General features: G+C 48.4%; 1 long non-coding RNA gene across 2 annotated transcripts; it reads left to right on the top strand.

The window, feature by feature from the left end:
• Positions 1 to 19,771: 19,771 nt before the first annotated feature.
• Positions 19,772 to 110,831, top strand: LOC146174976 (uncharacterized). Of its 2 annotated transcripts, XR_014701732.1 has the most exons (4): positions 19,772 to 19,874; positions 20,618 to 20,659; positions 100,024 to 100,083; positions 110,670 to 110,831. It is a non-coding gene; the product is annotated as an uncharacterized LOC146174976 (long non-coding RNA). The 2 variants fall into 2 exon arrangements; XR_014701733.1 differs by lacking the exons at positions 19,772 to 19,874; positions 20,618 to 20,659 and adding an exon at positions 68,893 to 68,999.
• The last annotated feature ends 20,899 nt before the right edge of the window (positions 110,832 to 131,730 follow it).

The raw sequence follows: 131,730 nt of genomic DNA on the forward strand, positions 1-131,730 counted from the left end.
TTAGGCTCCATATTGAAAGTTTCTGGTGTTTTTTGTAGTTACCATTCGCACTGTTCAAGCGGATAAAACAAGCAGTCACAGCTTCTTCGGGCACGAATGTCTACTAGCCGATTGTATCAGGAGCTGCTTCTCCCTAATCAGAACAGCCTAGCAAACGAGGCTCACTGCAGCAGCAGAAATTGTGGGCATGGCCTCGCCCTCGTTAGCTGTGTCATCTGAGTCATCTTCCGGCAGTGGACGATCGCGCGGTAGAGGTAAAGAAATGACATGGTGTACATAGGGATGTACACCCTTCCAATGTTAAACCTGAACGCAGGAGCGTCGACCGCCGAGCCGATAAGCGCTGTACGACGGAACACAGCGGCGAATCTGAATACGCGCATGCGCGTTGTTAGCACTCTGGTGCAGTTGTCCTCTGCCAGGCTGCTACGGGAACCGAATCCAACCCCACCTGCTTTTTTGTATGTTATCGCATTTCCTTCTGTTTTCTGCATGCGGCTGGGAAAAGATTAGAAAATGCTACATGGTACAGCCTGCATTCCTGCATGAGAGGAAGGTGTGAATTGATAAGCGAAGTAAGCGAAGCGAATTGATAAGCGAAGAATCTTTAATTTGCCGCAGGAACGTGCTACGTGACCCATAGCAAAAAAAAATGCTTACACCAATGTAGTACAATCAGCGGTCGTATATTGCATTACATCCAGCGCTAGCGCTGCCACTTGAACACTTATTTATAACTTATAAGCTTTCAGAAAAGAAAAAAAGATGATGGCAATGATGGTGTTCAAAAGAAGCACGGTTGAGATCCCGTTCCCAGAAAAGCCTGGCAGAGGACAGCTGCACCGGAGTGCTGATTGCGCGCACGCGCGCATTCTCGCTCATTTCGCCGCTGTGCTCCGTCATACGGCGCTTATCGACTCGACAGTCGACGTTCTCGCGTTCAGGTTAAAAACGTGGGAGGGTGTACTAGATAGGTTAAACGATGGAGCGGCGGAGATGAATACTCATGAAGATGACAATGGTCACCCACAGTGCCACGCGTTTGGCAGTTGTTACTTGATGAAGGCGATGATGATTCCTGATCAAGGTCAAACATCAAGGTCGATGAATTCTAAAATTTTGGCGTTGAGCATTGTACATTAGAGTGGGATAATCATTGCTCTAAAAGAGTACAGAATCATCGCGGCATTCTTTGAATCACTAGGAGCGGGACAAGTAATAAGACCTCATTATTCCCGCTACTGACAGTGGCAGATAATGAACAATATGGTTCGCGTTCAATATACGTCTTTCAGTTTGCGTCCCTTTGAGCAGTGCAATGCTGACATCCACCATACAAACATTAGAAAGATCAAGAAGACAACACAAATATTTGGCTTTCTCTATCAGAACGAAAGCCATACTGCATGAACATAACAAATTCGTATCGCTATAGAAAGCTGAGTACAAGATCTTTCATCGTTTTTAATCATGTCACATATGACTAAGAAAAGGCATTTTCGACACGCAACCGCACTGGTAGAAGTGTCCTGTTCTACGAAATTCGGTTGCTGCCTTTCGTGTTTTGTCGCTTTCTCTATCGTAAGTGGTATATGTTTCAGGACCTATTGAGTTCCGAGAACTGTACTTATTTATTTATTTTATTTATTGATACTCTCAGCCGTAAAGCCATTACGGGGTGAATATAAATATATGTAATTAAAGAACAGACAGCCACAAGTACAACCTTATACATTCCTAGAAAAATCAATTCCAAAGTAAGAAAACCGTCCCGCTCTGTAGATATCTGACTTTAGCGCAACACTAGCGGACAAATTATTTACTAAATAATTCGTCCTGCAAGCCACCAAAATCAGAACAAGGGAACAATGTGAAAACTAAACGTGACAGGGATATCTAGTCGGGTATGTGACTGTGTAAGCAATTTTCAAATTGAAGCATATTGTCTGTTTACAGAAAGGCCTGAGGCAGGGAATTCCATTCTGTTATTGTTTTGGGGAAAAAAGAATATTTAAAACAGTTAACACGGGCATTCGTAGGTCTAACCTGAAAGCTGTGAGAGCTTCGTACAGAACGAGAGAAACGCTGTTGCAAATAGGGGCTTGTGTTTATGTTGAAGTGATTAATACACAACAGGTAAATAAATTTTAGCATGGCGATCTTTCGTTCTTTAGATAGTGGAGGAAGTTGTAATTCATGTAGCATGTCAGTCACAGAATCTGCGCATCTAAATTTTGATAGAATGAATCTGGCTGTCCTTCTTTGAATTGTTTCAATCTTATCAATTTGTTTTGATTGATAGGGATCCCATATTACGCTCGCGTATTCCAGTGTCGGACGTACCAGCATTGATAGGCAATCAGTTTTGCTTTTTTGGAAGCAAGCTTCAGTTTCCTTCTAATGAACCACAATTATTTTTAGGTTTTTGAACATATATAAATGTGTGAATTCCAACATAGGTTAGAGGACACAGTAACACCTAAACATTTGAAAGGGCTTACGCGTATTATAAGTCGACCCTCCATTTCATAATGAAATGAAACAATATTTTTAATTCCGTTAGTCACTGTAATATATGAAGTTTTTGTGTAATTAATTTTTATTTGGGAAGTTGTGCATCATTGAATAATAGAGGTCAAAGTCGAATTTAATGCCAGCTGGTTTTCTGGCTTTGAAATGACTGAGTAGGTTAAACAATCATCCGCAAACAGCCATACTGTAATATGTGGAGGAAGTAAGACTGCAATGTTATTGACATATAATAAAAATAATATGGGCCTCAGTACAGACCCCTGAGGAACACCTGATGCACACCCAGGATGTCCGATTTCCCGCTGTCTACCTCCACAAATTGGGTTCTGTGTGTGAGATAAGGTTTTATCCAGTGTACATTATGTCGGTTTACGCCAAGGGCAACCAATCTGTTATTTCATCATGGGGCGCAAGGTCAAATGCTTTGGACATGTATAAAAAATTGCAACCAATTGATTCTTGTCATTTATTGCTTTTGAAAAATCATGCAGGGTGTCCATAAGTTGAGTAACAGTAGACAGGCTCCGTCTTAAACCATATTGATTGGGATTTAGCTTGTTTGTGTCCTCAAGCTATTTGGATAAGCATTTGGACACAACGTGCTCAAGTATCTTGCAACAAGTGAAAGTGATAGAAATTGGTCTGTAACAGTCAGGAGAGTGCTTGCTTCCAGATTTGTGTTCTGGTACTACCCTGGTACTACCCAGGAACTCATTAGGAATAGCATCAGGACGGGAAGACTTTTTGTATCTAAATTAGGGAAGAGGAAAAAATACCTTGTTCGGACAAGGTAATATCTGGCATGTCAGAGAGCGGGGAACACAGTTTACTTCTATAATTCTGGGGCAATGAGGTTGAAGCGCTAAATACAGATTAAAAATAAGCATTACACCCGTTAGCGATTTCTGATTTATCAGTAATAACAGAACCATCCACTGTAATGAACCCTATTTTATTGCGATAGCAATGCTGCGCCAGGTTTCGAGCCGTCACGTATCCCTGGCGTACGCCACGCTTGACCTCAATAGCCGAGCCGAGCAACCGCTTCAGCCGAGCTCCACCAGATGGCTGCACAGTCGGCGCGCCACGCTGAAGCCCCGCGCGCTGCAGCGGCGCCGGTGCCGCGCCAAGCAGATTGTTCACCGTTGCTCCGGCCTCGCAGTGACTGCTTTGCTGTGCAGGCTGCTAAAGAGAAGTGTCGACAACAAGCTGCGGCAAGGAAGCGACAACGTGCGCAAGAGACAGTGAAAGAACGTGAAGAACGTCGTGCTAAGGGTCGTGCACAAGATGAAGCTCGGCGGCTACGTTCTAGCTGTCTGACTGCTTCTCGTCAGCTACTGATGAACACATATGACTGCGCAAGAACCCCGCAATGCCACCAAGCGAACACAGCGCACTGAAGAATCGCCGGAAGAACCGTCGTAACCATTGTGCGTCATGTGTTACTTTATAGCCAAACCATCGAACCACACAAGCTACGCCACAAGGGAACACACGACGTAGCCATGCGGCCATTGCTAACGCAATTTACCAGTATTAACCAGAGCTATGCCACTGCCAATTTTTTTTTTCATTTGAGGTTGAAAGCTAATGCACCAAAAACGCTGTCGGGAAGTTTTCATAAATTGCGTAAGCATTTGTGAAAAGCACTGATCTTTCGCTTTCAGCAATTTCTCTTTAGGCACTGAAGATAGGTGTAAAATTGTATTTGAATTCCTTTCTCTCATGCGCTTTATCTTCTTTATTTTTCGCTTTTTCTGGATTATTGCACGATTTATCCAAGGACTACGTTTTGCGATGGTGTTATTACGTTGTGGCACAAATCTCTGTAGGCAGTACGTGACTACGTTTTTAAACTGCTCCCAAAAAGTATTGACGTCATCCTCCCCATCAAATGAATCCAATGTCATTTTCATGTAATCTATGATGCTGACATTGTCGGCTTTCGAAAACTAATTAATAGAAATGGTTCGCCTTGCTTCCCTTTCATCTGGTCTCAGCCCTTTAAAGGAAACAGAGACAATGTTATGATCAGAAAACCGTTCCTAATGGACCCATAATATTCAGTTGATTCCAACGTCGCGCTTGAGGCAAAAACTGAAGAATCGTGATTCCTCCCCATTTTGCACACGCCATGGAAAACGATATATTACTCTGGTACGCGATAGTGACTAGCGTTGGCGAGCACGGCGTTGTTCCCTCATACAGCAATGAGCGCATCGAAGGCCCGATTGATAACGAAGTATGAAGATATAAAACCACAGAACTGTAGCGGAACGCTGTTAATTTCTAGTCGAGACAGAATGCCGAAAAGGGTGCCCATTTATGTGCGTCGCACGATAATTAAGCTCTCCATGCAAGGTATACCTCAGCGTGAGATATGCCGCCTCACTGAGAGGTCTATAAGTGGCGTGAATAGAATTATTCAGGCATATAGGGATGAAGATGGCCGACTTGGAGATGCGGGTCAAAGTGGACGACGCCGATGCACGTCAGAGGAGTCTGACCTTCTCATCGTTGCTGCAGCTGTCGCTGACCCTTTCCAAAGCGCCCGTGAAATTAAGGAGGCTCTTAACTTGAATGTGAATGATGAGAAAATCAGAAATCGCATTAGAGATGCCGGTCTTCACGGATTTGTGGCAGCTCAAAAACTACACCTCACGGAGTGGCAAAAACATCAGCGCCTTCATTTTGCCAAGGCGATGAGCACATGACGGTAGCAAACTGGAAAGAGGTAATCTTCTCCGATGTGTCCACCTTCTCTTCTAGGTGGGACCAACGACGCCGCGTTTGGAGGCCATAAACTGCAGGTATTTGCATTCTTCGGCACTTGCTTAGCAAAATCTGTTCACGGCCAAAACACGTTATTAATCTCCAAATCTCAATTTCTCGCTCTCTGTCTCAATGTAGGTACGAGCCTGGCTATGTTTGTGCAATCCACAGTAGCGGTCGATGCACGGTGAATGCTTCGGGATCCATCAACAAAGAGGGACTCGGCCCCCTAATTCAGCTGCCACCATCGTTCACAGCTAAAGCCTACTGTGAAGTTCTGGATGCTCACACGCTACTATATGTGTTGGATGGACCATTCAAAGACGGCTGCTTTTACTTTCAGCATGACCTCAGCCCTGTGCATACCGCCAGAGTGGTGCAAAACCTCATCGAAGAACGTGCTGTGCGCCTACTTGAGTGGCCTCCGAAAGGCGCCGACTTAAATGTAATAGAAAATGTGTGGGGCGCGATGAAGGACAGCATGGCCCACATGAACCTTGGAGGGGTCAATACCGACGAGCAGTGGCATGCCATAGCCGGAGAGTGGAAGCGTCTTGGTGACAAAAATGGTTTTATAAACGCGCTCTATGAGTCCCATCCGCGCCGGTTTAAAGCGACCATCCGCGCAGAAGGGGCATTCACGGGCTACTGAAGGCCATCATAGCTAATGCAAAACACGGTTTCTTAGTGTTTGTTAGTTTTTTTCCTTTTTCTTTTTTTTTTTGTTTTTATTCAAAGGAAAAAACAAACCCAGCGTGATTTCTGTAAAGTATCTGCACAGTGCTCTCTGCAGTATTTTTTCCGCATTTAACTCGCAGGTCCTACTCTTGATTAACATTGTCTCATCGTGAGCAAAGGTAATAGCGCACAGGAATACACACAGTCGAGAAAAAGACGAAACAGGACATGCGCTGTCCTGTGCCGTTCTTTCTCGATTGTGTGTGCATTTCCTGCCCGCCATACCTTCCTTCAAGTGTGAATGCACCATCTAGCCCATTTTCAAGTTTTTGGTGTCTCCTCATACAAACAAGACGCGCGATGAAATCTAAGAAAACTCGGACAAGGAGAACAGCGAAGCGACTAGATAATGCAAATAATCAATGCATAATTATCTGCGAACCTCAGTGCTACCCTTGAGCTTTGAGTAGAAGCTTATATAGCGCATGAAATTACGTCCTGTGTGTGAAGGAGGAACTAGGAAATACCATACCTAAATTGATGATTAAATGAATTTTATTGCGGCTAGCCATTTTACTCCCGCTAACGGATCCGTTATGCCTAGCTCGAAATGTTCGTTTTAGTCGCGATATAAAGTGAAGCTCGCGAAGTTTCTCAGATAGCTAGAAATAAGATTTCGCACGCCCAGCTAACAAATGATGTGGCCAGCAGTCCGATTTTAACCCATCTGCAGAGCTCCCACAGAATGACGGAAAGCTTGGCTGTGTCACTGATTGAATTCCCAGTCGGAAAAAACTACAGAAAATTTTCTGATGGTACGACAGAGTTTCTGTGCGGTTTTTGACGGGAAACCTGTTGTGACAACAGAACATTCTGTAGTAACATCAGAAATTGCTGTAGTTACAACAGAAAAGTGCTACAGAACTACAGACAACAGATATATACTACAGAAAAACTACAGAACTACAGAAAAGTACTACAGAACTACAGAAAAATCAGATGGTTACGACAGAACTACAGGATATTTTGTCGTATTTTTGACACAGTTCTGTAGTTTTTTTCGACTGGGGGGGTCACAACACGCCACAATCAAGCTGCGATTAGATATCACCGTGGCGAACGCGCTACAGCAGCATATCACTACACCTTCTAGCCCTCCTATCATTCCGCTAAAAGACCCCTAGCGCTAGCATTTAGGAGCAGGGAGCGCTAATCTAGGTTCACTGGGGAACTACGCTTCATCCATAGGGAAGCAGCGCATGCGCAAGATGCGGCTCTAACATTCAGCAGGCTCGCTTCGCCGGCGCCCGGCCGCCTTCGCGGCGCTCCGAATTATTCTGTGAGCACCTGTACATGGACATCATGGTTGTCAAGGGGCGGATTGGTGCGCTTGGTGAGATCGTTGGTCTGCGGATGGTACGGTGTCGAGTGTCGGTAGTGTGAACCACAAAGTCGGAGCATTTCTTCCACGACATCAGCAGTGAATTGCCGACCACGGTCACTTATAATAACACGGGGTGCGCCATAGCGAAGAATAACGGAATGCAAAAGAAACGACGAAACATCACCAGCTTTTGCGGTAGCGAGAGCAGCGGTCTCCGCCTATCTGGTAAGATAGTCAACGCAGACGATAACCCAGCAGCAGCCCTCCATAGTCTTTGGAAATGGACCGAGCAGGTAAATACCAATCTTTTCAAAAGGTGGGGTAGGTGGCTTGACGGGTTAGTAAGGTCCGGCCAGTGTGGTGGTGTGTGCCTTAAGTCGTTGGCATTTTTCACAAGTCGCAACGCATTGCTCGGTGGTCTTATATATTTGTGGCCAATAAAAACGCTTGCGAATTCGGTGCAGGATACGACAGAAGCCTAGATGCCCAGAGGTAATATTGCCACGTGCCTGCCACGTGCAAAGACGCCGAGGACTGGCTAGCTCACTATGAAAGGGTCGCGACGTTTAACGGCTGGGACGACGCTGCGAAAATGCGGAACGTCTACTTCAGCCTTGAAGACGCTGCTCGGACATGGTTCGAGAACCACGAGGCCACATTCTCTACGTGGCCGGCCTTCCGAAGTCAGCTCCTCGGTACGTATGCCAACAGTGACCGCCGAGAGAATGCCGAGCGTGCCCTGACCTCTCGAGTTCAGCGTCAGAACGAGGGGGTCGCAATGTAGGTTGAAGACGTCATGCGCCTTTGCCATCGCGCCGACCCGTCCATGAGTGAGGAGAAGAAGGTTCGGCACCTGATGCACGGCGTCAAAGAACAGCTTTTTTCCGGCCTCATGCGGAACCCGCCCACCACCGTCGCGGCGTTTCTGGCTGAAGCTGTGACCATGGAGAAACTGCTACAGCAGCGATGCAGCCAGTATGGTCGGCCGCTGAATTCCATCTCCACACTACCGCCGTCTGACCAAACCGACTACAATCCCGGGGCAGATATGAGCTCCCTTCGCGACCTCATTCGCACCGTGGTTCGCGAGGTGCTTACTCCTGGCGCAGCTTCCCTGGCCAGCATCATCCGTGAGGAGGTCCAGAACGCACTAACGCCACCAACAAGTACAGTCGTTCCACCACCACCCCCGGGCCCCACCGAGCGGATGACTTATGCTGATGTCACACGCCGCCCAGCACTGCTACCTACCCCTTCGCCTTACACGCAACCTCAGGTCGCTGTGCCCGCTGCGGCACCGCTGCCCCTTTGGGCAGATCGGCGCCAGGCGCCCCGGAAGACTGATCTCTGGCGCGCTCCAGATAACTGCCCTCTCTGCTATCACTGTGGCGAGTCAGGTCACCTCTACCGGCAGTGCCCTTATCGTCAGATGGGCCTTAGGGGATTTTCCCCCGACAGCCCTCGTCCACGGCCTGGTCAGCGGCCTCAGGACATCGCTGAGTACGTCACCCGCCAGCGTACGTCACCCGCCAGTCTGCCACATTCTCCTCGTCGCGAGTCGCGCTAGCCTTCACCTCGTCGCTCTTCACCCTCTGGGTCACGGTATACCGCTGGACGCCATGGTTCCTCGAGCCCACATCGGGAAAACTAGCTCCGGCGACCTTTGGGGGCGAGGCCGCCGCACACCGATTCACCGTAAAGCTTCCACCGCCGCTCCGCTCGATTCGCCCCGACGACGAACGCCGAATTTCTGTCCAGTTTTCGCCGCACAGACCAGATTGCCCCGACGTCGTCCGCATCGCCGACCAGTTATCACCACCGTGTCGCTTAAGTCGCCCCGACGCAGACCACACAACTGCCGCCCAGCTTCCGTCGCCGCACCGCTTGCTTCACTCCGACCTGCCGTCGACATTGAATTGTCCCGACGCCGACCACCCAACCGCCGTCCAGCTTCCGCCACCACACCGCTCACGTCACTCCGAACCGACGTCGACAGGCCCTGGTATTGGCCGGGTCTCCCTGGACATCCCTATTATCGTCGACACGAAGGAAGTCAGCGCTTTAGTTGATACGGGAGCCGATTATTCTATCCTTAGCGGGCGGCTTACAAGGACACTGAAAAAGGTGAAGACGCCATGGAACGGACCAGACATACGTACGGCAGGCGGACATGTGGTTGCACCACTGGATATGTGTATAGGCCGGGTTACAGTGCAAGGCTGCACATTTGTTGCGAGTTCTCGTTCTACGCGAATGCTCTCGTGATGTTATTCTTGGCATCGACTTCCTTCGTGAGCATGGTGCCACTACAGATCTACCGAACCGCTTGGTGACATTTTCCGCCAAACTGGCCACTGAAAAGCATGAGTACCGCAGGTCCCACTCCACGCTGCGAGTCGCCGATGATAGCCCCACAGTGCCACCACGCGCCAGCATCCTCGCCAGAGTTACTTGTGACGAGCCACATTACGGCCTCCAGGTTGTTGAGCCTAATGTCTCCCTCTCACTCACCTTGGGAGTTTCTGTGGCAAGAGGTCTTTGTTTCCTTCGTGTAAGAGAGACGGAGGTACTTGTCACCAATTTCTCCAATGAACATCGACATCTGTTCCGTGGAACTGTCATTGCTTACGTCGACCATCTGCACGAAGTCGCCGAATGTTTTGCTTCAGAGGAAGCTACGCCTAGCACTGAACCGGATGATGCCGTACACGCGGTCGACATCAATTCTAGCCTTTCCTCCGTTGAAATGCGGCAACTCCAAGATCTATTGCTGGAGTTTCGTGTGTGCTTCACGTCTTCATCTAAAGTGCAGCAAACGTCGGTCATTAAACACCGGATTATCACGCATGAAGGCACTCGACCCATCCATCAGCAGCCCTATCGTGTGTCTCCTCGGGAGAGAGACGCTATATAACAGCAAGTCAAGGAGATGCTCGCCGATGGCGTCATTCCACCTTCAAGCAGCCCATGGTCCTTGCCTGTAGTCCTCGTTAAAAAGAAAGACGGAACACTTCGTTTCTGCGTTGACTATCGGAAACTTAACAGTATGACAAAGAAGGACGTCTGTCCGCTGTCACGGATTGATGACTCTCTCGACCGACTTCGCCGAGCCAAGTACTTCTCCTCCATTGACCTCAGGAGTGGTTATTGGCAAATTGAAGTTGATGAGAGGGACCGTGAAAAAACTGCCTTCGTAACACCAGATGGGCTCTATGAATTCCACGTCCTCCCATTCGGGCTCTGCTGTGCTCCTGCCACCTTCCAGCGGATGATGGACACTGTGCTCACAGGTCTTAAGTGGAAGACATGCCTTGTCTATCTAGACGACGTAATAATTTTTTCACCGACGTTCACGGAACACCTGCGCCGCCTGAGAACTGTTCTCGAAGCTGTCCGGTCTGCCAACCTTTCTCTCAAGCCTCAAAAGTTCCACTTCGGGATCACCGAATTGAAGATTCTTGGGCACATCGTGAGTGCTGATGGCATCCGAGCTGACCCTGAGAAACTTGCTGCCGTTGCTACCTTTCCCGTCCCCGCAAACAAAAAAGCAGTCCGACGGTTTTTGGGGCTGTGCTCCTATTATCGTCGCTTTATCAAAAACTTTGCACAGATGGCCAGCCTTCTGACTCTCCTGACTCGAGATGACGCATCATGTTCCTGGGGCGCCGAGCAGCAGATGGCTTTCGACGAAATACGACTACGGCTCCAGTCACCCCCGATCCTGGCACATTTCGATGATGATGCCGACAAAGAATTACACGCGGATGCGAGCAACGTCGGCCTTGGTGCCGTTCTAGTTCAGCACCAAGACGGGGTCGAGAAAGTAATTGCCTACGCCAGCCGTGCACTTTCCCGTGCTGAGTGTAACTATTCCACCACTGAAAAAGAATGTTTGGCGGTAGTATGGGCCGCTGCCAAGTTCCGCCCGTACCTTTATGGCCGACCGTTTCGCGTCATCACTGACCATCACTCGTTGTGTTGGCTGAAAAACTTAAAGGGTCCTTGTGGCCGCTTAGCACGTTGGGCATTGCGCCTACAGGAGTTCGATTTCGATGTTATTTATAAGTCTGGCCGGAAGCACACCGATGCTGATAGCCTGTCCCGCGCGCCCGTCGGCCCTCCTTCGTCAGATGCCACCGACGACGATAGCTTCCTCGGAGCAGTCACTACGTCCGATCTCGTCTCCAAACAGCGTGCCGACGGCGAGCTGCGACTGATTATTGACCATCTTGAAGGTGGGCATCCTACAATACCGCGGTACCTTGCTCGGAGGTTGTCGTCGTATTGCCTCCGCAATGGGGTGCTTTATAAGAAGAATTCTACGTCGAGTGCGAAAACATACCTGCTAGTCATACCGGCTGATCTAAGGCACGAAATCCTCCTGGCCTGCCACGGCGAACCAATTTCAGGGCATCTTGGCTTTACACGCACCCTAAACCGAGTCCAGCAGAACTACTACTGGCCACATCTTTCTCCGAGCGTTAGACGTTACGTACAGACTTGTCGACAATGCCAGCGGCGAAAAAAACCCACGCTCAAGCCATCCGGTATGTTACAATCTATTGAACCACCCCTCACACCCTTCGAGCAAGTGGGCATGGACCTTTTAGGCCCATTTCCTTTATCCTCGAACGGACACAAGTGGATCGTAGTCGCCACAGACTACTCAACACGCTACGCTGAAACGAAGGCCCTTGCCCGAGGTACTACCGGCGAAGTTACTCTATTCTTTATGAACGACATTGTGCTCAGACACGGTGCACCGTCGACCATCATTACTGACCGAGGAAAGGCGTTTACAGCTCGGCTACTGCGGGACACCTTAACTCTCAGCCATACCGAGCATCGCACAACAACAGCGTATCACCCTCAGATAAATTGATTAACGGAACGACTAAACAAATCTTTGGCGGACATGATCTCAATGTACATCGATGTTGAGCATAAAATGTGGGACGAGATCCTGCCGTATGTCACCTTCGCCTATAATACGGCGCCGCAGGAAACCACGAAGTTTACGCCGTTCCGTCTCGTATATGGTAGATAGGTCCGCACGATGTTGGACACGATGCTCCCGTGCGGGGAAGAAGCGGTTGGACCCGACGCCGCCCATTTCGCAGAACAGGCCGAGCAAGCCCGTCTGCTGGCCCGCATGCACATCAAGGAGCAGCATGCCACCGACGCTCGACACTATAACCTTCGGCACAGGGAGGCCCACTACGAACCAGGGGACCAAGTGTGGGTGTGGACCCCAGTGCGTCACAAAGGCTTGAGCGAGAAACTCCTCCACCGCTATTTCGGACCCTATAAAGTCCTGCGCCGCTTAAACAACTTTAATTACGAAGTCATTCCAGATGGAACTGTGACCGACAGTGTTCGACGCCAGCGGCCTGAAATTGTGCATGTGGTGCGCTTAAAGCCGTACTTTTCGCGTGACTGAGCGTTCCCTGTAAGTGAAACCTTGCGTTATTGTACCGTTCACCTCACGCCTAATTTTTTTTTCTCCTCTCACCTTGTCATCGGGACGATGTTTTCTTTCACGGGGGGGGGGGGGGGGGATAATGCTTTGTGCCTAGCGCCGCGCGACAGCTGTGTTTGGTGCTGACGAGGACGAAGCGGTGGTTGGCACGAGCGGCGCGCTGGTGCTGGACTCTGTGACTCTGTGTTCGGAACTACAAGCCAACCTTATTCTCGGGTCCTCGGCTAGTGTACGTTCACGGCTCCCTCTGACTTCAGTCGTGACAATATCATAGTGCATGGCATGCAAAACTTGTGCACGGAGAAATTTTAGGACGACCAAAAGGAGGGCGGCATCGTCAACTGAGTAGTTCTTGAACAAAACACCATCTTCTATAGTAAACTGCATTGACTCTGCTCTTCCTTCTGCCTCTTGTATAAATGAGGCTGTAGTGACCGGTCGTTGCGTTGTTCTCGTCTAAAAGTCGCCATACTAGGAAACGTCGAAGTTATTGAGACTAAACACCCATCGAAGCCGCCTTCATCGTTAGCGGAAGGCGGCAATGGGTGCCGTGACAAGCGGTCTGCATCACTGTGATGTCGTCCACTCTTGTACGTGACACCAAATTTGTATTCTTGCAGGAGTAATGCCCAGCGCGCCAGACGACCAGATAGATCGCGAAGTCCGTTGAGCCAGCATAGCGAATGGTGATCAGAAACTATGGTGAAGTAGCGTTCATATGGGTATGGTCGGAACTTGTGCACAGCGAACACAACTGCGAGGCACTCCAATTCGGTAACTGTGTAGTTCCGTTCAGATTTTGTCAACGTTCGGCTGGCATATGCAACAACGTGTTCAGCCCTACTATGCAGCTGCACAAGCACTGCCCCAAGAACGACGCCACTGTCATCAGTGCGGACATCAGTCACAGCAGAAGGGTCGAAGTGGCGCAGCAGTGGTGCTGAAGTTAGGGAAGACTTGAGCTGATTGAAAGAGGATTGGCACTCTGGGGTCCACACAGATTGCGAATCCTTGTGCAGTAGAGAAGTAATGGGGTGGGCAAGTTGCGCAAAACCAGCAATGAAGCGACGAAAATGAGAAGAGAGGCCAAGAAAGCTCCGAAGACTTTTCAGGGTGCGTGGAGTTTCGAAGTCGCGTACTGCAGCAATCTTCTGCGGATTAAGCCAGATACCATCCTCGTTGACGAGGAACCCAAGAACTAAAGTTTGTCGCTCTCCAAAGTGGCACTTCTTCGAATTCAAAATGAGGCCCGCTTTGCCAATGCATTCATGAACTTTATGGAGCCTCTCATTGTACTCTTGGAAGGTTTTTCGAAAAATGATGACAACATCAAGGTAACATGCATATTTCCCATTGAGGCCACGAAGGATAATGTCCTATAAATCGCTCGAACGTCGCGGGAGCGTTGCATAATCCGAAGGGCATTGCATTAAATTCGTATAAACCACCTGGTGTAACAAAAGCAGCCTTCTCACGGTCGGATGGATGTAGAGGAATTTGTCAATAACCAGATTGCAAATCAACAGAGGAGAAATATGACGCCGAATACAGACAGTCGACAGCGTCATCAATGCGAGGTAACGTGTATACGTTTTCCTTTGTTACCGCATTCAAACGACTGTAGTCTACACAAAATCGCCAAGAATTGTCTTTTTTTTTTCGCACCAGGATCACAGGTGCGGCCCACGGACTGGACGATTCTGGGATGATTCCTTTGTGCAGCATTTCGTCCACCTGTTCTTGAATTATCTTGCGCTCTTTCGGGGAGACTCTGTAAGGTTTTTGGCGAATAGGGGGTGCGCTTCCTGTGATAATTTTGTGCTGCAGCCGAGAAGCTGGGAAATGGCTACCCGATTCATTTGAGGCAAAGTCGAACACTTGGGCATGAGTTGTCAAAATGTCTTACAGAATACGACGTTCACTTCATGGAAGCGATTTGTTGACCATGCCCTCAAACTCAGCACAATATTCAGACTTTTATTTCGCGGCTCCTCTGCAATCGGAAATAATTCCAACGGTATGAGTCAGATAATTCTCAAATCTCGCGAGTGTCAAACCAGAAGAAACACGAACAGGCCCTTCTGACACGTTCACAGCCCAGAGGTATGCGCGACCATCCTCCGCCTCCACGACCCCCCCTCCCCCCCCCCGGAGCGTGGCTCCAAAATATTTTTTTCGCTCCATTCGAGACATCTGGCTCAACGACTATTGAATGTTTACCCATGAAGGATTCAGATGACTTCACGAGGAGAAACGTCGCCGTCATCGCAGGCAGCAGCACATCTTCCTTCAAGGCGAGAACTCCTTGATGACTCTGAGACATGTTATCTTCTAATGCGGGGAGAATGTTCGGCTGCAAACAAATTTCACCACACTCGAGCAAAAAGTCAGCACCCAAGATAACGTCATGCGTGGCACGTCTCAATAGAACGAATTCTGTCTTATAGCACTCCTCACCAATTACAATTGAAACTGAGCACAGGCCAACCGGAACTAATGTTTCACCCCCCCTCCACAAAACGTAGTGTTTTTGTCCCACACAAACATAACTTTCTGTCGAAGGCGGTTCTTAAATGAAAGGCTCATAACTGACACAGCGGAACCAGTGTTAAGCAAAGCATCCGTTTTAACATTGTCTACACACACTGACACTTTGTATAATTCACTGCAGAGCCCTTATCAAAGTGTAAAAGTGTGCTGTCTATTTTTAAGCTACAAGGAAAAGAACTTACGTTTACTCATGAGCTACCGGTGGACAACAAATTGCAGTTTCTTGATTTAAATATGAAAATTTGTAATGGGGAAGTGTGTTGGAAGTATTTTCCCAGGACTAAAAAAGAGCTACTTCCATATGGATCAGCCCATTCTAATACTGTTAAAAGAGGGATAGCTTCCTTTTGTTTGGAGTCGGCCTTGTTAAAATCATGTGTACATATGGCAGAGGAAAGCTTCAATAATCAATTACAAAGACTTGAGGTGGCTGGTTTCCCGGTTATGATTATGTGTGGGGTGGCAGAGTCTCTGCTTCAGAACATGAAAGGGAAAAAAAGAACGGCAGATATGTTGAGAAATAAACGACCACAAGTGATCCCCTATTTACATAGAGTTGCACACTGCCTGAAAAAGGTGGCACGTAGGTTTGAGCTGCCAGTTGTGTTTTCTGCCCCAAAAAAACTGGGTAAGTTATGTGCATTATAAGGAGGAAAAAGTTAGAACAATGCGATAAGAATCATGTAAAGAGTTTTATTGGATGTCGGGTGGGATTGATTTATGAGGTTCCTCTGACGTGCGGTAAAGTATATATAGGGCAAACTGGAAGATGCATCAATTATAGAATGAGGGAACACGAGAAGTCTATGGAAAATATCAAGAGGTCAAATTTATCCCTACACTGTCAGAAGTGCAAGTGTGAGCCGTTGTTTAGCAGGCTTAACATATTAGGAAAGAGTCGGGATAAGATGGCGCGCGAAATTTTAGAGGCGTACTGGATACAGAAAAAAGAAGACAGATGTATTAGTGAAGCTTCGTTGAGTTTACGTAGAAAAGAATTTACATTTATTGAGCAATCCTCCTGAGTAATGCAAAGAACGAGATTATTATCGGGCCTCAAGCTATTATTCTTGGCCTAAAGCTGTTATTCTTGGACTCCTCTTACGTTTTGGGGCCAAGGTAGTTTAAAGAATCTTTTTCTCTCAAGTACATGGGCTTCGTGGCTTCGTAGACGTTGGCAGGTTAAAGTTTTCAATACATAGGGACTACACAAATTATGTGGTGTGGATGGACATGTCGTACTGTATTGGCGGTGGTTTTTAGTGTATGACTATGTGACTATGTGGTGATATTTGCTTGTCCAGCGTGGTATGAGTTACTGGGCAAAGCAGAGGTGTGGATTAACAAGACAGTGTAGAATTTGTGACTGCCATGTTTGGACGATGTTTATGGTCTGCAAGGAAGAAATTGCCACTATCCCCTTGGCAAAGAACAGGAAGAAGAGAAGAAGAGGAAGGTGTGATTGGTGACTGCCATGTTTGGACGATGTTTATGGTCTGCGAAGAAGTAAGTGCCACTATCCCCTTGGCAAAGAAGAGGAAGATGAGATGTGCCTGAGTGTAGAAGAGGATGAGTGGTGAAGAGGAAGTGTTTTCAGATTCTTATTACAGTTGCTAGTGTGCGCGTGTGTTGTGCTTCTCTTGTGTTTGTGTTTGTTGCGCCACATTTCTGAATACGATGCAGCACCAACTAGCCCCTCAAGCCGTTATTTTGTAATACGCTTCCTAAAATATCAAAATATGAAATAGGTTTGCCGCAGCTTATGCAATCAGAGCTTGCGCGGCTGTGCATTGGCCCTCTTTGTAAAGCGTCTGGTATATAATGATATATATTTTGATAGCCAGTAATGAATGAGTGCTACAGACCCGGCGTATCTAATGTATACCGGTCGGAAAAACGTATGATGTTCTATACAAGCCGTCCAAACCTAAGCTGTTAAATCAGTTTGAACGCTGGGTAAGAGGGAAGAGGGTATGAGGGTAAGAATAAACAGAATGGGCAAAGCAGTGCTAGGGTGCAACCCCAAAAACGACCAAGTGATTTCACTTCAGATCCAAGGTAACCCTTTCAACATAACAGTTATCCAAGTCTATGCAACAGCCACTACTGCTGATGGGACAAGAAGTGTAAGCTTTGACAGATTTTCCCTTCTTGGGCTCCAAGATTACCCCGCAAGGAGACTGCAGCCATGAAATTTGGAGACGCCTGCTTCTCGGAAAGAGAGCCATGGCTAGCCTTGACCGCCTAGTAAAGAGCAGAGACATTACACTGCCAACCAAGATCCGTATAACTCGTGCTATGGTCTTTCCAGTTGCCATGTATATGGATGCGAGAGTTGGACTGTGAAGAAGGCTTACCGCCGAAGAATTGATACGTTTGAATTGTGGTGCTGGCGGAGGTCTGAGAGTTCCTTGGACTGCCAGAAGATCAAATCAGTTGATATTGTCGACCATAAACCCTGACTGCTCATTGGAGGATAAATTCTAAAGTTAAAGCTCAGCTACTTTGCTCATCTGATGAGAAGAGAGAAGTCGCTGGAGAAAGGTTTGATGTTGGGAAATGTTGAGGGTCACCGGAGAAGGGGTAGGCAGCGAACGCGGTGGTTAGATGGCATCCTCGAGGCGCTGCAGATGAAGTTATGTGATGTTAGGAGGACAGTGAGAGACCGGAAAGCGTTGCGTGATATGGCCCACAGGGTCACGAAGAGTCTAACACTACTGAACGACTGAACTGAGCTGAAGAGGGATTTTACTTCAAAGGAGACCATCATGTCATAGTATTTGATGGAGGCGTTCAGAAGTTCTTGCATAAAATATGCTGACGATGTATATTATCCTTCGTTCTTGCGACAAACGTTCATAGCATGCGGTGCTTAAACCCGAAAATCTAGCTGGGGGATGAAACGGTGAAATTTATGATATACCGCATTCGCACATCAGGTTTGTGTCTAATAATAGGCCAATACAAAGCGCGTGCTACGCCGTAGTTAGAATGGGAGCTGATTTGTTGTAGGAAAGAGGCCTTTGCGAATTCTTTCCGTGATCATGAAAGAACTCTCATGGAGATCTCAGAAAGTGGCACATCTTTGCCGTTTGTACAGCTGTTGGAGCATCACTGTCAAGCGCGACTCATAATACCCGTCGTGCTGCCGTTAAATAGCGCGAGCGAATGTCCTATATTCACGGATTCGACGAATCGCTGGCTTGAATTTGGTGGTATGACTTTTAGGTTACACGGGCTAGCTAAGAGGTTACTAAATGCCTGGTCAGCGTGAAAGACAGCCTTCCGAAAGAAAACTTCCCTGGCGTAATCTACTATACCATCCCGAAAATGCGACTCACACGTCAATGGGCGGAAGCGGCACCATTGTGCAGAGGCGGAAACTGCACCGAAATGAAGTTAAAAGCATGAAGCCTTTGTTTAATTAAAAGACCGAAATTTCTGAAACCAGAAAGCATAATGTGGACTGAAGCTGCGCAAAAATTTTAAACACTGAACAGAATCTTAGCTGCCATCTATTTCTAGGTACTCTAATCATTAAAGCAACCAATAACACCCTCATTTACATATGCGTGCACACACCAAGACAAAAACTCAAAGGAGCTCGTTCCCTTATGATATGACTGAAAAAAATCAAACGTTTAAGGAGCTTTATAGCATGTCAAATTCCGGAATGCTGAATGATGTGAATTGTACCCTTCCTCTTCATTAGTGTTTTTGTGAGTAGGTGTAGCACAATATGCTCTGAGGAGGAACATTTTTCTTTGTTCTCATAACTTCCGACTGTGATATTTCTTTTTTTCAAGCTATTCAATTGCTTTATTATTAACCTTGCTTTCCTTTTTAGCCTAGGACTGGCTGCTTGCCACTCATATTATTTCAACTTGGTTATTTTTTACTTTGCGTATGTGTTTAAGCTTCATGTGTTTTTGTACAGTAAAATCAAAATATTTTCCTCACTGAATTAGAGCAATGAATTGTGAGCAACAGCTGTAAAGCATTTGATAGCAGTGAAAGAAAAGAAGTTATATATATCCATTGTTTGGCTTTCGTAAACATATCAGTCGCCCTGTCAGGTACTGTCGAAAAAGAAGTGGCAGTTACAGAAGGACAGCTGATGTGATTGGAAGTCTGCCTTGGTAGTCAGTGGTGGCATTACTATTTAGCAAGGATAAGCTTTATTGCCAATGAACAGAGAGCATATTTGTCATGTTTAAAGGAAAAAAAGAAACACCGCACTAACTACATGACACATATTCTGCCCTTTAATTCGTGTTTGATCTGCCATTTACAAAGTTAATCAACCGATCATGTCTTCTCTGTCACGACGGTCTGGTATATATATGCACACGTTGGGCAAAGTGCATCTGGAAACTCCTGCTGAAGTTGCAAACAAGATGAGTAGCGTTTCCTGTTTGGTAGCCTTTGCTTTAGTGGGGGCGACATTCATCCTAGCCAAGGGCGAGGATCTACCTCCTGGTACGTGAATTTATATCGCTTATTCATTTGTAAAAAAACATGAAAACGATGGTGGCCTCATTGGATCTGCCTTGATACAATACATAGCAATAATATTGAGAGCATTTCATCATCTGCATTCTTAGCTGTATGAAAACGATGGTGGCCTCATTGAATCTGCCTTGATACAATACATGGCAATAATATTGAGAGCATTTCATCATCTGCATTCTTAGCCGTGGTGCGTAGAAGTTTTCTCCGACTAAATGTTTTTTTGTACGTAACAAAACACTTGTTTAAAAAGGCCCATTTTAGAGGGACATAAACCCCCCTGCAGCGCGGCCAATAAATAGTCCAGTCCTGACGCAATAGAGTAGTTGTGGTCCTTACCGTACACATAAATTTAAGTTGAGTGTATTTTTGACGCCATAAATTTAAAATTCAAGTGTCGGCTCGGCTTTAATGTACACGGAAATAGATGGGTGGATTTATAAAGGAAAGGCAAAGAGGTAGGGCAAAAAGATTAAAATCTGGCTTGCTACCTTTCACTGGGGAAGGGGAAGGAGAGAAGAAAGAGGAACATGATGGGTGACGAAATGTTTTCTGTAGGTAAATAGAAACGATTAAATAGCTGTAATTGCTTCCAGGGACACTTATTTCTGCTAATTTTTGGAAAAGCGAGGTGACGCTTTCATAAACGAAATGCCAAAGACAGCGAAATGAGGTTTGGTGCAAGAAATGTGAAAGGCTTGTCTCTTTTTCAGAATGTCTGAACGAACTGGGCAGACAGTGCCAAGAGGGACTGAGTAAGTATTTCAGAATAAGGGATTAGCTTCGTGCGTACTAAGTACCAGCATCTTTATATTTCAAGGAAAGTTCTTTTATTGGTAATTTAAGGTATGTGAAAGTATTTTCATAGAATGTCAACGCTGCATATATATATATATATGGAAATAAACCTTTTTTCGTTTGTGCGCCCCTACCTCATCTTATACATATTTCTGGGTCCTGGAAGACTTTTAAGAAATATATATATATATATATATATATATATATATATATATATATATATATATATATATATATATATATATATATATATATATATATATATATATATATATATATTGTCACCTAGTGGTGACGAGGTCGACAACACAATTGAAGGGTCGATAATTGCACTAAAGAAACTGTTTATTTGGGCTGACTTGCGCCCACAAAAGAACTAAGCAACTCGGCGGCGGCGATAGAAACAAACGTGCTCGTCGATCGCCGAACAAAAACTGCCCGTCAGACTCGGCAACGCTCAAATTAAAGGCTGCACAGAACAATCTAGATAACGTCGCAAACAGCTACCAGCACGGGCTGGAACGTTGTGGAAAGACACCCCAGTGGCCGGAACCTTCGAGACAGATCTCGGTGCATCTTGCGCTACAACAAAACTGATAAAGGTGTGACTCGCGACATCGACCATTAACAAACAAAGATTACGGAACTGATACGCGGTCCAGAATCAGAGTGATAAGCCTGTATGCCGGCGGCTGTTAAAAAACAGCAAATACTGTTTTCAAGGTTTCGCGGCATTACTCCCCCCTTAAAAAAACATCGCCTCGATGTTCCAGAACAGAGAAACTTAAACATAAACACTGCAAAGTTTAAACAACACAGATTCTTTAACGCGCGTAATATGGCTTCAGTCGCACAACATATACAATTTCTGGGCGTGCACGTCGCCGTAGTGATGGTGACGTTCCGTCGGGAATGACTTCATAGTCCAGTGGTCCGACGCGGCGAAGGATTTTGTATGGTCCAAAGTATCGACGCAACAACTTTTCACTTAATCCGCGACGGCGAATTGGTGTCCAAACCCAGACTTGGTCTCCTGGATTGTACTCTGCGTGGCGTCGTCGTAAATTATATCGTCGGCTGTCGGTGCACTGTTGCCGTGCGAGTCGTCGAGCTTCCTCTGCACGCTGCAGGTAGGCGGCGACGTCAAGGTTGTCCTCGTTGGTTACGTGCGGCAGCATTGCGTCGAGCGTCGTCGTGGGCTCCCTGCCGTACACAAGCTCAAACGGGGTCGCTCTGGTCGTCTCCTGGACTGCCGTGTTATACGCGAAGATCACGTACGGCAAGATGGCGTCCCAAGTCTTGTGTTCAGCGTCGACGTACATAGCGATCATGTCCGCGATCGTTTTGTTCAGGCGCTCCGTAAGGCCATTGGTCTGGGGATGGTACGCAGTTGTTCGTCGATGGCTTTTGTGACTGTATTCCAGGATGGCTTGCGTCAACTCTGCCGTAAACGCTGTTCCCTTGTCCGTGATGAGCACTTCTGGGGCACCGTGTCGCAAGAGAATTTGTTCGACACAAAAATTTGGCGACTTCTGCCGCGGTACCATTTGGTAGTGCTCTTGCTTCGGCGTAACGGGTAAGGTAGTCAGTGGCCACGATGATCCACTTGTTACCCATAGACGAAGATGGAAAGGGGCCGAGGAGATCCATCCCAATTTGTTGAAATGGCAGGATTGGGGGCGGAATCGGGTTTAGTAGTCCCGCTGGTCTGATCGGCGGCGTCTTGCGTCGTTGGCACTCACAACACGTCTTCACGTAGTGGGAAACTTCGGCAGGCAGTCGCGGCCAGTAATACTTCTCCTGGATTCGACGCAACGTGCGCGCAAATCCGAGGTGGCCTGCTGTGGGCTCATCGTGCAACGCCTGCAGAATTTCTTGCCGAAGGGTTTTAGGCACTACGAGAAGCTGCGCGGTCTTGTTGGGTGCAAAGTTCTTCTTCACGAGGAGGCCATTGCTTAACGTGAAGGATGATAAATGTCGCCTGAACACACCAGGAGGGGAAGCGGTCTTTCCTTCCAAGTAATCGGCTAGCGCTTTCAGCTCAGGGTCTGATCGGTGTTGTTCTGCGCTATCGACACCCAAGTGGCCGGAACCTTCGAGACAGATCTCGGTGTATCTTGCGCTACAACAAAACTGATAAAGGTGTGACTCGCGACATCGAGCATTAACAAACAAAGATTACGGAACTGATACGCGGTCCAGAATCAGAGTGATAAGCCTGTATGCCGGCGGCTGTTAAAAAACAACGAATACTGTTTTGAAGGTTTCGCGGCAATATATTATTATTGTTATTTAGTAATACTGCGGAGTCATTTGCCTCCAAGCAGGGATGAGCAAAGATACAATTAAAAAAGGTACAACAAAGTTACACGAGCTTCATGGAAGGTAAAAAAGATGATGCAAAAAACAAACAAGGTTTCACATGCGAGAAGTTCTCAAGTTATCAATAAACATTTCTACATTCGGGCTGCTCACTGAACACATCGGCAGATCATTCCACTCTGCAATTTATTTTGACAAAAGGTATGCCTAACTGTATATATATAAATATATAAACGTAAAGGAGGTAACGCAAGGTAGAAAAACAACAAATTTTAATGCGACGTTTCGGCCGGGGTCCGGCCTTTGTCAAGGAATTTGGCTACATTCCTTGACAAAGGCCGGACCCCGGCTGAAACATCGGATTAAAGTTTACTGTTTTTCTACCGTGCGTCATCTCCTTTACGTTTATGCCCTACCGGACCCATTCGAGCTCCAACCCCCTCCCTATATATATATATATATATATATATATATATATATATATATATATATATATATATATATATAATGGTAGAGATGACGTTAAGAAATAGGAAATGGGCAGAGTCCGTCAAATAAGTCAAATCACTGACATTCTAATGGAAGTCAAGAAGAAGAAATGGGCATGGGCAGCAGGGCAGGCATGTAGTGCGAAGAAAGCATAACCGATGGTCGCTTAGGGTAACAAACTGGATTCCAAGGGAAGGAAAGCGTAGCAGGGGGCGGCAGAAAATTAGGTGAGTGGATGAGTTTAACAAGTTCGCAGGGGTCAAGTGGATGCAGCTGGTACAGTACCGGGTTAAGTGGAGGAAATTGGGAGAGGCCTCCACCCTGCAGTGGGTATAGTGAGGCTGAGGATGATGATGATGAATAAAAATGGTTTGCTTTTAACCTGAACGCTGCCGTCAACGAAGTGGTGACACTGATGCAGGCAAAATTGTCTATTACTTGCGCTCATCACGCAAAAAAAGGTAAGCATGAAAAAACAAAGAAATCTGAGTTGTAAACACTGCACATAGCTTCACTGTCGCAATGCCGGCGGCAAGCAAGGTAATTACGAACTTGACGTTGTCCTTGAGACGCTGTTGTTGCCCGGCAGTCATATATACTACATAAAAACAGACTATCTATTAAAAAAATACTAGGCAACGTAACTTAGAGTCCTTATTTTTCGCATGACAGTGCAGTAAAAAAATCAGCATAGCAAACATTCAATGCCCCCTCCCCCCATCCTCAATGAAAACGGTTATGTTACTTATTGCATGATAGCATTTAGATGGGAAATCAGAAGTACATTTCGTTTTTCTGTACTTTTTATTCAAGTGGTGGCAGGACGGCCCCTTTGTGAAAACTTTACTGAAGCGCAAGGTTTATTACGCCACAGTAAACTTCTTTTTGTTTTCCTTGAAGTTCTTTTTATGTTCTTTATGTTGATGGTGATGATCCCGTCTCCTTGCTTCGACGAAAGAATTTCAATGGGCTGAATTAAATTAACAAACTGATTTATTTACATTAATAGGTTCATTGGATGAACAAGCACAGCACAGTCGAAAGAGAGAACAGATAAGACACTGAGTTGAGACGCCCTCCGGCTTAGAACGGTCCGTCGTCCCAAGCGAGCGTACAGGAGAACGTCCGTCTTCTCCCTCGCTCGGGCCGCCACCCCCGGGCTACACCCCGCTACTCGCCGTTCTCTCGCGGTCTCACGTTTCCGTGAAAACGTCCTTGGTGTCCCTCCTTTCTACCACTCTCGAGGATGCGCACGACATTTACTATTCCCTCTTAGACATACAAAAGACAAACACAACGTAAAAACACCCAGAGGGCGCTCGACGGGGAGGACCGGCGACGGCGTTCGAAGCACCGTGCACTAACCAACAGGTCAAACAGAACGGCCGAACGCTTTTCAATACGCGAGATCCCCGCACTTCGAGACAGACATAAAACAGACCACGCGCACACGCAGAAACACTTCACACTGTAACCAAAAACAACAAAAAGGTCCGCCCGATCCCTGGGTATGGGCGCTGCTCCGCCCGGTTTCCTCACGTGCCGGCTCCCTGAAACGGCAGGAAACACAAAAACACACAAAAAAACGAGCAAAAATCACTGTTGACGACCTTACACGTACCTCCTAATATCGTTGCAACAACCTCACTGGTTGTTACACAGGATAAATAACACAAAGGTCGTCACAACTTCATTACAACACACCAAAAAAGGAAACGCCACTTTCCACTTTTAGATACTGATACACAAGGGAAACGCCGCATGCGAGGTATCTAGCATGGCCCCAATTCGAACGCGTCCCACACGAAAACATTTTTAAGAGTGGTCCTTTTTCCTGCCCTCGGAAACCACAGTAGGCCGTAACAGCTATGATGGCCTCCTGCGCTTTGATAGAGGTGCCGATGATTGGCATACGCATGTTGATTTTGCCGCAATCTAACCCGTCTTCCTATGGCGCTCTCAGTTTTTCGCCACATTTTCTTCTGCGTTCCCAATAACCTTCTCCGGTCTCTGGTTCCTCTCGGCGTTTTCCAACAACCGAGGTTCTACCTCCATCACCGCTACCTGCCATGAGGACAGCCGCCTGTGTTTTAATATCGGGCACCTCGCGACCACTGTTGCGTGCCTGTTGTTCAAGCGTGGGCCAAGCGTCTGCAGAAAGCAGGCAGTCTGTTTCCTTGGAAGCCAGTTCCCATGTTACGGCACAGAGCAGTGACGCGCTTCCCCCGGCATGCTGACCCTGGTCTGCCTCTAAGCTGAGGGGAACCCAGGTAGTTTCGCTAGCACTCTATTGCCAAACGCACCCACAGTTGTGGCGTAGCCAACCTTCTCCGTCACACTGTTATGTAGCGCGCTTTCTTTTACGACAGGTATTTCGGTGCCACTGTCAACTAACGCTCGCAGAACCGTGTCACCCCATCTCAGGTTGACGTAGTCCCGTGAGGCTTCCTTCCTTAATGATGATACTGCCGCGAAACCTTCAAAATCGCATTTTTTGTTTTTTTAACAGCTGTCGGCATACGGCTTTAACACTGTGATTCTGGCACGCGTATCAATTCTGTATCGCCGGTTTGTTCATGCTCTTTGTCGCGATACGACGCGTTATCGTTTTCTATGTCGCGAACGATGCGCCGAGACCTGTCTCGAAGATTCCTGTTCACTTGCGTATGTTCCCCAATCAAGACTTCAACTCCCAAACGACCCCGTCCTGGTCTACGTAGAGGAGATGAAGCGCCTGTTTCGCCGCGCCGACCCTAACATGACCGAAGGTGAGAGAGTGACATTTTTCAGTCAATCTTTCGCCGCCCTGCTCAAGAAAGTGACGACAACTTGGGACAGCCCGCCATTCCGCACCGCTGGTGGTAACCTTATTACGCACCGGACGATGCACCGCAAGAATCACAGTAAATAGACGTACTTACCTTCGTTGTCCTGCAGCACGTAGCTTCGTTGTCCTGCAGCACGGTTCCCGCCATGTGATTCTGGACATGGAGTTTCTGAACGAACATCGAGCGATCATCTACCTCCGATCCGAAGTCATCAAGCTTTCCACCGACAAAGCCATACGTGCTACGAGAACTTCGACGCATCACGTCACCCTCAACGTCGCTGTACCGCCTCGCCCAAGCGTCATCGTCCCTGTGGTTACAAAAGACATCGAAATCACGGAAGGGGTTGTCGAAGAAAGCACTCAATTGTTACTGGATAAAGAACTTGGCATCGCAAGAGAGATCTTTCGTTTCCGTCATGGACAAGCTCATGTACTCGTCACGAACTTCACCGACGAATACCGGCACCTGAACAAGGGCATGACAATTTCTTTCCTTGACGAGCTAGCGGACCCCAGAGAAGTCTTTCCCCTCCCCGGCCAACTTGAAGACGGTGCACCCAACCGAGCAAAGCAGGCAATTTCGACATCAATTAGGCGCTCACCTAAGACATAAACGTATGATTCGTACTCTTCTTAAAAGCTACAGCGAGAGCTTTTCTTCAGCGTCGAAGGTGCATCAAACTCCGTTGGCATAGCATCGCATCATAACGGACGAAAACGCTCGACCGCTACGTCAAAGCCCATAGGGTGTATCGCCGCGAAAATGCCAGGCCATACGCGATCAAATTGAGGATATGCTGCGTGATGACGTGGTCCAGCCATCCAATAGCCCCTATGCGGAAGAAGAAAGAGGGCGCACTTCACTTCTGCGTTAATTACCGCCGCTTGAATGGCATAACTAAGAAGGATATTTACCCGCTTCCCCGCATCGACAACACTCTAGACCGGCTCTGTAACGCTAAGTACTTCTCGTCAATGGACCTGAAGAGCGCGGGTACTGGCGAATTGAGGCCGACGAAAGGGACAGCGAAAAGACGGCATTCATAACCCCAGACGGCCTCTTGGAATAAAGGTAATGTCATTTGGTTTGTGCCCCGTACTACCCACATTTCATCGGGTAAATGACAGTGTCCTGGCGGGCTTAAAATGGTAGATTTGCTTGGTATACTTGGACGACGTCATTCTGTTCTGGTCAAACTTTGAAGACCTACTGAGAAGACGGCGAACAGTACTTGACACAATCAAGCCCTAAGGTTTAACGTTGAAAGCAGAGAAATATCATTTCGCCTACAACGAGCTGTTGTTTCTTTGTTTTATTGCTAGCAAGGAAGGCGTTCGCCCCCACGCAAAGAAAACAGCTGCAATCGCGCAGTTTTCACAGCCAGTGGCAACAAAACTGTGAGCCGATTTCTCGGACTGTGCGCATATTACCAACCATTCGGCAAGAACTTTTCGCGCCTCGCCGAACCATTGACGCAGCTTGAAAAGGAAGGCGTGCTATTTGAATGGGAAGCAGCGCAAGCGCAAGCCTTCGCGGAACTTAAGCGCCGCCTACAGTCTCCTCCTGTGCTAGGCCACTTCGATGAGAACGCCGAGACTGAGATACATACCGACGCGAGCAGTCTGGGCCTAGGCTCCGTTCTCATTCAGAAGAACGCCGGACAGGAAAAAGTAATCGCCTACGCTAGCAGGTCCCTCTCGATAGCCGAAGCGAATTACTCGACCAGTGAGACGGAATGCCTTGCGATCATCTGGGCCGCTTGAAAGTTCCGCCCGTACATATAAGGCTGACCATTCAAGGTGGTAACCGATCACCACGCGCTCTGCTGGCTGGCAAATTTGAAGGACCACTCTAGCCGCCTTGCCCGATGGAGCCTACGTCTTCAAGAATTCGACATCGCAGTCGTCTACAAGTCAGGCCACAAGCACTCCGATACAGACTGCCTGTCACGAGGCCCCGTTGATGCGGCGGCGAAAGAAGACGACGAAGATGCCTTTTTAGGACCGGTAAGCGCCAGCAGTTTCGCAGAACAGCGATCAGACCCTGATCTGAAAGCGCTATCCGATTACTTAGACGTAAAGACCGCTTCCCCTCCTGCTGTGCTCAGGCGCCACTTAAGCAATGGCCTCGTCGTTAAAAAGAGCTTCGCACCTAACAGGGCCGCGCAGCTTCTTGTTGTGCCTAAAAGCCACCGGCAGGAAATTCCGCAGGCGTTGCACGTTTAGCTCACAGCAGGCCATCTTTGGTTTGCACGCACGTTGCGTCGATTTTAGGAGAAGTACTACTGGCCGCGACTGCCTGCCTAAGGTGCCCACTACGCGAAAACATGTCATGAGTGGCAACGGCTCACGACACCGCCGATCAGTCCGGCAGGACTACTAAACCCGATTCCGCCCTCAGACCTTCAATTGCAACAAATTGGGATGGATCTCCTCGGCCCCTTTCCAGCTTTGTCTATGGGTAAAAAGTGGATCATCGTGATCACTGACTACCTTACTCGTTGCGCCCTAGCAAAAGCAGTGCCCAATGATACCGTGGAAGAAGTTGCCAAATTTTTTGTCGAGAAAATTTTCTTGCTACACGGCTCCGCAGAATTGCTAATAACGGACAGGGGAACGGTGTTTGTGGCAGAGTTGACGCAAGCCATCCTGGCATACAGTCATACAAGGCATTGACGAACAACTGCATGGCATCCCCAGATGAATGGAATTACGGAGCTCCTGAACAAAACGATTACGGACATGATTGTCATGTATGTCGACGCTGCACACAACACCTGGGACGCCATCTTGCCGTGCGTGATCTTCGCGTATAACACGGCAGTCCAGGAAGTGATGCATCAAAGGTATCTCTCCGTCCGGCCGCATCCATAGCTCCGCCGCCACCTATCCCAACATCCCCCAACTCTCCTGCCCTACGATGTTTGCTCCATTCCACCGCATGTTGCCAGCTGCCCTGTTGGTGGGGTTTCAGGGCAAGACATTGCAAAATCTGCACCATTACAAATGAATCACGCAGGAGATTTGGAACACCCTGGGTGCGCTGTGGACCAAGAGCGGAGTTTTGCAAAGTTTGTTGTTTGCCAGAGGGGCTTCGGACTGCAATTATTTGCTTCCTTCCTGACATCTTTCCTTCGAAAGCCTACACCATGTTTGCTATCTCGTGTGGCTTCACCCAGCAGTGCCCTTCCTCTCGTTTGAACAACTTGTGAGGCTCAGTGTACAGCGCCTGCTTCATCTGATCTGCCACATTCAGAGCAATCAGGTGCTCGAGTGTCTTGAATCCCTGCGCCGTCGTGTAAAAAGCATCGTGGCTTTCGATTCGCGATGCGAAGGGTTGCCTTGTCACGTTTTCAGCCGGCGGCGCATTTTGGAACTGCCTTACATAATCATCTAATGACAGTCACAGCTCAGACAAAATGGTCTTTTTGACCATATCGTAATTATCTAGGTCTTCTTTAGAGAGCTTTGAGAGCAGGTGCGGGATTCTCTTGGTCACAAGGAGCAAAACTAAATGGCTCCTAACATTGTCGAGCACCTGATCAGAGCGGCATATGCCCTCGACTCCCTCGAGCCATACGGGCAATTCTGGGTCAGTCGGAATCGAGGTGAGCAAACTCTTTAGGCGCTTAGCGAAATACTCCAGCCTCTATTCGCGCATTTGCCTCCCGCCTGAGTGCGAGCAAATCAGTAAACCGCTCTGAATCTCCAACTGCTGCGTTGTCTCTCGCTCGATGAGCAGCGTGGTTTTTCTCAGCTCCAACCTCATTTCCGGTTGTTGCTTAGCTGAGTCGAGGGTTTCTCGACCGCCCCTATCTGTTCCTGTAGATCATTTTGTTCCTATCCTCTCGTCTGCCCTCGAATCTCCGCTATCGCTTCCGCTCTCCTCCGCACTTTTTTTTCGTGACCCTTGCACTGCTACGTAGTATCATGCACAATTCCTGTTACTCGCTACCAAACGCCCTGTACCTATGGGTTCCGAGGACTAGCATGAGGGCAGTTCACCTTGCCGCAGGCCTAGCCACCCTGCTTACCTCGACCAACGTGTCGTATGCCGTTCCTGAGCCCGGGCTTTGTTTCTCTCCGCTGCCAATGCGCGATGCAACACTCGAGAAATACACGAAAGTCCACCGCTAGTCCATCAGCGGCTGATATATCTTTCGATGCCTGATCTCTTGGCTCTATGAGCCAAGAGATCAGGCATGACTCTATGAGCACCGCTGGCTCGGTCTGTTGGCCGCGATGCGGTGCGTCTTTCGCTGCTGCGCGGCTCGAACCTTATGCGCAGTGATGGCTCAGTCCGTTGGCCACAATGCTGCTCTTTTCTCGTGCTGCCTTCTTTCGACGAAACATCCTCTTCAGGAGCTGTCCATCGGCCTGGATAGTCTTTCTGCTAAACGAGTGTTGCGATCGCAGAAGGCTGACGAGATGGTGATCCTGTCGGCTGCGCCAGTAAACTTCTTTTTGTTGTTTCTTGAAATTCATTTTTTTCCTTCTTCATGATCTTGGTGATGGTCCCGTCTCCTTGCTTCGCCGAAAGAGTTGCAATGGGTTGAATTTAATTACCAGATCTATATAAAATATTAGGTCGGTTGGATGAACAAGCACAGCACAGTCGAAAAAGAGAACAGAATACACTGAGTTGGATCGTCTCCGGCTTAGGACATATTCGATGCTGAGGCATGCAAAGGTAAAGAAAAATAAAGAGCCTCTGCCCGTGAAACTAAGTATAACCAGCTTCCGTCTTAGGACATATATTATGGTGAGGCTACAAAAAAAAAATAATAGGCCTGTGCCCGTGCCACTAGGTATAACGGGCTTCCGTATTAGGACATATATTATGCCGAGGCATGCGAAAGGAAAGAAAAATAAAGTGCCTCTGCCCGTGCCACAAAGTATAACGGGCTTCCATATTAGGACATATATTACGGTGCGGCTACCAAAAAAAACATAAAATAATGTGCCTCTGCCCCTGCCACTACGTATAACAGGCTTATGACAGTCCGACATCCCAGGCGAGCGTACAGGAGATCGTCCGTCTTCTTCCTTGCTCGGGCCGCAATTCCCGGGCTACCCCCTGTCACTCGCCGTTCTCGCGCGGTCTCACTTTTCCGTGAAAACGTCCTTAGTGTCCCCCCGTTCACACAGTTTCGTGGAAAGTCGTAGCCGAGCTAGAGTTCCCCAAAGCGTCTCAACTAAGGCCTTTGCACCACTTTCGAGGCTGCGCATGAGACCTACGACCGCCTCTTACGCATACAAAAGAAAAAAAGCAACGTGGAAACCCCCAGAGGGTGCTCCACGGGGCCCGCTGACGGCGTTCGGCGCCCCGTGCACTAACCAACAGGCCAAACACAACGGCCGAACGCTTTTCAATGCGCGAGACTCCCGCCCCTCGAGAAAAACATACGACTACGCACAATCAGGGACACTTCACATTGTAACCAAAAACAAGAAAAAGGTCCCGCTCCCTAGGTACGGGCACCGCTTCGCCCGCGCGCCTCGCGGGCCATCTCCCCGAAATGCGGAAAATACACAAACACACACAAAAAAGAAAACACGAGTTAACATGCACTGTTGATAGCCATACATCCACCCACCTCGAGCCTTCAGCGGAAGGGTCGGTGGGTGCCTGTAAGAGCGCCAACTCGGGCCTCCCCTTTCATGGGAGATGGTGACATTAGAATCAGCCTGCCATGACATTTGATTTCATGTTACCCGTAGCCATGCAGGAAAGTAAGACAGACGACCATGGCAGAATGAAGTTTTGGTGGTGGCACGCGGTAGTTGGCAGCTGATATGGCCAATCACTAACTGGACATTTGGTTGTCAGGTATTATATCTGGCACGAGCTGCCAACTCGGGCCTATATCCTTTCATATGGAATAGTGATAACAGAATCAGCCTGCCCACTTACATAAACATTACTACTAGACCGCGCAGGCAAGTTCACACGGTTTGTTTACAGCGGAGCTTTACATGTGGCATGGTAGCCTACGCTTTAGCGTCATACCTTTAAAGGCGCAGCTAAAACGTGTCCGCCATAATTACGAAGCAGAAGCTTCACGAAACCAGAAAAGGAACACTCCTTAACCGCGTGTTTGCTTGCGCTTCATCCAGGTTAAACCAGCGCTATTGAGCTAATTTTATTTAATGAAGGCTTGCAAATACATTGAGAAACAATATAATGACGCGCTGTTCAAACGTAAGCGCTGTAGAGAAAGCTGAAGAATGTGAAAAGTATAGAAATGGCTTTTGATGGAGATCTCAACCCCGTTTACATACTATACACCATTTTCACGCGACAATACGAGTAAATGGTCCACGAATCGAAAAACTTTGAGGAGATAATCTTAAGACCGCCTACGCGTATGACGGCGAAATCTGGCTAGCACGAGCCACTACAGGCACGGCGCACTGCCAATGCTTCCTTCTGTGGTATGAGTTATCACGGGGTAGGTAGCCGGTATCCTTTGCACTCTACGTTTATCAGACGGCGGCACTTCAGCCCAGAATCCTTCTTCAGGAAATTTTTTCCATTCCCATCTGACGGCACTCGGTGCTACAACTCCCGTCGTTTTAGCTACAAACACTGTAGGAACAGCTTCGTACAGATTAAACGCGTCCCAGTTTGATGCAAAGGGGAGAACTTTGGCATCACATCAGTCTTTTGTGGATGCCATACAGCAGTGCCAAATTTTTCGTTGCCCTATATTGTGGGCCATGCCAACTATTATATGAATAACGACGTCTACAGCAAAATGACGTTTTTTATTGCGGCTGATTAGACTCTGCTTTAAAAATTAAACCACGGCCGTAGTTATTTAGAAGAATGCAGCTCAGGACGGCGTCGAATTTCGTTCAAGGTCGTGCTTGAGCCAGTTGCACCGAAGTGTTCAGCTGTGCTATTATGTTTGAACAGTAGTTCTATGTGAAACGCATTTGTAATTGACTGAGGGCAGGATCATACATTAAGTGAGTTGACTGCGATTATTTGATTTCGTCCTGAATGAAAGCAAAAACCAGCAACCTAGGCGATTTGACATCAAAGTTAAATCTAAAGAAACCTCACCTAAGTTTTCTTTTCACTCAAATATTGCCAGCTTTAAGGAATTTAATCTAAGTGTCAAATAATTTGATAAAGCTGCAATAATATGGGTACTTACCAATTCAATTCACATGCTGAAAATGAGCATATTGTTACATGGCAGATTTACAGTCCCAAAGCTGTACGCACAACTAACGTTGATGAGGGCACCGATTTCTCAACACTCAGCGCCGACGCCTTCTCCGAGTCTGTTGCACTTCTTCATCCTCATCACGAACAGCGAATACAGCTAAGTAACACTACCCCCCCCCCCTCCCCGCGGGAAAAGCACAGTCCCGGTGCGGTCTATGTTAGCGAAATAGAACGTTGATGATAGGGCTTTAGACGGGACACATGCACTATTTCGGAGGTTGGGGCTGTGGACGGGGACTTCGGAACCTCAGATTCAACTTCGTAAGTGACGTCGGTCACGGGGCGCAAAACACGGTAAGGGCCAGTGTAACGGGGCAAAAGTTTTTCACACAAGCCCACTCGACGGCACGGGAGCCACAGCAAAGCGAGAGATCCAGGAGTGTAGTGGACATCACGGTGGCGCCCGTCGTACCGGATCTTTTGAGAGTCTTGGGATGCAGAGAGCCTGGCATGAGCTATCCGGCGGGCATCGTGAGCGCGGGTGACGACATCACTGGTGTAAGTACTGGTGGCGTCTGCCGCGGGTAGAGAGGTGTCGAAGGGTAGTAACGGGTAGTAACGGGTGTCGGCCAAATAATGAATAAAATGGGGAGTATCTAGCGTTAGAATGGACAGATGAATTGTAGGCGAATGTGACTAAGGGGAGATGAACGCCCCAATCTCGATGGTCGTCAGACACATACATGGCCAGCATGTCTGTGAGGGTACGGTTTAGACGTTCCGTGAGGCCGTTGGTCTGGGGATGATATGCGGTGGTGAATTTGTGGCGGACGGAGCAGGAACGGAGAATTTCGTCAACCACTCGCGACAAGAAACAGCGGCCACGGTCAGTTAGTAGTTCGCGAGGAGCACCATGATGAAGAATTACGTTTTCTAGAAGGAAGTCAGCGACGTCTGTGGCGCAGCTGGTCGGGATGGCTCGGGTAATAGCGTACCGAGTAGCGTGATCGGTGGCGACGGCGATCCATTTGTTCCCCGAGGTGGAAACTGGAAAGGGGCCAAGGAGGTCAACGCCTATACGGGAAAACGGGTCAGTTGGTGTGGGTATCGGCTCCATATGACCTGAAGGCGAAATTGTGGGATTCTTCCTACGCTGACACAGTTCACATGCGGCAATGTACTGCTGGACAGAGCGGTAGAGCCCCGGTCAGTAGAAACGTCGGCGCAGGCTGTCGTATGTGCGAGAGACACCCAAGTGGCCAGCCGTGGGAACATCATGGAACTGTGAAAGGATGGTTGAACGCAGGTGTTGGGGAACGACAAGCAAAAGGCCTGTGCCATCTGGTCGCATATTACGACGGTATAGGGTGTTCTCGTGGAGCACAAATAAGGCGAGAGATAAGTCAGTGTGGTCGGAGGTAAGACGGAGGATAATGGAATGAAGAGAAGGATCTAAGTGCTCTTCCTTGGCAATGTTGGCAAAGGCGGAGACAGACAAGACATATGCATCATCGTCAGAGTGTGTAGGACTAGGGGAGCCTACGCGATGACGTGACAAACAGTCTGCATCTTGGTGAAGCCGGCCGGACTTGTAGACGACGGAAAAAGTGTATTCTTGTAATCGTAGCGCTCAGCGCCCCAAAAGGCCAGTAGGATCTTTGAGAGAGGAAAGCCAGCACAAGGCATGATGGTCTCTTATCACAGTAATATGGCGGCCAAACAAATAAGGGCGGAATTTCGTAATAGCCCAGGCAAGCGCCGGGCACTCTCGCTCTGTAATAGAATAATTTTGTTCGGGTGTTGAGAGGAGGCGGCTGGCATACGCAATCCCCCTTGTAATGCCGTGTTGTCGCTGAGCGAGTATAACTCCTATTCCATGGCCACTTGCGTTGGTACGGAGTTCAGTATTGGCGGAAGGGTTGAAGTGGGCCAAGACTGGTGGCGTAGTTAGAGCATCAATAAGCTCTGAGAAAGCTGCAACTTGTTCAGGCGCCCAATAGAATGAAACATCTTTCTTGAGGAGTTGGGTGAGCGGACGAGCAAGGACTGCGAAGTTCGGGACGAATCGTCGGAAATAAGAACATAGGCCAATAAAGCTTCGGACATCGCTGGATGAACGCGGAGTGGGAAAATCTCTGATAGCACGTATCTTTTCAGGGTCGGGCTGAACACCGGAAGCATTAACAAAGTGACCAAGCACTTTGATTTCCTGATGGCCGAAACTGCATTTCTTTAAGTTGAGTTGAAGGCCGGCGAGGCGGAATAGCTCAAGAATGGTAGAAAGGCGAGAGGTGGCTGTCAAAAGTGGACGAGAAAACAATGACGTCGTCTTAGCAACAAAGACAAGTCGTCCACTTGAAGCCGCGTAGCAATCAGTCTATCATCCGTTCGAAAGTTGCAGGGGCGTTACATAGGCCAAAAGGCATGACTTTGAATTCATAAAGGCCGTTAGGGGTGATGAACGCCGTTTCTTCACGGTCTTTCTCGTCCACAGAAATCTGCCAGTAGCCGGAACGAAGGTCGATGGATGAAAAGTAGCTGGCTCCGTGCACACTATCAAGCGCGTCGTCGATGCGCGGAAGAGGATATACATCTTTTTTGGTTATCGTATTCAAATTGCGGTAGTCAACGCAGAATCTCCAACTGTTATCCTTCTTCTTGACCAACACGACAGGGGATGCCCAGGGGCTTACTCGAAGGCTCGATTATGTCGTTCGCTAACATCTTTTCGACCTCCGTTTGAATGACGCGTCGCTCGGCAAGCGAAAAGCGATAGGGCCGCTAGTGAATAGGACTGGCGTCACCGGTGTCAATGCTGTGGGTGACAACTGTCGTTTGACCCAATGGGCTGGTACCGAAGTCGAAAAGGTCACTGTAGGTAAACAAAAGCTTGTGTAACACAGCGGCGAATTCAGGCTGCAGATCAGCTGCAATCATGCTGTTAAGCGGATAAGGGCGCGATGTGGACGACGAGAGGTTGTTGGCAGGGACGGCAGTTGTATGATCTGTAGACAGAGCTGAAATGGCACAATCGGTAATCGGGGACAGCGCAGCTAATGAAATTCCCTCGGGCAGAACGTGAGTTGAAAAGCTGAAGTTAAGGACAGGGAGAGTGATGCAGTTCTGGGAAATGTGCACAATTAGATAAGGAAGGGTGACGTGCCGCTGCAGCATGACATCAGTAATGGAACAAGCGAGATAATCGCCATCTGGGACGGGTGGAAATGGCGACATAGTGATGTAAACGGCAGTTTCAGGAGGAAGGCGGCTAAATTGTGCTGATCGAAGGCGGGGTGAGCAGGAGGGGTCTTCAGAAAAGATCGGAAAATCCAACGAAGTAGGCCGCTAGAGCAGTCAATAAGGGCAGAGTGGGCTGTTAAGAAGTCAATGCCAAGGATAACGTCGTGGGGGCATTCATATAGGACGGTGAACAACACTGGGGCATGACGGTCAGCAATTGTAACTCGCGCCGTACACATGCCAACCACGGCAGCAGGGCTGCCATTGGCGACGCGAACTGTGGACGAGACGGCTAACGTAAGGACTTTCTTGATGCGACGGCGAAATGAGGAGCTGAGAACGGACAGTTGGGCGCCTGTATCAATTAGAGCAGAAACGGGAACTCCATCCACAAGGACGTCGATACGGTTATTTTGTAGGGCAGGGGTCAACAGAGGTTTTTCGGTCTGGGTCATAAATGCAGCGTCACCTCCGGGAGCTGCATTGGCTAGTTTTCCGGTACGTGGCCAGAATATGACGGTGGCGAACTGCGGCGAGGAAGAGGAGAACGCGAACGTCGTGCTTGCGGGGATGGTGAACGGTTGGCAGCACGGACAGTGGAACCGGGGTCAGCAAGGGTCTGGTCGGGGCGAGGTGGGGAATAGCGAGGGGCATAGTCTCCGCGGCGGTCGACGTAGGTGTACTGACGAGATGGCGTGTACCAGCAACTACGGCAGTGGCGGGAAATATGGCCAACGCGAGAACAAGTAAAACAGATGAGGCGATTGTCGTGGGTGCGCCATTCATTTGGGTTGCGGTAATGATATCGGGGCGAGAAACCGGCGTTGGTTGAGGTGGCAGCAATTACTGGAGGGGCAGGTCCTGAATCCGTGGTGTCGGTGGTGCTGGTAGAAGGGAGGCCCATATTCGCCACCTCTTGGCGAACAACAGCCTTAATAAGTGATATGGTAGCCAGGGTGTTGTCGGGTGTATGCGACAGCGAGGCTGCGGGAGTCATTGCCTCAAGCTTTTGGCGGACAATGCGTGTCAAAGTGCTGTCGTTAGCAGGCGGTCGAGGAGTCGGGATATCGATACAGGAGGAGCTAGCAGCCGTGTTCGGCAGCCGGTCGAAACGGTGAGATATGCGCCTCTGTTTCGCCTCCTCGAAACGTCGGCACACCTGTAGCACAGAGTCCACGGTGGAGCAATCCCTGCACAACAGGAGGTTGAAGGCATCGTCGGCAATGCCTTTGACTATATGGCCGACTTTATCCTCCTCAGGCATGCCTTGGTCGACTTTGCGGCATAGAGACAAGACGTCTTAGAGGTAAGTGAGATAAGACTGCGTAGACGTTTGGGCGCGAGAAGCGAGCGCTTTTTTGGCGGCAATCTGGCGGCCAATAGGCTTTCCGAATAGGTCGTGCAGCTTCTGTTTTCCAATATCCCAAGATGTTAGCTCGTCTTCGTGGGTTTCAAACCACACCCGCGCGGTCCCAGCCAAGTAAAATATTACATTCGCGAGCATGAGTGTAGCATCCCACGTGTTGTGCTTGATCACGCGCTCGTATAGGGCTAGCCAGCCGTCTACGTCGACGTCGTCGGTCCCGCAGAAGGTTCCGGGGTCACGGGGGTGGGCCATTACAACAGCAGGTGCGGCGGCTGTAGAGGTAGAGGCGTCGGTAGTCATCGAGGTGGTTCCGATGTAGCGGCCGCTGCGGAGATCCAGCTTGTGACAGGGAATCGAATAGATTCACCTCCACCAAGAGATGTTACGTGGCAGATTTACAGTCCCAAAGCTGTCCGCACAGCTAGCGTTGATGAGGGCACCGATTTCACAACACTCAGCGTCGTCGTCTTCTCCGAGTCTGTTGCACTTCTTCATCCTCATTACGAACAGCGAATACAGCTAAGTAACAATATTTTGACTTCAGACCACATAAAAGAAACTCTATGAACAGAACGGTTGAAGAAGAGCATAGATTTTTGTCTTTATTCGTAGATTTCAGGAAATTAAATTTTCTTGTATAACAAAAATGACTGTTTTGTCTCGCGTGTAAAATAATAATATTTAAAAATTATAAATATTAGCATAAATCCAAAAGAAAAGCATGCGTAGCAGACGACTAGTAAATGTTAAAGCACACAGGAAGTTTTCCAACCTCCGTTAAGGTACAGCGGCTGCATTGTCAGCGTTTGTACTGCGGCGTAGAGTTGAACAGTGCCTGCCCATAGAAGAAAAGGTGGTGTTGTTGCTTTTATTTTTTTTTACTTCTCATGTGTTAAAAGCTTACCGCTTTTTTGTCTTGGTGGAAGGCGACACATTCGTGTTATTCGATCTACTTAACCACCGAAAATAAAGAAGACTGTCCAAGAGTTCAGATCACCACGTAGAACTGCAAAGTCTCCGTAGACGACAGGACTAGCACTTTTGATACGTCCAGGCATGGGGGAGGCGCGAAGAAAATGGAAAACGCTATAAAGATCATGTATATCCAGCAGCATCCAAGCAGAGGCCTAAGGAGAGGCATTCAAAAAAGTGGTTACTTGGTAAAAATCTGAAATTAGGTTATAGCTACTCTAGAAAACACTGTGCACAAGTATCCCAAATACAAGCTGAACCATTAGAGACAATGAAGGGTGAATTGTCAAAATAGCATTGATCATCTACAGCATACACACACTACTCTATGAAGTTAGTTAGTCAGAAGGCCGACCACTTTAACAGAGACAACGTTCAGTGCAGTCGCAAGCTTTACCCAGATTGACTGCAGAACTGAGGACCACACCTGTGCAGAGTACACATCAACAATACCCACAACGACTTAAGACCCAGAAGAGGCGTCGGTCGGGATTTCATGCTGTGCAGATGATTAATGTAGCAAAGGGAATACACCTTATTGTTATCGCCTTCAAGTCTGCAAATAAGGCTGTGATATACTGGACAGCTGTTGACAATGTGCACTAGGTTGTGTTAAACAATTTGTTTTCAAAAATATCGCCCCGTGCGGAATAGGAAGAACGAGGTGCCGAAGCCGTTCTTATTTCTAATTGTCCGCTCACAGCCATGCAAAACTGGCAACTGTAGCTCTTCAGATGCTCTCCATCAAGTGGCTGGCTCCATATAGCCAGTTGTTTTGCGCAATAGAGGATAGTATTTACAAAAATACAAATCAAAATTAGACCTTTTCGGCAAGCGAAGAGATTTGGTGCTTACCAGTGCGCCCGAAATTGCGAAAATGGAGGTCCGGCGCTGTTTGTTACAATGTATGCAGCAAAGTCGGAAGATAGAGTGCGCATCACATCATGAAAGTAACTACTGCTGTGATGTAGCAGAGCTTCTTCCTGTTTAATGAATCCCTCGACCCACAAACAGTTAGGTATGAAAAATGATTTATGGCTCCATTAGGTTCCTTGACGTCAGGCTTTTGTCCTTTCCACATAAAACCTGCTGGATGTACCAGCCGAGATGTAACATAGGCTTGTTGCCATTTAGCTCCACACATTCTGAACTAGTTAAGAGAGCAATTTTCAAGCTATTTTTTCCCACACTGCAAAAATCGTCCCCAAAAATGGTTTATTAAGATTTAAGCAGCAAGTGGTTACGCTCACAGACGCCGGATATTCATACCAGGTATTGATCTCGGTGGCAGAGGGCATGCTCAAAAAACCTTTGTCGCAAAAACAAAACAGCAGCCTGCCAGACAGCAGGTGGAAGAATGCAAAAGACCGCCGTCAGTCCATACATCTACACGCTGTCGCATAATTTGAAAAAAATTGGCCCTCGGATGCAAACAAAGGTGGCTTTTTTCTTCACCAGACAAGTTGGAAAAGTTGTGCAAAATAATAACCTTCCCAGGAAGGAACGTCAGTGGGTGTAAAAAAAACACAAAACCCCTGCGGCCGCATGCGAGAATGCAGTTGTGTACATGATTCCGTTGAGATGTGGAAGGACATATTGCCAGGGGGCGCTCGGAGCGAAAGACGTTGAAATGGCGCTCGGGGCGAAAGACGAAGTGAATCGGCCCCGCACTTGCAGGAAATACCTAGAATTCGGACCGTGGAATTTCGTCTGTATCGTCTCAGTTAAGCTAGCCCCAGTCACCAACACCTTGACAAATCTGGTGGAGGTGAGGACTGATGTCCCGCACCCCTCCGCTAAGCAGGCGTTCTGTCATATTTTCGAGGAAATGCCTGTCCACCGCACCAGCCGCAGGCAACGAAGCTTACAACCTGAATTTGTCCCCATCGGCCATGACTACCAGCAGCCACGACGTCGTCGCAATGCCTGGAGCGACCCCTACCTGCGTGACGTTTCAGAACCCCCGCGTCCCAAAGACCTTTCACGGGGACACCTATGAAGACGTCGACGACTGCTTGCAGCACTACGTAGGGGTAGCTACCTTCAACCTCTATGATGAAGCCGCTCGGCTTCGCAACGTCTACTTCAGCTTTGCGGATGGCGCTCTGACATGGGTCGAGAACCCTGAAGAGCAGCTGTCTTCCTGGAGTGAGTTCAAGCGTCATATTGCGGCTACTTACGGGAGCTCAGATCGCCGCGAACGGGCCGAACTTGCTCTCCAATCTCGGGTTCAATAGCCTAACGACACCGTCGCGGCATATATCAAAGACATGACGCGCCTCTTCAAGCGGGCAGACCCTACAATGTCCGAGGACAAAAAGATGCGCTACCTCATGGGTGGCATAAAAGAGCAGCTTTTTGTTCACCTGGTGCAGAGCCCGCCGCAGAATTTCTTGCGGAAACATCCACGATAGAAAAAGTGCTTCAGCAGCGAGCTTCGGCACAGGATCGTACAGTCCACGCAACCTCCACGTAGGAAAGTGCGCAGGTGTTTCTGAAGCAACACTGAAGTCAAAAAAAGACTATCGAAAAACTTGGAGATGTCCTAAATGCAGAGGGCCGAAAGCCAGTACGCAACCGTTTGAGAGCGCAGATGAAGAACCAAACCTACAGAGCATGTGGAATATGCTGCTAGCCATGAACAAAAAACTGGACGTGTTAATGCCACTGAAACAAACTGTCGATGATGTGGAAAAAGCTGTGCAATTCATGTCTGATCAGTTGACTGGTTTGCTTGAACGAGTAGAAAAAAAAGAGCAAGAAATAACAGAAATCATTAAAAGAATTAGAAGGCTAGAGGAAAGTGAATGCACTGAATCACTCCTAACTCAGCTTAATGACTTGGAATGGCGGAATAGGCACGCCAACCTGCAGTTTCATGGGATTCCTCACACTGAAAAAGAGGACCTAGGAAAAATTATAGCCATTACTGCTAAGACTCAGCTCCCGCCATTCTCCTGTGACGATGTGGATGCCATACATCGTATGCCTTCAAAACCAGATAGGATTCCTGCTATGATCTGCCGATTCGCAAAGCACAAAACCCGGCATTTGTGGCGGGCAAACAGGAAAAAAATAGAAGATGGTACAGTGCACGTGCTTGAAAACCTGACGAAAAGGAACCATGAACTGCTGAAACACGCAAAGGAATGGGCAAAACAACATGACTTCAAATATGTCTGGAACCGAAATGGCAAAATACTGGTGAGGAAATCTGACGGCTTGTCAGCGATAGTCATCTCAAAGGAAAATAAAGTTGATGAACTACTTAGGGGCCAGGGCCAGGGGGAGTAATGCACTTTACGTACCCTAAATGAACTCACCTCCTTCCCTTTTCAGCCAAACAAAGCCTCAGTTCTTCATGCCACCTGTTCTAAACCCTGTGTGTGCTCAGAAAGAGAAAAGCATATCCTTCTTTCACGTTATTGCACAATCACTGCGTAATAATGGTGACGAGTTTGAATCATTCCTTTCTGCACATAATTTTCATTTCAACATAGTGATGGTGACTGAAACATGGTATCAAAGCAGTGACGAAGCCTTAGAATTGCCAAACTATAACACGTATGTGCAAAATCGCGTTGATAGACGAGGTGGGGGCGTTATGATAGCGATAGACAGAAATATCAAATGCAGCGTTCTTACCGATTTCACTGTAACTAAGGATGACTATGAAATACTCTCTTTGCAAAGTGGTAAAAACATCTTTTCTGTATTGTACCGCCCTGCAAAAAGCAACTTCTTGAATTTTGCCTGCTTCCTTGACGAATACCTCCAATGGATCACAGAGAACAATCTTAACGCTTTCTTGGGGGGCGATATAAACATAGATTTTCTTTCACATTCAGCTAATAAAGTAGAGGTAGAGTCAATACTGCAGTGCAACGGCTTTAATAACGTCATAAATTTCCCTACGCGATTACAAGCAGCGACAGCAATCGATGTGTTTTTTTACTAACTCCTCAGCTGATGGTCTAACTTCTAAAGTAATAAATGGCTACATAAGTACCCATCTTCCAATAGACATGCTTATTGAGAGTGTCCCCTGTCATAAAAATCGTATGTTCCCATTTACTACCTTTCCACGAATTAATCATGACACAATGGATCATTTTAGGGCAGTATTATTAAATGTTAACTGGAATATTGTGCGAAACAAAGAGGACCTAGAAGAGGCTCACAATACTTTTATTGCCATATTTAAATCTATTTACGAACAATGCTTTCCTCTTGCAACATCCAAAAACCCCGCAGAGCTCACGAACCATGGATACCCGCTTAATGCCTCAAGATGATAAAAACAAAAACAGACGTGTACAATCGCTTTATCCTAACCAAGTCATCGGATGATCTTGTACAATTCAAAGCATACCGGAACAAAGTTACGTCTTTTCTTCGTCAGGCGAAAAGAGAATACATGGCAAAACTATTCAACCAAGATTTATTAAAAAGGAGCGATCTCGTGTGGAAAAACATAAATCGAGTTTTAAATCGAGTTACAACTGCTACTAGTGCACTTGAAATGTTGGTGAACAATGAAAGAGTGAGTGGGAAACAACTAGCCGATGAGTTCAATAATTACATTGTATCTCAGGCAGTTTCCGGGAATAACAGTTCTAGTAACGTGAAGTGCATTGACTCGCGGGTTGTTTCCAGTGCATTCTTGTCTCCAACCAGTGCTAACGAAATCGAAAATTGTATCCTGGCTTTACGAAACAGCAAGTCGCCTGATATCGACGACCTCAAAACTTGCCCAGTCAAACATGCAGATGATGTAATCAGTCCAGTGTTGGAATACATTTTAACTGCTGTATTGAACATGCAGTGTTCCCTAAGAGAATGCAGTTTGCCAGAGTCACAGTCATTCACAAAGGTGGAGACCGGAATAATCGGAATAATTGTCGTCCCATATCTATTTTACTTGTTTTCTCAAAGTGTTTCGAAAAGATCTTGTTCACACAAATATTACGTTTTGACAAGTTGACAAATATGCCACCACTCTGTTTAAAGATCGGTGCGTCATGCATCCAAACGAGCTCGGCGGTAAAAAGCTTGGGTGTTATTTTCAACGAGAATTTGAGTTGGAATGATCATGTGGATATGGTGGTGAACAAGCTGTCAAAAGTTGTCGGTATCTTGTGTCGACTGAAATATTTTATGCCAAAGCGTATTAAGGAAATATTGTATAATGCTTAGTTTTCTTCTGTTAAGTTTTGTGTTTTGGTGTGGGGTACCACGAAGTTTACTATAATTAACCGCTTATACCTCCTTCAAAAGAAAGCCGTTCGAAATGTTATGAATGCTCCCCGACTTGGACACACTGAACCAAGTTTCAATGAACTTCGAATTATCCGCTTGCCACAATTATACGAAACTTTACTCTTGCGGCGGTATGAAATCGGTGTTCACAATAACAACTGCCCGGCAATAAAACTGTCAGGATTGCAACGCAAAGAGTCAAGATACACTACACGAACGACACCCAAATGGCTTGTGCCTGAGATCCGAACAAATTATGGTTACCAAATGCTGAGCTACACTCGCCCGCATCAATTAAATAAACAATCTGAACGAATGTATAGATAATGAAAATCGATTGTTTTATGTTTGTTCTTGTTTCTAAAAGTGATATTATGCTATGTACCACTGCAATGCCTCTGTAGGGTGCGTCGGCCTCGTCCAGCCTTTTTACTGGCTTTTTGCCGGCGCACCCAACATCCTCAAGATGTTAAATAAACATTATTCTTATTCTTACCTCCGAATGTGCCGAGTTACCATCGCTGGCATGGATACATCGGCGCTACGAGAGCTCATACGTTCGATTGTGCGCGACGAACTCAGACTGCTGTATGGCGCACCTCAACCAGCTTCTACCTCCATTGCGAGCGTTGTCCGCGACGAAGTGCGGCAAGCGCTAGGGCCTCCGTTTCCAAGCGTTGAACCTCACCCTGCTCCTCCTCTAACGGCACCTGAGTGTCACCACCCCACATACGCCGAGGTGCTACTATACTCTCCGGCCCAGTCGCCGACCCTCATTCCTGCTAACGTAGCTGTACCGACAACACCAGCCCCCGTGATCCGGTACGTAACGGATTCCTGACCATCTACACGAAAAGCAGACGAGTGGCGTACCCCCGACCAACGGCCGGTATGCTTTCACTGCGGCGAACCGTGTCATGTCTATCGATGCTGTCCCTACTGTCGACTGGGCCTCGAAGGTTTTTCCGCCGATTCTCCGCGGCCTCGCTACGGCGAACGGCCCCGAGCTTTTCAAGATTTCGTCAATGACCAGCACCGTGGTGTTCCGTCTCGTCTGCGGCAATCTCGATCACCATCGCACAGGGCTCGCCCTTCGTCATCTGCTTCAAGGTCCTCATGGGCAGCGCAGGGCTGATCGCCTAGCCCCCGGTGGGAAAACTGAAACTAGCGACCTTCGGGGGTAGGCTCGCTGAACATCGCTGCGGGGGAGACCCCCCATCGACGCGGACACGGAAAGATTACGCATCGACATTGGAAAAGTCCGCAGTTGCCAATTATAACGCTAACTCGACGCCACCACGACGCACTTGCAACGACGACAAATTGCCGATGGAACAGATGACGCGACAACGCACCTGCAACGACGACGAATTGCCGGTGGAACGGAAGCCTCAACAACGCGCCTGCAACCATGGCGAATTGCAGGTGAATCATACCGCGTACACCGACGCAGAGCACTTAAACACTCAGAAGCTTGACATTCGCGAGCAGCTTTCGTTGGACATACCAGTAATACTGGATGGTCGCCATGTTCGAGCTTTGTTGGATACTGGCGCTGATTATTCTATTTTGAGCAGGCAGTTTGCCGCATTTCACAAGAAGGTTTTGACTCCGTGGGCTGGCTCACACGTTCGCACTGCGGGTGGTCATCTGGTTACTCCTCTAGGCATGTGCACGGCCAGGGTTCAAATTCAAGAGTCGCCTTTTCTGGTAAGCTGCCTCGTTCTGAAAAGCTGCTCACGTGACCTAATTCTGTGCGTAGATTTTCTTCGTGAAAATGGCGCAATTATTGACCTCCGGGATTTTGAGGCCTCGTTTTCTACTCGAAAAGCAGTGGCCCTCAGCAGTACAAAGCGACCACTCAATGTGCTTCGAGTTTATGCGGACAGCGTCACGCTGCCACACCAAACCAGCACCTTCGTTAATGCCAAATGCAATGCACTTCATGACGGTGACGCAATAGCCAAAACTAACGTCTCGTTACTGTTGACGCAGGGAGTTTGCATGGCTCGCAGTTTGATCCACCTCAACTGTGGTCAGTCCAAGGCACGTGTTACCAATGTTTTGCACGAGTACCGACACCTTTTTCGTAACACTTGCGTAGCTTTCGCGGAACGCATATCTGAAGTCTCAGAGTGCTTGTCCCCAGAAACCGTAACACCGCCCACATCCCTCGACAACCTCGATATTAGCTCAGAGCTATCGGTCAGCCAGCATGAACAGCTGTTTTCATTGTTACTCGAATTCAGAGAGTGTTTGGCATTTTCATCAAAAGTGCACCAGACTCCCATTACCAAGCTCCAGATCGTGACGTTCGACGATGTGCGCCCAATTCACCAGCTTTCCTACCGCGTCTCTTCGACCGAGCGCGAAGTTAAGTTAAAAGTTAAGCAAATGCTCGAAGATGATGTTATCCAGCGTTAAAATAGCCTAGGGTCCTCCCCGGTCGTTCTACTTAAAAAGAAAGACGGCACGTTATGTTGTCGCGTCGATTACCGCAAGCTAAACGCCGTAACCAAGAGGGATGTTTAGCCCTTGCCGCGGATTGACGAATCTCTCTACCGCCTTCGGCGTGCAAAGTACTCTTCGTCCATCCATCTAAAAAGTGGCTACTGGCAGATTGAGGTAGATGAGCGAGATTGTGAGAAGACGGCCTTTTTCACATCCGACGGCCTTTACGAATTTAAAGTTCTACATTTCGGACTTTGTTCCGCGCCGGCCACATTTCAGCGGATGATGGATACTCTCCTCGCTGGGCTTAAATGGCAGTGTTGCCTAGTCCTCCTAGATGACGTGGTGGTCTTCGCTGAATCGTTTGCACACCATCTTGAGCGCCTGCGGTCCGTACTCGAAGCCCTTCGATCCGCTAACTTGATACTTAAGCCACAGAAATGTCACTTTGGCTACCGAGAGCTTAAATTCCTCGGTCATGTCGTAAGCGCTGCCGGCGTGAAGCCCGATCCTGAGAAGCTTACGGCTGTTGCGGAATTTTCGATTCCACGTGACAAGAAAGCTGTTCGCAGATTTCTCGGCTTGTGCAGTTATTACCGGCGTTTTATCTATAACTTCGATGATCTCGCTGAACCGCTGACTCGGCTCACCCGGGGAGACACCCCTTTTGTTTGGAGGCACGAACAAGAAGCTGCTTTTACCGAGCTGCGTCTTCGTCTCCAATAGCCGCCTGTTCTAGCCCGTTTCGATGAGCACAGTGAGACAGACATCCACACCGACGCCAGTAACATTGGCCTTGGGGCGGTTCTCGTGCAACGTCAAGAGGGTGTTGAACGAGTCGTCGCCTATGCCAGCCGTACTTTATCCCGCGCCGAGATGAACTATTCAACTACTGAGAAGGAATGCCTCGCCATTATTTGGGCTGCTGCGAAATTTCGGCCCTACCTTTATGGTCACCCATTTGAAGTGGTCACTGACCAACATTATTTGTGTTGGCTGGCCAACCTGCGTGACCCATGCGGCCGCCTGGCGCGATGGAGCCTTCGCCTACAGAAGTTTGACATCACTATAGTCTATAAGTCCGGACATAAGCATGAAGATGCTGACGCGTTCTCTTGTGCGCCCGTCTAGTTCGCTTTACCACACTCGGGTGACGCTGGCAGGTTTCTCGCAGCTGTTGGTGCTTCAGATATGTCTCATCAGCAGCGTGCTGATCCAGAGTTACGAGCACTGGTCGATTATTTAGAATGTCAGCCAGCCACCGTACCTGCGTGCTTTTCTCGGAGCCTCTCAACATTCTGCCCGAGAAGTGGTGTGCTCTATAAGCACAACTCTAGATCCGAGTCGAGAACCTACCTCCTCGTGGTACCCGCAGCTCTGCGAGAGGAAATCATTTCCCTGTGCCACCATGAACCACCCTCTGGCCACTTGGGCTATTCTCGCACACTTGCTAGAATACGACCGACATTCTACAGGCCCAACCTTGCCACTGTTGTTAAGCACTATGTCAAGAACTGTCGGCAATGTCAGTGTCGCAAACAAAGCCTGCAGGCCTCCTCGTGCCCATAATACCATCCCGTGTAGTAGTTGTTGATTTGATATTAGACTAAACTTTGTTACTACAACTTTGAACTTTAGTGGATTCGAATAAAAGTGAAGAAATCACATGCGCACAAAAACTGTTTAACGATAACAAAAACACTGGATATATTCAGCAAAGTTTACACGCGTCTTTCTCCGACGAAGGGTGCGTTCCGCACTGTCTCGTCCGCTCTTCTCTCACTCTCTCCCTCTCGGCCAGTCGTTCAGAGCAGCGCTCGTACCCCGCACGTGCGCACAGCTTCCTCGTCGCCGGCCCAGGCCCCTCCTTCTCCTCAGCGGGGTGCAACACCGACCCTTGTGTCCAATCGCGCGTTCCCCAGTCGTTCCGGGAAAGTGGACCATGCCGTCTTCTGTTTGTAACTTGAAACCTAGAAACGCGCTGACTTTTGCTGGCAGCTCTTTCGGGAGCAAAAGCTCGCCATTTCTTCTCTGCTTTATGGCCCTTTTTCATTTCGGAAGTCGAGCTACGGGATTGTCGGTTCTTTTTCTTTTTCTTTATATATTATTTACATCCCCCCCCCCAAAAAAAAAAAATAAAAATGAGTGCAACTCATTTTACGCGCGTTTCCTAGAGGAGCTGCACCGGTCTCCCTATGATGGCCACGGGTGGCATCTTTCTCTGCTTTCATGCCTCTCGTGAGGCAGTCCGCTGGGTAACTGTTTCCCGAGCAATGCCGCCATCTCTCCGGGTTGTTGGTTGGCACTTTGTATCTCTGTCACTCTGTTTTTCACGAATGGTTTCCAATTTTTCGCTGTGCTTCTAATCCAGGAAGCGTAATCATCGAGTCAGTCCAAAAGAATACATTTTTTTGGTGGTCAATTGCGCGGGTCGGGTTGGCGACCCGAGATGATGATGGAAGTAAAGACACGAAGGCTTTCTTATTACTGCACCAGAGGTGCCCCGTCAGTGAGGGCTTTGGGACTTCTTCGTCGACAGCTATGAGTGATGAGGAATTAAATTTGAAATTTATATGCGCACAATATTATAAAAGTGCAAGTTAAGCAGTTACAGAGATATTTATAGCGAAATAAAAAAAAACATTGCATTTAGCCAGCAACAGGGGAGACCCCTTACTCGGCATAGCCGATGATGGATTGCATCTTGACCGCGTAGCCCAGAAGGCTCGATTGGGCCTTAGGGCTGTTTTTATCCCTCGACGTCAGGCCGGCACCCGAACCTTAGCCACTCCCAGGAAGCAACAGCAAAATTAGCAGCTCACTGCCTAGCGCCCACTTTCTCCCTCTCCCGAGGCATCACTACCAGGAATGACAGTACAAAAGTAAAAATCTGCATATGCAGTGATTCAAGTGGCGATAATTGGGCTGCCACACAACCGGCTCTGAAAACACTTCACCCTCTTCCCGGACTGTGCCTTACCGAGTATGGAGCAACCAACAAAGGTGAGAGTACAACCCTCCTTCATGTCGACAACGCGTCCATATTCAGTACTTGCGTGATCCCTTCAGTGCCAGGGTTATCAATGGTAATTTGGCGTTATCGTTGTGACTCATTCTTCCCTTAATGCTTCGCGCCATGGAACGCAATAAGCGGACGTTATCTCGGATCGCCGTTTTTCCCGAGTAATACTCCTTCAATGACCTTCACCCTCGTGAGCGCGTTATTCTTTTCGACAAGCAACGGGCCCTGCAAGAAGGTACATTCCTTTTAAAGATACCCGAGCTTCATCATGCAAACCTTGACACACTATCCAATTTGGTCTCTGCTTACCCCGACCGGGGTTAAAACAATTATCTTTATCTCGCAAACAACTAGCTGTCGCCTACGGATAATAGCTACATTCCAATCCATATCTGCTCCTTTCTCAACCTTCTCAATGCCTTCCCATTTCTAGTTGAATCAGGGGACTGCAGCCGCTTCTTGCAGACTTCCGGCCATATGAACATTCAATGCCCCCAATTTCATTTGACACTCCCTTACAGGCGCTCCCTAAGATTTTACAAGGGTCCCAAATGGCACAATTAAAATTAAAACAACCAAGGGATCGGCCTATGTCATGCCGCCGTCTTGATTACCGTGCACGTAGTAACAGCTCATAAAACTCGACTCTAAAAAGCCAGAAAATCATCATCGTCATCATCATCGGCCTAACTATACCCACTGCAGGGCGAAGGCCTCTCCCATATTTCTCCAATTAGCCCGGTTCGGTGCTAGCTGCATCCACTGGACCCCTGTGAACTTCTTAACCTCATCCGCCCACCTAACTTTCTGCCGCCCTCTGCTACGCTTTCTTTCCCTGGGAATCCAGTTTATTACCCTAAGCGACCATCGGTTATCCTCTCTTCGCACTACATGTCCTGCCAATGCCAATTTCTACGTAATTTCCACTAGAATGTCAGTAACTTGAGTTATTTCTCTGACGCACTCTGCGCGCTTCCTTCTCTTAATATTACCCCTACCATTTTTCATTCCATAACCCTGTGAGTTGTCCTCATCTAATGTAGAACCCTTTTGGTTATAGCCTCCACGTTTCAGCCCCATAGGTGAGTACACATAATATGCAACTGTTGTATACTTTCCTCTTGAGCGATACCGTTAAGGTGCTAGTCATAATCTGCGAGTGCTTGCCAAATGCGCTCCATCCCAATCTTATTCTTCTTGTTATTTCCTTTTCATGGTCTGGATCTGCGGTTACTACCTGTCCTAAGTAGACATATTCGCCTACTACTTCCAGTGCTTCGCTACCTAACGTAAACTGCTGTTCCTTCCCGAGGCTGTTGAACATTATCTTAGTCTTCTGCATATTGATTTTTAAGCGTACCTTTCTACTTTTCTTGTCTAGGTCATCAATCATTATTTCCAGTTCATCCCCCGAGTTACTTAGCAAGGCAATGTCATCAGCAAATCGCAGGTTAGTGAAGTGTTCTCTATCTGCTTTAGGACGTTAAACCCCTAAACTAAAGCAAACCCAATTCTCCGCTCCGGAAGTTAGGCCTACGTCACAGGAAGGCAAATACCGCACAGCACACCTCCCATCTTTTTTTGACGTTCGATTGACTTATTTGGCTCTCGTTAATTACCTAATTAATACGCAGCAACCATTCTGTCACTTGCACACCATTTCGTGAGGCTAAATCTGTTGGTAGCATTTTCATTTTCCGACATACCAACTAGTTTTTCTTTTATAACTCCAAAAAGGTTATGTCCATGCGAAACCCGCATACATAGCAATACAATGCTTTCGCATTAAAAATTTCATTTTGTGGGAAAAACTTTGGATAGTCGGTGAGAAGGCAGAAAAGGATAGCAGATGATCGGTGGCTTTACGATTCTTGACACTGACTCAGCACGTCGCAAGGTACTTGTTCTTCAATGCACAATACAAGGTAGTGGAATATGGTTGCAACCAAATTTACCCGTGTTAGCATCCCACGGTTCCTGCCTTGACATTACGCTTGTATCAATTTAACGTTATATTCTTATAATATATGCTTTTTGTAGGGCGCATAATGCTTTACGCTCTCTTGAGAATGGCGAGAAACACAAAACTCGTTTAATTTGCATAATGTCCAGTTGTTGATTTGCAGTTTTACGGACGCGTCAACATAACAACTTCTTGCAGAAGGCGCAGTAAATTTCCCTGTTGCGCGCAAATTCTCTTGTGAGGCGGCATCAGAAAACTTCCTTGCCTCACTTACGTATCCCGCGTTCTCCCTTCTAGACAAGAATAGTGCTCGGTGCGTCTACAAAATTCTTACTTGTCTCGATTTACATTTATCGGTTTCAGTAAGCATGACAGGGCACGATTGGTGGAGCCGGTCTGAGTATTACGAAGCAGCTTCATGCAAGTTTATTTTGAAGGCGGCAATTAAGCTTGCGCCAATGCTTACAAATTGCAATACCTAAGTGCATATTACAGTGAAGGTAATCAGCGCAGAATACAGCTATGCAGCTCCGATTACTGCTGCACCAATACATTTTACTTTTCAACTGATCAGACAAGATGTTTCTTAACTGACACAATGACAAGAGAATATTTTATTCTCATGATTTTAGCTCGTTCTAACGTGAAAGTTGTTGTTAATGCCAATGCTTCGAAACAAAATTTTAGATTTCATTTATTTCTATAAGAAGTATTTACGTTGAGCAAATATCTAATATTGTGCACGGAACGGAAAAATAAATGTCCAATAAAAATAGCTCTTCTTCAAGAATGTCGCCCATACACTTTCGGGGAATGTATGTCATGGTCGTCGCATTTACTCTCTTTATTTGCAGGATGCACATGTCCTCCTCCAGTACAAAGCTACTATCTCCGAACAAATGTTGCGTATTTCAACCTCACCACGTACAAATGCCAAATGATGATCGCCAATCTTGACAGCTGTAACAGCTTCGAGACTCTAGAAATGTGCGAGGAAGAATGCGGAAACGTTTTCAGAAAAAAGTGATGCGAGGTTGGATACAATGATGCTGGTAAGACATGATTTGTTCTAAATTTGATTTTATGTGGTGCTTCTGGCACCTGAAACAAAGACTTAGGTCATATTCCTGGGTGAGTTATAAGGCAATAGTTAAAACCAGCGCACATGCATTCATGCTTGTTATGCATTCATATTAGGAGTAATTATTGTGAAAAAAAAAACCTTTCCTAACTGTGTCCCGCCAGTTGCTGCTTTGCAAAATGTTTCTAGCTACATACTTATATAAACATATAGGATGCTTTTGGGCGCGCTGATTTCGTGAATTATGCACTGTGAATATCGTTGTATTCATTACATTTTATTACCTTAAAGCACCTAAAAAGAGGTGTTACATATGGGGTGGCAAGAGTAAAAATACATAATCACAATAACAGGAAAGTTTTCACATTTTCGATAAACTGTGGTGTGATGAGATGATGAAAACAATATTGTCCGGAAGGCCGTTCCGGTCTGCAGCTGGGCGAGGAAAACAGGAATTTGAAAACGTGATGGTGCGGGAACATGGACGGGCAAGTTGTAGCTGATGGCTGGTGCAATGTGCGGAAGGGGGGGGGGGGATTATAAGTGCGATGCGCATAAGGCTGTGAAAACGTTTGTAAATAAAGATAGGCTGGCAATTTCATTTCATTTTATTACCTTAAAGACCCCTAGCGGGGTATTACACAAGGGGTGGGATGAGCAGAAAAGGTACAAGAAAATGCAATATGTGATCACGTACAAAAAATGTTGTTTAGATTGCTATGAAACGAAAAAGGGCAGGTGATGTCGACGATATGCTGGGGAAGGCCGTTCCAATCTTTAGCTGCACGTGGGAAGAAGGAGGCTGAAAAAGTAACAGTTCGGGCACGTGGGCGAAAAACTTGAAGCGTGTGGCTAGTGAGGTGCAAAATGTAAAATGCTGGCGTGATGTAGAGGGCACGGTTAAGTAATGAGTGAAAGAACTTGTGCTATAGTGATAGTGTGGCTATGCGACGACTAACGGAAAGAAGCGATAGTGCTGATTTAGCGTTTAAGGCTGAAACACTGACGTCGTACGAGTAAGAAGAATGAAAAAACCTTGTAGCGCTGTTTTGAACGGCTTCTAAATCTTTTATGAGGTTAATATGATGCAGGTCCCATATGACGGATGCATACTCAAAATTAGGTCTAATGAGTGACTTGCAGGCGAGCAATTTCACGTGATGCCAGGTGAGGCGAAGGTGACGTTTAAGCAATCCCAGAGTTTTGTTAGCAGATGATATCACGTTAGCAACATGTGCATTCCATGTTAGGTCATTAGCTAATGTGACGCCTAAGTACTTGAAAGATGATACAGATTCTATGGACTCATTAGCGATTTTTTAATGGAAGGTATGACTCTTTTTGCGACGGGTGATGGAAAGAAGCTTGCATTTGCTAAGGTTCAGGGTCATAAGCCAATTTTCGCACCCCTGTTCAATTTGGTTAAGGTCCTGCTGGAGGGCTTCTTGATCGTTATGTTTGTTACTTGCATACCATACCAAATTGATACGAATTACGCAGTCGTCAGCGATAATTCAAATTTGGCAGGATACATACTGTGGGAGATCATTAATATATATTAAAAACAGTAGGGGCGCAAGAACGGAGCCTTGAGTTACCCGGGTGTTACAGGGAGAGGGTTGGAAGAGTGGTTGTTTACAATGACTGACTGAAAACAATTTGTTAAGAATTGGCCTTGATCCAGTTTAGCACGTTAGGATGTAAGTTTAGAATAGAAAGATTTTGTATTAATCGCTGATGTGAAACTTTATCTAATGCTTTAGCGTAATTCAGAAAGATGGCGTCAACTTGAAGGTTAGCGTCCAGGTCAACATGTAAGTTGTTGAGGAACGTGGCTAGTTGTGTTTCGCATGAATACCCCTTGCAGAAACCGTGTTGGAATGGGTGGAAGAAATTGTTAGAATCTAAGAAGACCATTACCTGAGAGTATATTCCATGCTCCATGATCTTGCAGGGGACGCTAGTTAGAGAAATAGGACGGTAGTTTAGGGGGGAATTTTTGTCACCTGATTTGTAGAGTGCAACGACCTTCCGAAGTTTCCAGTTTTCCGGAATGAGATCTGTAGAGAGTGATTGCTAGAACAATAATTCTAGATACACTGCACTAATGCACTTCCTGTTTTTTAGTAGTTTAGTGTTTATCTCGTCGCAGCCGGCTGACGAGGAAAGTTTCATTTTCTCAATTAAAGACGAGATGCCAGTTGAAGAAAAAGTTATTGCGTCCATCGGTGAGGTGGCATTAGAAGGAGGTATCCTGGAGGCGGGTGGCGCTTCTGGATAAAAACTGACGAGAACGCCGTATTGAAGATGTTAGCGCATTCTGTGTCGGAGGCTTGAATACCGGATGCATGACTGAGGGGCATTGAGTGTGATGGTCCGGGAGAGATAACGCAAAATTTTTGGGGGGTTATCGCATAGCATGCTCGGTAGGTCGCTGTTAAAAAATGCGTGTTTAGCATTGGTGACCCAAGTCGAGTATTCTTTTTCGGCTGAAAAGTATTTCTCCCACGCTTAGGAACTGCTTTTCAATTTGGCAGCGCGAAAAAGCCGCTTCTTTTTATTCTCGAGTCTTTTTAGTGTCTTAGAAAACCAGGGTTTAGAGCGATTTTCACGAAAAGTTATTCTAGGGATGGGGAAGTTTTGTGTTAGTTCGTGGAGTTTATCTTTAAATATTAGCCAATTCTCGTTAACAGATCTCAGGTTATAACCGGCTTCGAAGAGTGGGAAAAAAATGCTCAGTTCATGATTAATGGCATCGTAGTTACCCTTGTCATAGAGGGTGATCGTTTTCTTTTGTATTTCATAGCACTCGGTGCGGAAGGAAAAATCTGCTTGAATGACTTTATGGTCGCTAATGGGCTCTAAGTATGTAATGGATGACAAACTGTCAGGATGAGAGCTTAGTATTAAATCTAAAACGTTGCTCAATTTGCCTGCGAGGCGTGTTGGGCTCGTTACTAGTTGGTAAAGATTAAAGTTCGAACAAACATTTAGAAAATCTCTTGAATTTGCACTGATTGGCTGTGAACAAGAGGGGTTGAGCCAGTTTATTCCTGGATAATTAAAATCACCAAATAGAAGAATATGCGCATTCGGATAAGAGGTCATGAGCTGGTTGAGCATATTTTTGAGTTCGCGGGAAATGTTTGGGCTTGCATGCGGAGGCCTCTAACACACGCCGATTATCACTCAATGCGGTAAAGCACGGCACAAAAGCCACAGTACCTCAAAGTTAGATGGTAGGCGGATGGGTGAACAAGATAATTTCGGTCCAGCTGCGATCAGTACACCACCACCTCGAGAATCTGTGCGGTCCTTTCGATAAACAGAAAAATTTGGCAAATCGGCAATAACTTCAGCATCAGTGATATCATTAGTAAGCCAGGTTTAAGTTAACAAGAGCATGCTGCTGTTAGATGATGTGACTAAGATAGACACGCGTTCTCGTTCCGGCATAACACTGCGAATATTAGTGAAGGTTACAGAGAATGCAAAATGATTATTTAGTAAAGTACGGGGATGGGTATTGATTACTTTAAGGGGAGGTGACCGCTATGGTATCTCTTCAACGGTCTGCAATGAGATATCGTACATATAACGCTTAGCCCCAATGTGCAATGTCTTGTAGCGAAGCGAAAATTTAACGTTTTTTGATTTGGCGAAAGCTACAAGGTAGGTACGCGAGGTTTGGACCGATGCTGTAGGATGTGTTGTTTAGTTTCCGGGCATTAGAGAGAATATTGTCTTTAGGTTTGTAGGACGTGAATTTGGCTATTATTGGGCGACAGCGGTCGTCAGACTGGCGTCCAAGACGACGTGCGCGTTCTAGTTCTTTAGGGTCGATTGATATGTTAAAGCGATCCTGGAAGTGTCGAATGATTATTTCTTCAGCCTCAGCATATGTTTCGGTCGTATTAGTGTCTTCAAGGCGATAAAATATTAGATTGTTCCGCCGCGATCGATTTTCAGCGTCGTCCAGGCGTGTTTCTAATGTAGAGACAAAGCAGGCTGTCTGGGCGGCGTTAGTTTGGACAGTATCAAGGTCTGTTTGTAAGGTTTTTAGGGTTTGGTAGTGGTTCTCGAGGTCGGTCATTCTTTCGTTCAGATTGGAGATGGTTTGGTTTGTCGTTAGTAGGTTTTTTCGTTCGCCCACCTCGGCGATGAGTAGGGATTGACAGGCTGAAATTTTTAGCAGCTCGGCAAGAATGGTGTCAAACTCAGGACCGGGGTTAGTTTCAATATCACCAGATAACAACAACAGAAGGGAGCGGGAAAAATCGGCAGCGATAGCGCTCAGACACTGTGGGCTTGGCAATTCGACGACGGAGCGATAAGGGGGATAATCCGGATGCTGTTTTTAAGGAGGAAACGCTGATGTCATAAGAATACGATGAATGAATAAAACGAGCAGCGCGATTTTGAATACGGTTCAACAGTTTGCTGTCGCTTATATGGAAAGCTTTGTCGCCTAGGAAGACAGTCATTTCTTTATTAGGGCTTATTATAGTTCTGTTAGGCGGGGATCCAAACGACGGTAACGGTCACTGGTAGTGAGCAGGTACGGAGCGGCGATGGGTAGACAGCTAGTCCACAAAACCCCTTCTGGTTCTTCTCCCTCAGCCATCAGCCCGCATAATCATAACTTCTTTAAAATCTAGGTCCCCGTCGAAAACATTTGGAGGACGCTTAAGCTTCGCCTTCAAGAGTGGAACGCGATAGCGTTATTACATCGCAGGGGACGCTTTCCCAGCAGAAGCGCTACGGCGCAGCGATCCCGTCAGAGGCGTCCGGCATCAGACGCTGCACCTAGCAATCGCGCTGTGAGCGGAAAGAGGAGCCGCGTCGCCTAAACACCACTGGTCGAGTGACGCACGCTGGATATTGGAAGGGGAGAGAGCGAGAAAACTTATTAAACGCAAGGATATTGGGGCATCCTCGCATCGGTACCTGCGGCCCGAAGGGGAGAAGCGGGTGAGCGAAGATAGTGATCTAAACAAAGGAAAGACGCTTGATTTTACAGCCCGTGAGGGTGCACGGCGAAACGTCAGGGGCGAGTGGCGCGCCACGTGTCGGGGCAGCGCCGCACATGGAAGTTGCTTTTTATTTATGAAGTGCATGCCGGGATTTATCGCTCACGGCCAACGCCGCCGACGACACCGGCTTTTCTGCGACACGAGCTCCTTAACGTTACCGCGTTAAAAGGAGCCAACCTGGCGACTCAAGCAGACGAAACGATAACGGGATCGTAGTAGGGCTTCAAACGGTCGACGTGAACGATTTCACTTCAACGGCGCCGAAGGTCAGTGGAAAGGGGTAGATAATTTACAGCAGCAGTCCGTTTACAGAAAATAGGGTCCGTGGTGTTTGGAACATAACTTGCTGGCTAGGATCGGTGGTGTCGATGGCACCCAAAGCCACACGTGAGTGCCGGGAAAGAACGTGTGGGCAGAGTGACTGCTATCGCTTTTGTCGTTCTTCTGGGCTTACTATTGTGAAGTAAGAGAACGAGCGAGCTGGTGGTATTCTTCATCGTGTCTAGAAGCTTCTGCAAGCGAAATATACTCAGATGTAAGGACTGTAGCGGAGGATTGTGTCGAGAGGAGACAAAGGCCCATAGCCATACAACAGAAAAAATGCTGAGAAACCGGTAGTTGTTTGAACAGCGGTGTTGTAGCGTATATCACAAAAGAGAGAATGTTGTCCCGGTCGCATTGATTGGAGGCCATGTACTTGGACAACATGACACCCAGTTTGCAGTTGAAGCACTCTATGAGTCCGTTGGTTTGAGCATGGTAGGCGCTGCCTGTCCGTTGGATGGTTCGACATACATGAAGGAGCGCATCAACAACCTCCAATAAGAATGATTTGCCTCGATCACTTACAAGTTCACGGAGAGCCCCGTACGTAGAATGAAGTGGTTAAGAAAAAATGTGGTGATATTGGGAGCGGTGGCATCCTGAATTGCTGCTCTTTCCTCGTAGTGAGTCAAGTAATCGATTTTCACGACGATCCAACGAATCCCTGCGGGTGTGTTCGGAAGAGCTAGATACATATCGATGCCAACACGATCCCATGGTCGGTCTGGGCACGGCAGAAGCTGTAGTGCAGCCGGTGGATGGGGGAGAGGAGGCTTGCAACACTGGCAATCAATGCACGAGCGCACATACCTACTGACGAAGGTATACATACCAGGCCAGTAATAGCGCAGTCGCAACCATTCGTAAGTCTTAAACGCACCCACATGGCCACACTGGGGATCGTTATGATAAATTGCGTAGATATATAAGTACGGAGGTGGCGAGGTACGAGGAGCAGCCACTTACGGGCATCTGGCATATAGTTGCGTCGATAGAGGAGACGTTCACGAAAGGCGAAACGTTGCACTTGACGACCAAGGTCATTAGGGGCCTATAAAAGTGACGAGTTTGTGAGAACGATGAGTCATGTTAGCTACTGATCCTTACGCTGTTCCGATGGTATGTCGTCGATGGACAAGGAAGACAAGACGGAGCTGGAGGCAGAGGACAACGGAACGTCAGGCCGCACCGGCGAGCGCGATAAATCGCCGGCGTGTGAGTGATTGCACCCTGTACAATGGATGACGCGGATATCATATTCTTGTAGTCTAAGCGACCAGCATGCGACACGACCGGTGGGGTCTTTCACCAACAACACAAAGCGTGGTGGTCCGTGAAAACATCGGCGGTGCGTCTATGTAAGTAAGACTGAAATTGCTGAAGCACCCAAACAACGGCCAACCATGCCTTTTCTTTTATCGAGTAGTTGGTTTCAGTCAACGTTCGACTTGCGTATGCCCCAACGTATTAATCAACGCCAATTTTTCATTGTGAAAGAACAATGCCATTGCCGGTGCCGCTGGCATTGGTGCGCACTTCGGTAGGAGCATCCGGGTCAAAATGGCTTAATTTAGAGGGCGAGGTAAGTATTATTAATACTTTTTAAATTCAGTATCGCAGCCCAGCGACTTGGCAGAAAGATAATTGTGAGCGCCGAAAAGTCTCGTTAGAAGGACACTGATGCTACAAAATTTCCGAACGGAATGCCTAAAATAGGAACTCAAGCCTATAAAGCTCCGTAGTTGCTTGATAGATGTTGGCTTCGGGAACTCAGAAACAGCGCGGAGTTTAGATGGATCAGGAAGGATGTCAACATCGACATTGAATGCCCTAAAACATTTGGTTGGCGAGCGGCGAAATGGCACTTTTTCATATTGAGCTGCAGACAGGCGTCGCTAAGACATTTCAAGACAGTTTCAAGACGAGTCGGATGGGTAGCGAAGTCGGAGCAAAAAAATACCACGATAACATTCAAGCAATCTTTAAAGACGCGCGCCACTTCAAATCGCGGAGAATATTGTCCATCATGTGTTCAAAGGTGGCGGGAGCATTAAAAAAGACAAACGGCATGATGTTGAACTAATTTAGCCGGTCAGGAGTGAACAAAGCTGTCTTGTGGCGATCTTCCTCAGAAATTTAAACTTTCGAGTAGCCAGATCACAAATCGATTGAAAAGAAAACATCCGCTGCATGCAGAGTGTCAAGTGCGTTGTCTATGAGTAGTAGAGGATAGCCGTCCCTTCGTGTGATCACATTCAGAAGGTGGTAGTCCACGCAGACTCGAGTAGACCCCGGTTTTCATCTCGACTGAAACGACCGGGGATGCCCAAGGGCTATTGGAAGGCTGAATGACACCTCTACGAATCATGTAGTCGACTTGCTCAATAATAATGCGGCGCTCCGAGGATGAGACACGATAAGGACCTTAGCGTAATGGGGCGTGCGTACCAGTTGAGATGGGCAACAAATAATATGCGCCCAAAGATGGCTGCTTGATGTCAAAAGAAGCTCGGAATCGGTTCAACAATAGAGGAGCTTGATTCATTGATCAGGAGAGAGAGCTTAGTCAGCGGCTTTGTCGAAGGCAGACGGAGGTGATGAATGGGGACGAGGACGAAGTGGGCTAAGGGCACTGACGCTGTCGAAGATTGCTTCGACGCAGCAGTCATGGAGGATAATAAAAATTTATGACGTAGAGGATGTCTTAAACTGTGAATCTAGCCGTGAAGGTACCTAGCTGTGTGATGTGATGAGCAGTGGCGGTGCGCAGAGAAGCCCAAAAATAAGGCTGAACAACGTTTCCTAGTAAGCGGCACACTCTAAGGTAAATAATCAACACAGCAGACCAGTATCTACAAGCGCAAGGGTACAAACATTTTCAATTGCAAGTTCGATTAAATTCTTTGGTTGCATAGCAGGTGGCTGCGGAGCTCCAGTTTGAGGAAATGGAAGACAAATCCCACAACCTCCACCAATTGTTAAGCGGAGATCCAGGCACTGGTAGCGGGAACTGGTAGGGAGCAGGACCGGAGCGGTGGAGGCTTAGTTTCTTGACAGCTAGTCCGCAAAAGTACGTTTTCCTGTCCCTCAGCCATCAGTCAGCATAATCATAACTTCTTCTTTACAAATATTATATTTTACTTAAACATGACTTTTTCTGCACAAGCGAAATAAAGGCAATGCGGTCACAAGTCGAACGCTTTATCGTAAAAAATACTTGAAATTAGGTTTCAGCCTGTCACCACAAATTTGTATTTTTCTTGCAAACAAACGCGCTGTTGGTTAGTTTGATATGAATATCGAGAATGTTGTAAAACTGGATGTGCGGTAGTATGGCTAAGCGCCGGAATATTTGAGCTTCCCAATCTTGGTGCGTTGCATATTGCCGCGAATTTTTGGTATTGTTCTGTCGCAAATTCTTTTTGTCTGCTGGCATACGGTCATAACACTTTGCACGAGCTGCACAGAAAGTGCTCGTTATTATTTTCTTTATTTACGTTAAATGTCGCCAGGACATGCCTTTTTCATTTACTTTGCAACCCAAGATGTGCCGAGAGGTATGTCGAATAATTTCATCCACAGTGATTCGTTTCCAAAATACGCCAGGCCATATTTATCTATTACGTCTTTATCTGGATTCATTTTCGGCGAATTCTAATTGAGCACTAACGAAAGCCACCAGTATTCGTAGCTCGATGACCGCCGACTATGCCTGCTGTCGGCGAAGCCACATTCCTTAGTTCCTATGCGGGTGCGGGTAAGGTCAATAAAGAGTTCATTTATTCTAACGCCAGTCTCTTCGTTTGCAGCTTTTGGCTTTGTCACCAACACATTACCCACTCAGGATATCGGCAAAATAGGTAACCACGCGGTTTAGGCGTGAAGAAATAGAAATTGTAATAGGGCGTTTATTGACGCTCAGATGGAGAGCTGTTAGGAGAGGACCTTGCAACGGCGAGCCCAGCGTACTTCTTCCTTGTCTTCGTCGCACAACGCACTGGTGCATGTTGATGGCTGAAGGGCTGACTATCACAGTACATTTTCCCCCGGGTAAAAAAAAAAGGAGCCATCCTGGCGACTTATGGCGCGGAAAGCACAGCGGGGTCATAGAATGGCTTCAATCGGTTCACGTGAACTGTTTCACGACCACGGCGACGCAAGTCCGCAGAGGGCGTGACGGGCTCAACTACGTAGTTGACTGCAGATGTTTGCTGGAGGACCCTATATGGCCCGTGGTAGCGAGCAAGAAGTTTCTTTGAAAGGCCAGGGATTGTGGAGGGCACCCAGAGCCACACCAGAGAGTTCGGGAGATATGACGAAGCTTCGCCGGTATCACGGAGGTATTTTTGTTGCCACTGATTTTCTGTTGTGAGAGAGCGGGCGAGCTGACGGCATTCTTCTGCGTATGTGACGGCATCGGATAGGGGGGAAGATTCGGAAACGTCAGGGCGGTAGGGAAAAAGTGTGTCCATGGTACAGGGTGGCTCGCGCCCGTAAAGGAGAAAGAATGGAGAGAATCTAGTAGTGGTCTGTGCCGCGGTGTTATATGCGTAAGTAACAAACGGTAGAACTTGGTCCCAATTGGAATGGTCGGTGTTCACGTACATAGCCAGCATGTCACCGAGAGTGCGGTTGAAACGTTCTGTGAGTCCATTCGTCTGAGGGTGGTACGAGGTAGCGGTGCGGTGTATGATGCGGCATTCTTTCAGGAGAGCCTCAAGAGCGTCTGATAAGAAAACGCGTCCGCGGTCACTGAGCAGTTCGCGAGGGGCACCATGGCGAAGAACCAGGTTTTTCAGAATAAAGGCAGCCACGTCGCGTGCGGAAGCAGAGGGCAGTGATGATGTCTCAGTGTAGCGGGTCAGATGATCCACTGCCACGATAATCCAGCGGTTGCCAGCTGAAGTTGTAGGAAGGGGACCGTATAGATCTATGCCGACACGATCAAACGGACGGGCAGGACAGGGCAACGGCTGCAATGAAGCAGGAGACTTGAGAGGAGTTTTTCGGCGTTGGCAAGACTGGCAAGAGCGGACAAAATGGCGGACGAAGCGGTACATTCCACGCCAGAAGAAGCGTAGACGCAAGCGCGTGTAGGTTTTCAACACTCCGCCGTGGGCGCACTGGGGATCAGTATGGAAAGCAGCACAAATTTCGGCGCGGAGATGACGGGGGATGACTAAAAGCCACTTCCTTCCGTCGTGAAGATAATTGCGGCGATAGAGCAGCCCGTCACGAATTGAAAAATGGTGAGCTTGGCGGGCAAGCGCCCTAGACAAACGACCTGGAGAGTGACTTGAAAGAAAGTCCAGAAGTGTAGATATCCACGGGTCGCGTCGCTGTTCCGTGGCCATGTCGATAGTGGCAAGCGAAGACAAATCGTAGGCGCAGATCTCATCAGACAACGAAGAGAGAGGCAGCGGTGAGCGCGAAAGAGCGTCCGCGTCAGTATGCTTGAGGCCTGAGCGATATATGACACGAATGTCATACTCTTGGAGGCGAAGAGCCCAGCGAGCAAGGCGGCCGGACGGGTCCTTGATGGACGCCAGCCAGCACAGAGCGTGATGATCAGTGACCACATAAAATGGTCGGCCATAGACATACGGACGGAATTTGCCGATGGCCCAAATAATGGCCAAGCATTCTCTTTCCGTAACAGAATAATTTGACTCTGCCTTGGTCAAGGTGCGGCTTGCGTACGCCACCACATAGTCTCGGATACCAGGTTTGCGTTGGGTGAGAACGGCGCCTATCCCAATACCGCTAGCGTCAGTGTGAATCTCAGTTGGCGCATTCGGGTCGAAGTGGCGGAGGATGGGAGGCGAAACCAAAAGACGGCGTAAAGTGTTGAAGGCGTCATCACAAGCAGGTGTCCATGCGGAGAGGTCGGAGCTGCCGGAGAGGAGCTGGATGAGAGGAGCAATAATAGAGGCGAAATTTAAGATGAAGCGGCGAAAGTAGGAGCACAGGCCGATGAAACTTCGTAGCTGCTTCAGTGATTTTGGGCGTGGGAATTCGGCAACTGCACGAAGTTTGGTGGGATCGGGAAGAATGCCATCCTTAGAAACGACATGACCTAGAATAGTTAGTCGGCGAGCAGCAAAGCGGCACTTCTTCAGATTCAGTTGGAGGCCGGCGGTAGCGAGACAAGTTAGAACGTCCTTCAGTCGGAGCAGGTGGGATTGAAAATCGGTAGAAAAGACTACGATATCATCGAGATAGCAAAGACAGGTTCGCCACTTGAATCCACGAAGCACAGTGTCCATGAGGCGTTCAAATGTGGCCGGGGCGTTGCAAAGCCCAAAGGGCATGACGTTGAATTCATATAATCCATCTGGTGTGATGAAGGCAGTTTTAGAGCGGTCAGCGTCATCCATTGGCACCTGCCAGTAGCCAGATCGTAAATCCAACGAGGAGAAAAACTCGGCGCCCTGCAAGCAGTCCAGTGCGTCATCGATGCGTGGCAGAGGATAGACGTCCTTGCGCGTGATCTTGTTGAGCCGGCGGTAGTCGACACAAAACCGGAAGGAGCCATCTTTCTTAGGTACCAACACAACTGGAGACGCCCAGGGACTGTGGGATGGCCGAATGACACCACGACGGAGCATGTCGTCCACATGATCAGCAATTACTTGGCGCTCCGAAGCCGACACACGATAGGGGCGCTGGCGCAAAGGTGCGGTTTTGCCGGTGTCGATGGTGTGCTCTACGACAGACGTGCGGCCCAAGTCAGTTTGAGGAAGTTCGAATGAAGAAGCGAAGTTCTGCAAGAGGGCGACAAGTTGATCACGTTGCGCAAGTGGAAGATCAGCATCAATAGCATGTTGGAAAACGTCGGAGGGCGTCGAAGCTGTCGCAACATCGTAAGAGCACAGACTAACGTCGAAGGAGGGGGTTGAGTCAGCAAGAGTGGTGATATGACCGGGATCAAGCTCTTCAAGACGTCCAATGCATTCGCCACGGAGCAGGACTGCTGGGCAAGAAAATGGGTTCGAGGCGTAAAGTGCACTCTTGCTGTCTTGAATTTCGAGAACTGCGAACGGAAAAAGGAGGCAGGGATGACGGGAGGCGGCTTCGGAAGGTGTAAAAATCGCAGTCAAAGGAGTTACCCACTCACAAGACAGTGGTACGAGGGCAGCGGAGAACGGAGGAATGTCGGTGTCATGGGCGACGAGAAGTTTTGCAGTGCGGGGAGGGGTATCACAGAAGGGGGCATCACAGAGTGGGGCGAAGGCAATTTGCGCACGAGCACAGTCAATAACGGCTTGATGAGTCGATAGAAAATCGTATCCGAGGATGATATCATGCGAGCAGTTCGGCAGAACAATAAACTCGATGGGGTACAAGACGTCTTGAATGAGCACACGGGCTGTGCAAGATGCGGAGGGGTGAATGTGCTGTGATGAGGCGGTGCGGAGCGAAAAGTCGGAAATCGGAGTGGTCACTTTGCGAATTCGACGGCAGAGCGCTTCACTGATGACGGAGACGGCTGCACCGGTATCGACGAGAGCGAGAACTGTGGCGCCTTCTACAGAAACTTTGATAACATTAGCGGGGCGACACGGAGGACTTGAGGAATTCGAAACAAGCGCAGTTCTTGCCCCCGGAACTGCGACTGTTAGTTTCCCTCAACGGTGTTGTTAGAACGTCGCAGCATTGGAGAAAGCGATCGGCGCCGAGGAGAATGTGATCGACGAGTGGCATACGTTTGGCGATCTTGTGAGACAAATTGAGAACCGGGCGGAATCATTTGCGAGCGTGAGTCGGTATCGTACGGATAAAGTCGAATGTCAGGCTGTGAAGGTTGGAGGCGCTGGCGACAAAGGCGTGCAACATGGCCCGGGCGACCGCAGGCATAGCAAATCGGAAGGTTGTCCGTAGTACGCCAAGGTTTCATAGGATGTGGGCGGAACCTTGAGGGTGGAGCTTGGAACGAAGGCTCAGCATGCGGCGGTGACCGGTAGGCAGGGACCTGCACATAGGAGCCAGACGTGGGCGAAGGTGGTGGCCTAGCCGTTACTTGGGCATACGTGAGAGGTGCCGTCACAGGCGGCAGCACGGGGTTGGACGGCAAGACATCAGCGACGTGTTCTTGCACGACACGGCGTATAGTAGGGGCCAAAGATGGAGCCAGTTCAGGAACGAGGCGGCCCGAGTCTTGAAAATAGGGAAGGAGTGAGATTTGACGTGCGACCTCTTCACGAATAAAATCTTTGATCTGTTGATTCAGCGGGCTCCCTTCAGAAGTTGGCGAACCGCCCAGGGCTAATGCGGATACGCCTTCGTCGCACACACTGGAGCGGCGCCTAGAAGCGCGCCGCTTTCGGAGCTCGTCGTAGCTCTGGCAAAGCTTCACGAGTTCACTAACACTGGTGGGATCTTTCGCTACCAGCATCTGGAAGGCGTCCTCAGAAATACCTTCGAGGATGTAGCGGATTTTGTTAGCTTCCGGCATGGCCGGGTCGACTCGTTTGCAGAGATCAACGACGTCTTCTATGTAGCTAGTAAAGGTCTCATCAGCGCGCTGAACACGATCGTGCAAACGTTGTTCGGCACGAAGCTTACGCACTGCCGGGCGGCCGAACACTTCAGCGAAATTCTTTTTAAATGTCGACCAAGATGACAGGTCAGCCTCATGGTTGCGAAACCAGAGGTTCGCCACGTCCGTCAGATAGAATATGACGTTACTGAGCTTGTATGAGTCATCCCACTTGTTGTAGCTGCTTACTCTTTCATATGATGACAGCCAGTCGTCGACATCTTGGTCGGCCGTGCCACTGAAGAGGCAAGGGTCACGCTGGCGCACGACGCCAGAACACATGATCGTGGGTGGAACGGCCGGCAGCGTAGAAGTGGACTGGTCTTGCATGGCGGTTGTCGAGGGTAGTGTACGGCTTCGCAGTTCCAGTTTGGATGGGATCGTACCCAGCACCTCCACCAATTGTAATAGGGCGTTTATTGACGCTCAGATGGAGAGCTGTTAGGAGAGGACCTTGCAACGGCGAGCCCAGCGTACTTCTTCTTTGTCTTCGTCGCACAACGCACTGGTGCATGTTGATGGCTGAAGGGCTGACTATCACAGTACAAAATCAACAAAGCATTGCAATGTTTAAGCATTTTCTGACACTAATCGACTAACATTATTTTTCAGGTTATCAACAAACATTTTGTCGACTTGAACATTTCTCCTGACTGATGTGGCGATCTCTTAACGAAAAAGTTTAATTTAAATAAAAAACTACGAACAATATCTTGCGTTCTGAATAACCAAATTCATTTCGTACTTCAAGCTTGGGGTTAATAACAAGTATCTGTCAGGGTATGTGAAAGGAAAGTATACGAAAGAATCTAATTTCGTGGCCAAAGGGCAACGGCATGGAGCAGACTTGGTATTATAAAAGTACTGCTCCTAAAATTTTGCTTCCAGCTACTGATCATAAATTGTTCTCTTTTAGTGGCAAATTAGGTCAGTGCATAGAACAATGAATCAGCCTAGAGTTATTCTCATGATCTAAAGGACAAGAACTATACCACCAGTGTTAAATAATAATGACTTTCCTTATATATAAAAGAGAATAATCATGAGTTATGTACCACTGAAGATGTAGGTTTTAATTTTCCTAGAGCGTAATAGACCTAAGGTTGTGCAAATCGAATCTCTTTCGGTTGAAATTATTAAATAAATAATGAAGTGGCATCGGGGTCGATTCATGCATTTCACAACCGACTTACTATTTGTGCAACAGCGGCGAATAATTTAGAGGTTCAAAATTCTGATACGTCCAAATCCCCCCTCACTGTGTGACTTTGAACACCGTAACTTTCCTTTATATAACATAAGAAGCCTCCTTCCTAAGCGCTATGCTCCGGATGGATGGATGGATGGACGTAGAGACGGACGGACGGATGTATGTATGTATGTATGTATGTATGTATGTATGTATGTATGTATGTATGTATGTATGTATGTATGTATGTATGTATGTATGTATGTATGTATGTATGTATGTATGTATGTATGTATGTATGTATGTATGTATGTATGTATGTATGTATGTATGTATGCAGGCATGTATGTATGTGTGTATGTATGTATGTATGTATGTATGTATGTATGTATGTATGTATGTATGTATGTATGTATGTATGTATGTATGTATGCAGGCATGTATGTATGTATGTATGTATGTATGTATGTATGTATGTATGTATGTATGTATGTATGTATGTATGTATGTATGTATGTCAGCAAAGCGACGTCCATTGGTGATGATCACAGTTGAAAGAAAAACATTTCCGGCAGCTGCAATTCAACAGTAGGAGCGTAGCCTCCGCTATCGAGTGAACTGCCTGGCGTAGCGGATCTGCTTAAAGCGGATATGGCTTCCGATAATGAAAAGCGATGAGTTGTGACATTCCAGAAATTTTAATTAAACCTGCACTACGGTAGAGTAAAGTTTGAACGATTTGCAAACCTGTACTGACAATAGTAACCTTTGATCGAAAAGCAAAGAGTCAAGTTTATGAAAGCTACGAATGGAATAAAGTTCAAATTTGTCAGACATGATATACGCACCTTTCACAATCATAAAAGAAAGATTAAAAATATGTGGCCAGCTTATAAGGAACAGTTGTCGCTTCCTGAGCACCAACCTCCTTCCATCTTTTGAAGAGGTACTACCTGCCAGGATGCCCCGCTTCCCATTTCTGCTTCTGGTTGCACTGTTCTCTACGGTGCTCCTTGCTGCAGGCGTAGAGTCTAGAAAAGGTACGTGACAGCCAAGTGTGATGGTTATAGAAATTTGGTTACTTGAGTGCAAGTTTAGGTAATAAATTGACTACCGCAAAAAAACTACTTCTTGTATGGAAGCAATACAGCTTCGCTGTACTTCTAAATATAGGTTAAATAAGCTAATATTCTGCATCAGTGCCGAACATCCATGCTAGGGCCGGCATTCAATAATGAAGCTATAAATATAAAACACAGTTTCCTGGATTTAAGACTGACCTTGCTTTTCTAAAAAGTAATGTGCTTAACAATACTTCATGAAATGTTATACTGTAATGCATGCAATGCCTTACATTTGCATATTACGCGTAGTAAATCATTTAAAATTATTGATTGTTACAATATGCTATTGTCACGTAGCGGTGACGAGGTTGACGACACAAATGAAGGGGCCGATGATTGCACTAAAGAAACTCTTTATTTGGGCTGACTTGCGCCCGCAAAAGAACTAAGCAACTCGGCGGCGGCGATAGAAACAAACGTGCTCGTCGATCGTCGAACAAAGAATTGCCCGTCACACTCGGCAGCGCTCAATTTAAAGGCTGCACAGAACAATCTAGATAACGTCGCAAACAGCTACCAGCACGGGCTGGAACATTGTGGAAAGACACCCGAGTGGCCGGAACCTTCCAGACAGATCTCGGTGCGTCTTGCGCTACGACAAAACTGATAAAGGTGTGACTCGCGACATCGAGCAGTAACAAACAAAGATTACAGAACTGATACGCGGTCCAGAATCAGAGTGATAAGCCTGTATGCCGGCGGCTGTTAAAAAACAACAAATACTGTTTTGCAGGTTTCGCGGCATTACTCCCCCCTTAAAAAAACATCGCCTCGATGTTTCAAAACAAAGAAACTTAAACATAAACACTGCAAAGTATAAACACCACAGATTCTTTAACGCGCGTAATATGGCTTCAGTCGTACAACATGTACAATTTCTGGGCGTGCGCGTCGCCGTCGTGATGCTAACGTTCCGTCGGGAATGACTTCATAGATCAGTGGTCCGACGCGGCGAATAATTTTGTACGGCCCAAAGTATCGGCGCAACAACTTTTTACTTAGTCCGCGACGGCGAATTGGTGTCCAAACCCACACTTGGTCTCCTGGATTGTACTCTGCGTGGCGTCGTCGTAAATTGTATCGTCGGCTGTCGGTGCGCTGTTGGTCTTTAATACGCAGCCGTGCGAGTCGTCGGGCTTCCTCTGCACGCTGCAGGTAGGCGGCGACGTCAAGGTTGTCTTCGCTGGTTACGTGCGGCAGCATTGCGTCGAGCGTCGTCGTGGGCTCCCTGCCGTACACAAGCTTAAACGGGGTCGCTCTGGTCGTCTCCTGGACTGCCGTGTTATACGCGAAGATCACGTACGGCAAGATGGCGTCCCAGGTCTTGTGTTCAGCGTCGACGTACATAGCGATCATGTCCGCGATCGTTTTGTTCAGGCGCTCCGTAAGGCCATTGGTCTGGGGATGGTACGCAGTTGTTCGTCGATGGCTTGTGTGACTGTATTCCAGGATGGCTTGCGTCAACTCTGCCGTAAACGCCGTTCCCCTGTCCGTGATGAGCACTTCTGGGGCGCCGTGTCGCAAGAGAATTTGTTCGACAAAAAATTTGGCGACTTCTGCCGCGGTACCATTTGGTAGTGCTCTTGCTTCGGCGTAACGGGTAAGGTAGTCAGTGGCCACGATGATCCACTTGTTACCCATAGACGAAGATGGAAAGGGGCCGAGGAGATCCATCCCAATTTGTTGAAAGGGCAGGATTGGGGGCGGAATCGGGTTTAGTAGTCCTGCTGGTCTGTTCGGCGGCGTCTTGCGTCGTTGGCACTCACGACACGTCTTCACGTAGTGGGCAACTTCGGCAGGCAGTCGCGGCCAGTAATACTTCTCCTGGATTCGACGCAACGTGCGCGCAAATCCGAGGTGGCCTGCTGTTGGCTCATCGTGCAACGCCTGCAGAATTTCTTGCCGAAGGGTTTTAGGCACTACGAGAAGCTGCGCGGTCTTGTTAGGTGCGAAGTTCTTCTTCACGAGGAGGCCATTGCTTAACGTGAAGGATGATAAATGTCGTCTGAACACACCAGGAGGGGAAGCGGTCTTTCCTTCAAAGTAATCGGCTAGCGCTTTCAGCTCAGGGTCTGATCGCTGTTGTTCTGCGAAACTGCTGGCGCTTACCGGTCCCAAAAAGGCGTCGTCGTCATCGTCCTTCGGGGGAGCATCGACCGGAGCGCGGGATAAGCAGTCTGCGTCTGAATGCTTCCGGCCCGACTTATAGATTACAGTCATGTCAAATTCTTGAAGTCGTAGGCTCCATCTGGCAAGGCGGCCGGAAGGATCTTTCAAATTAGCCAGCCAGCAGAGCGCGTGATGGTCGCTTACCACCTTGAATGGTCGGCCGTATAGGTATGGACGAAACTTAGAAGTGGCCCAGATGATTGCAAGGCACTCCTTCTCGGTCGTCGAGTAATTGACTTCGGCTTTTGTGAGGGATCTGCTAGCGTAGGCGATTACTTTCTCCTGTCCGGCACTCTTCTGGACAAGAACGGCGCCTAGGCCCACACTGCTCGCGTCGGTGTGAATTTCGGTCTCGGCGTTTTCATCAAAGTGGCCAAGTACAGGAGGGCATTGCAGGCGGCGCTTAAGTTCGTCGAAGGCTTCTCCTTGCGGCGCTTCCCATTTAAAAGGTACGTCAGCCTTTGTAAGCTGCGTCAACGGTTCGGCGATCCGCGAAAAGTTTCTGACAAATCGTCGATAATAAGCGCACAGCCCAAGGAATCGGCGCACAGCTTTCTTGTCGGCAGGCGGTGGGAATTGTGCGATTGCAGCTGTTTTCTCCGGGTCTGGGCGAATACCGTCCTTGCTAACGATGTGACCTAGGAACCGGAGTTCTTCGTAGGCGAAGTGACACTTCTCTGCTTTTAGCGTTAGTCCCGATGACTTGATGGCTTCCAGCACTGTCTGTAGTCGTTTTAGGTGGTCTTCAAAGTTTGACGAGAAGACAACAACGTCGTCCAAATACACCAAACAAATTTGCCACTTCAAGCCTGCCAGGACTGTGTCCATTACTCGTTGAAACGTGGCTGGTGCGGAGCAGAGCCCAAATGGCATCACCTTGAACTCATAAAGGCCGTCCGGTGTGATGAATGCGGTCTTTTCGCGATCACTTTCGTCGACCTCAATTTGCCAATATCCGCTCTTCAGGTCCATCGATGAGAAGTACCTTGCATTGCAGAGCCGGTCGAGAGTGTCGTCGATGCGGGGAAGCGGGTAGACATCCTTCTTCGTTATGCTATTCAAGCGGCGATAATCAACGCAGAAGAGAAGTGTGCTGTCTTTCTTCTTGACCAAAACGACTGGTGCCGCCCAGGGGCTGTTCGATGGCTGGATTACGTCATCACGCAGCATTTCCTCAACTTGATCGCGAATGGCCTGGCGTTCTCGCGGCGATACACGATAAGGGCTTTGGCGCAGAGGTCGGGCGTGTTCGTCCGTTATTATGCGATGCTTGGCCAGTGGTGTTTGTCGTACCTTCGATGACGATGAGAAGCACTCCCCGTAGCTTCGAAGCAGACTGAGAATCTGGTCTTTCCTGTTGTGGGTCAATGCCGGGTTGATGTCAAATGTGGGCTGACGGAATAGGTCCGGTGCGTCTTCCAGCGTTTGGTCGTGGAGGGAGAATACATCTTTGAGGTCGGCTAATTCGTCGAGAAAAGCGATCGTCGTGCCCTTGTTGAGATGCCGGTATTCTTCGGTGAAGTTTGTTACCCAGCACCTCCACCAGATGTCACGTAGCGGTGACGAGGTTGACGACACAAATGAAGGGGCCGATGATTGCACTAAAGAAACTCTTTATTTGGGCTGACTTGCGCCCGCAAAAGAACTAAGCAACTCGGCGGCGGCGATAGAAACAAACGTGCTCGTCGATCGTCGAACAAAGAATTGCCCGTCACACTCGGCAGCGCTCAATTTAAAGGCTGCACAGAACAATCTAGATAACGTCGCAAAGAGCTACCAGCACGGGCTGGAACATTGTGGAAAGACACCCGAGTGGCCGGAACCTTCCAGACAGATCTCGGTGCGTCTTGCGCTACGACAAAACTGATAAAGGTGTGACTCGCGACATCGAGCAGTAACAAACAAAGATTACAGAACTGATACGCGGTCCAGAATCAGAGTGATAAGCCTGTATGCCGGCGGCTGTTAAAAAACAACAAATACTGTTTTGCAGGTTTCGCGGCACTATTTCACGCTGAATTGTTAGCAATGATTTACCTGCAATTATTAACCCTAGTGAAACTTTTTGCTTTGCTATTGTAATTAGTCCAGCGTATCTTTATGGCTGCGATCATGGGAATTCAATTACGTTATCGAAAACTATAGTACTAAAAATTTCTAACCTATTGAAAATTTCGAGGTACTGTATTTTAGTGAATAAGTGCGTGAAGTAAAGTGACTAAACTACTAAAATACGACTACAGTCAAGTTGAGGAGAAGGGCTGGTCGACAATGTTTGAGCAACAGTGGAATCAGAGCCCACGTTTCCTGTATTTAGAATGCCAAAAGTACCAAGCTACCACTTCTGGTCACCTTCATTACCGCAAATTGCACTCTTGCCTAATTCTTACCGTGGTATTCACAAATACGCCTTCACTCAAAATTCTACTCCAAGCGGCCCTGGGGGCCCGTTTTTAGTTTGAGAAAGCAGCCTCCACTGGAATCGCTCCCTGAGCGGCGGGGAAAACGAGTTTTCTCGAGAGTCTTGAGTCGGTGATGACGCTACCTTGGCCGCTCCTCGACAGCCATTCCGCTTGTAAACATGGCGCACATTGTATCGCTCACTCGCTGTGTGGACTTCTTTATGCCTGTATACCAAACTTTTCACGAAAGCGAATACGACGCGGAGGCACCGAACCTTTCTCTAAAAGCATCGGCTGAGAGCCACAGCGACCCTGAACTTGCGTCATGCTATCCTTTTACGAATACTCCCATAGCTAGCCTCCTGCCGTCCCTGCCGCTCACGCTGAACATTGATAACCGTGATCAGTCACTGATGTATGTGCTGTGTTGATCGCTGCATCATCGCGATTCGCTTGTGTGGCGCGGAGACATTTCAAATCGTCACTGGATAAATGGAGAACTTTTCGAAGCCTAATGAGTGCAGAGCAGAGGCGCGCTTTGACCGTCAATGGTGAGCTCGCCCGCGGCCGGACTCGAGATTCGAGCCCGGCGGCGCAATCTCGGTGGCTCGCCCTATGCGCTTCCGCAGACGGCGACCAACTTGTGGGGGAACAGCGTGTTCCCCCACCTGTTCCCCCACAACAGCGTGGGGAACAGTAAGCTGGGGGGCACCGGAGGCGCGGTGGGACTGTGGCGACCAGCAGATCTGTGCTGCAGACCGCGCATCAATGGCTTCCCCTTCGCTCGAGGGTACGGACCATCGCCAGGCGCGCGGCGCTGTAGAGGGAGCGCGTTGGTCTGCTCGTCTTACGGAGGGATATTCGCGGCTTACGAAGGGCATGGCTTTTCAAGCATGCTTTCAATCAGGATTCCCAAGTCGTTTGGAAACCGCATGCGGCATGTGCTTCTGGAGAGTGGAATTTAGTGTGAATGAGCTGCAACGCGCTGCGCAGCAGCACTCGTGTTTTCACCGCTCGCCCCCGAGCCGCCCCAGCCCAATCAAGGAGCCATGCTCATAAGAGTTGGTGGCTGTTACTTTTATTTCTGCAATATATTTTAATGACTCTCAAATCCCGGCAATAAAACTAACTCCGTCAATGCCTGGCAATAACAAAAAGGCTAAGGGGCAAAGGTCAAGCGAAGATCTTACACCAAAAAAAAAAAATTACCCAAAGTATTCACATTATTTCTCGAAGCCACGGTGATGATCTGCGTGAACTACGTCATCAGTAGCGGCTGTTGCTAGATGCAAAAGCATTTTCGGCGATGTTTCATAGCCAACTTTTCATCCCGTCCACAAAAAAAGTTCCCTTACGCTTTTAACATTGAGGTCGCTTGCGAAAGTTGTTTAGAAGACTTGCCATGAAAAACTCCATCTTACACACTTCAGCACGCAGTCTCGGGCCAATAGTTCACCTTATTCTGACCTCCATACGCCACTCCCGCGGCTTTGAGTGGAGGAGGTATTCTCGAGAACTTGTAGGAGGAAACGCCGAGGGGCATTCATGAATCTGAATTTGCCCTGGAGTGGAGGAGTGGCTGTAATATCCACTACAAGGAGTGGAGGTGGAGCGTCCAGTCGAGGCGCGTTTGTGAATACGGGCGTATATTTTCACCTCCACAGCTCGCGCACACGTCACGAAATTGCAGTTACAGTTACAAGTAGCGGGCGGAACAAGGCATTTATTGAAATACTCTTAGATAATTGTAGTTTTTAACGTCATATAAATAAGGAAGTAGAGCATTCAGGCCAATCTATGGGAACAACGCGGCAGCGCAAAGAACGGCGAGAACACAAGAATGTGACAGACGTGACGTTGTGTATGATCAACAAATACGAATACAGAAGGTGCCGTATGGGGGACAAGCATAGGTCTACCAGCAGATTGAAATAAAATATAAATTTTGATTTGGTTTGGTGGGGTTTAACATCCCAAAGCGACTCAGGCTATGAGAGACGCCGTACTGGAGGACTCCGGAAATTTTGACCACCTGGGGTTCTTTAACGTGCACTGACATCGCACGTTAAAGAACTCCAAGTGGTCAAAATTTCCGGAGTCCTCCACTACGGCGCCTCTCATAGCCTGAGTCGCTATTTTATCACAATTTAAATATGTTTTGGCTCTCCTTTCCGCTACTGTCATTACAATTCCACACGTACAGTCTTTGTCAAAAATATACAGCCAAGGAGTTTCGTTACTAAGCCACATAAAGGATGTCTTTGACTGTCTGCAAAGTTCGAAAGCTCGTAGATGACAAACCGCGACCTCACACTAGTCTAGCGTACCTATATATTCTTTTGTTGCTTCTAGGAGCTTTGTTACGGCGCTTATAAGAAAAAAACCATGGGGCGTATATTTCTTGCAAAGACTAAGTAGTTGACAATAATCAAAAACTGATTTTTAAAACAAATTTGCTGCGGCTGCCCCGTTTGGGCAAAAAATACATGCTGACCGTAGGCATTTAAAAATTCTTTGGCGATGGTTACGTGTTCTTCAATAAACCTTTTTTGAAGCGCTTCAATAAAAACACCGAGCTCCACGCTTAGGACTATCTCAGTACAGTTACGATGTGGATGGAAATTGCCATGCCGTTGGCCGCAGAAACTAGTAATATTAATGAGGGAGCCGACGGTTTCAAAGCGACGACTTTGATTCGGATTCCAGTGACCTAAAAATCAGCTTATTGAAACTGGTGCAAGGCCCTACGCGTTCTGGTGCTCGGCTTTATAGGCTGCACGCCTTGGGAATGGTACCGGCGTTCTTAAATTGCGACGCTGTCAATGGCCCTCTTTGTAGCTTCATTATTCATAGGGATTTCTTTAATTGCTCATTGTACCCTCTCAATATACCCATTTCACAAACTGGTTGCTATTAACATTTGGGCGAAACTCACGAGAAGAATTGGAGGACGTGGTGGGCACATATTCTCCATATTTTAAGGCATTACTGGACAGTGTTGCTTCTACAGACCACCATGGGTCTTCCTTACGCCACCTCGTTCCCGCCATCGTTCCCACCATCGAACTGCTGGCGTGGGTGCACAAGGCTGACTTGAAATGTCACAGAAGTGACTGGCCGTAAAAGTCGGTAGGGGCCAGTGTACCGCAGCAAGAGCTTCTCACCGAGCACAACTCTGCGAGCGGGAGTCCAAAGCAAGACGAGAGAGTCCGGAGAGTAGTGGACATCGTGATGTCGAGAATCACAGCGCTGGTTTTGGGAATTCTGAGAAGAAGTCAGTCGGCGGCGAGCAACAACACGGGCGGCTTCAGCTCGCGATATGGCGTCATGAACATAGGTGCTTGCATCAGCGGCGGGAGGCCGTGCGCTCTCAAACGGAAGAGAAGGGTCATGGTCGAACAGAAGATAAAAGGGCGAGTAGCCCATTGTATCGTGACGGGAGGAATTATACGTAAACGCAGAGAAACGCAGCCACGTCAGTTGCGCAGCTTGTGGGTATCGCTCGTGTAACAGCATAGCGCGTAGTATATATAGTCCGTAGCCACCGCAATCCATTTATTCCCCGAAGCAGACCGAGGGAAAGGCCCGACGAGGTCAAGGCCAACTCGGTAAAATGGGTCTATTGGGATGTCGGTCGGCTGTAGGGATCCAGCAGGCGCAACCGAGGGCTTCTTACCCCCCTGACACCTGTCACAAGAAGCCGCGTAACAACGAACTGAGCGGTTGAGGCCTGGCCAAAAGAAGCGCCGCGGACGCAGTGGGCACGTCATGCAGTTGCTGAAGAACGGTGGCACACAGGTGTTCGGGCACTACGAGCAGAATCTCCGGGCAATCTGGTCGCATATTCCGCCGATATAAAGTGCTGTTGTGGGGCACAAACAAAGCAAGAGTGGCGTTAGGGGGGTTAGTGCTGAGGAGGTTGATAATGCCGCAAAGCTTGGGATCTAAGCGCTGCTCATGATGAATGTTTAAAAGGTCACAGATGGACAGCACACAAGTGTCATCGTTATACTTGCTTTCAGGCAGCGGATCTACCGGGGTGCGGGACAGGCAATCGGCATCAGTGTGTAACCGGCCAGACTTGTGAGCGACAGAAATAGTGTATTCCTGAAGACGCAGCGTCCAACGCCCAAGACGGCCAGTATGGTCCTTCAGCGTAGAAAACCAACATAAGGCGTGGTGGTCGGTAGTACGGAGAACGGGCGGCTAAACAAGTAAGGACGAAATTTTGTAATGGCCCACACGAGGGCTAAACACTCACGTTCTGTTATCGAATTCCGTTCAGCCGCTGAAAGGAGGCGACTGATATAAGCAATGACGCGAGTTGGGCACGTCTGCTGTTTGGCGAGAATGGCGCCAATAGCGTGGCCACGGGCGTCGGTGCGTACCTCCATTCGTGCTGAGGGGTTGAAGTGGGCCAGGACAGGCTGCGATGGTGAGGGCTGGTGAGAGTTGCGATGAGCGAGAAAAGGCTTGAAATTGTTTTGGCCCCAGCAAAATAGAACGTCGTTCTTCAGAAGTGTGAGTGGACGAGCCGTGTCGGCAAAGTTGGAGCCAAAACCGCCGAAAATACGAGCAAAGGCCAAGAAAACTACGAACGTCACTGGTAGAGCGGGGTGTAGGAAATGCACTTTATACACGAATTGTGTTGGGGTCCGAGTGAACGCCACGGGCTTCGACTAGGTGTCCGAGCACTGTGAGTTCACGTCGGCCGAAGTTTGAATTCAGCGGAAGGCCAGCTCGTCGGAAGACTCCAAGAATGGCATCAAGGCTGTGAAGATGGCTCTTGAAGGTCGAAGAAAAGAAAATTATGTCATGGAGATAACATAAGCACGTCGTCCATTTAAAACCACGTAAAAGCGAGTCTATCATAAGCTCGAATTGAGCAGGCGCATTACACAGGCCAAAAGGCTTCACCTTGAATTGGTACTGGCCAACGGGTGTGCCGAAGGCGGTCTTCTCAAGGTTCCGTTTGTCGATCGCGATGTGCCAATAACCGGAACGAAGATGAATCGAAGATAAATAACTGGCACCGTGCAGGCATTCGAGGGCATCATCTATCCTGGGAAGTGGGTAAACATCCTGCTTTGCTACTTTGTCGAGGTGTCGATAATCAACGCAGAACCTCCAGGTATTGTCCTTCTTTTTAACAAGCACTACAGGTGACACCTACGAGCTGCTCGAAGACTCCATAATATTTCTTGCCAACATCTTGTCCACTTCATCATGTATGACGCGACGTTCAGAAATGCCACTGGGTCTTCTGCGAATAGGTCTGACGTCTCCAGTATCGATGCGATGAGTAACGAGGGACGTTTGTCCCAAGGGTCTGTTACCAAAATCAAAAATGTCTCAGGACACAGGTCCGGAGCTACAGTGTTGATATGCGAGCCTCTGTAGGCTCTGCTGGTCGTGTCGGTACTCCAGCAGTAGTGTAAGGTAAAAGTGCAGACACATTAAAGTCAGACAGAGGGATCAATGCGGCGAGAGAAATGCCCCCAGGAAGAACTTGTACAGAAAAGCTGAAGCTCAGGACGGAGATATAAGTGTGGTTATTCTCTACGTGCACGATATTATGAGAGAGAAACAACGTAGTCGCCATCAGGAGGGGAGGGAAAAGGTGACATGAGCACAGAAACAGCGGCTTCAGGTGGCAGACGAGTAAATGCAGCGGAGCGAAGATGAAGCGTTGAAGTTTCATGAGCTTGTTCGCCAGGACAGAGCGGCAGGTCTCGATGAAGCTGTCCAGATGAACAGTCGATTAGAGCGGAGTGTGTAGTTAAAACGTCGAGGCCTAATATAACATCTTGAGGGTAACTGGTGAGGACTGTAAATAATACAGGGATATTGCGGCCGGCAATGCTAATTCGTGCAGTGCACATACCAATAAAAGTTGCTCTTTTGCTATCCGCAACACGGATGGTAGATGAGGTAGCCGCTGTAAGGACTTTCTTGAGGCAATGGCGGAGCGAGGAACTGAGGACAGAAATGTGGGCGCCAGTGTCAATAAGTACAGAAATTGGGACTCATTCACTAGAATATCAATGATGTTACATCTAGGTGCGATGGTCAGTACCGAGTTGGCAGTCCAGGTCGGTAATGCAGCGTCACTCCCGGGCGCCGCATTCGCCAGCGTATGATGGGGAGGAGCGGCGACAAGGTACTGGTGAACGAGATCGACGATCGCGGGGAGAGGGAGATCGACTGCAGCGACGAGCAGTTGTGACGTTTTCGGTGCTTGACTCATCCGGTTGAGGGGGAAAGTGTCCAGGTCCATCATAGGCGGGGCGGGGCTTAGCTGGTTGGGCAGCAAAGCGGTGAAGTCCATAATAATACGGACAGTCAGCGTTGTAATAGGAGCGAGGGGTGAGGAAGGTACGGCTACGGCAATAACTCGAATTGTGGCTGGTGCGACAGCAAATAAAACATATTGGCCTGTCGTCCGACGTGCGCCACTCTGCAGGATTATGACCAATGTAGCGACGTGGGGAGGCTGGGCTGGTGGTCGCAGTAGCCACTAAAGGGACAGGGTGCGATGGTGGCATGACCGTCACGGGGCTGAAGGAGAGGCCGACGTTTGCAAGTTCCTGGCGGAGAACGGCTGGTATCATGGCCACGGTGTCGGGGAGTGAAGACGGGAGTGGTGCAAGAGTTAGGGCCTTACGTTCTCCCCGGACGATCCGAATCACGGTCGTTGGATGGGAGGGCTGGTGCAAAGGGGCAAGGTCATCGCAGTATGATGTAGCCACCGTGTTAAGAAGACGCTCAAAGCGATGTAATAGACGTCGTTTTTTTATTGCCTGCTGAAATTTTTGGCAGACTTGAAGCGCCGAGTCGACAGCAGAACAATCCAACAATCCATGCAGAATGGGATATTGAATGCATCCTCCGCGATACCATTGAGGATATGCCCTAACTTGTCATTTTCCGGCATGGAGCTGCTGAACTTGCGACAAAACACAAGAACGTCCTGAATATAGGCGAGGTAGGACTCCGTGAAGGATTAAACACAAGAAGAAATTTCCGTTTTTGCAGCAAGAGCCCGCCCAATAGGCCTCCCGAACAACTCCTGAAGCTTTTGCTTGCAGATGTCCCAGGTAACGAGCTCTTGATCGTGGTTTTGAAAGCATGTTCGAGCTGTTCCAGCAAAATAGAAGATGATATTAGCGAGCATTGTGGATGCGTCTCAGTGGTAGTTCCGGCTTCAGCGGTCTTACTCCTCTAGCGCTCATTCATATTTTCCACAAGTAACTAGAGAACGGAATAAAGCGAATTTTTCAATTAGAAGCACTAATACACTAAGCAACTTCAGAAGGCTTGCTGAAGAATTACTAGCATCACAGTTTCATGATTATCAACTAATTGTTTGTCCTGTGTAGAGTATGTATATAGAAAAACCTTCCATGATTTGCTCTACGTTTTGTATTGTATTGAATTTAAAGCCATCGGCATGTTCTTAGACTATAAGCGTTTCTGGTGCTGAGTGTATAATGTTCGCTAGCCGTTTGCCTTTTTCTTTACTCTGTTCTAAATGCAGTCTTTTAGCCTTGAATAAATTAAACAATGTATTACTTTCTATCGTAAGAGCTTAATACTGTTGCATTCATCTCACTCTGTATAACCAGGCTTTGGTACTTAGTTTATACGTGTAATTGGCATCATCCGCTCATCATATCATATGGAAGTGCAATAAACAAAATGGCTTTTTATCTCGTACATTTTTATACTTTACCATAACGTTTCATTGCAGATTGTATGTAATATATGTGTGTCCTTGCTGCTATATTCCCTTGAAATATTTCCACTATCTTTAAATAAATAAATAGATACGTTCGTATGTAACCACCTTCTGTCAAAGCTCACAAAAACCCAGGTAGCTCAAAGTGGGCTATGATGGGTGGGCCCGGTGGGTTCGATGTAGTCAATGCAGGACAGCCCCGGTGGGCTCAATGTGGGTGCTGCAAGAGGGGCCGACGTAGGCCTGAAGGGGCTGTCGACAAAGCCAGATGGGCCCCACTAGGTACCGATGTAGGCAGCTCTTGGGGGCTGCCCACATTTTTCTCGCTTTGCCCAAAGGGCACATCCCGATAACTCCCCCCGATCGTCCTACTTTGGACAGATTCGGGCAGCCACTATGGATGAACATTTTTTTTATTTCGGTTAGCCCCTCAGATAATGACATAGGACCGATGCGGGTTATTTAGCGCAAGCCGCACTTGGGCTTGCCCACATTATTCTTATAGGGGTCCGACGCAAGAAATTGTTGGGAACCCATACTCCTAGTTTCGACAATCAATATTTATGCACGGAACTGAGTAATTATTTTATACATATCAGCACTTTCTAAACAGCCACGACATTGAATTTTACAATAATTCACAACATTATATAGCCTAAATGACTTCATGTACATCTTGTTCAGGCTATGGAGATGTGTGTTTTGAACAGTAATATTGTGCTGAGAGTTGCAGGCTGTCCACAGCAACCACATAACGAGCAAAAGTTAACAATTAGTACGTTTTAGCATTTTTAGCCCAATTTGCATAAGCGCGAGAACTAATGTCATGTAATATTTCTAACCGACTAAGCATGGCGACAAGTGTTATACATCTCATCTATAATAGTAATTAGGGCAACATCTAATACAAGTAAAGTTTGGAAAGACGAATTACGCAATGGCAAGCACGCCTTCTAGCTCCATTACGAGCGATGTGGGACCTACAGCGGTTTTATGTGGGCAGCCCCAATTGTGCTGAGTGTTGTTTTTGATCCTAAACCCACTTGCTGTTGCACGTGCCTTCAAACTCTTCACAAGGGACCGATTTTGGTACCATGCGGGGGCCCTCCCGCCTTCCTCCCCATTACAGCCCATGTGGAATATAAAGCAGTTTTGTGTGGGCAGCCCCAATCGGGCTGGATGTTGTTTTTGAACCTAGAGCCTACCTGCTGTTGCACGTGCCTTGAAAGTCCCCCACAAAGGACCGATTTTGGTACCATACGGGCACGCCCGCCTTTCAGCCCCATTACAGCCTATTTGGGACCTAGAGTGGTTCAGCTAAGGATGCCTCATTTGGGCTTCACGATGGTTCGCCCAAATTGAGCCCTTATTCATCTTTCCCGTGCCCTCAAGTAACCTACGAGGGGCCGATTTGGGCAGCATGTGGTTATGTCCATCGTTTTGCCCCACTACGGCCCGATGTTGGTCTCACAGATTTAATGTGGGCGGCTTCATTTCGGATCTATGAGGGCTTTTCCTTAAAAAGTTCGCATTGTGGTTGCATTGCCCTCAAATATCCGACAAGGGACCCTTGTGGTCTGGATTCAGGAATGTGCCCTGCATTAGCCCGAGTAACGCCGCTATGGGACCCATGCAGGAGGAACAGGGGCAAGCCCTTTTGCTCCATTGGGGACCGATGCAGGTTTTATAATGGTTGCCTCAGCCCCACTTGCCTGCATCAGACCTACTTAGGTCCACATTCTGTGCTACCTGGGAAGCCATATAGACAACCCAACGTTTAACCAAGAGGATTAGCATTCCTGCATAGTCTAAGTGTCTCTTTTCCAACAGGGAAGAAAGGATGCGGTTTGAGTTTTTATCTCATGCTTTTTCAATGTTCTTTTACCGCCATTCATTCCCGCATTATATAAAGTGAGTGAGTATTATTTAACAATCAATTCAGTTCAGTTCAGGCATTCAGTCGTGTCCGACTCTTCGTGACCCTATGGACCATGTCACGCCACGCTTTCCGGTCTCTCACTATCTTCTTAACATCACATAACTTCATCTGCAGTGCCTCGAGGATGCCATCTAACCATCGCGTTCGCTGCCTACCCCTTCTCCGGCGACCCTCAACCTTTCCCAACATCAAATCCTTCTCCAGCGACTCCTCTCTTCTCATCAGATGACCAAAGAAGCTGAGCTTTAACTTTAGAATTTGACCCTCCAGTGAGCAGTCAGGATTTATGGTCGACAATATCGACTGATTTGATCTTCTGGCAGTCCAAGGAACTCTCAAGAGTCTTCGCCAGCACCACAATTCAAACGCGTCAATTCTTCGGCAATCAATTAAGCTGCATAAAAGCATATTCAAGGTAGAGGGGTAGTACGGTCACGGAGATCACATTTCCGTTTCAGTGCAAGCGTCGCGTGGAAACTTCTTGAAGGATAGCAATGTGGAGTCGGGCCCGAGTGTCGTCGTTGTGCTGTGCTGTCCAATCAGTGAATGTGGTGACACTGAAAAAGTCTGCATTAGGCTGATGAATATTATGATATATCCATGAGTCGGAAATCTCACATCTTTAAATAATTCACAGAATTTTATTGCTATCTACTAACATGAGCATCTGCTTACGGCATCCTTGTAGTTATTTTTTTTCAGTACTATAGTTTACATTATAGCCCCCCCCCCCCTTTGCTGGTTTGATTAGCATTGAATATTTCCACAGAAAGGAGCTGCGGACAAGCACTACGTGTTTTCATGTCCAAGCTTTGCATACTAAGGAAATCGCACTTTGTACCATGTTTACCTGAAAAATATTCTCCCACAACTCCTGTATGTTACCACCTCAAGAAATTATTGACTTTAGATATACAATACAGGTTTTTTTTTTTAACTTTACAGTCAGCACTCCGTGTAGAATGAAATGCACGAGGGTGGAGTTCGGCTATTTACAGTGGTGCCTTAGACCCACAATATCGGTGGTGGTCAGATAAAGGACGATGCACGGCTGTCGTCGAGGATCATAATGGTTGTATTTACCAGCCACGTTTCATTTCAAGCGGACGCCGAATACCCGTCTCAAGGCGTAGCGCTAGACGTGAACACGACACGGAAACAATAACGCCACAAAAGTCCTTACGGGCCCAAGAATCGACAGTGGTGGCTGGTTGGTAAAGCATTATCTACAATTAAATAGCGATAGCTTACAGCATCGAAAAAATCCTTGAGATAGATATTATCGTATCTTCCCTTGTAAATCATGTGATAACACAGCAAGGCTCCCTGTTCTGTATTCAGCAAATAAATACTGCAAATCTACACACACACACACACGCGCGCACACGCACGCACGCACACATATTTGTATATACATTAGGCTTCAATGGCATAGTTTACTGAATACATTAAGGCGTTACGACACACGCGACTGTTCGTTTTCAGTTTATTTTGTCGACGGTGTTTCTAGCAAAAGGCAGCTGTGGCATAGTCTGGCGTCGCTGGAGGAAAGAGCTGTGTTCAAAAGCGCCCAGGAGAGCAAGGCATATTCTTTCAATGGTGCCAGATGGCGCCACTTCAGCAATTTGGAGTAAAATTCACGTTTGCGTCTTTTGCTCCTCAGTTCCGCGCAGACAGGTTATGTTTTCTCATCATGCGCGGCCAAACTAAGTAAGGACCATGAACAAGCTTAGCTTGTAAAGAAGGGGACAACAACCCGCAAGCTTTCTGAGCAGTTTCAGAGCAAATGAGCATTCATTAGAGGCGGGAGAATACGCCAAACGGGGGTTCAATAATGTTTCTGAACACTATATATATATATATATATATTAAAGGAGCGAGCAGACGGCGAGTAGAAGGTAAACGTTGCTGGTTTATTTAGCTTTTTTTTACGTTTACTGTTGATATATATATATATATATATATATATATATATATATATATATATATATATATATATATATATATATATATATATACTGTAACGCAATGTTACACACAAGGCACTCTGGCACCGAAGCACACCAACAACCAGTCAGGTCAGCACGAAACAGCACGAAAGCGGAGCACAGTTTCACTCCGTCGTCTTCTCCCAATCGCCCGTTCAATCCCCTCGCCTCGATGCTACAACTGCTGCTCGATACGATGAGCTGACTGATAGTATGCAGGTTGGTACGGGATACCACAACACAAAACGGGGCGCCATCAATCTCAAGATCAGTCAGCGGGGCGGTCGTGGTAGGGTTTCATCCGGACGACGTGTAAAACATCAGTGAACGTGCGCCGTCTGCGGCTTGAGGGGCCTTGGGTCACGGATTAACTTCGTAAGAACGTCGCTGAGGCGGCGGAGGACACGGTATGGGCCGAAGTACCGGAGCACCAACGTTTCAGAGAGCCCACGATGACGAACGGGCGTCCAAATCAAGACAAATTTTGCAGGCTCGTATGCAGCGAGGCGCCGTACGGTCAGCGCCTAGTTGTCGATGTAGAGATATGAGCGTCTTTGCCGGATGCCGCGCTTCTTCCGCACGCTGAGTAAAACTAGCGACGTCCAGGTCAAGCACATGTTCGTCGTCGGTATGTACGGGCAGCATTACATCCAGGGGAGTGGTCACTCGACGGCCGATGACAAGCTCGAAGGGAGTAATCCGCATCGTTGCCTGAAGTGCCGTATTATATGCGAACGTGGCATATGGGATAATTTGATCCCAGGTCTTATGCTCTAGCTATTAGTTTGCGGGTGGTATGACTTGACCCGTCTATGGCTAGTGTGTGTAAGGTTCATCACAGCCTTAGTCAGGTGGACCGTAAAAGCCGCCCCACGGTCGGTAATGATAACAGCCGGAGCGCCACGACGCAATACGCTGTCGAGGACAAAAAACTCTGCTACTTCGGTGGAAGTTCCATGTGTGAGTGACGTGGTCTCAAGATACCTGATCGAGTAGTCTGTCGCAACAACAATCCAATTCTTTCCATTCGTTCACTCTGGGAAAGGACCAAGAAGATCCATCCCCACTTGTTGGAAAGGAATTTTCGGTGGAGCGATCGACTGAAAAAATCCAGCTGGATTTATGGGTGGAGTCTTTCGGCGTTGACAGTCACGGCAGGTTTGAACGTAAGATCGTACTGAAAGTGATAATTTCGGCCAATAGTATTTCTCCCGAATTCTTTCAAGCATACAACTAACCCCCAAGTGGCCGGCGGACGGTTCGTCATGACAAGCGCTCAAGATGTTAGGCCGTAGGTGCGGAGGTACGAGTAAAAATGTCCCTTTTGATCTTTCAAAATTGCGCTTGTAGAGACATCCACTTCGTAAAGCGTATGACAGCAAGCCATGACGAAAAACAAGCGGTACTCTACCACCGCGTCCTTCAAGATAATCGATGAGCGGCACCAGCTCCGGGTCCTTGCGTTGAAGGTCAGCCATATGAAATTGGGTAATATGGCCCCAATAAAGGAAAAATCCTCGGCGTTTTCCACTGCAGTGGAGTCCAATGGCGCGTGTGACAAGCAATCCGCATCTTGGTGTTTGTGTCCCGACTTATATACAGCACACGTCATACTCTTGAAGACGGAGGCTCCAACGAGCAAAGCGTCCAGAATGGTCTTTAAGGCTTGCCAGCCAGCACAAATAATAATGGCTGCTTATAATACGGAATGGTCGTCCAACAAATTAGGTCGAAACTTGCTTATGGCCCAGAATACCGCAAGGCACTCCTTCTCCATTGTCGAATAGTTCGCCTCCGATCGTGAGAGTGTTCGGTTCTATTCCGCCATGCCACTGGATGAGCACCGCCCCGATGCCAACGTTTCTGGCATCAGTATGTACGTCGGTTGCGGCGTCTTCACCGAAATGGGCGAGTATTGAGAGTCTGTATAGGCGGATTGTAAGCTGCTGGAAGGCTTGTTCTATCCCCACAGGAAGGGTATGTTTTCCATGGTTATTGCTGTAAGCGGCTCAGCTATCTTAGAAAACTCTTGGATGAAGCGTCGGTATAAGAACAAAGATCTAGAAATCACCGAAGTGCTTTTTTGTCGGTGGGGCGTGGAAAATTTGAAACTGCAGTAGTCTTAATGGGATCAGGGAGAACGCCCTGTGCCCTAACAACATGGTCGAGAAAGTGCAGTTCCTTGTAAGCGAAGTGGCATTTCTCAGGCTTGATCGTTAGTTGCGCGCCTTTGAGGGTTTCAAGCACGATGCACAACCGGTCCAAGTGTTGTTCGAAAGTAGGCGAGAAAATAACATCATCTATGTACACTAAGCACGACTGCCACTTCAGACCTGATAAAACCATGTCCATCATACGCTGGAACATGGCCGGTGCAGAGCAGAGAACGAACGGAAGAGCCTTAAACTCGTATAGGCCATCTGGCGTCACAAATGCAGTCTTCTCTCAGTCTCTCTGATCCACCTCGATTAGCCAGTATCCGCTTTTGAGGTCTAATGAGGAGACCCAGGTAGCACAAAGTGGACTATGAAGGGTAGGCCCCGGTGGGCCCCATGTAGGCAATGCAGGACAGCCCCGGTGGGCTCAATGTGGGTGCTGCAAGAGGGGCCGACGAAGGCCCGAAGAGGGCTGTCGACAAAGCCCGAATGGGCCCCACTAGGGGCCGATGCAGGCAGCCCTTGCGGGGCTGCCCACATTTTTCCGGCATTGTTAAAAGGGCACATTCCCCCAACTCCCCGCGATGGTCCTACTTTGGACCGATTTTGGCAGCCGCTTTGGAGGAATATTTTTTTTTTAATTTCAGTTAGCCCCTCAGATAATGACATAGGACCAATTCGGGTTCTACAGTGCTAGCCGCAATTGGGCTTGCCCACATTATACTCATAGAGGTCCGACGCAGGAAATTGATGGAAAGCCTTAGTCCAAGTTTTCCCAATCAATATTTATGCACATAATTAAGTAATTATTTTATACATGTCTGCACTTTCTAAACAGCCACAATATTAAATTTTACAATAATTCATAACATTCACCTAGCCGAAATTACTTGATGTACATCTTGTTCAGGCTATGGTGATGTGTGTTCTGAGCAGTAATATTGTGCTGCTAGTTGCAGGCTCTCCAAAGCAACCACATAAGAGGCAACAGTTAGCAATCAGTTTGTTTTAGTATTTGTAGCGCATTTTGCATGAGCGCGAGAACTAAAGCCATGTAAATTTCTAATCGACTAAACATGGCAACAACTGTTATACACATCATCTATAATAGTAATTTAGGGCAACATCTAATGCAAATAAAGGTTGGAAACAATAATTACGCAATTGCCCGCAAGCCTTCTAGCCCCATTACGGTGGATGTGGGACCTACAGGGGTTAATTGTGGGCAGCCCCAATTGGGCTGAGTGTTGGTTTTGAACCTAAAGCCTACCTGCTGTTGCACGGGCCTTCAGTCCCCACAAAGGACCGATTTTGGTACCATGCGGGCACGCCCGCCTTCCAGCCCCATTACAGCCTATGTGGGACCTAAAGCGGTTTAGCTAAGGCTGCCTCATTTGGGCTTCACGAGGGCTTGCCCAAATTGAGCCCTTATTCATATTTCACCTGCCCTCATGTAACCTACAAGGGGCCGATTGGGCAGCATGTGGGCATGTCTGTTTTCTTGCCCCACTACGGCCGATGTTGGTCCCACAAATATTTAATGGGGGCGGCCTCATTTCGGATCTATGAGGGCTTTTCCACAAAAAGCCCACATTTAGGTTGGATTGCCCTCAAATATCCGGCGAGGGACCCTTATGGTCTGGATGCAGGAATGTGCTCTGCATTAGCCCAAGAAACGCCGCTGTGGGACCCATGTGGGAGGAGCAGGGGCAAGCCCAAATGGGGCTTGCCCACTTTTGCTCCATCGGGGACCGATGCAGGTTTTATGATGGTTGCCCCAGCCCCACGTGCCTACATCGGACCTACTAGGGCCCCACATTCTGTGCTACCTGGGGAAGTACACGGCGTCGCGGAGTCGGTTAAGGGCATAGTCATTCCTGGGCAGTGCATAGACGTCCTTTTTGGTCACGTTATTTAGCTTTTGGTAATCCACACAGAATCTCAAGGTGCCTTCTTTTTTTTGACAAGGACCACTGGCGACGCCCATGGGCTAATCGAAGGTGGATCACGCGTTCCGCGCGCATTTCACCCACTTGCGTTTAATGGCGTCACGTTCCTTTGGAGAAACCCGGTATGGGCGCTGGCATACGGTGGTATCATTGGTGGTGATGTGGTGCTTGTCGACAGGAGTACGACCGACCTTGGAGTCTGCGGCGAAGCAGTCTGCGAAATCGCTCAGAAAAGCCGAGAGAAGATTCCTCTGATCGGGCCTCAAGTCAGGGCTAATTTTAACAGTTTGCAGAGCATGACAAGGTGCGGCTTCTTTAAGGTTCGCACCGGCGGTGCATAAATGAGGCAAGGCACTAACATCGTGAAGGACGGCAGCAGCCGTGTCCTTGACGAGATGCCGCATCTCTTCAGCAAAATATGTCAGAAGGACAGTAGCCCGACTGTTCTGGAGTCGTACGAGTCATCGAGGAACGGCTAATGTTGATGCGGCGGTACGGACATGCCAGGTAAAGGTAACTGGCTTCACCGCAATGATAGCACAAGGGCCGACGGTCCTGGGGCCGCCATTCATGACTTTTACGGGGTCGCTGGTAGATAGGCGGAGAAGAGTAGCGAGGCTCCATGCGGCTTCATGCGAGGTCCTCCATGCGAGGACCCTGCGGCTCCAATGCTGGAGCTGTGGCGTTGATACTATGGCCCGGCGTGGGAGCCTTACGTAGGACGGACGCGTAGGTGGGTCTCGCGTCGCAAGTCTTGTGGGGAACGCGCTGATGAGGAACGTCAGCAACTTGCTCAGCTGTCAAACGCACCTTGTCCCGGACGACCTCAGCCAATGAAAAAAGATATGTTGTAAGGCATCTGGAGTGCTTGCAGTTCCTCCCGCACAACAAAACGGATGAGATTGCGTAATGCGTCCATGTCACTGCCGACATGCCCAGGGGGTGCATCGGACCCAATGATGTTCACGTCAAAGTTGTACTGAGGGGCTCGGTGTTGCAGCTTTGTCTCCATGATCGCAGCCTCGCTGTGATACTCCGCCACAGTGCGCGGTGGACTGCGCACCAGTCCTGAGAAAAATTCTTGCTTAACAGCCCGCATCAGGTTACGCAGCTTCTCATCTTCTGGCATTTGCAGGTCTGCGAAAACATATGCACGCTCTCGTTTTGGCGCTGACTACGCGAGTGTAGCGCAGCTTCTGCTCGCTCCCGGCGGTCGGCATTAGGAAAATTGACTTTCAAGTCACGACGGAAGGCTGCCCAGGATGAAAAGGAAGCCTCATGGTTTTCAAACCGTGTCCGTGCAAACTCTTCGCGAGCGAAGTTCACGTTGCGGAACTTACGCCCATTAGTCCGCCCGTTGTAACGAGCGACTCGCTCGTAGGTCTCAAGCCAGTCCTCGGCGTCCTAGAACACGCCGCCATGAAAAGACGGGCATGTTCGCGGCTGATGACCCAAGATGTGCGTGGGAAGCGTGCTCTCAGATGTCATTGCAGCAGGCTCCACGGCCGTCTGAGGCTGCGTCGTCCTGGTAACGGCCGGAAGGGGTCCGAATTCAGGGGGTTCTCCACGTAGGCTGTGGCCGAGGCGTGAATGTATGGGGGTAAGCTGCGTAGTGACAGGTTGATTATGCAGGACTGGATCTATACCCGGCATTACCTCCACCAGATTTGGAACGTAACGTTACACAGAAGGCACTTTGGCACCGAGGATCACCAACAACCTTTCAGGTCAGCACGAAAGCGGAGCACAGTTTCACTTCGTCATTTTCTCCCAATCGCGCAATCAATTCTTCTTCGTCGTCTATGAATGGCATGTGTTAATATGTACAAGCGCTGAGGGGAGATGACAATGTTAATCATGAATGTAGGTGAGAAGAATATTGAGTGAGAATTGTACGAGCTCATTCTACCAAAATATATATTTCGTATGCAGGTAGAGCATAGGGACATAGTTAAAAGAAGGCGAAATTCCCAAAGAGAACCACACGTTTAGTATCTCTTTCTTGCACACATTCGCAGAGATTTTTTCAGATGGCAGAAAATATTTCCTCCAAGTTCAGACACGCGTTGTGAAATCGGGTCAGTTGCCACATCATGCATCATTGTAATGCACATCCTACTGCCGAAAACAGTAGGATTGCTTTTTTTGCCGCCAAAAATGCAATGCCGAGTAAGAAGACGCCATTTAGCATTGCTAGCTTCAACAACAAGAGCTAACTACTGGATACTAATGATTTATAGTACTCATGTTGAGCACGGTGACGATCACACGAAGTTAACCACAAGCATAAACAGTGGTCCCTGGACGATGATAATTCTAAGGCACCTACATTTATGGCTTGTCACTTTCTATGATGCCACTGTCATGGTAAAACGATTGCGAGAAAATCAGATTTCTCTTTTTCGGGAGCCATCCACCCCTTCAGCTAGTATCTCAAATTCCCAGTGAAAACGACCGCTCGCTCACAAAGGGCTTAGCACAGAGCAAGCAGTAGCGCTTCATATTGCGAAATAGCTATAGGCCGTGCTACGTGGGAGAGCCTCAAGAAAATATCAGACTTCTTTGCTTGAAATAGCCACGTCACCAGATGCATATTACTCTATAGGTCAAAATGGGCAACACTGTTGGCATAGAGATGCAGAGAGAGAGAGATGTGCTGTCATCACATAATGCCACTTAATTACAGCCTCCCTGATTGTTAACTACATAACTATATAGCGCGAGCACCGACAAAACTGCGGGTCAGCGCCTTATAACGGCGATAAGCGTGCAACAAGGCGAGAGTTCGCGCACGCGCAATAATGTGGAGCGTAGTCTGCACACGCTATTCCGATCACGCAGACACACACCTTACCACAATATCTGTTAGCGAAAAAAAAAGCAGCGAGCACTGTGGCTCATATGCTTTGTTTGGTGTCTGGTGCCTCTCAACTCATGTATAGCTGTTCAAATCAGAAGGTTCGCATTCCATGCAATGCTTTTCACATGCTGTTGTATTTCCTTTATTTTACTTTTTTTCCTTATCTTAACTCGGCTTCGCCAGCACGGCCTCTCAGGAAACAAATTAACAGCGTATGTGCTGTACGGCCCTTCGGCTTTTCGCGAACAGATATTGTGGCAGGGCGTGTGTCTTTGGAATCGGTATAGCGTAGCAGAAGATGCTCTCCGCGCGCCTGTGCGCACTCTCGTCGTGTTGCACGCTTATCGCCGTTGTAAGGCACAGATCAGCAGTTCGGTCGACGCTCGCGCTATGTTAATAAAAAACAAGGCGGCTGTACAAGTATACGGTAAGTTGGTCGAAGAAATGGTGGTATATACAGGGTGTGTATAAAAACTACCCAGAAAACTTCGATAAAATACAGACTCATTTGAGGTATTTATACAATGTGTCAAGGGTCTGCAGAAACTATCGAAGATCTTTGGTGAATTATTTTTTGGAGACTCGAGCGCTCCTCGGTAGGCTGATTCTGGAATTCATTTAAAAACTCTAGTGCAAGCGTCTTTGACTTCACTTCGAGTCCCAGGTGGTGTTCGTTGATGGCGGACATCGCTTTTAGGTACAGGGAATTTTCTGCTAGTGGCAAGGAGGAACTGCAATGGTTTGCGATGCTGTTTATTGCAAGGTAGTCACTGACCTTGGTGCACATGTAACTGGGGACATGGTTCTGATGCTTTTAAGACCTTCGGAACAATTTTAGTGCAGAATTTTTAAATTGCAAAATGATGCTGTTCTCTATCAGCTCATCAGTGGCCGTTTTAACAGCGATCAAGCGCACACCTAATAGATTGCCTGAATTCAGCATTTCATGCACACATTGCACGTTGTCGTGGCTTCTGTGTGGGGACGGCCGTCCAGCGCATGGCTCGCCCTCCACATTATCTCCTCCTTCTCTGAAAATCCTGTGCCACTTGAAAACTGCAGTTCGGGAAATGGAATAATCCTTCAACGCTTGCCGAGTCACGTCTAAAATATTTTACCTGATTTCCCTCGTCAAACACAAATTTTATTGGCCCCCTCACCGCTATACAATATATCGTTGCATTTTGCGCTTTGCGCTTAATCCTGGTTTCCCGAGAGGGATCCACTTGAAGCAACATCTAGCCAGGATAAACGCTCGCCGTTGACTTTCCCCTGGTGCATCTTGAAGGCCATATATTACAGATGCTCACATTGCCGCGAAACATTGAAAACTGTATTTGTTGTTTTTTTAACAGCCGCCGGCATGCGGTCTTATCACTGTGATTCTGGCACGCCTATCAATTCTGTATCCCTTGTGTGTTCATGCTCGTTCTCGCGATACGACGCGTTATCATTTCGTTGTCGCGAAAGATGCGCCGAGATCTGTCTCGAGGATTCCGATCACTTGCGTATGTTTCCACAATATTGTAGGGTGTACCAGGAGCAGTTTTCGACGTTACCTAGACTGTTCTGAGCAGCCTTTAAATTGAGCGTTGACGAGTTTGACGGGCATTCTTTGTTCGACAATCGACGAGCACGTTTGTTGCTATCACCGCCTCCAAGTTGCTTAGTTCTTTTGCGGGCGCAAGTCAGCCAAATAAAGAGTTCATTTCAGTACCATCAAGCCTGTGTCTTCTTTTGGTGTCAATGGCCATGTCACCACTGTGGGACATCTCGTGGAGGTGCTACCTTTGATCCTCCAAGCGAAGACCCCAGCCTTGTTCCTGTTACTCTGGAGGAACAGCCAACAGGCCATCGAACCAGTCACCGGCTTCAAGGGCTCCAACCTGAACATGGTCTGCTGGCGGACCCCATTCGATCTCGGAAGGCATCGGTGCTGACAATAGCCCAGCCTACAGCACCGGTTGTTTTCGTCCAACCCCGTGAGCCCCCCTGCTTCCATGGGCGACGGGACGAAGATGGATGGACCTTTTCGAGCATGTGGCAGAATTCAACGTCTGGAACGACGCCGCGAAACTCAGGCAAGTCTACTTTGTTCTTCAATGACATGCCCGAGTTTGGCTCGAAAATCATGAGGCAGCTATGAAGGATTGGCAGATTTTCAAGGAAGAGTTTTTGACTGCCTTTTCAAGTGTCGTCCGAAAGGAAAGAGCCCAGGCCCTCCTTCCGTGAAGACTTCAACTTCCTAATGAGCCTGTCCTGGAGTACGTTGAGGAGATGAAGCGCCTCTTTCGCCGCGCCGACCCTAATATGACTGAAGGTGAAAGTCATATTTTCAATGCGAGGCGTTAAGGAATCGCTTTTTGCAAGTCTTGTCCGAAATCCACCAAAAAACCGTGGCGGAATTTGAAACGGAAGCGTCTGCCATCGAGAAGACATTGGACACCCGGATGCGCCACTACGAGCGACCACTCCAGCCAGACTACTCAAGCCACTACTCCAGCGCATCTTCAAGCGTAGAGAACCTTCGGGATCTCATCCGGGAGATCGTGCGAGAGGAGCTCCGCCGATTGATGCCATCATCGCAACACCCCCAGGTGGCGACGCTCGCGGACATCGTCCGTGAAGAAGTCCAGCAGACGCTGGCGTTCCTCAAGCGACATCTGCTACTGTTTCAGCACAAGAGGCAACAGCGATGAACTACGCTGTTCCGAACCCTCGCCGCTACCGTCCTGTTCCTGAAAGCCGGCCCTTAGCCTCCGCCCGCCATGCCTACCAACAACCCCCAAGCAGCAGGAAGTGCGACGCCGGGAGGACGGCAAACAACCGGAAATTATGCTTCCACTGCGGTGAGGCAAGCCACATTCTGCGCCACTGCCCGTATCGACGAATCGGTCTTCGCTGAATTGCAGTCGACGCTCCACGACCACGCCCAGGTGAACGACCGCAAGAAATCGACAACTATCTGCGTAGCGGTGAGATTGCGTCACCAAGCTGTCGGTTCAGGTCTCCATTGCCATACAGGGCTCGCTTCGCGTCGCCAGGCCCTAGCTACGATGAAAGTGTGCGCGGAAGGTCTCCAAGCCCACGCAGGTGATACTAAATAAAGCAACCTTTGGAAGTGAGGTTGTTCAGCGGCGAAAAGACGAACACCTCCGCCGCCGACTACCACTAACGACGACACAGCCATTTCACCGCCGCTCCACACGACGACATCGACGACAACACGACCAAAGTGCAAGCCGACACCGCCGCCCAGCAAAGTAACAACGGTATGCCCCGGCCATCACCTGAAGAAACGACGGAGCCGAGATCGAACACCAGGAACCACGTGCAATACGAGAACGCGAAAAAGTGACCTTGAAGTTGATGTCGACGGTTGTAGAGCCACTGCCCTAGTAGACACCGGAGCTGGCTATTCAGTCATCAGTGGACGGTTAGCCTCCCATCTCAGGAAAGTTTCAACCGCTTGGGATGAGCCGCTGGTTCGCACCGCAGGTGGCAGCCTGATTACTCTATCGGCACGATGTACTGCCAAAATAACCGTAAATTGGCGTACTCACCCCTCCAGCTTTGGGGTCTTCCAGCACTGCTGGCGGGGTAAGTACATGATTTTAGGCATTCCTAAATGAACATAGGGCTATCATCGAGTTGCGATCCAAGCTCATCAGGCTATCTGCAGACATAGCCATTCCTACTACGATGACTTCGACGCAACACATCGCTCTGAACGTCCTCGATGGAGAATTGACCGTGCCGCCCCAATCAAGCGTCGCAGTCAGCGTAGGTAGCGCGAACATCGAAATCGCTGAAAGCATCGTCGGGTAAAACATCCAATTGCTCTTAGAAGGAGGTGTCGTTATCGCAAGAGGCATCGCGAAATACCGGAGAAGTAAAACTCAGGTGCTGGTAACAAACTTCACCGAAGAATAGCGGCATCTCAACAAGGGCACGACGATCGCTTTTCTCGACTAATTAGCGGACCTCAAAGATGTATTCACCCTCCACGACCAAACGCTGGAAGACGCACCGGAGCGATTCCGTCAGCCCACATTTGACATCATGCCGGCATTGACCCACAGCAGGAAAGACCAGATTCTCAGTCTTCTTCGAAGCTGCGGGGAGTGCTTCTCGTCATCATCGAAGGTACTACAAGGTCCACTGGCCAAGCACCGCATTATAACGGACGAACACGCCCGACCTCAGCACCAAAGCCCCTATCGTGTATCGCCGCGAGAACGCCAGGCCATACGCGATCAAGTTGAGGAAATTCTGCGCGATGACGTAATCCAGCCATCGAAGGGCCCCTGGACGTCACCAGTCGTTTTGGTGAAGACGAAAGACTGCACACTTCGCTTCTACGTTAATTACCGCCGCTTGAATAGCATTACTAAGAAGGATGTCTACCCGTTTCCTCGCATCGATGACACTCTCGACCAGTTCTGAATGCAAGGTACTTCTCATCGATGGGTCTAAATAGCGGATATTGGCAAATTGAGGTCGACGAAAAAGATCGCGAGAAGACCGCATTCATCACACCGGACGGTCTTTTTGAGTTCAAGGTGATGCCATTTGGGCTCTGCTCCGCACCAGCCACATTTCAACGAGTAATGGACACAGTCTAGGCAGGCTTGAAGTGGCAAATTTGTTTGGTATATTTGGACGACGTTGTTGGCTTCTCGTCAAATTGTGAAGACCACCTAAAACGACTGCAGACAGTGCTGGAAGCCATCAAGTCATCGGGACTAACGCTAAAAGCAGAGAAGTGTCACTTCGCTTACGAAGAACTGCGTTTCCTAGGTCACATCGTTAGCAAGGATGGTATTCATCCAGACCCAGAAAAAAACAGCTGCAATCGCACAATTCCTAGCGCCTACCCACAAGAAATCTGTGCGCCGATTCCTTGGGCTGTGCGCTTATTATCGACAATTTGTCAGAAACGTTTTGCGCATGCAGCTTACAAAGGCTGACGTACCTTTTAAATGGGAAGCGCCACAAGTGCTATATGCAGTTTCGCCTTTGACGAACTCAAGCGCCGCCTGCACTGCCCTCCTGTACTTTGCCACTTTGATGAAAACGCCGAGACCGAAATTCACACATACGCAAGCAGTGTAGGCCTAGGAGCCGTTCTCGTCCAGAAGAGTGCCGGAAAGAAAAACGTAATCGCCTACGCTAGCAGGTCCCTCATAAAAGCCGAAGTCAATTACTCGACGACCGAGAAGGAGTGCCTCGCGATCATCTGGGTCACTTCTACGTTTCGTTCATACCTATACGGCCGACCATTCAAGGTGGTAAGCGACCAGCACGCGCTCTGCTGGCAGGCTAATTTGAAAGATCCCTCCAGCCGCCTTGACAGATGGAGCCTACGACTTCAAGAATTCGACTTGACTGTTTATCCCGAGCTCCCGTCGACGCTCCCCCGAAGGACGATGACGCCTTTTTTGGACCGGTAAGCGCCAGTAGTTTCGCAGAACAGCGATCAGACCCTGAGCTGAAAGCGCTAGCCAATTAATTAGAAGGAAAGACCGCTTCCGCTCATGGTGTGTTCAGTCGACATTTATCTTCGTTCGCGTTAAGCAATGGCCTCCTCGTGAAGAACTTCGCACCCAACAGGACTGCGCAACTTCTTGTAGTGCCTAAAAAAATCCGGCAGGAAATTCTGCAGGCGTTGCATGATGAACCCACAGCAGGCTCATCTCGGATTGGCACGCACGTTGGGTCGAATTCAGAAGTACTACTGGCCGTGACTGCCTGCCGAAGTTGCCCACTACGTGAAGACATGTCGTGAGTGCCAACGACGCAAGACGCCGCCTATCAGACCAGCAGGACTACTAAACCGATTCCGCCCCCAGACCTGCCCTTTCAACAAATTGGGATGGATCTCCTCGGCCCTTTTCCAGATTCGGCTATGGGTAGCACTTGGATCATCGTGGCCACTGACTACCTTACCCGTTACGCCGAAGCAAAAGCACTACCAAATGGTACCGCGGCAGAAGTCACCAAATTTTTTGTCGAACAAACTCTTTTACGACACGGCTCCCCAGAAGTGCTCATCACGGACAGGGGAACGGCGCTTACGGCAGAGTTGACGCAAGCCATCCTGGAATACAGTCATACAGGCCATTGACGAACAACTGGGTACCATCCCCAGACCAATGGCCTTACGGAGCGCCTGAACAAAACTATCGCGGACATGATCGCCATGTGCGTCGACGCTGAACACAAGACCTGGGGCGCCATCTTGCCGTACGTGATCTTCGCGTATAATACGGCAGTCCAGGAGACGTCAGAGCGACCCCGATGAAATTTGTGTACGGCAGGGAGCCCACGACAATGCTCGCGCAATGCTGCCGCACGTAACCAACGAGGACAACCTTGACGTCGCCTCCTACCTGCAGCGTGCAGAGGAAGCCCGACGACTAGCACGTCTGGGTATTGAAGACCAACAGCGCACCGACAGCCGACGATACAATTTACGACGACGCCACGCAGAGTACAAACCAGGAGACCAAGTGTGGATTTGGACACAAATTCGCCGTCGCGGACTAAGTAAAAAGTTGTTGCGCCGATACTTTGGGCCGTACAAAATTATTCGCCGCGTCGGACCACTGATCTATGAAGTCATTCCCGACGGAACGTTAGCATCACGACGGCGACGCGCACGCCCAGAAATTGTACATGTACGACTGAAGCCATATTACCCGCGTTAAAGAATCTGTGGTGTTTAAACTTTGCATTGTTTTGGAACATCGAGGCGATGCTTTTATTTTAAGGAGGGAGTAATGCCGCGAAACCATCAAACCTGTATTGTTTTTTAACAGCCGCCGGCATGCGGCCTTATCACTGTGATTCTGGCGCGCGTATCAATTATGTATCACGTGTTAGTTGATTCTCGTTGTCGCGATACGACGCGTTATCATTTTCTTTGTCGCGAAAGATGCGCCGAGATCTGTCTCAAAGATTCCGATCACTTGCTTATGTTGCCACAACGTTCCAGGGTGTACTAGTAGCAGTTTTCGACGTTATCTAGATTGTTCTGAGCAGCCTTTAAATTGAGCGCTGACGAGTGTGACGGGCATTCTTTGTTCGACGATCGACGAGCACCTTTGTTGCTATCGCCGCCGCCGAGTTGCTTAGTTCCTTTGCGGGCGCAAGTCAGCCCAATGAGAGTTAATTTCAGTACCATCAAGCCTGTGTCTTCTTTTGGTGTCAACGGCCTCGTCCCCACTATGTGACAATATGCAGTAAAGTGCGATACGAAGTACAGTAACATCAGGATAAAATTATTGATGTTACGCTTATACAAACACTGTCTTATGGTCGAGGTCACTAAATTCCTCTGTAGATTCGCACAACATAAATTTGTTCTTGCGAATTTGAAACTTGTTTATTCCGAAGAGGTTGCATTTTCCCGGCTGAATAATCCTCAACTTTTCTTCTGTACTCTTTGCAATATAGATATTTGAGCAAAATTTACGCCAAGCACAGGCAATTAGGAAGCTATTATCTCAGTAACACTGCTTGAGGGTGAACCGTTAAGGGCTAACCTTTTAAAACTTTACAAAGAGCCCAATTTCCAAAGAAACTTTGTGTCTCAGCGCTATATTTCACAGATCAATATATTTTGCCAATATTTGAAGATTAAGGCTCAAACATATTGTAAATCGTGTCATAAATGTTGTCTCACCGCCTTTGTTAAACCTTAAATAAAATTAAATGCTGCCATTTATAACTTCCAGGTTTACAGGTATGCAAAATTCCGGCTAACAACGCTACATGTACAAACCTTGGAAAACAAAGTAAGACATTTTTAATACCTGTCTTCCTATTGTAACTTTTTTACTGCAAAAACCGATTGTTAGGCCAAAAACATTTCTTTAACCTCATTTTGTCGTGCGGAGACAAGTGCAATTCATTCAGATAAGATAAATACGCTAGCGAGTTTGTTTTCCCATCTGTTATCATACCACCGCAACACAGCAAAGGACACGACTACGAAACGAGGACACACAACCACTGAACCTCCAAATGAGTTTTATTGGGATACATGCTACATTTATACGATATCTTGACTAAATTACTAAAATTTCATAGCTTGGCGCTTTTTCAAAAACGCTAAGAAAAAAAACCTAAACACATTTTTTGACTGTGTGGAAGGCATGGTGTACTTCATTCTTACGCGTATAGCAAGCAATATGTTGCCCAGATCAATAGGTGCCTGAATGAGCGCCCGAAAAAACATCACAGGTTTTTCTAGACAGGCACATGCAATCTGGCGCATCATCTTCGCCAGTGCAAGATCAAAAACCAAGTTTCAGGGACAGTAAAGCAGTGTGCCCCAGACCTTGACAATTGTTCGTTATCAACAGGCTTGAGGACTATATGTGTGGGTGATCGGGGAGGCTGCCCGTAATATTTCTCTTAGTTCCCCTTCGATGGCTGTAGCAAAGGCACATGTGCTTTTTGACGAAGTGACAAGCTAGAAAATTTGCCTAATGTTTTCGGTAAATGACTAGATAAGTAGCATTTGACCCAATAAATATCAGTTGGAAGTTGAGCACTTTTATATCTTCGTGTCTTAGTCTTGATGTTTGATATTTTGCACTGGCATTAATTATTGCAATGAAACAGTTTACTGCACGCGATGTCTAAGGTCACCCAAATTAAAAATACCTGAAATTTCCTTCTCAAAACTGTGCTGTTTTTGTAGTTTTTGGCTATCACGTCGTTATAATATTGGTATCACAGCATAGCAGTCGGGAACTTTCTGTTGCAAGGTTAGTTGATAAGTTAATTTTGGTATGAAGATGGTTAAGCGAAGAACATAGCAGTGCATGGCCACAGGGTCCAAACAACGGCTGTATGACAGTGTGGAGAGTGCTAACAATTTGAAACGGAAGCATGGCTAACATGAGCGTCATCAGAAAATTGTTAGTTATAGATTAAGGCCAAAGAATATATCTAAAACACAGGGCTATTATGGTGCATTTACAGCGGCTGCTGCGAAATTTGGTTCTCAAGGAGCGCTTCCCAGCAGTATCATAACGCCTGTACAGTTTTCCTAACGTTTCAACGGCATGCGTCAATATCGCACCTAACACGTTCAAGAGTATGCATGTGAAGATCATAATACGTCCGCTATCAACTAACTTTCTATTTTCAGGACGGCATATGCTTTCCTTTGGAACGTTTTTCCGTTTCAAACCTGTATTTCTCCTCTTGAAAAAAAAAAATCATGTGCGCGCCTGTACAAAGGTCCATTAGTCTATAATGCTTTAGGTAGAAAGCAGTAAAGAAGTAGATAGCAAATCTGATCACAATTTTTGCTTAGCCATTAAGAGATGCAACAGAAATTGCATTTTGCATTAAATTTACCACCTAGGGAGTGGGTTTTATTTTAATGGAGCTGTATTAATTGCCCTTCTATTGATTCACATCTGCGAAAAGAGTAAGCATTTAACGCGGCTCTGCTGTGCTTGAAGGTAAAAAATATTTAATAGAGAAAAATGCTGAGAGAATTGAGACTGATAAATCGCATGCAGAGCTATCAAAGGTAATTAATAAATGCAGAGTGTCCCCCATAAGGAGGTATAAGAAGGAGAATATCAAGAATGCTCTGAAGAACGCAGCAGCCTTAAAGCCGTGAAGAATTTAGGCATATGCAAATTCTAGTTTATGCTCTAAATGACAAGGCGAGCAGCGTCATCACCAATATGCACATAATTTTCAGTCGCCGAGACGTTCTATATCTATATATAAACTATCGGAAGTATTCTGGGCAATAATGAGATAAGCAGTAGAGAAGAGCAATGAGACATTCCACCAGAAACGAAGGACCAGTTCAAGAAATGTTTAAAAGCTATGAAAAAGAGGAAAACAGCTTTAGAAGATTAGGTAATTGCGGATTTGTTGAGAGGCGGGGGATTTCGATCTTGAAAAACTAGCCTTCTTGTAGTCGCAAATCCTGGGGAGATCAAATTTATCCGAATCACAATAAACGTTAGCCTTACCTTAAATATAAAATCATGCCAAGGATGTAAAAAATTACAGGCTGATCCTCTTACTATCTGTTATGCACAAGGTATTTATAAAGGCAGTCGCTAATAGAAACAGGGCCACCTTACCATAAAAAGAAGGGATTAAGTAGGCGTTCTCATAGATGGCTCTATAACCAGTCATACCCATATCATCGACGCGGAGATAAAAAAATGCTGAGATTATTAACTAGCCGCTATACACTATATTCCATAATTGCGAAGAGAATTAACTCTAGTTAATAACATTCTTCTGGAGTTCGAGAGCGAAGGGGCATGGGCAGGGCATGCAGACGAAGAGCGGATAAGCGATGGTTGCGAAGGGTAGCTAATTGTATTCCAAATAAAGGAAAGCGTAGCAGTAGGCGGCAGAACGTCGCATGCGCAGATGAAATTAAGAAGTTCACATGGGACTAGTGATGGTCGCTAGCACAAGACTGTGTTAATTGGAGGAATATGGGAGGAGCATTCACCAACATATATAACATTCGGCTGATTATGGTGAAGATGATGATGATTACGACGTACATGGTTCAAATAATCTTCAGCAGAAATGACCAGTGAACGGTTCTGCACGTTACTTTATATCTCACCCTTAAGACCCCCAAGTTTTGGTTTGAGTAAAATTTTGACCAGCTTAAATCTAATGTGCGCAGTGGCGAGTTGTATATTTTTGGCGGTCCACCTTTAAATTATGGCCTTCTGGAGCCCCACAATTATATGCTCAAACATCGTGGTTAAAATTATTCAATGGTGCGAATAAATATTTTGAACTCCAGCCTAGAATATATATGAGTCTTTCTAGGCTGTGGGTTTCAAGTTGTTCGTTAATTTGGTAATATGAATGTGAACCGAAATTGTGGCTTTTGAAGATGCTTGGTAATGAAATATGCTATTATTGCGCTGTATACAGCTCTCAAAATGTAATTGTTTACTATAGCGAGAGGCTGGAAAGCAGTGATATCAATATAATAATTTCAAGACACAAAAAGGAAAAAACTGCTGGCTATATTGCAATTTCTAAGAGCCCATAAATGTCCTACGTATATCTAACGAGATAATATACATAGTGGGGGTCCGCTCCACGTACCTTTAAAGGCAGCGGCGCGACAGCCACATTTGAAGAGCACGCCGCTTCCGGGCAAGCCTTTCCTCAACTGCCCAGGGGAAACCGGTCCCCGATCGGTCCCCGCTCGCACCCCATAAAAACATAAAACGAGGCTCGCCGGCGTCTCGCTCTCTCTTCGTATACTCTTCTATTCACTCTGATTGCCGGCTGGCCGCAGCCTGGCTGCTCTCCCGACGATGACCACTGACCCCCCGCCTCTACATGGATTGACAGCGGGATAAAGATGTTTCTTCCATGGCCCGCTCTGTCTAAGTGTCTTGCATCTACCTCGGGGAGAGGAGTCGCCCACAAAATTGCATCAAGCTGAGGCTGAATTAGCACCCACGTGGAAGATTTCTCAGCCGACGTGGGAGCGCACGGCAAGGCTCACGACGGACCGGTCCTTTGTATGATAGGCGCGACGCCATTTTGGCTTTAGGCTTACAGTGTGTGTGCAGGAGGCGGAATGTAGTATAGTGGTGTTTGAACAGTGTTTTTATTTATTTTTTTTTCGGTTATGTGTGTGTTGTTTAGTGTCGGGTGATTTGTGTTTGAATTTCTTTTTTTTTTTGCATATGCTAGTTTTACGAAGTGCTGTCGCCGCCATTAGCCTTTGCACCTAGCCTCATGTCGCGGGCTAAATGGTATTCGTGCGCGTGAAGCTGTTCTGCGCCTCCCGGCCGCCCTTAGTTGATGAGTGGGAATGTCGCTGAGAAAAGACGTGGCAGATAAGACCGCCGCTTCGGATGCCGGTGCATCCGGGAGAGAGGCAAGCGACGCGGCATAGCCCGCACAGGTTCTTGATACAGCCACTCGTATGCAGCACATGAGTCTGTATTAGCCCGTCAGCTCGCTTCGGTAGCTAGCGCCAACCAAGCCGTAGCTGCGGCGACAGTCTCGCGTCCGCGGATAAATGTAGATGCTCCGTTCTTTTCAAGCAACACAGACGTGTAGACAGTCCACGAGTTCTTACAAGAACTCGATGATTATCAGACGGCACTGGGTTCACCAGACGATGTGGTTCTGGCGCAGGTAATCCCCGTGGCACTTGTTGAGAGCGCGGCGCGATGGAAACGCTACCAGCCGGCCTTCCAGTCGATGGCAGACTTCACAAATCGCTTCCGCGCTGAGTTCTTACCGCCCGATTATGAGCGCTGGATGCTTGAATAGCTCGCGTTGCGCATACAGCACCCAGAGGAGAGCCTCCTTGAGTATATACGCTGAATGCAGGAGGTCTAAAAGAGGGCAGATACCGCGGCAATCTATCTTGGTCAGGACGCGCGCGCGATCAGGCAGTGCCATCCTCGCTTCAAGCCGTATTTGCGAGGACGATGTTTTGCAAACCTCGAGGTCTTAGCACAGTAAGCGAAGATAGTGGAGGCCGATTTTGTCGCTGACTTGCGAGCCACCCCCCAGGCAAACCGAATCGCTAGAGCCGCGATGCGCCTGGCCGGAGGCCAAGACTCCGCGCCGCGTGCCAGAGGCGCTGACGTAATGACGGTAGGGCAGAAAAGGCCAGCGGAAGGCTGCACTATTCCTCGCGCTCTTGACTCCTACGCGTTCGAGCCGCGGCGTCCGCGTAGGTGCGTATAGAGGAGAAAGACGTGCTCAACCGCTTCGTGGAACGCGGAATCCCCCGGTCGCCCGGCAGGTGAACGACCGGCTTTGCTGCATTTGCAACCAGCCGGGCCCCGTGGCACGCGAGTGTCAAGTAAGGAGTATGCAGGGAGAAGCGGTCCACCGGCGGCGAGAATTGGTAGTTCCAGGCTGTCGCCGTCAGCGGGATAATGTAGTAGCCACGGCGCAAATTGGGAAGGACATTCCCACGCCGCGTCACGGGGCGACCGCACCGGCCGCGCAGAGGCTTTCGTTCCTCTCGCCTGTAGAGCGAAAGGAGTGTGTCGCGCTCAAGCCCTTTTATGCTATTGAGGTTAGCTGGTCAAAGCTACTCTGCACTTGTTGACACGGGCTCAACGCTACCACTGGCCGGTTACGATGTGTTTGAGGCCTGCCGTAGATGTAATATCCGTGTCAGGCCCGTCAAAACCCCTTCGAACGTAGCAGCCGGGACGGCAAAAGCGGAGAGAGAAATTTGTCTCGTGGTTCTCTCCGATGGCAGAGCGCGGAGGCATCGCGTCTATCTGCCCACCTTAGCCATACCAGGTATTCAAGGAAGCAATTTCCTTTCGAGCGAAGGCATTGTGATTGGCAAGGAGGAGAACGGCTATCTTAACAGCCCCTTCACCCCCTTATTCCCTTTATTAGTGCTCTGAGGCAGGAATATGCCGCTCAGCGGGAGAGCGTCCACGCTTCTGTGGCAGACGGCTCCCCCACGACGATGAAAAGTAGCCCATTAGAAGCAATTATCGAGTCTCTCACGAGACGGTAGTCAGCGCTGATCTTTACTCTCGTTTCCTGATTGCTTCACAGAGAAACCGGGCAGAACCGACGTGCTTCAGCACGAGATTGAAACGAGTGATGTTCGCCCTTTTAGGTGCAACCCGCGGTCATCATGCGCGCATAAGAGAGAGATTCTCGACAGCGCCCTTGACGAAATGATTGATACCGGCGCGATGAGACCCTCCCAAAAACCTTGGGCGTCCCCTTGTGTTCTATTGCCAAAGAAATATGTTTAGGTCAGGCTGTGTGTTGATTATCGAAAACTCAACTCACGGACTCCTACGGTTGCGTACCCTTTCCAGTCGATCGAGGCTGTAATGTACGCGTTAGGGAATGCAAGGTCTTGGATGAAAGCAGAGAGTACCTGCAGTTTGAGGGGGCAGAAAGGGCCATTCAGAAAACCTCATTTACCTGCCAACACGGGCTCTTGGAATTTACTCGGCTCCCGTTTGGTTTGTCTAATTCCTTGAGCACGTTCATGCGATTGGCGGACATCGATCTGGGCGATCCAAGGTTCAACTGCGCGATTGCGTACCTCGACGACGTCGTGATATTCTTAGTCGCTCGAAGAGCACGTAATTCACCTGAATTGAGTTCTTGAAAGAATGAGACGTGCGGGTCTAGTGATAAACCCAACAACAGTGCAGTTGCCATCAAGAGAGGGAACCTATGGGATTTGTGTTTGATGACGGCACTTTGAGACCGAATGATGACAAACTGTAGGCAATTCTGAACTACCCCTGTCCCAACGCTATTTTTGTGGACATGTGTTACCAATAAGCTCAAAGTACCACCTCAGCTGAATAAATTGTTGCGGAAAGGCTGGAAGTGTGTCTGGGTCAAGGAACAGAACGGCGCATTTGCTTCCTTGTCTCACGCGAAAGCGAGTACCGCTAGTTTGCGCCTCCCCGACCTGAACAAGCGGTTTCTCTCTCAGACAGATGCGAGTGATGCTGGTGTTGGAGCTGTTTTGTTGCAATAACACGAGGGCAAGCTGCGTCCTGTCGCGTTCGCTAGCCGCGCTACTCGGTGACCGAAAACGAATGCCTGACGATAATGTTCTCGTTGTAAAAGTTCGTAATGTACCTAGACGGAGCGGTTTTCGCAGTGCAGACAGATCATCAGGCACTTTCGTAGTTAAAGAGGCTGGAAAACCCCACAGGCAGACTCGCGAGATGGGCGCTGACGTTGCAACGTTACGCGTACACCATTTAGTACCACCGGGTCCGCATGAATAAGATGGCTGATGCTTTATCGCGCGCGCCGTGAAAGCCTCCCTGAAGCGCATCGAGGCGCAGTCCAGCATTGCTGAAAGCGGCGTCGTCGCTGTTGGAGAGGAGGAAAGGGCGGATGCGTGTGTCGCTCCCTTTAGTTAAAGAGAAAAAGGAGGCGGACAGAGTTCCTGCGCTGTGCTGCGAGAGAGAGAAGGCGCAGCAGCTAGTGGCTGCCACTGCTCGCCTGCCAAGAAGCGAGGCAGGGTGTAATCTATTTTGGGGAGAAGCGGGAAGTAAGGAAGAGCCGATTGAGGTACAGAAAGTAGAGGGTCTATGCCAACGGGGGCTGACAGAGCTTGCAGGTAGTGCAGCGTGCACCGCGAACGCTAAGGGCAAGTACGACGCCTACCTGCTGGGCCATGATGGCTTAATGCTCCGCTGCATCTCCCAACTTGACGAGGAAGGGGGAATTGCATTCCCTTTCCGAGTCGTGGTCACGGGAAAGTTGCGGAAACAATTCCGCTGGTACTTATATGACTCAGCGCTGGCAGGCCATGGCAGCGGGAGTAAGACTTACGGCAAGTTATGCAGTGTCGCCACCTGGCCAAGTATGAGAAAGGATGCGCTGGGTTACGCCCGTACATGCCCTTTTCACCAGGTAGCCAAGTGTCTGGCGGCGAAGCCCGCTGGCATGATGAAGCCGGTAGTTGCAACTATCTGTGGCATGTGGTCGCGTGCGATATTGTCACGTAGTGGTGACAAGGCCGTACACGCCAAAAGAAGACAGGCGTAATGGTACTGAAATAACTCTTTATTGGGGCTGAGTTGCGCCCGCAAAAGAACTAAGCAACTCGGCGGCGGCGATAGCAACAAACGTGCTCGTCGGTCGTCGAACAAAGAATGCTCGTCACACTCGTCAACGCTCAATTTAAAGGCAGCTCAGAACAATCTGGATGACGTCGCAAACAGCTACCAGCACGGGCTGGAACATTGTGGAAGGACACACAAGTGGCCGGAATCTTTGAGATAGATCTCGGTGCATCTTTTGCTACAACGAAACAGATAAAGATGTGACTAGCGACATGGAGCATTAACAAACAAAGATTACGGAACTGATAAGCGATCCAGAATCAGAGTGATAAGCCTTTATGCCGGCGGCTGTTAAAAAGTAGCAAATACAGTTTTGAAGTTTTCGCGGCAATAGCATGTGACCCTTCCCTCGCTCTGCACGCGGGAACCAATATATCTTGGTAATAAGGGACCACTATTCCAAGTGGGCTGAGGTAGTCTCCCTCAAGAAGCTTGTGTAGGAGCGGGTTTGGGAGAAACTGTTGGAGACATTTACTCGATTCTGTTTCCCTTTCGACCTGATTGCAGACACTGCCTTATATTTCACAAGCAAATCTTTGTGGAATCCTGTCGGGCGCTTCAAATCCGCCACAGGAAAACAAGTCGCTATCCCGCTCAGAGCAAGATAACCGAGAGAGTGAATCGGAATGTTAAGAGTATGCTGGTCGCGAAGACCGAGCAGCAGAGAGATTGGGACGCGCGGCTGTCCGAACTGGCGTTCGCCACCACAACAACCGTGAACAGGTCGGTGGGTATGTCACCAGCTTACTTGAATTTCGGGGAAGAGATCTCTATTCCGCTAGAGATTGCCCTATTTGATGCGGCGGGGCCTGCGCCCCCTCCGCCTACGCCGTACGCGGCAAAGCTTCGCGAGCGCCTTGCGGCAGCGTAGCGTGCGGCTTGTGAAAACCTCGATGTCGCGAACATGGAGCAGGTGGATCCGTACAAAAACGGTTGTTGTCACGTTATTTTCAACACGGGCGCCATGGAACTCAAAAGAACGCACCCGCTTAGCAACGCAGCGCGTGATTTCACCGCGTGGCTGCGTACAAGCGGGTTCGACCATTCGAAGTTACGGCACGGGCTACACCGCTCACCAACCATCCGGGTTGTTAACGAGCAGTGGAACCGCCGGTCCGGTGCACGTCGCAGACTAGAAGGCTTACCACCTTCACGAAGACGATAACTGCGAAGCGGTGGAAGCTCAATGTTATGCAGCGATCTCCCCCAATGTAAGGCGTACAAGTAGCAACCCGGTTCGCAACCGACGCTATAACCTTAGAGCAAAGTAGTGCACTTCTTCTAACGTCTTTACTTCTTTCAGATAGGATTCTGATAAGATTTTGCAAATGCCAGAGGTACACCGTCGCTTTAGCGGGAAACCGCACCCGGCGCATGGTTCAAGGAGGGGCCACTTAAACGGGGGGCTCGACATTGACATAGCCTGGCTGCTGCCGCACCCCGGGTCGGACGCTGAGGAATGGGGGAGATGTGGGGGCCCGCCCCACTGACATTTAAAGGCAGCGGCACGAAAGCCACATTTGAGCGCGCTCCGTTTTCCGGCAGCCCCTTCCATCAACTACCCAGGGGAAACCGGTCCCCGATCGGTCCCTGCTCGCACCCCATAAAATAAGGCGTGCTGGCGTCTCGATTCCCTCTTCGTACTTTTCTCTTCACTCTTGGATATCGCGCTGGCTGCTGCCTGGCTGCTCGCCCGACGACGACCCCTTACCCCTGAATCTGCATGGACAGACCGTGAGATAAAGAAGTTTCTTCCACGGCCCGCTTTGTGTGTGTCGTGCCACTACCTCGGGCTAAGGAATCGCCCATAACATATATACCACCAATGTGAAATAGGCGGTTAACGCTAGAAATCAATGAGGCGCGCACATAGCATAGCTTGCAGTCCCGTGCTTGCTTTCCCATGGCATCCTCATTAAATTTCTCAAACACATAGCTGAATACGCTTTCATCTCAGTAGCAGTATGTTTTTACGATTTGTGCAAAACAGCAACAATTTTCACACAAAAATATTCCACAAACTTCACACTACATGTCATGACCATGGCCATTTCTTTTTCTTGATTTGCACTAGAATGTTAACTTGAGTTATTTCTCTGACCCCCTCTGCACGCTTCCTATCTGTTGATGTTACCCCTACCATATTTCGTTCCATAGCCCTATGGGCGGATTTTCTTTTTTTTTAGTTCCTCAGTTTGTTGCTTTCAGTAAGCTGGTAATTATTGATACCAAATATATGGGCATTATAGTGGTAGTCAATGTCTACAATATAGCAATTTACTGAACCTGTATAGTACATTTATTGCTAAATTTAATGGTCTGGTCAATAAGCACAACTTATGTATATTGAATGAAATATGAACAGGACATGTAACTCGAAGAAAGGATAACTTATCGTCGCATAGGGTAACAAACTGGATTTCAAGGGAAGGAAAGCGTAGCTGATGGCTGAACAAAGTTATGTGGGCGGATGAGGTTAAGAAGTTCGCAGGTGTCAAGTGGATGCAGCTAGCACAGGACCGAGCTAATTGGAGGAATACTGAAGAGGCCTTTGCCTTGCAGAGGGTATAGTCATGCTGCTGATGATGGTGTTGTTGATACGTTTCTTCAGATATTTTTTTGTTCACATGGTAAAAAGCCCACCTTTTGAAGACAATGCGAAGGTCCAAATTTTTGTAACACCTAGTTTTTAAATATGCGTTATCTATTTCGATGTGTTGTGAGTGAACCTAATTTACTTCTCTCCATTATATTTGCAGTGTGCAAATGTCCGAAAAGAATGGGTAGAATGGGCTATACACAAGAACTGCGCTGGTTTTACAATAAAAGGGGAGAATGCGAAGATTTCATATGGTTCGGAAACGGAGGCAACTGCAACAACTTCAAGACAGTGACGGATTGCTACAGAGCATGCAAATAGCAAGAAGTATGAAATAAAATTTCATATTGTTTACTGTAGGTCTCTTTTCGTGAATTGCCACGATTGCATATTGGTAAAACTAGGTGCAAGTGCAACATTATGCACATCATAGAGATGCCACAGTGTGCCGACGTCGTTGAGAGAATGCACTTGCACCGAGTTTTGCCTATATGCAGTACTGCAGCTAAAATTTGACCGGTTTGAAATTCACACCTTTACTCAAATAGCTTATAACGCAATTAAGACAGGTTACAATAATATTGTCTCACGTTGAGAGAGGCCGAGCGGAATGGCGGAACATAGCGCTGCAGTTTAGTCCCTACCAACTAGCATATCCCGGCCGGTTGTCTGATTCAAATGTGCCTACCTTTTACACCAACGGCGACACCGATAAGCCAGGAATGGTCACATAAAAACATTTCATTAACATTCGAATTGGGGTCAACATAGCATAAAACCTGGCCCTGCTATTTATTGAGCCAAAACATGTAAAATAAGTGGTGCTGTTGCCTACCTATATCTGCCGCTATATCAATTGAAACATTCAATTGTATAAATGTAAAATTTCCTTTAAAACAATGCTGGAATAATTATGCTCTAAATATATTGTTACGAGGAAGATTTACAGTTCCAAAGCTGTCCGCACAACTAACGTTGATGAGGGCACCGATTTCACAACACTCAGCGTCGTCGTCTTCTCCGAGTCCGTTGCCCTCCGTCATCCTCATCACGAACAGCGAATACAGCTAAGTAACACTACCCCCCGCAGGAAAAGCACTGTCCCGGTGGGGTCTATGTTAGCGAAATAGAACGTTGATAATAGGGCTTTAGACGGGACACATGCACTATTTCGGAGGTTGGAGCTGTGAATGGGGACTTCGGAACCACAGATTCAACTTCGTAGGTGACGTCGGTCACTGACGCAAAACACGGTAAGGGCCAGTGTAACGGGGCAAAAGCTTTTCACACAAGCCCACTCGACGGCACGGGAGCCACAGCAAAACGAGAGATCTAGGAGTGTAGTGGAGATCACGGTGGCGGCAGTCGTACCGGATCTTTTGGGAGTCTTGGGATGCAGAGAGCCTGGCATGAGCTATCCGGCGGGCATCGTGAGCGCGGGTGACGACATCACTGGTGTAAGTACTGGTGGCGTCTGCCGGTAGAGAGGTGTCGAAGGGTAGTAACGAGTGTCGGCCAAATAATAAATAAAATGGGGAGTATCTAGCTGTAGAATGGACAGATGAATTGTAGGCGAATGTGACAAAGGGGAGATGAACGTCCCAATCTCGATGGTCGTCAGACACATACATGGCCAGCATGTCTGTGAGGGTACGGTTTAGACGTTCCGTGAGGCCGTTGGTCTGGGGGTGATATGCGGTGGTGAATTTGTGGCGGACGGAGCACGAACGGAGAATTTCGTCAACCACTCGCGACAGGAAACAGCGGCCATGGTCAGTTAGTAGTTCACGAGGAGCACCATGATGAAGGATTACGTTTTCTAGAAGGAAGTCAGCGACATCTGTGGCACAGCTGCTCGGGATGGTTCGGGTAATAGCGTACCGAGTAGCGTAATCGGTGGCGACGGCGATCCATTTGTTCTCCGAGGTGGAAACTCGAAAGGGGCCGAGGAGGTCAACACCTATACGGGAAAACGGATCACTTGGTATGGGTATCGGCTGCATCTGACCTGATGGCAAAATTGTGGGCTTCTTCCGACGCTGAAACAGTTCACACGCGGCAATGTACTGCTAAACAGAGCGGTAGAGCCCCGCCCAGTAGAAACGTCGGCGCAGCCTGTCGTATGTGCGAGAGAGACCCAAGTGGCCAGCCGTGGGAGCATCATGGAACTGTTCAAGGATGGTGGAACGCAGGTGTTGGCGAACGACGAGCAAAAGGTCTGTGCCATCTGTTCCTATATTACGTCGGTATAGGGTGTTCTCGTGGAGCAGAAATAAGGCGAGAGATGGGTCAGGACAGTCGGAGGTAAGACGGAGGATAATGGAATGCAGAGAAGTATCTAAGTGCTGTTCTTTGGCAATGTAGGCAAAGGCGGATACAGAAAAGACACATGCATCATCGTTAGAGTCTGTAGGACTAGGGGAGTCGACGGGATGACGTAACAAACAGTATGCATCTTGGTGAAGCCGGCCGCACTTGTAGACGACGGGAAAGTGTATTGTTGTAATCGTAGCGCCCAGCGCCCCAAACGGCCAGGAGGATCTTTGAGAGAGGAAAGCCAGCAAAAGGCATGATGGTCTGTTATCATAGTAAAATGGGGGCCAAAAAAATAAGGGAGGAATTTCGTAATAGCCCAGACAAGCGCCAGGCACTCTCGCTCTGTAACAGAATAGATTTGTTCGGGTGTTGAGAGAAGGCGGCTGGCATACGCAATCACCCTTGTACGGCCGTGTTGTCGCTGAGCGAGTATAGCTCCTATTCCATGACCATTTGCATCGGTATGGAGTTCAGTATTGGCGGAAGGGTTGAAGTGGGCCAAGAATGGTGGAGTAGTTAGAGCAGCAATAAGCTCTGAGAAAGCTGCAACTTGTTCAGGCCCCCAATAGAATGAAACGTCTTTTTTGAGGAGTTGGGTGAGCGGACGAGCAAGGACTGCGAAGTTCGGGACGAATCGTTGGAAATAACAACATAGGCGAATAAAGCTTCGGACATCGCTGGATGAACGTGGAGTGGGAAAATCTCTGACGGCACGTATCTTGTCAGGGTCAGGCTGAACACCGGAAGCATTAACCAAGTGACAAAGCACTTTGATTTCCCGATGGCCGAAACTGCATTTCTTTGAGTTGAGTTGAAGGCCGGCGTGGCGGAATAGCTCGAGAATGGTAGAAAGGCGAGGGAGGTGGCTGTCAAAAGTGGACGAGAAAACAATGACGTCGTCTAAGTAACAAAGACAAGTCGTCCACTTGAAGCCGCGCAGCAATGAGTCCATCATCCGTTCGAAAGTTGCAGGGGCGTTACATAGGCCAAAAGGCATGACTTTGAATTGATAAAGGCCGTCAGGGGTGATGAACGCTGGATTTTGACGGTCTCTCTCCTCGACAGAAATCTGCCAGTAGCCGGAACGAAGGTCGATGGATGAAAAGTTGCTGGCTCCGTGCAAACTATCAAGCGCGTCGCCGATGCGCGGAAGAGGATATACATCATTTTTGGTTATCTTATTCAAATGACGGTAGTCAACGCAGAATCTCAAACTGTTATCCTTCTTCTTGACCAACACGACAGGGGATGCCCAGGGGCTACTGGAAGGCTCGATTATGGCGTTCGCTAACATCTTTTCGACCTCCGTTTCAATGACGCGTCGCTCGGCAAGCGAAACGCGATAGGGCCGCCTTTGAATAGGACTGGCGTCACCGGTGTCAATGCGGTGGGTGACAACTGCCGTTTGACCCAATGGGCGGGTACCGAAGTCGAAAAGGTCACTGTAGGTAAACAAAAGCTTGTGTAACACAGCGGCGAATTCAGGTTGCAGATCAGCTGCAATCATGGTGTTAAGCGGATCAGGGCGCGATGTGGACGACGAGGGGTTGTTGGCAGGGACGGCAGTTGTATGATCTTTAGACACAGCTGAAATGGCACAATCGGTAATCGGGGACAGCGCAGCTAATGAAATTCCCTCGGGCAGAACTTGAGTCGAAAAGCTGAAGTTAAGGACAGGGAGAGCGGTGCGGTTCTGGGGGATGTGCACAATTAGATGAGGAAGGGTGACGTGCCGCTGCAGCATGACATCAGTAATGGGACAAGCGAGATAAACGCCATCTGGGACGGGTGGAAATGGCGACATAGGGATCTAAACGGCAGTTTCAGGAGGAAGGCGGCTAAACTGGGCTGATCGAAAGCGGGGTGAGCAGGAGGGGTCTGCAGAGCAGAGCGGAAGTTCCAAGCGAAGTAGGCCGCTAGAGCAGTCAATAAGGGCAGAGTGGGCTGTTAAGAAGTCAATGCCAAGGATAACTTCGTAGGGGCATTCATGTAGGACGGTGAACAACACTGGGGCATGACTGTCAGCAATTGTAACTCGCGCCGTACACATGCCAACCACGGCAGCAGGGCTGCCATTGGCGACGCGAACTGAGGACGAGACGGCTGGCGTAAGGACTTTCTTGAGGCGACGGCGAAATGAGGAGCTGAGAACGGACAGTTGGGCGCCTGTATCAATTAGAGCAGAAACGGGAACTCCAACCACAAGGACGTCGATACGGTTATTTTGTAGGGCAGGGGTCAACGGAAGTTTTTCGGTCCGGGTCATAAATGCAGCGTCACCTCCGGGAGCTGCATTGGCTAGTTTTCCGGTACGTGAGCAGAATATGACGGTGGCGAACTGCGGCGAGGAAGAGGAGAACACGAACGTCGTGCTGGCGGGGATGGTGAACGGTTGGCAGCACGGACAATGGAACCGGGGTCAGCAAGGGTCTGGTCGGGGCGAGGTGGGAAATAGCGAGGGGCGTACACCCCGCGGCGGTCGACGTAGGTGTACTAGCAAGATGGTGTGTACCAGCGACTACGGCAGTGGCGAGAAATGTGGCCAACGCGAGAACAAGTAAAACAGATGGGGCGATTGTCGTGGGTACGCCATTCATTTGGGTTGCGGTAACGATATCGGGGCGAGAAACCGGCGTTGGTTGAGGTGGCAGCAATTACTGGAGGGGCAGGTCCTGAATCCGCGGTTTTCTTATTTTGTTATTTTCTGAATCGTATTTTCTATTAAATTATTTTGTTAAATAAAAACGCATAAATTGCTAATAAATTTAATGCTTGAAATTTGTCATTGCACATAAAGTCAATTTCGATATCTTTTCTATTTAGGGCTAGAAAGTAGGTGTCAATATACAAGTAGGTATGGCTTAGCATAAACTCAACCTAGTGTGTCAAGACATTGTGTTTGAGAAAATTATAATGCGAAAAGATGAAAATGTAGTACTAAATGCAATAAGCATGATAGAGGTTTTAACAAGTGATATCGACAATGTTCTTGTTTAAAAGCCTACACGGGGAAATATTGATACACACAAGAGGCAGATAATTGTTGGCAGGTGCTGGAACGTTATACGATGAAGAGAAAATCCGCTCAATGTGCTTCATAACGCCACATGGGAAGCATAGTACGGAAGGAGGCCGACATGGTCCCTGAAGGGTTTGTACGCGACTAATATTATTAAGGGGAGTTCCTAGCGGCAAATGTCACAGTTTAATTTCAGGAACATCGTCCGAAGATCAGGGCAAACCAACATACCAGCTGTAACTTCAGCAACGTCGTTCTACCCCACAGTAATGAAATTCAACAAGATTGACGACTGGGCAAGTTGGTAAGGGTTCATATTTAACCAGCCAAAGGACGAGACACAAGGACGGGAGGGTTTGTACCCGACAGTGTCCAAACATCCTTGTCGCCCTGCAACATCTTCCGCTACGCACGTAACACCTCCCCCCCCCCCCAACCCGAGAGAAGTAAGTTCCAGGTCCTTACTAAACGAGGAGCGGGAGTCCTAGGGCTTACGACGTGCGAGGTGGACAATTTGTGTTGGGGATGCAGGGGTGTGGGGCATGGGGACAGGGGCGTGATCTTGTAAATCATGGCACTCAGTTTCCGCAAGACACGCTAGGGACAATCGTAAAGTGGTATGAGTTTCTCGCACATGACCACACGACGGTCTAGGAGCCAAAGGAGGATGTAGCAAGGAGGGCGCGGAACATCTCGATGGTAATGGTTGTAACGGTGTTTTAGGGGAGTCTGGGAAGCTATGAGGCGATCCTGAGCATGTGCTATGGTGTCGGAAGCATACGTACGGGCATGTTCTTCGGTTTTCGGCAAACTGTCAAAAGGCAAGGAGATTGCGGCCAAAGAGGAGTTAAAAGGATGAGCGGCCTGTTGTATCTCGACTGGACGCACTGTACGCAAATAAGAAACGCAAATTTAAGTCCCCACCACAATGGTGGTAATAAACGTATATGGCATCATGTTTTTAAACGCCAGGTTAAGACGCTCAGTGAGGAAACTCAGCTAGGAATAACATGCCGTCGTGAAATTATGAAGGGTAGAACACTTCCGGAGCATGTCGTTAAAAACTTAGAAATGAGGCAGGGGCCTCGATCTCTAAGCAGCTGGTGTGAAGCGTCATGAAGTAGGATGATGTCGTGAAGAATAAAATAAGATGTCAGAAGCACAGCGTGTCCGGATAGCTTGCGTGATAACGTACAAGGTGGAGTAACCAAGGGCGGCTGCAATCGATCTGTTCCTAGAAATCGATGTCGTGAAGGGCCCAAGGGAGTCAAGACCGACGCGGGATAATGGGCCAAGAAAAACTTCGATGGGTTGAAGACAGCTGCGATGTGGATGTTTCGGCTTACGAAATGAAACAAATACTGTTTTGACGGTTACGCGGCATTATTCCCATGCCACCATGTACGAGTGTAACCGAAGAGGTCGCCAGACGACAAGGTTGTTTGGACACTGTGTGGAACAGCAATCGCGCTGAAGTTGGAGCTGGTGTGTTGATGTGCCCTGATCTTTAGAAGATGTTTATGACTTTAAAGTGTGACAGCTGGGGGTCTGGAACGACCTATAACAATATAAGCTGGTCGAAAAGCAGTGATTCGTGACAATATTTTTGGATACAGGTTCTGAACATAAAACAACTGACTAAGGAAGATTTCTGAGCTCTATGCGCTGCAAGTATACTGGGTAGAACTAGTTTTGGGTAATGTTCTCCTATTTTTCTCGATTGCATAGGCTCCTATCTGTCAACATGGCAACGGGAAAATAATGTGATGGGTGTTTAGGGCCTACCGATGATCACTTGAGATTGGATATCATGAAGTTTGATGGCTAGAAAATTTGGCCGAGAGTCTGTGACCTCAGCACATGCTAAAGCGAGTCAACAGAAAGCAACGAAAGATGCAAACAACCACGTCAGCGGAGGCATCCAAAACTTTCAAGATGGTAGCAGAGCTGGTAGCAGGGACACCGGGATAGCATTATGAACTGGAAACATGACGAACGCTCAGTGGCGTCCCAAGAATCGTAGCTGGCTGTGGAGGAATATAATATTGTCATAAATCCAACGAATGCCTATATCGCATATGAAGGGAGCATAAAGAAAACCGGTGGTATAAAATAGAGGTTTTTCAACACCGCATATTTAATTATGGACACCCTCTACACACACGAATAGAAAAAAAATACGCCATTCCTCTTAGAGCATTCCGTAAGTCTACAGCTGAGAGCTGTTTACGGACGAGAAAACGTAATGTAGCAAGGAATAGCTGCCAAGTGCCAATTTTCATTACGGCTGCGAACAATGCGCTGTAGGAGTATAGACCTAGAAAGATTAAAGAGATTGTTAACTGAAGCGATACCCATGGTGGTCCTCGCATTACGATGGGGATGAAATATCCACTTTTTCCAAAAGACAATGTGACATGGTACATAAACTAGTGTGTGCTCAGCCCTGAGTAAAGTAAAATAACAGTATGATAGGTTTCTGTGACAACCAAACACGAGCTTCACGCAGACCACCCATAGAGTGAATTTACATGGAACTAAGCATCGGGACTTTTAGCCAAAATTAATACAGGCATTAGAGAAGAGGTAGCCTGCAGGGATAGAATAGGACGAGGCTTCGGCATAAACAGACAAAAGCACAAATTGGCGACAACGGCACGAGTTAGAGGCAGCTCTAGGGTATTTTAGATCCAAGCATGTATCATTCACCTTGGTCGAAAAAGCATAGGCGAAGTTGCCATTTTTACAGTAAAAAAATCCAGCTGACCAGCGCCAGCAATAGGACAGCACCTGGAACATGTGGGGAGAGGTTCGACTAAAAAAGGCTAGACGGACTTTTGTAAAGTTACGCTAGAATTGCTCATGTCTGCACCATCAGCCAGAGTGCACCGAAATCTTTGGAATATTTTCATGGTACTGAAAAAAGAACAGCAAGCAACAATAGAAAGCCGGCAGCGGCGTCCTCCAAGCTAGTTCAATCCTAGAGTGAACCGGCCTATTTCGTTTTTCCACACTTGTCTCCTTCCTTCCGCCTTCCTCCTGCAGTGGCGACATTATTGCCCTCCTTGATCGCCCCAAAGGCGAAGCATGGACCCTATGCTGAAAGCAACTCATGATTTGAGAATTAGGGCGGTTAGGCAGCACATGAGTCTGTATTAGCCCGTCAGCTCGCTTCGGTAGCTAGCGCCAACCAAGCCGTAGCTGCGGCGACAGTCTCGCGTCCGCGGATAAATGTAGAGGTTCCCTTCTTTTCAAGCAACACAGACGGGAAGACAGTCCACGAGTTCTTACAAGAACTCGATGACTATCAGACGGCACTGGGTTCGCCAGACGATGTGGTTCTAGCGCAGGTAATTTCCGTAGCACTTGTTGAGAGCGCGGCGAGATGGAGACGCTGCCAGCCGGCCTTCCAGTCGATGGCAGACTTCACAAATCGCTTCCGCGCCGAGTTCTTACCGCCCGATTACGAGCGCTGGATGCTTGAATAACTCGCGTTGCGCATACAGCACCCAGAGGAGAGCCTCCTTGAGTATATACGCTCAATGTAGGAGATCTACAAGAGGGCAGATACCGCGGCAATCTATCTTGATCAGGACGCGCGCGCGATCAGGCAGTGCCATCCTCGCTTCAAGCCGTATTTGCGAGGACGATGTTTTGCAAACCTCGAGGTCTTAGCACAGGAAGCGATGATAGTGTAGGCGGATTTTAACGCTGTCTTGCGAGCCACCCCCCAGGCAAACCGAATCGCTAGAGCCGCAATGCGCCTGGCCAGAGGTCAAGACTCTGCGATGCGTGCCAGAGGCGCTGACGTAATGACGGTAGGGCAGGAAAGGTCAGGGGAAGGCTGCGCTATCCCTCGCGCTCTTGACTCCTACGCGTTCGAGCAGCCGCGTCCGCGTAGGCGCGTATGGAGGAGAAAGACGTGCCCAACCGCTTCGTGGAACGCGGAATCGCCCGATCGCCCGGCAGGTGAACGATCGGCTTTGCTGGAATTGCAACCAGCCGGGCCACGTGGCAGGCGAGTGTCAAGTAAGGAGTATGCAGGGAGACGCGGTCCACCGGCGGCGACAATTGGTAGCTCAAGACTGTCGCCGTCAGCGGGATAATTTTGCAGTAGCCACGGCGCAAAATGTGAAGGGCACTCCCACGCCGCGTCACGGGGCGACCACACCGGCCGCGCAGATATATACCTTGGAGGCTTTCGTTCCTCTCGCCTGTAGAGCGAAAGGAGTGTGTCGCGCTCAAGCCCTTTTATGCTATTGAGGTTAGCTGGTCAAAGCTACTCTGCACTTGTTGACACGGGCTCAACGCTACCACTGGTCGGTGACGACGTGTTTGAGGCCAGCCGTAGATGTAATATCCGTGTCAGGCCAGTCAAAACCCCTTCGAGCGTAGCAGCCGGGACGGCAAAAGCGGAGCGAGCAATTTGTCTCGTGGTTCTCTCCGATGGCAGAGAGCGGCGGCATCGCGTCTACCTGCCCAGCTTAGCCTCACCAGGTATTCAAGGAAGCAATTTCCTTTCGAGCGAAGGCATTGTGATCGGCAAGGAGGAGAACGGCTATCGTAGCAGCCCCTTCACCCCCTCATTCCCTTTATTAGTGCTCTGAGGCAGGAATCTGCCGCTCAGCGGGCGAGCGTCCACGCTTCTGTAGCAGACGGCTCCCCGCGACGCTGAAAAGTAGCCCAGTAGAAGCAATTATCGAGTCTCTCACGAGACGGTAGTCAGCGCTGAACTTTACTCTCGTTTTCTGATTGCTTCACAGAGAAATCGGGCAGAAACGACGTGCTTCAGCACGAGATTGAAACGAGTGATGTGCGCACTTTTAGGTGCAACCCGCGGTCAATAAGCGCGCATAAGAGAGATATTCTCGACAGCGCCCTTTACGAAATGATTGATACCGGCGCGATAAGACCCTCCAAAAAACCTTGGGCGTCCCCTTGTGTTCTATTGCCAAAGAAAGATGTTTAGGTCAGGCTGTGTGTTGATTATCGAAAGCTCAACTCACTGACTCCTACGGTTGCGTACCCTTTCCAGTCGATCGAGGCTGTAATGTACGCGTTAGGGAATGCAAGGTCCTGGATGAAAGCAGAGAGTACCTGCAGTTTGAGGGGGCAGAAAGGGCCATTCAGAAAACCTCATTCACCTGCCATCACGTGCTCTTCGAATTTACTCGGCTCCCGTTTGGTTTGTCGAATTTCTTGAGGACGTTCATGCGATTGATGGACATCGATCTGGGCGATCCAAGGTTCAACTGCGCGATGGCGTACCTCGACGACGTCGTGATATTCTCGGAGTCGCTCGAAGAGCACGTAATTCGCCTGAATTGAGTTCTTGAAAGAATGAGATGTGGGGGTCTAGTGATAAACCCAACAACAGTGCAGTTGCCATCAAGAGAGGGAACCTATGGGATTTGTGTTTGATGACGGCACTTTGAGACCGAATGATGACAAACTGTAGGCAATTCTGAACTACCCCTGTCCCGGCGCTATTTTTGTGGACATGTGTTACCAATAAGCTCAAACTACCACCTTAGCTGAATCAAATGTTTCGGAAAGGCTGGAAGTGGGTCTGGGTCCTGGAACAGAACGGAGATTTATTGCCTTTTCTCACGCGAAAGCGAGTACCGCTAGTTTGCGCCTCCCCGACTTGAACAAGCGGTTTGTCTTTCAGACAGATGCGAGTGATGCTGGTGTGGGAGCTATTTTGTTGCAAGAACACGAGCGCAAGCTGCGTCCTGTCGCGTTAGCTAGCCGCGCTACTCCGTGACCGAAAACGAATGCCTGACGATAATGTTCTCGTTGTAAAAGTTCGTAATGTACCTAGACGGAGCGGTTTTCGCCGTGCAGACAGATCATCAGGCACTTTCGTAGTTAAAGAGGCTGGAAAACCCCGCAGGCAGACTCGCGAGATGGGCGCTGACGTTGCAACGTTACGCGTACACCATTTAGTACCACCGGGTCCGCATGAATAAGATGGCTGATACTTTATCGCGCGCGCCGTGAAAGCCTCCCTGAAGCGCATCGAGGCGCAGTCCAGCATTGCTGAAAGCGGCGTCGTCGCTGTTGGAGAGGAGGAAAGGGCGGATGCGTGTGTCGCTCCCTTTAGTTAAAGAGAAAAAGGAGGCGGACAGAGTTCCTGCGCTGTGCTGCGAGAGAGAGAAGGCGCAGCAGCTAGTGGCTGCCACTGCTCGCCTGCCAAGAAGCGAGGCAGGGTGAAATCTATTTTGGGGAGTAGCGGGAAGTAAGGAAGAGCCGATTGAGGCACAGAAAGTAGAGGGTCTATGCCAACGGGGGCTGACAGAGCTTGCAAGTAGTGCAGCTTGCACCGCGAACGCTGAGGGCAAGTAGGACGCCTACCTGCTGGGCCATGATGGCTTAATGCTCCGCTGCATCCCCCAATTTGACGCGAAAGTGGGGATTGCATTCCCTTTTCGAGTCGTGGTCACGGAAAGTTGCGGAAACAGCCTATGGCAGCGGGAGTAAGACCTACGACAAGTTATGCAGTGTCGCGACCTGGCCAAGTATGAGAAAGGATGCGCTGGGTTACGCCCGTACATGCCCTTTTCACCAGGTAGCCAAGTGTCTGGCGGGGAAGCCCGCTGGCATGATGAAGCCGGTAGTTGCAACTATCTGTGGCATGTGGTCGCGTGCGATATTGTCACGTAGTGGTGACGAGGCCGTACACGCCAAAAGGAGACACAGACGTAATGGTACTGAAATAACTCTTTATTGGGGCTGAGTTGCGCCCGCAAAAGAACTAAGCAACTCGGAAGCGGCGATAGCAACAAACGTGCTCGTCGGTCGTCGAACAAAGAATGCTCGTCAAACTCGTCAACGCTCAATTTAAAGGCAGCTCAGAACAATCTGGATGACGTCGCAAACAGCTACCAGCACGGGCTGGAACATTGTGGAAGGACACACGAGTGGCCGGAATCTTCGATATAGATCTCGGTGGATCTTGCGCTACAACGAAACAGATAAAGATGTGACTAGCGACATGGAGCATTAACAAACAAAGATTACGGAACTGATAAGCGATCCAGAATCAGAGTGATAAGCCTTTATGCCGGCGGCTGTTACAAAGTAGCAAATACAGTTTTGAAGTTTTCGCGGCAATAGCATATGACCCTTCCCTCGCTGTGCACGCGGGAACCAATATATCCTGGTAATAAGGGACCACTATTCCAAGTGGGCTGAGGTAGTCTCCCTCAAGAAGCTTGTGTAGAAGCGGGTTTGGGAGAAACTGTTGGAGACATTTACTCGATTCGGTTTCCCTTTCGACCTGATTGCAGACACTGCCTTATATTTCACAAGCAAATCTTTGTGGATTCCTGTCGGGCGCTTCAAAGCCGCCACAGGAAAACGAGTCGCTATCACGCTCAGAGCAAGATAACCGAGAGAATGAATCGGAATGTTAGGAGTATGCTGGTCGCGAAGACCGAGCAGCAGAGAGAATGGGACGCGTGGCTGTCCGAACTGGCGTTCGCCACCAGAACAACCGTGACCAGGTCGGTGGGTATGTCACCAGCTTACTTGAATTTCGGGGAAGAGATCTCTATTCCGCTAGAGATTGCCCTATTTGATGCGGCGGGGCCTGCGCCCCTCCGCCTACGCAGTACGCGGCAAAGCTCCGCGAGCGCCTTGCGGCAGCGTAGCGTGCGGCTTGTGAAAACCTCGATGTCGCCAACATGGAGCAGGTGGATAAGTACAAAAACGGTCGTTGTCACGTTATTTTCAACACGGGCGACATGGCACTCAAAAGAACGCACCCGCTTAGCAACGCAGCGCGTGATTTCACCGCGTGGCTGCGTGCAAGTGGGTTCGACCGTTCGAAGTTACGGCACGGGCTACACCGCTCACCAACCATTGGGGTTGTTAACGAGCAGTGGAACCACCGGTCCGATGCACGTCGCAGACTAGAAGGCTTGCCACCTTCGCGAGGGCGATAACTGCGAAGCGGTGGAAGCTCAATGTTATGCAGCGATCTCCCCCAAAGTAAGGCGTACAAGTAGCAACCCGGTTCGCAACCGACGTTATAACCTTAGAGCAAAGTAGTGCACTTCTTCTAACGTCTTTACTTCTTTCAGATAACATTCTGATAAGATTTTGCAATAGCCAGAGGTACACCGTCGCTTGGGCGGGAAACCGCACCCGCCTTATGGTTCAAGGAGGGGCCACTTAAACGGGGGGAACACGCCCAGTTTGTCGCGGCTTGTAGCCCATCATCGTCACCAGCGGGGCCATGCTGGTCATCTTCAAAGAGGCTGGATTCGGATCCCGCTGCCCAGGCCTTGAGTAAGGGCCTCGGGGAGCCAGGTGTATCCGGAGCGGAAACGCCTGCTGCCAAGGGGTCTCGGGGCATCCAGCACGGCGCCACGTTGAAAGGGGTCGATGGTGTTGTGGAGGAGCAGCTCTAGGCCTCTGCCGGTCGTATCAGCGGCCGAGCGCAGCAACGTTGTGACACCAAGGAAGTGGCCGCTGCAGGCGAGGGACCAGCCGGAATAGTACCGCCACGCCCCGCCGCTATACGGACCAGCTGAGATGATGACATCCCGCCAGAGCAAGGCGATAGGCTTGCATAATGAACGCCGACCCGGGCTCGACACAGACATAGCCTGCCTGCTGCCGCACCCCGGGTCGGACGCTGAGGAATGGGGGAGATGTGGGGGCCCGCTCCACTGACATTTAAAGACAGCGGCGCGCCAGACACATTTGAGCGCACTCCGTTTTCCGGCAACCCCTTCCCTCAACTACCCAGGGGAAACCGGTCCCCGGTCGATCCCTGCTCGCACCACATAAAATAAGGCCTGCCGGCGTCTCGATTCCCTCTTCGTACTTTTCTCTTAACTCTTGGATATCGCGCTGGCTGCTTCCTGGCTGCTCTGCCGACGACGACCCCTTACCACTGAATCTGCATGAACAGACCGGGAGATAAAGACGTTTCTTCCACGGCCCGCTTTGTGTGTGTCGTGCCACTACCTCGGGCTAAGGAATCGCCCATAACATATATACCACCAATGTGAAATAGGCGGTAACGCTAGAAATCAATGAGGCGCGCACATAGCATAGCTTGCAGTCCCGTGCTTGCTTTCCCATGGCATCCTCATTAAATTTCTCAAACACATAGCTGAATACGCTTTCATCTCAGTAGCAGTATGTTTTTACGATTTGTGCAAAACAGCAACAATTTTCACACAAAAATATTCCACAAACTTCACACTACATGTCATGACCATGGCCATTTCTTTTTCTTGATTTGCACTAGAATGTTAACTTGAGTTATTTCTCTGACCCCCTCTGCACGCTTCCTATCTGTTGATGTTACCCCTACCATATTTCGTTCCATAGCCCTATGGGCGGATTTTCTTTTTTTTTAGTTCCTCAGTTTGTTGCTTTCAGTAAGCTGGTAATTATTGATACCAAATATATGGGCATTATAGTGGTAGTCAATGTCTACAATATAGCAATTTACTGAACCTGTATAGTACATTTATTGCTAAATTTAATGGTCTGGTCAATAAGCACAACTTATGTATATTGAATGAAATATGAACAGGACATGTAACTCGAAGAAAGGATAACTTATCGTCGCATAGGGTAACAAACTGGATTTCAAGGGAAGGAAAGCGTAGCTGATGGCTGAACAAAGTTATGTGGGCGGATGAGGTTAAGAAGTTCGCAGGTGTCAAGTGGATGCAGCTAGCACAGGACCGAGCTAATTGGAGGAATACTGAAGAGGCCTTTGCCTTGCAGAGGGTATAGTCATGCTGCTGATGATGGTGTTGTTGATACGTTTCTTCAGATATTTTTTTGTTCACATGGTAAAAAGCCCACCTTTTGAAGACAATGCGAAGGTCCAAATTTTTGTAACACCTAGTTTTTAAATATGCGTTATCTATTTCGATGTGTTGTGAGTGAACCTAATTTACTTCTCTCCATTATATTTGCAGTGTGCAAATGTCCGAAAAGAATGGGTAGAATGGGCTATACACAAGAACTGCGCTGGTTTTACAATAAAAGGGGAGAATGCGAAGATTTCATATGGTTCGGAAACGGAGGCAACTGCAACAACTTCAAGACAGTGACGGATTGCTACAGAGCATGCAAATAGCAAGAAGTATGAAATAAAATTTCATATTGTTTACTGTAGGTCTCTTTTCGTGAATTGCCACGATTGCATATTGGTAAAACTAGGTGCAAGTGCAACATTATGCACATCATAGAGATGCCACAGTGTGCCGACGTCGTTGAGAGAATGCACTTGCACCGAGTTTTGCCTATATGCAGTACTGCAGCTAAAATTTGACCGGTTTGAAATTCACACCTTTACTCAAATAGCTTATAACGCAATTAAGACAGGTTACAATAATATTGTCTCACGTTGAGAGAGGCCGAGCGGAATGGCGGAACATAGCGCTGCAGTTTAGTCCCTACCAACTAGCATATCCCGGCCGGTTGTCTGATTCAAATGTGCCTACCTTTTACACCAACGGCGACACCGATAAGCCAGGAATGGTCACATAAAAACATTTCATTAACATTCGAATTGGGGTCAACATAGCATAAAACCTGGCCCTGCTATTTATTGAGCCAAAACATGTAAAATAAGTGGTGCTGTTGCCTACCTATATCTGCCGCTATATCAATTGAAACATTCAATTGTATAAATGTAAAATTTCCTTTAAAACAATGCTGGAATAATTATGCTCTAAATATATTGTTACGAGGAAGATTTACAGTTCCAAAGCTGTCCGCACAACTAACGTTGATGAGGGCACCGATTTCACAACACTCAGCGTCGTCGTCTTCTCCGAGTCCGTTGCCCTCCGTCATCCTCATCACGAACAGCGAATACAGCTAAGTAACACTACCCCCCGCAGGAAAAGCACTGTCCCGGTGGGGTCTATGTTAGCGAAATAGAACGTTGATAATAGGGCTTTAGACGGGACACATGCACTATTTCGGAGGTTGGAGCTGTGAATGGGGACTTCGGAACCACAGATTCAACTTCGTAGGTGACGTCGGTCACTGACGCAAAACACGGTAAGGGCCAGTGTAACGGGGCAAAAGCTTTTCACACAAGCCCACTCGACGGCACGGGAGCCACAGCAAAACGAGAGATCTAGGAGTGTAGTGGAGATCACGGTGGCGGCAGTCGTACCGGATCTTTTGGGAGTCTTGGGATGCAGAGAGCCTGGCATGAGCTATCCGGCGGGCATCGTGAGCGCGGGTGACGACATCACTGGTGTAAGTACTGGTGGCGTCTGCCGGTAGAGAGGTGTCGAAGGGTAGTAACGAGTGTCGGCCAAATAATAAATAAAATGGGGAGTATCTAGCTGTAGAATGGACAGATGAATTGTAGGCGAATGTGACAAAGGGGAGATGAACGTCCCAATCTCGATGGTCGTCAGACACATACATGGCCAGCATGTCTGTGAGGGTACGGTTTAGACGTTCCGTGAGGCCGTTGGTCTGGGGGTGATATGCGGTGGTGAATTTGTGGCGGACGGAGCACGAACGGAGAATTTCGTCAACCACTCGCGACAGGAAACAGCGGCCATGGTCAGTTAGTAGTTCACGAGGAGCACCATGATGAAGGATTACGTTTTCTAGAAGGAAGTCAGCGACATCTGTGGCACAGCTGCTCGGGATGGTTCGGGTAATAGCGTACCGAGTAGCGTAATCGGTGGCGACGGCGATCCATTTGTTCTCCGAGGTGGAAACTCGAAAGGGGCCGAGGAGGTCAACACCTATACGGGAAAACGGATCACTTGGTATGGGTATCGGCTGCATCTGACCTGATGGCAAAATTGTGGGCTTCTTCCGACGCTGAAACAGTTCACACGCGGCAATGTACTGCTAAACAGAGCGGTAGAGCCCCGCCCAGTAGAAACGTCGGCGCAGCCTGTCGTATGTGCGAGAGAGACCCAAGTGGCCAGCCGTGGGAGCATCATGGAACTGTTCAAGGATGGTGGAACGCAGGTGTTGGCGAACGACGAGCAAAAGGTCTGTGCCATCTGTTCCTATATTACGTCGGTATAGGGTGTTCTCGTGGAGCAGAAATAAGGCGAGAGATGGGTCAGGACAGTCGGAGGTAAGACGGAGGATAATGGAATGCAGAGAAGTATCTAAGTGCTGTTCTTTGGCAATGTAGGCAAAGGCGGATACAGAAAAGACACATGCATCATCGTTAGAGTCTGTAGGACTAGGGGAGTCGACGGGATGACGTAACAAACAGTATGCATCTTGGTGAAGCCGGCCGCACTTGTAGACGACGGGAAAGTGTATTGTTGTAATCGTAGCGCCCAGCGCCCCAAACGGCCAGGAGGATCTTTGAGAGAGGAAAGCCAGCAAAAGGCATGATGGTCTGTTATCATAGTAAAATGGGGGCCAAAAAAATAAGGGAGGAATTTCGTAATAGCCCAGACAAGCGCCAGGCACTCTCGCTATGTAACAGAATAGATTTGTTCGGGTGTTGAGAGAAGGCGGCTGGCATACGCAATCACCCTTGTACGGCCGTGTTGTCGCTGAGCGAGTATAGCTCCTATTCCATGACCATTTGCATCGGTATGGAGTTCAGTATTGGCGGAAGGGTTGAAGTGGGCCAAGAATGGTGGAGTAGTTAGAGCAGCAATAAGCTCTGAGAAAGCTGCAACTTGTTCAGGCCCCCAATAGAATGAAACGTCTTTTTTGAGGAGTTGGGTGAGCGGACGAGCAAGGACTGCGAAGCTCGGGACGAATCGTTGGAAATAACAACATAGGCGAATAAAGCTTCGGACATCGCTGGATGAACGTGGAGTGGGAAAATCTCTGACGGCACGTATCTTGTCAGGGTCAGGCTGAACACCGGAAGCATTAACCAAGTGACAAAGCACTTTGATTTCCCGATGGCCGAAACTGCATTTCTTTGAGTTGAGTTGAAGGCCGGCGTGGCGGAATAGCTCGAGAATGGTAGAAAGGCGAGGGAGGTGGCTGTCAAAAGTGGACGAGAAAACAATGACGTCGTCTAAGTAACAAAGACAAGTCGTCCACTTGAAGCCGCGCAGCAATGAGTCCATCATCCGTTCGAAAGTTGCAGGGGCGTTACATAGGCCAAAAGGCATGACTTTGAATTGATAAAGGCCGTCAGGGGTGATGAACGCTGGATTTTGACGGTCTCTCTCCTCGACAGAAATCTGCCAGTAGCCGGAACGAAGGTCGATGGATGAAAAGTTGCTGGCTCCGTGCAAACTATCAAGCGCGTCGCCGATGCGCGGAAGAGGATATACATCATTTTTGGTTATCTTATTCAAATGACGGTAGTCAACGCAGAATCTCAAACTGTTATCCTTCTTCTTGACCAACACGACAGGGGATGCCCAGGGGCTACTGGAAGGCTCGATTATGGCGTTCGCTAACATCTTTTCGACCTCCGTTTCAATGACGCGTCGCTCGGCAAGCGAAACGCGATAGGGCCGCCTTTGAATAGGACTGGCGTCACCGGTGTCAATGCGGTGGGTGACAACTGCCGTTTGACCCAATGGGCGGGTACCGAAGTCGAAAAGGTCACTGTAGGTAAACAAAAGCTTGTGTAACACAGCGGCGAATTCAGGTTGCAGATCAGCTGCAATCATGGTGTTAAGCGGATCAGGGCGCGATGTGGACGACGAGGGGTTGTTGGCAGGGACGGCAGTTGTATGATCTTTAGACACAGCTGAAATGGCACAATCGGTAATCGGGGACAGCGCAGCTAATGAAATTCCCTCGGGCAGAACTTGAGTCGAAAAGCTGAAGTTAAGGACAGGGAGAGCGGTGCGGTTCTGGGGGATGTGCACAATTAGATGAGGAAGGGTGACGTGCCGCTGCAGCATGACATCAGTAATGGGACAAGCGAGATAAACGCCATCTGGGACGGGTGGAAATGGCGACATAGGGATCTAAACGGCAGTTTCAGGAGGAAGGCGGCTAAACTGGGCTGATCGAAAGCGGGGTGAGCAGGAGGGGTCTGCAGAGCAGAGCGGAAGTTCCAAGCGAAGTAGGCCGCTAGAGCAGTCAATAAGGGCAGAGTGGGCTGTTAAGAAGTCAATGCCAAGGATAACTTCGTAGGGGCATTCATGTAGGACGGTGAACAACACTGGGGCATGACTGTCAGCAATTGTAACTCGCGCCGTACACATGCCAACCACGGCAGCAGGGCTGCCATTGGCGACGCGAACTGAGGACGAGACGGCTGGCGTAAGGACTTTCTTGAGGCGACGGCGAAATGAGGAGCTGAGAACGGACAGTTGGGCGCCTGTATCAATTAGAGCAGAAACGGGAACTCCAACCACAAGGACGTCGATACGGTTATTTTGTAGGGCAGGGGTCAACGGAAGTTTTTCGGTCCGGGTCATAAATGCAGCGTCACCTCCGGGAGCTGCATTGGCTAGTTTTCCGGTACGTGAGCAGAATATGACGGTGGCGAACTGCGGCGAGGAAGAGGAGAACACGAACGTCGTGCTGGCGGGGATGGTGAACGGTTGGCAGCACGGACAATGGAACCGGGGTCAGCAAGGGTCTGGTCGGGGCGAGGTGGGAAATAGCGAGGGGCGTACACCCCGCGGCGGTCGACGTAGGTGTACTAGCAAGATGGTGTGTACCAGCGACTACGGCAGTGGCGAGAAATGTGGCCAACGCGAGAACAAGTAAAACAGATGGGGCGATTGTCGTGGGTACGCCATTCATTTGGGTTGCGGTAACGATATCGGGGCGAGAAACCGGCGTTGGTTGAGGTGGCAGCAATTACTGGAGGGGCAGGTCCTGAATCCGCGGTTTTCTTATTTTGTTATTTTCTGAATCGTATTTTCTATTAAATTATTTTGTTAAATAAAAACGCATAAATTGCTAATAAATTTAATGCTTGAAATTTGTCATTGCACATAAAGTCAATTTCGATATCTTTTCTATTTAGGGCTAGAAAGTAGGTGTCAATATACAAGTAGGTATGGCTTAGCATAAACTCAACCTAGTGTGTCAAGACATTGTGTTTGAGAAAATTATAATGCGAAAAGATGAAAATGTAGTACTAAATGCAATAAGCATGATAGAGGTTTTAACAAGTGATATCGACAATGTTCTTGTTTAAAAGCCTACACGGGGAAATATTGATACACACAAGAGGCAGATAATTGTTGGCAGGTGCTGGAACGTTATACGATGAAGAGAAAATCCGCTCAATGTGCTTCATAACGCCACATGGGAAGCATAGTACGGAAGGAGGCCGACATGGTCCCTGAAGGGTTTGTACGCGACTAATATTATTAAGGGGAGTTCCTAGCGGCAAATGTCACAGTTTAATTTCAGGAACATCGTCCGAAGATCAGGGCAAACCAACATACCAGCTGTAACTTCAGCAACGTCGTTCTACCCCACAGTAATGAAATTCAACAAGATTGACGACTGGGCAAGTTGGTAAGGGTTCATATTTAACCAGCCAAAGGACGAGACACAAGGACGGGAGGGTTTGTACCCGACAGTGTCCAAACATCCTTGTCGCCCTGCAACATCTTCCGCTACGCACGTAACACCTCCCCCCCCCCCCCCCAACCCGAGAGAAGTAAGTTCCAGGTCCTTACTAAACGAGGAGCGGGAGTCCTAGGGCTTACGACGTGCGAGGTGGACAATTTGTGTTGGGGATGCAGGGGTGTGGGGCATGGGGACAGGGGCGTGATCTTGTAAATCATGGCACTCAGTTTCCGCAAGACACGCTAGGGACAATCGTAAAGTGGTATGAGTTTCTCGCACATGACCACACGACGGTCTAGGAGCCAAAGGAGGATGTAGCAAGGAGGGCGCGGAACATCTCGATGGTAATGGTTGTAACGGTGTTTTAGGGGAGTCTGGGAAGCTATGAGGCGATCCTGAGCAT

This window comes from Amblyomma maculatum, chromosome 11 (assembly GCF_055883805.1).
Source record: "Amblyomma maculatum isolate TAMU_Amacu chromosome 11, ASM5588380v1, whole genome shotgun sequence".
In the NCBI taxonomy this organism is placed as follows: domain Eukaryota; kingdom Metazoa; phylum Arthropoda; class Arachnida; order Ixodida; family Ixodidae; genus Amblyomma; species Amblyomma maculatum.